This window comes from Phalacrocorax carbo, chromosome 3 (genome assembly GCF_963921805.1).
Source record: "Phalacrocorax carbo chromosome 3, bPhaCar2.1, whole genome shotgun sequence".
Taxonomy (NCBI): domain Eukaryota; kingdom Metazoa; phylum Chordata; class Aves; order Suliformes; family Phalacrocoracidae; genus Phalacrocorax; species Phalacrocorax carbo.
Genome location: NC_087515.1, coordinates 55,779,098 through 55,900,993, shown reverse-complemented (window position 1 = coordinate 55,900,993; position 121,896 = coordinate 55,779,098). Strand labels below are relative to the sequence as shown.

Genomic DNA, 121,896 nt, shown 5'->3' with positions numbered 1-121,896 from the left:
TCTCCAGCTCCCCACAGCCCTGCCTAGCCACTGCCCTGCTGAACCGGGCCCACCCATGGGGCCAGGAACATCCCCAGAAAACAGGTTTGCTCTTCATCCCCTTGGTGGCTATTATTCCAGTTACCAACGTACACTGGAGTCTTCCCTTTTGTCTCTCTTCTGCAGTAATTTACTGTTGTAACATCAGATTGAGTGACAATTTTTAAGTGAATTTACATACAGGAATGCCAGACGCTCACATAGCAAACCAAACATTGTGAATCAAAACAGCCAAAGCACCATGGCATAAGGGCCAACACTCTGAAGGCTCCCCTTGCGACTGCACACTATGATTTTTAACAACTCCACTGAACCCTCAGGGGCTTTAGCCTTCCAAAAGCACTGAAAACAGTGGAAAATCAGGCACGGACAAGTAACAAATTCATTTGTAACGACTAATACTAACAAACAGTTAAAAGGATTGCTGTAAGAAAAAAAAAAAAAAAAAGATTTTGAATGGCTTTCTACTTACAGCTATTTTAATTCCCCTGGTGTGGATCTGTGTATTTCACAAGATAAATGTTTTCATAGGTTTTATTAAAGTGATATTTGTTGTTAAAAAGTCATTGGACAAATTTTGCCTCCTTGCAGTGCTAATTGCTCAGATACCCACTCTTTAAGTCACTTGTCACATGACTTAAAGGACCTTTGCGTGTGCCTCTTTATTCTCCAGTATTTCACCTCACGGATGGTGTCAAGGTTTCCGCCATCAGCACTACTTCGGGATATCATTGCCCAGCGCGCACTCTTCCCATCTGGGGTGGGCCACAGAAGGCATCTCCTCCGCTCTGCAGCAGTTTCTAAACCTGACAGACCCTTTAAAACAACGACGCAAGCGCTGCCAGCGTGACTTTATGCCACAAGTCACTCGAGCCAACAGGCTTTTGTTAGTTCCCCCTCGAGTGCACTTTCTCCCATCACCCCTTACGCGAGCACCTGTCGTAGGGACCGGGCGGGAGCACCTCACAAACCCAGCGCGGGGGTTTAACCTACCCACTGCTCCCCAGCCTCGTTCCTCACGGGCGTAAACCCGCCCGATGCCCCCGCCCCGGCCCCGGGGGGTAGGGGGCGTGGGAGGAGGGTTTGCTTGGGGAAGGCAGACACGCAGAACCCGGCGCTCGGCCCTAGCGGTCAGGCCCCATCTCCGCACGCCGGAAGTGACGTCACATCCTCCGCCTTGACCCCCCCTTAGCCACGCCCCACTGAGGGCGAACGGCCGTTTCCCCGCCCCACTTCCCGAGGGCCACCTGTGCGTCTGCGCCGCTCATCGACCTCACGTTGCTTTTTTCCGCTGGCGTAGGGAAGGGGGCGGGGAGATGTCACCTTCTGCAGATCCCATTGGTCGCTGGCGGGCCAGGGCGGGTGCGCGCGCATCCCCGTGCCCGGTTCGCCTGTCCTCCCCCTCCGCCGCCTCCCCCCCCCCGTCCCGCCGCGGGAGGTCCTTCCGCCTTGGCCAGCGGTGGAGGGGTGCTGAGACTCCCCCCCCCAGCCCGTCCTGTCCCCGCCGCCGCTGCCACCGCGGGAGGGGCCCCCGGCGGGGAAGGTGCCGCGGCCCCGAGGGCAGGCGCAGCAGTGGCAGCAGCGTTAACCCTTCGGTAGGTTGGTAGCAGTTGGCCCTACTCCCCCCTCACCCCCGGGGGCCGGAGCGAGGGGCCGCGCCCCGGGCTCGGCAGGGCGATGGCCGGCCCGCCCGCCCTGCTTGCCCGGCCACGCACGCGGGGGGCGGCCTCGCCGCGGCCGGCTGCGGGGCGGCCATGCAGGGCTGGGCGGCCGCGGGGGGCTGCGTGCGGGTGACCCCGGGGAGCGGTCGGTTCCCCGGGCCGGCGGCTCGTTCCTCCCCTGGCCCCAGGGGCCGCCCGGTAACGGCGGAGGCTGGGGCGGCGGGAGGGCTCACCGCAGCCACCCGCGCTCCCCGGTAGCGAGGTGCGGCGGGAGGTTGGGTGCCGGTTGCTGAGGGACGCGGTCGTCCGCCGCCGGCGTCTCCCTGTCGGCTGCCGAGTAACTTCCCTCGTCAGGGACAGCGAGACCGGCCCGGCCCCGTGGGGCGGCGGGAGCGGGGGCCGGCGGCGCTCGGTGCGGCGCCGGGGCAGGGCCGAAGCGCGGCCGCAGGCGCGGGCCCCGCGGGCAGGGCCGGCAGCGGGGCCGGGCCGCCTCTCCGGGCCGCCGCAGGTGACACCTCGTGCTTCTGTTGGCAGGTCTGTTGCTTCGCGTCGTGTCAGCAGCGCCCTGTGTGTATGAGTGTTGTTTTGAAAAACTCACGTGTTTCCTTTCCTCAATTCTGTTGCGTTTGAAATGCAAACACAGCAAGATTTGTACATTCCTGAATGTTTCTTTTGACCTTCATGAAGTATAAAATTTAGGTGTGGCGTTTTTTTTTTTTTAAAGGCGCTTTTAAAATTATTCAGAACTGTAGGAATTCTATCCTGTTTCAGCACAAAGCCCTTTAACATTAGGATGTGGGACACTGGATTTAGTAGCTTAGAATATTTGCCTCTCATGTTCCTACCTTTCTTTAAAACATGTGTGTAGAAGCTGAATTGACATGGATATCTAAATATTTTCCTGTCTTTGCTGACAAAGACAGCGCTGTAATACGAGGTTGTAAATCTATTGCTGTGTTCAGGCTCTTCAAACAGTATTTTTAAAAAAGAAAAAAGGTTACTGCTTGTTTGAATATTTAAGTATGAGCATGTAGTTCTGAGTGTGTAGTTATTAGTTTCCCAGATGGGTCTAATATTCCATAATCTTCATGTGTATTGTTTAGTATGTGAACTTTATTTTCTAGTATTTCATCCACCAAATCTGTTCACTGCCCGGGTTCGGTCAAGGAGTTGTATGTGTACCTTGACTTAGCTTTGCAGTTAATCAAAATCAGTAAGATTATGCTTTTAGTTTGATGATTGTCTCACTGAAATGCACAGTAGAATAAGTAAGGGCTCCTCTGCAAGCCATTTTTATATCCAGGTCCCAGGATGCAGAGTTTCCTGGGAAAATAAATTATTCAATGCTGGTAGGAAAGTCTTTAGGGGCTTCTACGGGCAGACCTTGATAGCTTAGGCTCTAAACAATATTTTATGTAATGGCAGATTCAGACTTGCCATGTATCAATTTTGCTTAAAGTTTCATCTCCATGTAGGCTCTGAAAGGAAGGAGGAACTCTCTGTGTGTATGCTCCCCACCCCCAAATTTCCTGTACTTCCTGTGCTTTTGTTTGTGGAGTTCCATTTGCCATCTCTGCCTTTGAGCGATTCCACTGCATCTCATTTTCTATCCGTCCCACAAGATTCTGGGTAACAGCTGTGAAATGTAACCTTCTTGTTGATCTCTGTCTGTAGCTGTCTGGCAAAACACGAAGATATGGTACAAGGCAAACGCTTCATGTCCAGCCTTGCGTGATGGCACAGGGCCAGGAGAGGCTCTGTAAAACTAAGTCTCTTTTGAACACTTAGATTTCTTAGCACAAATGTCTGGGTCCAAACCCTTTGCAAGTTTAGCAGCTACTGTACAGTGACATTTCAGTGTGGGCATTTGTTTTTGTAATACTTAATTGCTGACTAATTTACTTCATCTCGCAGAGACTGAAAACTGTTGAGAAAACGGCAAAATGAGTAGTCGTCGAAAACGTGCGCCCCCATCAAAGATAGATGAGGAGAAGAAGAAAAAGCTCTGCTGGAATATGCATGAAGACCGGAGAAATGAGATGGTAATGTTAGATGATGAAATGACTAATGAGGACCATGGTCCGGGTCCAAGCACTTCTTCTGCATCCTTCATTGTTATAAATGATGATAGCACTGATGAAGATCTCATTCAAAAAGAATGCAGTGGCTCAAAATCCGTTAAGTTTTTGACAGCTAACGATGAAGACGACTCTTACTCCATTTTGACTCCTGTGTCAGTGCAGCTAAATATTATAGTATTGCCATACCGTGCAGATGGGTCCTGGAAAGCTTTGCTGGGAGAATTTGCTCTTCATCTTCCTTCAGAGCAAATTCTAACTGATGAATTCCCTGAAAGGAGCTTTAGTTTGATGAGGGGAGACTCTGATGATCAGCTGCAGGTCTGCGTTCACGAAAGAAGTGAGGAAGAGTACAGTAATGAAACAAAAGAATACCTGGGTGCTTATGAACAACGTATTTTGGTGGAACCAACTTTAGGTGGTGAAATATTGGAAGGCTTGAGATGGTTGCAAAAGAAAAAGATAATTGGACTTTATCAAAGACCTGCAGAGGCTCACGCTGTAAAGGTATGGGTTCATATATTTGTTTTGCATTTTGAAAGTTCTTTTTTGTTTGAAATATAAAAACTCTGAGCAACAAAGTCTGGCAGCTACCACATATTTTTATACATATGAAAATACATTGTTTCTACATGCTTATGTAAATGTTTTGCGTGTGTTTTTCCCCCAAAATGTTTTTTACTGTTGCACCATTAATAATGCATACTTGAAGGAGTCACAGAAGCTTTTGGTTGCAATGCACTGTATCCTCTATATGGTTATTTTAGTAGATTTATTATATCTGTCATCATCTGCTAATTTTCAAAGCACCGTTGTTGCTTTCATACTCTTCTGCTTATACTATTCTTGTTGTTCTGATAGTTTATTAGATAATTAACTGTATAACCCTTTCACAGGTTGGAATTTACCTACTGGAAGCTGGGCTAAGTAAACCAGAGTTTCTCAGTGACGGAGGCGGAAGACCCAAAAAAGCTAATCAGCTGATTCAAAAACTCATGGAAAAGTTTTATAGCTTTTTAATCCCAGGTAATGCGATTCAGTTGAAGGTTGATGAATAATTTTCATTATTAAAGTGTGTCTTTTTTTAGTAGTTTTAAATGTAAGGGAGAATAATAAGTTATTCCTGACATCTAGAGCAACTTTATTTTCAAGGTAATATTATTAGGTAATTCTCACCATATTATTATCTGACCATTAATCCTATGCTAATTAGTTTATGGTCAAATTGCAGGTGATAATATTCCTTCACTACAGATAAAGCACTGAGGCACATAGAAGTTTGAGTCCTTACCTTTTTGGGAGCAAATACAATTTTCACTGATTCATGTGGTTTGTTGGAACAGACCTACAGTCGCTTCTCTGAGTTACAAGGGGGAGCTGTTTAAATGGGCTAAGAATTAAATTTGGAAAGCTTTTGATCCTAGTTTGGTGTCTAACACAGCTGTGGCAATGGAATTTCAGTTTGGTTGATATTGTGAAGCAGTTATAATGTAAACTACTAGAAAATGCACCTTTGTGACAGTTTTAAGAATACAGCACTGCAGATTTACAAATAGGGGCCTTTGTCACAGAATCATAAAGGTTGGAAAAGACCTCTAGGATCATCAAGTCCAACTGTCAACCCAGTGCTACCACATCTCCTAAACCATACCCTGAAGTGCCACATCTACATGTCTTTTAAACACCTCCAGGGATGGCAACTCCACCACCTCTCTGGGCAGCCTGTTCCAATGCCTGACCACTCTTTTAGTAAAGAAGTTTTTCCTGATATCCAGTCTAAACCTCCCCTGGTGCAGCTTGAGGCCATTTCCTCTCATTCTATCGCTAGTGACCTGGGAGAAGAGACCAACACCCACCTCACTAGAACCTCCTTTCAGGTAGTTGTAGAGAGCCATATGGTCTCCCCTCAGCCTCCTTTTCTCCAGACTGAACAACCCCAGTTCCCACAGCTGCTCCTCATACGACTTTTCTCCAGACACTTCACCAGCTTCGTTGCCCTTCTCTGGACACACTCCAGCACTTCAATGTCCTTCTTGTACTGAGGGCCCAAAACTGAACACGGTATTTGAGGTGTGGCCTCACCAGTGCCGAGTACAGGGGCACGATCACTTCCCTACTCCTGCTGGCCACACTGTTTCTGATACAAGCCAGGACGCTGTTGGCCTTCTTGGCCACCTGGACATACTGCTGGCTCATGTTCAGCTGGCTGTCAGCCAACACCCCCAGGTCCTTTTCCACGGGGTAGCTTTGTCATTTTGAAATTGAAGATATGTTTGCCAGATTATACGCAGTGGTGATACAGTTTTTTAGGGTGATTAATGGATGCTGTATGATGTGATGGCTTAGGAAACTCTTAAAAAGCAAACAACAAAAAAAAGAAAAAACAACCTTGGTCTTGTCCTAAGTGTAGGACAAGGGTAGGGTAGGGTGGATTTAAAACATTAGTTGAAGACTGACTCTATAACAGTGTCTGTAATATAATGAGTTTCTGTGTTTTTGCAGAAGCAACAGATGCCCAGCACCCCCCCACCCCATAATTGTACTTAATTTCAAAAGGCAGAATTGTATAAAAATTTAGGCAACTTGCTAAGGAGAAGCTAAAAGGAAGAGTTAACAGGAAAAAAATCTGTACATCTGTGCTTGTTGCAAAGAACAAACATGCAACTGTCAGAAAAGTCTTGAGATATACCAAGAGAAGGGCCAGTCTAACGAAGTATGTGGGGAAGATATTGCACATAAGAAGTCATCCTTCAAAAAACTGTAGTAATCTGACTGAAGAAAATTTGTCAGTTTATGTTTAAAAGCAATTACAACAGATCCAAAAAGTCTGAAGAATAAATAGTTTTAAGATATTGAAATGAATAGTAATGTTTTTCAATGCATTAGGAGACATACATTATCATGGATGCATTAGAAGCAGAATATCTGCCAGAGAATACATACATGCCTTAGTTATCTCAAGTGTGAAAGTGCTCAAATAAAGTAATGGTATAGCAGCAAGCACAGTTTTATTCTATGCATATCTTCTCGTTGTGGAAGTGTTGGGGAAGAGATTGCTTATGGCCAAAAGAACAGTGACCTATTTTGAGCTCCAAAATAATTGTCTGCTGGCACTTGGGGCATTTGTCTTCAGTGCACTAAAGGATAGATTTTTATGGTCTACATGGTTGAGTGTAGCTTACAAGTGAAGAGACAATATTGCTTCTGAAAGGGAAGACATGCCCGTTAAAGTTACTGGAGCAAGAGTATGGACCTGAGTGATTGGGTTGTGTCATGGTTTAGCCCCAGTCAGCAGCTAAGCCCCACACAGCCGCTTGCTCACTCCCCCCACCCCAGTGGGATGGGGGAGAGAATCAGAAGGGCAAAAGCAAGAAAACTTGTGGGTTGAATAAGAACAGTTTAATAATTAAAATAAAGCAGTAATAGTAATAATAATACCAACAGTAATAGTACAATGAAAAGGGAGGCAGAAGCAAAACCGTGGGAAGGGGGAAAAAACCAGACAAGTGATGTAACTGCTCACAACCCACTGGTTGACGCCGCTGGTCCTGGAGCCACAATTGCTGCTTGCCCTGGCCAACTCCCCCCATTTAATATATTGGCCATAATGTCATATGATATGGAATATCCATTTGGCCAGTTTGGATCAGCTGTCGTGGCTGTGCCACCTCCCCTCCCGGCTTGTGCACCCGGCAGAGCATGGGAAGCTGGAAAAGTCCTTGACTAGTGTAAGCACTGCTCAGCAACAACTAAAACATCAGTGTGTTATCAACATTATTCTCATACTAAATCCAGAAGACAGCACTGTATCATCTGCAGCGAAGAAAATTAACTCTATCCCAGTTAAAACCATGACAGGTTGTTATGCCTTAACTTACCTTTTCAGAAGCCATGCAACCAGCTCAGGTTCATAAAGGAGCTGTATTTCCAACTGGTAAATCTTCTGACCATTTTTCAGCATGTACATTTTGATGTGGCATAAAATAGTAATATGGTCTTGATTCTATGCCAACAAATGCCATGTAAGTGACTAAGTAAAATAGAGGGTGTGGAGAATAGAAATAAATGGCTGTCAGTGTGTATGAAGATCACCAGTCAAGTCCTACAAAGGCATGTGCGGCTTATATATTCCTAATGCTTTGGGAAATACAGTGATTGGTGAGATTGTTTCACCAACAAACTTTAAATGTATTATTCAGCATAACTAACAGAGATGGACAACTGAAAGCTTGCAAGCAGACTAGACAATGGAGATTCAGTATAAATTCAGTATAGGTAAATACAAAGCGATGAGAAGAAAACAAATCCTTACTTCACATTGGCTCTTTGCTAATTGTTGCAACTAGGGTTGTAGTTCAGTAGGTAAGTATATAGCTCAGTAAACACATCAACTTAGTGTTCAGTGTCAGTCAAACCAAATCAAAGGTAAAGAATTTTCCTGAAAGTATTAGAGAACAAAACAGGTTAATTAAACCACTATATAAGTCTATATAAGCCCATAGTGCATATAATGCCATGTTCCTAATTCAGAAATCAAGCATGTCACAGAAATTGAAAAGGGTTGGGAGAGAGGACTTCAGGCAGTTACATACTGTGAAACCAGTTATATTTTCTAACATTTTTTAAGCACCTGCTTTTTGATGAGCATAAAATAACATAGCCTTGTTTCTATGCTGATGAATGCATTTCTATTCAGAAGCGTAAACTGATTTCCATTTCCAACAGCTTAGTTCTGTGTTTGAATTGCACCTGTTTTTAAACAGAATTAAGTAAAATTTTTGTAAAACTGCATGTAAGTATATATTTTAACACTTGCCAATATCCGTCTAAAATGAACTCCATGCAACAATGCTCCAAGATGAGGCTTCTTGTTCTCCCCACTGATGAGCAAGTTCTTGCGTTGATAGAGTTGTGCACAAGGATTTACACAAATGAGGGATATGACCACTCTGCCCCTACATTTAATTTTTATATATTTGTTTCCTCAATGTACTCATCCCCTTAAAGGCCTTCTAGATGTTTTTGAGCCTTTGCAGCAGGAATTGCAGCAGGTGTCGGCTGGACAGGGTGCTGGGCCATCTTGTCTAGACTGTGCTTTTCCTAGAAAGGTTGGACTAGATGACCCCTGAGGTCCCTTCCAACCTGGGATTCTATGAACTCCATCTTGAGTTAGGGCAAGCATAGGATAGATGCATTAATGAATCTGCAAGAGAGTGACAAAATATATAATATGCAGAAGCTTCATGAGTTTTGAATGTTAATTGTAGAGTTAACCACTTCTTTGAGACATTTGTTTACAAAGATTTCTTTTGTTTGCTTTAATAAATAGCTGGTTTTATAATAGTTTGTATCCTGTATCTGCTGTATAATATTACATGTCACTTTTTGTTTCCTCAGTGAACACACAGGCATAGATCACCTGTATATCCAGCTAGCTGCTTTCTTAATATGAAAAAACCCGTAGCCTTTATAATTAAAATAAAAAAAAAAAAAAACAAAAAAGACTAAAATGTCTGTGTTTAACTGCTGTTTGTTCAAATGTTTTGGAGTTTGTTTTCCCATAGTGTCATGGAACTATAGTATGACATACAGTAGCATGGCGATAGCATATCCATATAGCATTTTCCTTCCTTAAGAATAAATCCTTTGTACAAAGAAGAGTTTTCTGGTCTTTGTATGGTATTTTTTTAATACCAAATGTGAAGCAACAAGTTTTCCGTTAATATAGAATAAAGGGGGAAAAGATTACATTTTCATTGAGGTAGATATACAGCAACCTGGAAACTGCGCTACAGATAAAATGGAAAGGTCCTACTGCAGCTGTAATAGCAGAAGTTTAGTTCAGTCATTGAAGGAATTAAGTAGGATACTTGATTATGAAACATACAAAAGAGACTGAATTTTGACATAGTACAATATCATCTGTTTCTCAAAGGCAAAAAATACTAAGCTGAAAGCTAGGTAATTGAATAACATTTTGAAATGGTTGAAAGCATAATTCACCGTTTACCCCCCTCAGTTACTTATTAAACTTCCTTAGCATCCTTTTAAAAATCCCTGTGGTACACAGAACCATTTAATTGGAGGAGGGGGAGAGAATCATTGAGAGCGTGAACAAAACAAGAAAGGTATGGACAAACCATATCCAATTGTATGAAAGAACATTTTACTTTGAAGTACGTTGCTCCCCTGTAAAATTCTGGTTAGACTTAGTTTACCATGCTCTGAAATGTGAGATTTGAAAACTGTTGTTTTAGCAAGTGTCATTATAGATCAACTTCATTGATCAAAATTATACTCTGCAATCACTCCAATTCCTCTGTTCTTTCCATGAAGTGAGGAATGTGTGTGAGAGAGTCCCTTGGAACTGTTTCTGTAGTATATAAAGCTGCATGCTCTGCTTGGGGCTTTTCGTTTGGCTGGAACATCAATAACATGTGCACTCTGGTTGCCTTCTTTACATTACAAGTCTTTCTATGTACAGTTTTAATGAATTTATAGAAACTTAATGTCTTTCAGAATTCTCTTTTTCCTTGTGAAGCACTGGAATTGTTCCATTGACTTAAAAGGATTAGGGAGGGCACTGATGGGTGCCATATGTAGGCACATGGTTTCATGCTATTTATTTTGGAAACCATTCGTTACCTTCACCATTCATTTGAATGAAAGAAAGTTCTTGCTTTCTGTGAAAGAGAGTCCTGATAGCAGCTCCCAAACCTTATTTTAATATTAAACTCTCTGGTGTTTGTGCCGAGTACATCTCTTCTTTGTCAGGGAGAGGCATAATTATAATTTGATTTAATTGTGCCTGCTATTAGCCGTTTTGTCTTTTTACCAGAATATTGTACTTTATTGTACCTTAAGGTCACTTTGTGGTGAAAATGCTGGCCTTGACTTGCTTCTAAAATTTTTTTTTTTTTTTGAGAAAAATCTTGGAAGGTGGTTTTATCTGCAACACTAGCTAGGTTTAGTATCATTCTTTGAACTGTAGAGTTATACAGCTGTTTTATTGGTACCAGTGTTTTTAATATGAGACCTGAAACACTGTTAAATCTCGTCCTATAATTCTTTTGTTCCCTCATCTTATGTCAGTTTCCTAAAATTCTGACCCTCAAATTTTTCATGAATTTTTGTTCTTCAGTGCAGAAGTCCTGTGTACGCCCGTATATCCAAATCGTGTGAAAAATATGTAAGCACAAGGCCTTCTTTTCTAGAGGGTAGGGAATAAAGGTAGGCCTTCTGTCCTAGAGGGTACATACTTCTCTTGAGGTGGGATTTTAATTTCTAAAGCACACCTGGTCTGATTTTTTCTGATTTAAATAAATAAGGTCTGGTCACTCCATCCCTAAATTCTAAAGGAAGAGCTTTAGTTATGTATACCTCTGTGATCTCCATAGCATGATAATATTAACTTTCATGAAAGTAGTGCTCATTGTTTTCTACTGCTGAGTCAGGTGCAGTCATGACATATGTTTAAATGAGATTTTGCTTTGCTTGCTTTCATGTGTTAACTAAATATGTTGCAGCAAAATTTACTGAAATGCTGACCAAAGTTGATTGACAGTGTGTCTCTCGAATTATTTTGTGTATGCAGATGAGCTGGAGGAAGATGAGGAAGAATCTGACATGGAACTAGAGCGACAGAATATTGAAGAGCTTTATGACTTTGTAAGGCACACCCATCAGCAGGATATCCAGTTGCTGAGAGAGGGTGTGCAGCATCCTGCATTAATTCCTATTCTGAGGCCATACCAAAGTGAGGCTGTGAACTGGATGCTTCACCGAGAGAACCTTGCAAGCACTCCAAGCAGTGGCAAGTATATGGGTCTGGAAAACTTGTGTAATTTAGGAAACTGGCATTGTATTGTCAGCAGTAATGTTTTCTTGCTGTTTGATTAGAAGCTTTGTCGATTATGTCATTACTATTTTTATAAAAGCTGTTGTTTGAATAGTACACTAGATAATAAACTAAACTTTGCTGAACAGCAGTTGATGTATCTTGTTGGCCATGAAACACTGTGGAGGTAAACGTCTGCTTTTTGTCTCTAAATGTTACAATAAGGCTGAGCAATTCTAAGCAGTGTGCCATTCATAGAGAAACCTTGTAGCGGTAACATTAACTCTTTCTCTGTAGAAAATGCGCTGCACTTCTTGTGGCGGGAGGTCATCACACTGGACGGAGTAAAAATCTACTATAATCCATTTACTGGCTGGTATGTTTTTATAGTTATCTCTTTCTGAGAAGAACTCAAGGTTGAACTTTGTGAAAACCTTATTGGCAGGTTTTACCTGGAGGATATAAACTAATCCATAACTGTTGTTTTTCAGTTAGCAACTAAAGAGTTAGAACAGTGATATCTTTAATATGAAAAAAAAAAAAAAAAGGCAAACTGGAGTATATAACAAACAGGTAAATATGTGAAAGTCAATACATATTTACAGGTTTTTTTTTTGTAAGAATACATAATTCTTCAAGCTTTTTATTAATTCAATGCAAATTTGTGGTTTTAAGATTAACTTTTCTTAATTAGAGCATTGGAGGCTTCAACGCTCTGGTCTAGTGTTTTTAAAATCTAAAGGATGGAGGCAGTATAATGCTTTTTAACAATGCTGGGTATTGCATTGCTAATTCTGTTTCACTTTTCTCATTAATTTTGTTAGAATAGATCCTTCTGATCACTAGTTTGCTTTTTATATTTTCCCTATATAACTTTCAGATCTTTAACACATGTGAATATAAATATATTTCAATTTTTTGGAGACTAATGTTATGATATGCTAAGGTTAGCAAGGCAAGGCCTGTTAGGAGGGGAAAAAATCCAAAAACTTCTGGCATACATATTCACCTTCACACATTTGTACACCCAAAAAGCTTGCAAGCTTTTGTCAGTCTCAGCTTATCTAATGAAAGATATTGCCTAACCTTACAAACTTTGCCTTGCTGAAGCTATGCTGTGTGTGTCCCTGAACACATGCTTCTCTGTCACATCATTCTATAGTTACTGACTGTCGTTTGGGAATGTACTTGAATTTTAGTATTATCCGTGAATATCCGATTGCTGGACCCCAGTGGCCTGGAGGTATTTTGGCAGATGAGATGGGTCTTGGAAAAACAGTAGAAGTGTTGGCTCTTATTCTGACTCATACCCGACCAGACATTAAACAAGATGATCTGACATTACCTGAGGTAAGAAAACCAGGATAAGACTTAGTATGAAGAAATTACCTTCCGGAATTAATAGAAATGCACTTTGCTTGAGTTTATTGCTTTCTGCTTGTTAGAATTCCAGATTTAAATCTTGCTAAAGTACAGTGAAAGTTTTGCTTTGTAGGATGTGATACTTGGTGTCATAAATAGTGGAATGGTTAGCATGAGGAGCAATTGATAGTTTGCCATTGTTGAAGGGTATTAGCAGGCAACTGCGCTGTTAATAGGCTGTTGGTAGTTTACACACACTCCAGGAGTGTATAAATATGTAATTTAGTTTACTATGTTGGAAATCGTTCTCCCCTTCACTTGACTGGATTGATGAGTATGAAACGTCCATTAGACCTATGTTCTGTGCTAAAATAGGAACGATTTAAACTCATGAATAGAGATTTCTGCATCCCTTTTATTTCCTGTAATAAATGGGCTTATTTTGCAACAGTTTTCCATCTTTTCACTTTCCTCATCATGCACCCTGTGAAAAGTTAGCACATTCACTAAAAACAAAAATTCGCTCTGAAAGGAGAGAACCTATATCCTTAAGTAAACTCTTACCACTTCTGTGGGTTCCATCCTTTTGAATTCATGGCAGCTAGCTTCATTGTACATCTATTCACAGCGATCTCCTGCACGCTTGTAATTTTATCAGTTATAAAGTCCCAATTCTCAAAGGGAGAATAAGATTCTTCTTAAATGTATCAGAGGGTCAGCACTGAGGAGTGTAAAGAGGGAAGCAGTAGCACTAAAGCACCTGGACATCAACTGGCAACAATAGCTAGAGACCATAGCTTTTGGATAGCTGGAGCTATGAAACTGTTTCATGATCTGAGTAGTTAGGGCAGACATCTTAGCTAATAGTTTGGGGTCTTAATGAACAGAATTATATGACATTTCCTGTGGTTAAAAGGCACTGTTCCACTCATCCAGAAGGCCCCTTGTCATCCGTATTTTTCTTGTCTTCAAATATAAAATGTCTTTGATGTCCTCAAAAAAAAAAAAAAGTGCTTTACTCCAACAAAGACTTTCTGGATGACTCAGGGCTTGTGTAAGCCAATATCACAGTTACCCCAAGTATTTCAACTCACTGTAGAGCTCAAACAGTGTCTGGAGTTTCATTGCAGTTACTGTTTAAGAACTCTGCAAAGCAACCAATAGGACAGGGCAGAGTGAAGCATCAGTGAATACAGCTATAAAACAATTAATTGTAGAAATATCGGCACTGCATTTATTCCAGCTTTGGGATTCTTTTTTCTCTCGCAGTTCTTGTGTATACATCTCTCTGAATTAAATCACTATTCCTGAATCACTAATAACAGAGTAAATATTTTGGGGGCAATCCCTAAAAGGAGAAACTTACTTGTTACACAATTAACTAGGGCTTTTCAATCTATGTTGTTTACCGTTTTTGAGTTTCTAGCTATATGTTAAATATATATTTTCTTCCCACCAGTAGTAACCTAGATCACTTACAGCTATAGATTCCTGCAGCTTAATTCTGAAGTAGTGGAGGACCCAAGCAGCTTGCAGGGCTGCTCCTTCTGTTCTCAGTGTAGGGTGCTGAACACTGTTTGCTGAGAAACTAAACTGAATGCGGTGTCACTCTGTACACTAAAAATGAGCTAGCTGGGCAAATTAATGAAATCAGAGCACACATCTGTAGCAGCTCATGCTTATTTTCAAATGTAAGAAGATTAATGAAGTTCAGAATTGCTATGAAGAGAAATGAACTAATAACTATTTAATATTGTCTGCATTAGGGTAAGCTCGTGAACTTCTTTGTTCCACCACAACCTTTAGAAGGAATTAAAAAGAAAAAAACAAAGGAAATGGAGCTTAAATTGAAGGAAAAAATACAGTATCCCAGTAAGTATTTCTGATTACTTTTTAAAGCCATTTTTCAGGGTTTGGCATGTCTTCTGTTGGCCCCTGACTATGAGTTTAAGGCTACTCTTCACTTCCGCAGAATGAAATGATTCTTTTGCTGAGCACTGTAGGATAGCATGCTACAAACAGTGATCCACAGTTAAAAGTAAGGGTACCAGCTCAGATTGCTGTACTACAGAGCTCCATGTAACTAAAGGTCATTGTAAGAGAGTTTATGCATTTAACTGAAATATACTGTCTTTTTATAAGCTTCAGTAAGAAAAATGAGTGACTTATGTCTATTGCTATTCAATATCGTCTTAGAATCACTAAAAATTAGCGATTTGTAGGGCTACCTCAAGTAAAGCATTGTCAAAACTGCTGCCGGTCTTTGTTTTACATTTTTAGATGAACAGGGTGTTTAGAATTTCTTTGATACGCATCTTCCAAGGTAACTTTCATTTTATCTGAGCTGTAAGGTTTTTTTTTTGATTCTGCGTACAGGCTTACGAGTGATGATATTGGCAGCTGTAAAAGAAATGAATGTGAAGAAAGGAGCATCCATTATTGCAATCTTTAAGTACATCAGTGCTATATATAGGTATGACATACAGAGGAATAGACGGCTTCTCAAAAGAACTCTAGAAAAACTAATCGCAGAACAAGTAGTAGAGCAAGTCAAAGGACATGGACTGGCTGGGTCTTTTAAGCTTGGAAAGAATTACAAGGAACAGAAGAAGAGAGAAAGAACCAAAGAGCAGGTAAAACATGCTGCCGTACTTCAAAGAATGTTGCAAAGGCAGATCATATTTCTACCAATTGCATGCTACTCTTAGCTGTGTTGTCTGTGTGGACTAGTTCAGTGACACTGGCTTATTGATAAAAATGAAGAAAACTGCAGCATTTGCTTTGAAGTTCATGAACCAAGAAGCAGAAATCATAAGTAGATCGAATTTGGGGCCAAAATATTAACTACATCTGTTGTAAATCTTTTAAAATAGTGCTGCGGGGGCTGGCAGGTGCGTTGTTGTTACTGTGAAGTTGTCTTTTAAACACTGGTAAACATTAACCAAACCCTTAAACTGGAAATCAATGTGAAATCTTAGTATCTATGTCTTGATGCAATTATATGCTTGGAAAAAAAAGTTGAGGAGAAAGTCTGACATTCTTGATTAATTTTACTTTGTAGATAGCAAGGACTTCAGTAAGTGTTCAGAAGCAGCAGTTGATTGATGCTAAAACTCAAACCAAAGAATCAAGAAATAGTGATGTCACTTCTGAAAATGTCCTTAAAACCCCTTTACGGGTGGATATCGCCATGGAAGAACATGATTATTGTACAACTAGCGAAAATAACCAGAAAACTGAAGCAGATCATGAGAACTCTGTAAAAGAGGATAATGTTCAGCAGAAGGCTGTGGTCCCAAAGTCTCCTGATTTGCATGGCAGCCTCATTGCCTCCAGTGATGCGAGCAGTTGTCCTGATGTTTCTAAAACTACAGCTGATGTCCAGCAGGAAATCCCAAAGGACCAGTCTTCACATACCCAAGAACATACTGGCAGTAGCGTACAACATGCTAGTTCTGTATTTCCATTTAATACTTCTGAATATCGTTTTGAATGCATCTGTGGTGAGCTTGGATTGGCTGACTATAAAGCTCGTGTGCAGTGCCTGAAATGTTACTTATGGCAGCATGCAGAATGTGTAAACTACAAAGAGGAAAACCTGAAGATCAAGCCCTTTTACTGTCCCCATTGCCTTGTGGCAATGAAACCAGTTTCCACAGGAGCAACTCTGATAATTTCTCCGAGTTCTATTTGTCATCAGTGGGTAGATGAGATCAACAGGCATGTACGATCATCTTCTCTTCGAGTTCTGGTAAGATTATGTAGCGTCATATTCTGGAGAGTTATTTTGTGAAGACTTGGGGCTTCCTGTATCAAAGTTTAGAGCTTTCTTTGTCCTCTGTGTCGGAATTCGACATTTCTTAGTATTAGACCTACACTTTGGCATCACACAGTTCATTGGTGTGCCAGAAAGACTCTCAGCATTTAGTTCATTTTTTCCTTATTAGTTGGTAACTGGGAGATGATACAGTGGACTAGAAGTCTTCATCAAATGGCAGCAAATTTTGAACAGTTGCAACAGCAGGGGATTTCTGAGAGGGAAGGCTGTGGTTGGTTTGGGTTTGGGTTTGGTTTGGTTTTTTTTTCCCCTGAAAGATCTACCAGGGAACTTGGAAAGGCCTAACTAGGTGTTTTGGCAGTGTCACCTCACTGTACACCCCGTATTCAAGCAGCTCTCTGACAGTTACTTCTCATTTTGTTCTAGATAAAACCAAATGATTCAGTAGGTAAAGAGCATACTTCTGAATTTCTGGTTCTCAGGACAAAAGAGTTTGTGGGTCTTGGTGTTATTCTCAGTAAATACCATTACAGCCTGGGCGTTGTCTCTATAACATCTGCCATATTAGGATGTTGCTTATTTGGAGGCTATGTATTGTTCTTTTCCTTGATTTTTAATAGCTCTATCACTAAAATAAATAATTATACATATAGTAACTATGGCTATACAGGATTTTTTTCAAATATAGTTATCACAGTGTTCAAGGGTAGCCATTGTCTTTTATTACTGATGTAGTCAAGTTTTGCCCTTCATATTTTTAGTAGTCAAGAATCTTGTAATGCTAAAGTGCTTCAAGAACTGTAGATCCCTTACGTCTTGAATAAAGTAAGAGTAAGACTAGGTTGATAAAGAGAGGAAGCTTTGTATTCAGGGATATATATGATACCATCAGCAATCCTGTATAGATGCCCAATGTATAAATGAATTCTAGGCCTCCAGTAAGCCATTTGTGTGAGCAGTCTAATTAGATTTAGTGCAGTAACTAACAAATGTGTAAAACTTGCACAGTTTTTGTAGGACCCAGTCCGAGTTTTTTACCAGTTTTGATGAAAACTGTCAGAAATAGATTTACATGGTAACAGTAAAATAGCTTAAATACTGAATGTCAGTGCTTTAAGCTTTGTGACACCTTCCATTCTAAGACACTGTTTTCATTTTCATTTAACTGCCAACTGTAAGTCATCCAGACTTGCTTTCAGTGTTGCTTCAAAAGGAAAATTTGTTGGGTTTTTTTGCTATGAAGTTAATACAAAAATAGTGCAGATGTTTCAAAGAAGCAGTTTCCCATGTTAACAGGTTCCGCATGGCATGTGAAGGGTGTTTTTTGTTCTTGTAAGTGCTTAAAACCCATGGGAAATTCTAATGTTTTTATGTAATACAACAAGAAATTAAAATTTATCGGTAGGTCGTCCTTTGTGGCAGGTTGTCTTTTCCTGCTGCTGTGAAAACAACCAAAACTTGGCCAAGTTATAAACCTCCAGAAAATCTGTTCATAAATACTTGGAAGAGATCATTAGACTTTGGCAGCTATTTTTTTCTTAACAGTTGCCGCAGCGAGCATGCTCTTTTTTTTTTTTTTTCCTTTTTTCCCCTTCTTTCTCTCTATCGTTCGTGTGCATTGACGTGGTTGCACGTGTTGTCACACTGTGGGACTGAACAGAAATTTTCTGCAAGTGTTTCAGTTGACAGAAATGCTGTTGCCATATGCACAAATGTAGAGGAAGGTTATTACTGGAAGAAAAAGTACACAACAGTGAAATTAACAGTGAAATCATGTCGTGAGCATCAAGGGGGAAAGGGGAGGGAAATTAACAAAGGTTTTATAGGGTCACCTTATTTTTTGGTATTTTTAACTATTAGTTGTGTGAATTAAGAGAACATATAAAGTTTGTGACACTATGAGGGATTGAAAGATGTTGTGATTTTCTTAAATGGTAAAAGCATTTGTAGGTAGTTACAGATAAACACTAACCAAGGATGTTCGTTCTTATATAATAAATGATGACTTTGCAGCATGAGAGCTGAATAGAAAGATGCTAGTTATTTGAAGTTGACACTAGAATATAGATTCTTTGTAAAGAAGATAGGGAAATTCCTTTATCTGTCAGAAGAAAGCCTTATTTATTTGAATATTGTGATTAATACACAGATCTAGATGAGTGGTAACAAGTAGCTGATGATAAAATTCTTGAAGTAAGCAATGGATGCCTGCAATTTTGAAGTAGGCTCCTGAAGTAAATTGGGAGCAAGAGGAAAAGTTTGTATGAAAAGGAAGAAAAAGGCAATTGATATATAGCTCTGGTAATAATTGTTCTTAGTAGTTGAAAATCCTGGAGATGAGAAAACACTCCTATTCTACAAATATATTTTGATAGTGTACTGTACCACACATTATTGGAGGGTTTAACATGTTTTGGTATTTTAAGTCTATTGGGATTCATAATATGTGCTGTATTTTTTTTATATTTTTTTTTAGATATAGAATGCTACCATGGGGAAGCACACAGCAAGATATTTGGTTTAGCTTGTTAAGTTTTTTATTTAAACTGCTGTATGTTTCCAGAAGGATTATGCTTAAAATGGTGAGGGGGATAAGGCAAATACTTCTCATGTTCGAACAACTGTCAATATAAAAGGTTTATAATAATATTGTGTTCTGTGCACAGGGATTGCTTCTTACTAGGGTATTCTTTCTATCTCATGAGTCTCTGTAGAAATCCTTTTTGTAGATAAAACGTTACCCAGAGTATCGTTTCTGTTTTTTTTAAATATTTCGCTGCATAATTCTGTCTCTGCCTAATCATCCATGAAATTTTTGGGGCAATAGGAAGAAAAGTAATACATCTACAGTAAAGGAGAAAGAGGACTGGACGTGGAGCATTGACTTACATAATGTCGCTCCATACTACATTACAGAATACTTAGCCTTGCAAACAACTGTTGCACCAAATACCTGTTGTAGAAAATACTGAAGTCCTCTTTTCTTCAAAGGAGAAAAAAATGTTTTGTGAAGATATAAATAATCATACATAAAAATTTTGCATCAGTGTCTGTATTGCATTTATCATCTGTGTTACCTATATGGATTTCCCACCATGCTGCTGTATGAGTACATCTTTTATGAATGGTTTCATTTTGTATGATCAACACTGCTAAAAACATGCACGTATTAAGCTCTACTGGTATTTTAGCATTTTTGTTAAAGTTTCTCTTACCTTTGTTCTTTGCTATTGTGCTATTGGATACAAATCTATGTAGGTGTATCAAGGTGTGAAGAAGCATGGCTTTTTGCAGCCACACATGTTGGCAGAGCAGGAGGTGGTTATCACCACGTACGATGTCCTCCGCACTGAACTGAACTATGTAGATATACCCCACAGTAACAGTGAAGATGGGCGCCGTTTCAGGAACCAGAAGCGGTACATGGCCATCCCAAGCCCCTTAGTAGCAGTGGAGTGGTGGAGGATCTGCCTTGATGAAGCGCAAATGGTTGAATGCACTACTGCAAAGGTATGATATTCCTGGGCATGCATTTATTTAACTTGAAAAGGTTTTGACAAGCTTATTGTAAGTAGGACTATAGACTTCCCGCCCCTGCTCTTAACATTCAGTGTACTAAGGTAATTTGTCCTTGTAGCTTGTTCTTTAGAAGTTAATTTTCTGATGGAGATACTGTTAAATGGTTCTCCTGCTGGAATTTTGGCAGACTGTGAAGTATACCCAGCTCAAAAAAATATTTAACTTAACCTATACTGACAGTTTAAAGAACTAGGTCATCATGTTGTATATGGTGTTTGATAGTTTCAAACAAGACACTAGCCTGTTCAGTGACATGGTTCAGAGGCATAGATGTGTCCTTTGGGTCTAGGAGCTAAAATAGTCAGCAGTCTGTCTGCAAACTCTAGGGCTGCAGTCAGCAGAGGGAGATTATTTTACTTAATATTCATCTAGTCTTTTTGCCCAAGACAGGAATACAAAAGTGCTGCTTAGATAATAACTTATGGGCTTTGATTTTAACTTTAAATATTTTTTTTTTTACATACAGTTTCTTTTGCTAACTGTTTGCCTTCTGTGAACCCTTAATTACACTTGATTACTTGGAAGTGGATATGGCTTTTATCAGCTTTCAGTTACCTTCAAAAAAACTCAGTAACTTTATACGCACTTTTATCATATATCGTACCAATGCTGCTTATAGGTCTGCTAGTCTTACATACTGAAAAGATGTTCAGACTTCTTAAAAATAAGACCCATGTGTTTTCAGAGCATGTTCCACTCTGTCTTTGTTTTTCCTTTCCTGCCATTGGTTCTATCTTCTTTTGCTAGGCTGCTGAAATGGCACTCCGTTTAAGTGGAATCAATCGCTGGTGTGTCAGTGGCACTCCCGTGCAGCGAGGATTAGAAGGTGAGATTTTATATAGCAGTGTTGTCTGAGTTTTCCTTGTGCTGATAATTAGGTAGCAGTTTGAAGCAGTTAAAATGTCTGCTAGTTCTGTTCTGAATTCATTAGGTACTCTGACTTAGTAAGCCATAAACCTTAAGCATGTAATAAAGCCACCAATAAATGTATCAATATAAAAATTGCAGAGCTAAAATCTTTTTATCTCCCCAAGTTAGACGAATACTTTGGGGAGCAGAGAGGCTGTGTGTCGATCAGCTGACTCAGGTCTGTTGTTCAGTTTTCACTTAGCAGAGCGGGTAAATATTAACCCTTCTCTGTTGAGCTAAAGATAGTCTGCTCTGGTTACAGAATCCTTCTAACTGTCAAATACAGCAAGCAAAGCTGTACTTGCTTTTTTCATAGCCCTGTATGAACTACTGCATCAACTGCCATGAGCATAAATTCTAAAAATCATCCTAAAGCTTTATGAAACTGTCTTTAGTCCTTATGTAAAGACTTAATGAATTGAGATGTGTGGATTAGGGAGCTGTGTGTTAGCAGGTGTCATTTATCTTGTCTTTTTTTGTGAGTTTCTGTTTCTGTAGGCAGGCTTCAGATAGAGATAGAAAAAAAAAAGAAAGGGAACTGACTAACTTTTTTATCTCCCTGTATTCTTTGATGGATTTAGGAATATGTGGCAAACATTGAGGCAATGAATTTGAAAGTAGATAAATCTGTGTTCATCTGTGAACGACTGTTCAGATACCAAACTGTTATTAAAGTATATTAATTAATTATGGAATTGTGGATTAAATTTATAAATACACATAATAATTGTGAGAATACATAGTTAATAAACACTATAGAAGGAAGTGATTGATTTGACTGGCATGATTAACTTGTTCAAGTCATTATGTGTGATGATGGTGTTAATCTAATACATATCTGAAATGTCCATCATGCACGTTGGCCAGGCGCTCAGGCTATACTGAGGGAGCCCCCATCACAAAGGGGATTAAAACTGCTGACTAATTTGAATCTGTGCTGCCGCTGCTGTAATAAAGTGGGATAAGACCTCTGGGTAAACAGTTGCTTCCTGCACAGAAATGATTACCAGGACTTTTCTTCCCCTGGTCTGTGATATATTTGGTGAATGTCTTATCGGCTCTCAGTGGAATACCAAAATTATCATAAAGCTAACAGAATAAAGAATGTAGCCGCCAGATCTTTAAGAACTATCTATAAGATACCATCATATATTTTTATTTCTGCATTGTCCACATGCAGCCTTTAAACCTGTGCTTCTGTGTTTTTCCAGTAAGATTTAGATACAAGCTTAAAGTCAGTGTGTCCTTAAATTTCATCCCCAAAATGATGAGTTTCTGAACGGGCAGAATTAGCAAGCTGTATTCTCTCAATTAGTAAGAAAACAGTAAACGTGTGTTTTGTTAATTTCTTATGCTTTAGTAGGAAAGTGGGTGTCTTCTGAATTGCAGCCCCTTTTAGGATGGTGCGCAACAAGACAGTTGGTGCACAGCAGGCTGTGAAATAATGATACTGAGCAATACTCTTAGAAAAACCTGGCAAACCCAGTTAACCATATGCAATCATGTAATTTCTGCCTCTCACCTCTGCTCTGAATAGGTTTAGAGTCATCGCTCAGTTCTGCTAAACTTGAAATTAGGCAAGTGTCTCAGAAATAGTTGTGTTCCATCAAGTTCTATGAAAATTGACAGCTAGCTAAAGGAGAGAACTCCTGCCTTCCCCCAGCCAGTCCCCTGCCTCAAATTAGCTATTTTGGTGAGGGAATGACTGGAAAAGAAGTTGAAAAGATAACAGCCAGAATACAGTTGCTTTATGCCTGGTAACCTTTGTATGAAAGTTAGGGGGTTTTTTGAGGCATATTGTGAAGTGTTAAAACACAAACATTTTACTAAAACACTTTCTTTTCTTGGCAGATCTGTATGGATTAGTCCTTTTTCTTGGAGTTGATCCTTACTGGGTCAAACATTGGTGGGACCAACTTTTATATCGACCTTATTGTAGGAAAAATCCCCGGCCTCTCTACAGTCTAATTGCCAAGATAATGTGGAGATCAGCAAAGAAGGATGTGATTGACCAAGTAAATAAGAGTTTTGGGTTTTAAAATTCCTGAACAACATTTATCAGTAGCTTTATTTGCAGATTACTTGTTTTCTTGTTTAATTGCAGATTCAAATCCCACCTCAGACAGAGAATGTACACTGGCTTCACTTTTCTCCTGTGGAGAGACACTTCTATCATCGCCAACATGAGGTGTGCTGCCAGGATGCATTGGCAAAACTCAGGAAGATTTCAGACTGGACTCTTAAGCTTAGTAGCCTAGATAGAAGGACTGTGACTTCTATTCTGTACCCTTTGCTGCGGCTGAGGCAGGCCTGCTGTCATCCACAAGCTGTTCGGGGAGAGTTCTTGCCATTACAGAAAAGGTGAATTTCTGTCACTGCTTAAATGGCTTGCTTTATCCAAAGCAAAACCCTGGTTGTCCGTAACAGGGCAAGATCTTGCACAGTTCTCAAACAAGCGCAATTTTAAGCTTTAGTTAAATGTGCAACTATGGCACACTAAGCTATCTGCCCTCTGAAGTTGAATAGGATGCAGTGGGGTAGTTAGTGTAATTCTTGTGTTAAATAACATAGTACCGAGAGGCAGCTGTTTGTGCAGTAACATTTTAACCTTATGATGCTGATGGATCTAGGGCGTTGCAGGTGGCAGATTGAGTGTGAAGCCAAACAGATTCTTTTTCAGTTTTAAATAAGTCCAGTGATTTTCTTTGTTACAAAAGTTGTGTTCATAAATGAGAGTAATGAACAAAATTAATGAACAGAATTGAATAATTCTTTAGTTCACAGAAAACGTGAATGTGAGGTTGCAGAATTTGTAAATGTAAATCCAAACTTGAAAGCTGTTCAAATGCTTTTTTCTTTTTTTGCCTTTTTTTTTTTTTTAATGCTTTCAAGATCATCTTCCTCATAAGTGCCATGCAAATACCAGTTTGGTCTCAGCCTTTATTAGACCAAAAGCATGTTGTAGCACTCTTTGTGAAATGTAGCTGCTATATTTTCAGTCAGTTAGAGGGAGGTTGTGAAATAACAGTGTGTTTACATTCCGGACTCTCAGAGCACTGTCTATGTTGTTTCTTTTTTAAGCTACAGGTGCAGAAGAACTTAAAACTTTTAACACTACCAACGTTATTTCTGCTGCTTCCTGCTCTGGTTCATCCATTCAGTGCCTAAGCAGCTGTAACTGACTTTGCAGCGACTTCAGCAGGGACCAGTAGTAGGCACTGTGCTGTAGCACTCCTGTCTAAGAGTCTGCTAGTGTGGAGGCAATGACTCAAACATGGGAGAAATCAATATTCCCACCAGCTCATACAAGAATATTTGCATTAAAATGAGCCAGTGGATTACAAATTAAATGTGTAAACTGAGCTGAGTATACTGGGGACAGCTTAGTACTATGTTGGTTTTGGTGAAATTCTTGAGGAGTGACAGCTGCATAGTAACTGGTGGAAAAACTAGCAATGAATATTACATCTTTCTTAAAATCACATGTACAAAGAAAAGTTGTTTCCCAGCACTATTTAAATATCTTTTTTTTTTTTTTTTTGTGAACCAAGCTTGAATGCAGCAGTGAACATTCCCAGAACAGAGAAAAGTTTTGGTTCCTGGCTTTGGTTATATGTATGAGAATAATGGAGAAATTCAGGGCTAGGAAATTTGATGAAGAAGAGAAATTTACTGAAACAAGAAAGTTGATGCTGGAGCATACAGATAAGAGAAACTGGCCAGAAACAAGAAAGCTGAGTTTGGAGCATATTCTATGCTAGTTGACCTTTTTTTCCCACTTGTGTAGTGAAGACAGTAAATGAGAACATCAATTCAGCAAAAATATAGTCCTCAAAAGGGAGTTTTCTGGGCTTTCCTAGTTACACTGAGTAAAAAACCCTTATTTTTGTCTTAATTGGTGGTCAGGCTGTATACATGAAAATGCATACTTTATATGTACATCCTTTTGATTTTATAGTTTTTCTTGAAACTGCTGATGGGTTTGAAAATGAAAGGTAAGTAGAAGTATCAGAGTGTGGGCAGCAGGTGCAATGTGTATTTGCCAATACCTCTGCATAATTCAACCAATTATAAATAGTGATTATATAGATTTAAAGCCTGCTCTGGTGTAACACTAGTGTAAACTCCAGGAACAGTTTCTGTAAATGGAACAGTGTTGCAAGGAGGGTAAAATAAAGGCCTAGTCAAGGATACCCCTCCAGCATACCTTGGGCCTAGACTGCACAGGAGTTATGCCACCTCTTACTCTGCTCCACAGTGCTAAGGACCAAATAGTAAATGCTTCTCCTGAAGGTGAATGAGACTTAGGAGCAGAGTTTCAGGGCGGGGAGTAGTGTCTTGTCTCACAGCAGCAATTGGTCATAGAAGCAGCCTCAGGTCAGCTGTTGTTACAGTTTACTCTCCCATCTCTTCGCATCAGGCTTCTTCCTGCCTGGATTCTTTGTCCCTTGGCCTTACTCCAAGCTATCCTTCATGCTTCTTTCTTTCTTCTTTCTCCTCTCTGTTCTTGGTTCTCTCTCCTACCTCTCCATTTCCTGTATTTTTGTATTAAGCTAATTATCTTCTGACTAAATTCCTCAAAAATTACAAATACTACAAACAAATGTAGAAAGAGAAGTTTAAAATGATCATTGCTAGTCTCCACTATTCTCACTCCACACATTTTCCCCTTTACCTTGACACCTCATCTGTTTTGCATGTTTAGATTAGTAGCAGAGGAGAAAAATGTAGTGTCTCATAGCTGTTTTCGTTTGAACAGCTTCTAGCAAAATGAGCTCTATTTTTGTATGTTTCCAGTTCACCACTGTAACAGAAGCAGCAAAATATTTTGCCCTGTGAAGGATTATTTTACCTAGTTCTAATTTCCCTCTTGTTTCTTATTTCTTTCTATGTTTAGGAGATGTCAACCTACTTTATGATAGGTTTCTTCCAGCTCTAGCTGGAAGAAAAGCTGAAAACTAGGTTTTTTTTAATAAGTAAATAAATCTCAAATAAGTGTTTGCACAGTATGTTGGATGCATGTAACAATCTTCCATTCTGCACAGCACGACAGTTTTACTTCTCTAGTGTTGTGGTTTTGTGTCAAATTTGAGCCATTTGATCTCCATTTCAGCACCATGACTATGGAGGAACTGCTAACATCTCTGCAGAAGAAATGTCGAACAGAGTGTGAGGAAGCTCACCGACAGTTGGTGTGTGCTCTTAATGGCTTAGCTGGTATCCATATCATTAAAGGTAAGACTGGATGGCTGTAGTATATTATTTACACCTTCTGGTAGGCTGATTATGGTTTAGATGATACCATGTTAAAACAGGGTCTTTTTTTGAATTCACGGGAAAAAGCCATAGTGAAATCCTGGGAAACCAGAGAGGTTTGTAACACTGTTTTTAAAAAAAAACAACATTCATTCTGGATGAGGGAGGAAAGAATAGGTGTGGTTTAATGCATCTTTGGGAAGTCTTAGAGTATTTATGGCTTTTTTGTTTTATATTCTTTCTCGATTCTACCATATATATGTACTGGGAGGATAAAAGAAGTCAGACTTGTGTAATTGTACTTAATCTCCTTTTGTTTTATCAGTACCGCTTTCTGAGCTTCCTTTGTGCCCCCTGCTGTGCAACTGCTGTGCTGACTGTATTCTGTTTGCTGCTGCCTGCTATACAGCTCTATCAATGTAGATTTTGTCTGAATTAGGAGGGAAAAAAGCTTTGAATGGGAAACAAAAATAATTATATTAATCTGGAATGTCCCACTACACAAAATAATAATAAATTAAAATAACTTAGTCATGAATGTGAACGAAATGCCTCTTTGCCAAGTAGCAAGTCTAAAGTTGACAAGTTGCTTGTATTTTTCCAGCTCATGTTAAAGTCTTCCTTCAAGGAGAAAAACAAGCAAACTGCCTGTTCTGTTACTTGCCTTACAGAAAGGCTATATTCAGACTCTCTGGTCTGTAGGTAGTAGATTTGAAATAGTTTGTTATGATTGTAGGATGGATATCAATTTTTTCAGGTAGAATTAAGTGCTTAAAAAGATTCCTGTACATATTAAATACTTCAGCAGCAGAAATTAAGTTTTGCCCTTTTTGAAAAGCAGATTGATGAAAATTGCGTCTGGTGAGAAACAAAAGCAGGACTGCAGAAGAGTTCTTGTCTATAACTATTTTTTTCTCCCAGCATTACTGTTACACTCAGTCTTCTTTATCAGCAAGGAGGAAGCACACCTTCTATATAAGTAAAGCCACGTATTTATTGCTAGTATAATTGAAATCTTATAAGTCTAATTGTTATTAGTCCAGATCTAATTGTTACAGGTGAAAAAACAATAATAATCACACTTGATTGTTTCTACTGCTTGTCCTGTTCTATGCTCACCTCTCTACTGCCCTTCCGGGTCCTGAGGTCAATAGTTTCATACTGGTGGTGGCACTGCTATGGCTAGTTGTCACCATCTGGAGTTCTTTGTCAGGAGGAATAAGAAGTTTGAGTTGATGGTTTCTTCTTTCTCACTCAAGGATCCAATTAGGGTCATTTTTATGTTTGCTAGCACACTTTTACACCTTCCTCTTCATTGGTCTGCAGCTCCATGTTAACACCAAATTTAGTGTACGTGATGCCTTTTATGAATGTTACATGCTATTTCTTTGTTCTCTTTACCCCTAAAACCAGTTTTGTCCAGCTCTAGGTCTGCATTTCTTTGACTGTGGGTGAGTTTTTTATAGCCACAGCTTCCTTATTCACCGCCAAGCCTGTGCACCATCTGTTAGCATCCCATGGCTGTATTCCTCTATACTGCATCCTGTATCTTTATTTTTCAAGGCCTCTGCTATTGTTACTAGGCCTGTATTTCTCTACACTACATCATTGTGTTATGTTAGTTGTAAATATCTCATTCTACATAGAATAACTGCTTGTTACTGCTATCTATGTAAGGCTGTGATTGTACCACACAAACACAAAAAAAATTAGCTATAGATGCTTAGTGAATTAGAATGATTGCTGTCACAACTAACCCACGTAAAAGGTGCAGGCAGGTCAAGAAAAATTCAAAGGAGGCCTGACAAGCCTCAACCTTGAGGCCTCGCAAATTCAGTACATAGCTTTTGGCCTGTTACTAGTAATGGCAATAGTATATTGTAGAACTACACCCTTACAACTGGCAACTGTTTCAATGTGAGAAGCAACAAATCTTGTTGAAATAGGGTTGTTACACTTCCAGATATGTAGGAAGATGATTTTTGTTTTACTCTGTTATGTCTATACATTTTATGTCCCTGTACTTCTCCAAGGTTTAAGTGTCTTCTAAGACTATTACTGGCTAAGTGAATTTCTGTAAGTTGAGAGAAGAAAATAAAATTTTATTTTTTTCTGCTTTTCCATATGCAAGTTCAATTTTATATTTCTTTCTTTAATTCATATAATCTGTTTTCTGAGAAGTAATTGTGATGTTAGCAGCTTACATCAGCAGTTACGCTCCCTGCATGTACCTAATCATTTCTGAAGTATGACACTACTTCCATTGTTTTCACTGGAAGATTGAATAACATATTTGCAGTGCGAATTTAGTAATGCATCGCTGCAGTGAGTTGTAGATGATGGTGTTTTTTAGTGCAACATGTGAGATTTTTTTGATTTATGCAACTGTGAATACATATTTTAAGATCAAGAAGTCTACAGATCTTGCAGTCACAGAAGATATTTAATCTGGAAACCACTTTAGTCTTTGTAAAACATCATTCTCTCCTTTACCAGGTTGGGGGGATTTTTTGGGGGGTGGTGAATGGATAGGGAAGATTTGCTTGAAGACAAGCAGATATTATACAGCCTCTCTGAAAACGGCTTAGTGTGTGTGACGGGCCAGTCATGGCTGTTTGTATATTTAAAAACCAACACAATATGTGTATGTTTTCATTACTCTCTTTTAATTTAGGAGAATATGCATTGGCTGCAGAGCTGTACAGAGAAGTGTTACGATCATCTGAAGAGCACAAAGAAAAGCTCAAAACAGATTCCTTGCAAGTGAGTGAGCATTCAAATGTAAAGAGACGTAGTTAAGAACTGGAATACTTTAGATTTAATTTAACAGGTCAGTCTTTTCTTCCTCCCAGTGGTGTGCTGAATTACTCTTCCAGCCTGCTGTCATTATCACAATCTTTAGATAGGAATCTGTCCAGTGACCTCCACATTTCCTTTTTTTTAAAAAGCTACTGTATTTCTAAAATCTTTTCCTTGTGAGTCTTCATGATATCCCAGAAGCAGTGTATGATCTCCACCTGCTGTTCCACAATAAACTTAATGCACTGAATTCCTTGTGTATGTGACTGACTGCTCACATTAATGGTACTATATTACATCCTGTGAATACAGGGTGCTGGGTTTGCATTGAGAATCATAACAACATGCCAAATGATTGAGAATAATGGAGTTGTTGCCCTGCAGAAGGTGTTCTCTGAAAGGGCATCAAAACATGAAAAAGAATCAAAGTTAATTTTCTCTTCAGGAAATATATTAATGCATTTTGAATACTATACTAAAATATTAATATATTTTCCTGATTAAAAAAGCAACAGTTCTGTAATATCTTTATATTTCTTCAAGAAATACCAGTTCTAAATCAACCAAAGTTCTCTTAAGCTTAACAAGATATTTAAAATGTTAATGACGCGTAAATAAGAAGTGATCAGTTGTCTTTATTTACTTTGCTTGCTTCACTAAATAAGTTATTCTTTGATTATCTTGCATGTGGTCATCTGATGGCTCTGTTGCGCTTCTTTGATTCTTCCTTCTCCTTTGTGACTTCTCAGAGACATTTTTTCACTTAGCATAGCTGTATCAGCATAAACTTGTTAAGCTACTCATAACAAGATTGCTAATTAAGGTGTTCTACTAGATTATGCAATCCAATAAAGCTTTTTCTTTTCCTTAAAAGGTACGCTGGCTAATATTGCCTTTGTGTAATAAAACTTAGCTTCTCTTGAGTACTTCCCAATTGTGCAAGCTTAGCTCTTTAAGATATCAGCAAACCACTGCTGGCTAGTGCTCTTCAGTGGCTGAGATAGTAATAGGGCAAAGGTGAAGTAGGTCCAGGAGGTAAGAAGGGCAGAAGTTCATGATAGTGAAAGTTTATTAATATGAATTTATGGGAGATATACAGGCAGCATAATGTTAGGGGTCTAGTATGGGACACAGAGGGTGAACCTAGTGAAGAGGAATAGAGTTGACTTATAGTAACAATCAAGTTTATTTTCCCTAAACATAAAGAAAAAGATTATGTTCTATTCAGTCATCTTTATTTCCAAAAAGTGAAAAATATGAAAAAATTATTGAAGCTTCTGGGAGCTGTTTTCTTCCTTATGCTTCGTTTCACTTTAGATAGGCTAAGTGAACGGTCTCCTTATATGCTGAAAGTTACTTTAAAAATAATGTGCTATGACATAAATAACTTGTTTTCCATGATAGTCAAGTGTTGTTTTAATTAGGAGGGTAAGTATGGGACAGAATCTGATGACTTGGTATCAGACTTTCCTGCTGATGTGCTTTTGAGGTGTTGAAGAGGTTTAATGTTTCATTTCTTACCTCAGTAAAATGAGGAAAAGAATATTTATTTTCTAAGATGCTTCCAGATTAAAAGAGAAAAAAAATAGAATTAATTTTAAATCAATACTAATTTATTTCTGTAAGCTTTCATTGCTGGTTAAGTTTTTCCTGTCACAGATGTTGCAATGTATTTTTACATGATTGCTGTTGATTTTTTGTGTATTTAGAGACTTCATTCTACACACAATTTGATGGAATTGTTGGCAAAGCACCCTGGAATTCCCCCAACTTTGCGTGATAGCCGACTTGCAGAAGAGGTGAATGTTGTTTGTTTTTATAGAAACACATTCTGAAGAGCACCTTTGTATTTTTTAAAAATCCTTCAGTATTTTCTCTAACTAAAGAAATATCATTAAATAGCTTTAAAGTTAACTATGTACATTTCCCTTCAGGTTAGTAAAATCAAGGGTTGTTTAGCATGTGAGATGAGAGCAGAAACGTCCAGTAAAATGCTGCTGTTCTGAATGCTTGGTCATCTCTGTTATGTTGTGAGTGTGCTTTATGGAAGTTTTAATAAATTCTATCTCTCAAATATGACTTCTCCACCCCCACAATGTTCTTGTGGAAATAACTTACATAGATGTTACTGGTAAAGAATGCACCATCTTGAATCCTTTTGAGTTCTTTATTTCCTCACATTTTCTTTAGCTGTACTCATTTTAACTGCAGATAGTCAGAATCTTCTCTATGTGGAGTTTATTTTTCTTGCATAGGTGCCTTCCATTCCAAAATGCTTCCCCATCTCCTAGTCAATATAAGCTACTACTGTCTAATGCATCTTTTCAACCTTGCCTTGAAGCTGTTTTTCTACCTCTCTTTTTGGTTCTGTGTACACTACTGATAATATCTTTTTTGGAACCTTCTTGAGAAGGTTTCCGATTTGCGGTGTTCTTCGTAGAAGAATTTATTGCCAAACCATAGTTTGCCAGTGGTGTCTGTCCAGGCTATCCCTGTGTTACTTATTGTACTCACATGCCCTACAGCAACTGGTTCATCCCTGTCACTCTTGTACTGCCTAAACATCTATAAAGGTTGACCATCTTTGGCCAAATAAGCAGGCCACTGCATGTTACTTCCTGTGTGCATAAGCCTGTTTATATCCATAATCTTAAACGGGGAAATATCTGGTAAGACAGCTGGGATCACTGTTCCCTACTGGTTACCTGTAGTGGACATATGGACCAGATCTGCAAAAGAATATTGTTATTGTGGCATCATTTGGGTTGGAACGGGCCTCTCCCTCAGAGCAGGGTCAACGCTGATTTCTGATCAGGTAGCTCAGGGCTTTATCCCATTGGGCCGTTAAATCCTCCAAGGAAAGAGATTTCACATCTTATCTCAGCAACCTGTTCCAATACTTCATAATCCTCACGGGAGGGCGGAGGGACAAATCACGTAGAACCTCCCGTTCCAAGTTATAGCCGTTGTCCCTTGTTCACTTGCCATGTACTTTAGTGATGTGCCCAGCTCCCTCTTCCTGGTGACTTTCTCCTGGCTGCTGGAAGGCTATTTTGAACCGTCTAAGCCTTTCTTCTCCAAGCTGGACAAGCAGAGTTCTTTCAGCCTCTCCAGTTATATGGTGGTATTCAGTATCTATCTTATTTTGTGGGCATCTTGTGAGATTATTTTAATGCAAATTCTGTGCATAGGTATAATTTTTTTCTGTTTTAATGAGACTTGCTCTCTTAAATATTTAAAGAATTTTTTACCAGGCTTTATAGAAATATTGCCCATTTTTATTGACCTGTAACTCTAGCAGTTTTTTTATATCACCTTCTCCTGACATTATTATAAAGAGGAGGATAGGAAAATTTGTATTTTGCTTAAAATGTGAAGCAGAGATTTGTTTTTCATAGCTATCGTTTGCCAGTAGCTCATCCAAATACCTGAGAGTCCTGTCTACTTATGGTAAACTGAGCTCCATCTGCAACAATAATATAATTATCTGATAGTAGCAAACCAAAAGAAGAAATACTTTTATTGAAAAGTTACATCTGATGCAACTAAAATTAATGAAATTTAAACCTTTCTTGTTATTTTATGGGTACGTTTTATAAGTAAGTAAGTTAAATTATCCTGTTCTCAGATTGTTCTAGGATCTTTTTATTGTTTACTTATTCAACACAATGTATTTTAATGTACAGAGAAGTAAGAATTTTGAGTTATATTGCAGTTGCCTTTTTTTTTTTTAATTTGTAATGCAGTGTATTCCTATTGTGTTGTATGGGGTTATCCAAAAGCAAAATTGCATAGTTAGCATGTTTGTTTTAGTTTGTCTTCTCAAATGTTTTTTTGACTTACTAATAAATGGTAGATTCTAGAGAAAAAACTTAATGCTAAATATTGCTTATGAATTAAATTGGATAGCATGTAGGTAGCTAACCATTTTAAAACACTACGGTACTGGGGAGTTTTTGCATTTTCATGTATTCCTCATAAATATGAATTGTGCGTAACTTAAGCTCTCATTTTCATACAGGCAGAACAACTTCGACAGCATTATATGAGTAAATCCAATGCAGAAGTTGCAGAAGCCCATCAGGCCTTACAGCCAGTTCTTCAGACCATTCGGGAGCTCCAGAGAAAGGCAGGTACCTCTTACATACTTTGTCTCTGAATTTTGAGATATCTTTTTTTTAATATTTTATTCATGTGTTTATTCAGAACTCCAGCTGTTTATTACCTCTAATGTTTCTTTGAAGGTCTGTTTGGAATGGGACTTTGGCAGCATGTATGCACACGCACACATAGCCCCAAAACATATCCCGTGTTCCTTGCATAAAGAGCCACACAGATGACTAAAACAAGAAGTACATGGTGGGATGATTCCAGTAAACTTCAACACCATGCTTGATTTTTATATTGACTGTGTTTCACTTGTAATTTAGGTAATTAAGTTATAGGTCTTGGCTTTGAAACATTTCTGTGGTGTATCAGATGGTATTTCAGTTACTTCAAAAGGAGCTGTTCTCTGACATGCATTTGGCCATTGTGCTTAAGGCTTCATTGTGCTCAGTCAATATGACAATTCAGGTTTCATGGGAAGGTGCAAGCCCTTAATGAACTGATGAACATCTGAGCTGAAATACTGCTTGTCACTTGCATAAAAGTGAAGACATAATAAAGAAATGGGGCAAATGGCACGAGGAAGTAAACCTCTGCATCTTCTTTCACTGTGTAAAAGGTCACTTCAGTGTTGCTCTTCCTTAATTTCACAGAGATCTTCCATTCTCTGATTAAATGATCCTTTCATCTTTTTTTGAGAGAGAGAGAGAGAAACTTTGATTTTACAGTATCTCTATGTGGCTGTTCTGTGTAGATGGCCTCGGTGAATCTAACTGTACTGAAGCAAGGTGTGGAAGTAAATGAGAATGTAGAAAATTTCTTAATCATGTATTCACTTAAACAGGAAAGAGAATATTTTTAAACATACTCTCATCTTCCACTTCCCATGGAATTTACCAGTCTGTGTTTGAGTATGGCCTAGAGAGCAGTATAAGACTCTGCTGCAGTGAATAAATTGTTTGCTGAAAGTTCATGCGTAAGTCTGTTCTTTTGCATGCAGATACATTCAGGTTCTCCTTGGTGGTTGGATGTCATCCAGACAGCAATACAGTATGCCATCGATGAGGAGCTTGTTCAACGTGTGCGAAACGAAATAACCAGCAACTACAAACAGCAGATTAATAAACTCTCCATGGCAGAGAAGTAAGAGAATAGCTAAAATAGGCTAATGAGTTCAGTTAAGTCTGCTCAAGTCCTCTCATCAGTTTGTGCTAACAGTTGCAATTAAATAGCAGGCATTTTTGCATCAGAGCATCTGGGCAGCAATTAAGTTTCAAAAACAGTCCCCCAAAAAGTGTAACTAGATAGAAGACTTAGAAGGAAAAGCAGGAGGATTACCATTTTCTCCTAGACAAGCGTTCTTTTAAATGTTCCTTTGTGTTTTCTACTGTGGTTTTACAGTCTTCTGCACTCACGCAACTGCTGAGCAAGAAAGATTCAGAATTCATTGCATTAAAATTGAGTAAACTCCAAAGGAAACTGACTTGCTTAAATGGAGAGTAGACAGACAATATCAGAAATTCCTTGAGTAACAGCATAAATAGCATCACTGCTTTTCTGAGCAAAGAATTTTGGTTTGGTTTCATGTTAGAGAAAACAGTACCACTGTTATTGTGTGCAATTGCAGAATAATGGATTGGAAGGGACACCTGGAGGTCTCCTAGACTAACCCCCAGTTTATAGATCCAGGCCCATGCTCAGAGATCCAGCCCAATCAGGTTACACAGGGAGTTACTGAGTTTAGGGTATCTCCAAGGAGGGAGATTTCATACCCTCTATGTGAAGCCTGTTCCAGTACTTGACCTGCTTGGTGGAGGAAAAAAAAAAAAAAAGAATTAAAAATGCTTCTATCTAGTTATATCTAGTTAATATTTCCTGTGTTGCATCCTGTGTCCGTTGCCTCTTGTTCTTTCACTGTGCACCTTTGAGAAAAGTTTGGCTCAGTCTTCACTGTACCTTCCAGTTAGATAGATCTAGAAAGCAATAAGGTCTCCCCTGAGCAATCGTATTTTAAGGCCTAGATTTTAAACCCAGATTCTCTTGTAAGTTCTGTGCTCCAGCTCTGTAAGTTCATCACAGAAAAGGGAGACATCGGAAGGAGAGTGCTCTCATAGTTTAACTTCAGGCAGTTTTCTCAGATAGATGTATATTTTTTTATGTATATAAAAGCTTATATAAAAATAGAAGTATATAAATATCTAATGTGTATATAAAATGTGTAAGTTTGTATAAATTTAAATACTTGAAATATGCACAGATTTTAATTAAATATTTAAAGACATATCCTCCACTATGACTACTCTGTTATCATGATCCCAGAAGGTGACAGTTCCTTGCCCTTGCTGGAATTAAGCACATCTTTTACTTTTTAGTACTTAATATAATTCTACTGAGCAATCTAAATAAAGATACAAAACTCTATCTCTTCTTTCTTCAAAACTCAAAATTATGCTGAGAAGGAAGAAAGAATTTTTTTCTCTTCAAAATGGATATTGGGACCACCCAGCTGGAAGGTAGCTTTGCAGAAAAGGACTTTGAGGTGAGGTGGACTCCAAGTTGACCATGAGCCAGCAATGTGCCCTTGTTTGTAGCAAAGGTGGCTAATGGTATCCTGGAATGCATTATACAAAGTGTTACCAGCAGGCTGAGGGAGGGGATCATTTATGTGTACTCAGTGCCGGTGAGGTCATCCCTGGAGCACTCTGTCCAGTTCTGGGCTTTCCAGTACAACAGAGAGATGGGCATACTGGAGAGAGTCCAACGAAGGGCCAAGAAAGCGATGAAAGGACTGGAGCATCTCCCAATTAAAAAGAGGTTGAGAGAGCTAGGACTGCTTTGGGGGGATCTTCTCAGTGTATATAAAAATCTAAAGAGAGGCTGCAAAAGAGATGGACCCAGGCTCTTCTCAGCATTGCCCAGTGACAGGGCCAGAGGCAGTGGGCACAAACTGAAACACAGGAAGTTCTCTCTGAACATCAGGAAATGCTTTTTTACTGTGAGCATGACAGGTTGCCCAAAGAGGTTGTGGAGTCTCCATCATTGGAGATACTCAAAAGACATCAGGGCATGGGTAACCAGCTGCAGATGACCCTGCCTGAGCAGAGGGGTTGGACAAGACAACCTCCAGAGGTCCCTCCCAACCTCAACTGGTTTGTGAGTCTGCGATATCAATGTTTCATCGTTAAGTGTTACTTGAGAATGATGGCATCTCATTCTGTACAGAATAAATTTGAGGGAAAGGATTGTTTGCATGTTCACATTGATCTCAAATGCCTATCCATCTATCTATATGCTTGCCTGTGTCATACTGGAAAAAAAAATATATTTCTTTCTCACTTGAAATTAACTATTCAGGAATTATCTTCTTAAATTGTTGCTGCTTATAGGTTGTATGACTTTGGACAAGCTATCTGCAACTCAACTGTTTATTTCATAAAATAAGGATAAAAATTAGAAGGAAGTAAGTTTATTTTAGCATATGGAATAAAAAATTAAACAGTGTCATATGGAGTATTACTGGTCAGTGGTGAAAGCAACAAGTGCTTATCCCTAGTTGAGTATAAGAGATGGTTAATCCAGGGTACAGTATGGGAGACTTTCATAAACCTGCAATATATGGCAACAGATAGTATTAACAACGGACTTGTGATTGCAATTTACATGTTTTCTCAGACTGCCTGGTTAGAAAAACTTGTCTATTTGAATTTAAAAATGCATATTGTTGTTTACCAGGCATCATCTCAGGATACAATGGAATGATTTCTAACAGTTAGCATTGCATGTAGTAGTAATACAAATTAATAACAAAATAAGCATTTGCATATGATATTAACTTCCTATGTTGTCCTATACTGCTATTTAGCTATTTCTCTTCTACTTCAAAATACTGAATTAAGTTTGGATTTGGCGCCTCGGTGTGCAATTATTTCCCTGTTTCTTTAAATCAGATTCCGTGACTGCAGAGGCCTTCAATACCTGCTCACAACCCAGCTGGAGGAAGTGAAGAAGTTCCAGAAGATAGTAAGAGAAGCAGTGAAAAACTTAGAAGGCCCTCCCTCTAAGCAGGTTATTGAGGCTGCCACTATCTGCCATTTGCGACCTGTTAGACTTCCACTTAACAAGTATGTCTTGAAACTAGAAAGTATACTTTAGAGGTGTATTATTAAATTTTCCTTCATTTGAAATAAGAAGAGATTAAAGTGTTTATTCTGTACTCAGGGTTTATATGCACACAGTTACCACAGATTCATGTGTTAGAATTAAGGCCTTACTTTGGTTTTATTCTTAAAACCTTTTCCTGTCAGTTATTATGTTGAGTATACATAAGACTTAAATTGTTCTAAGGACTTTGTGTAGTTTTATATGTTGGAATAGGGAATTACAGGAGTTACTTTGGTTTCTGATGGAATTCTCAGTGCTTCTGTTTTCTATCTTCTGTATTGCAGCTGTGTCTTTTGTAAGGCTGATGAGTTGTTCACAGAATACGAGTCGAAGCTCTTTTCTCATACGTAAGTTCATAGCTTTATAAACTTCTCACTATATAAAAAAGTGAAAGTTGGATTGTTTTATATTTTCTACTTTTAGGTTGCTGAAACAACTTCATGAACAAATTACAGCAACTTCTTGCTAGTCCCTTGATAGCAATTTTATTAGTCATGTTTAATTCTCTATGTAAATTTCATTTGAAAAAGTTGTGTACAAGGAACGAATACATGCCACTTTTTCTCAAGCCACTATAATATGACCATACATTTGAAGTGAAGTGTTGGAGTATTCAGAAAGTGTGTGTATAAATACAAGTATGCTAATTAAATGCATACTCCTGTTTGTGCAAATATTTATTTGCAGTCCAGTTGCAAATGGTATACAGTACACGTTCACAGATATTTTTTTTAAAATTTCTGTGTAATTCATAAGGTAGCAAAATTTGACTAAAGCCACAATGAGAGAGGAGATTTCAGACATGAATGTGGCTGTGAGCTGAAAGAAAGGTTGCACCAGCATGTGCTGTGAGAGAAATATGCGTAGTGGACAGTACTGAGAGGCAAAGATTACAGCCCTCTGCATGCTTTCTCTTTGACTTTTATCTTTCATATCCCTCACAACATAAAAATTGGATTCAAAAATCTTGAGAAAACATTTTGAAAAATCTTTACCAGTGGGAGCTCTGTTGCTGGAATCATTAGGCAATGTTAGCTGTTTCTGAATTAGCGCTGTCCAGGATGGAACTGGGAGGCTGTAGTGTTCTTAAATAGTGTAATACATGGCAAATTTTGCCTCAGAGTTTAACTGCAACTCTTGCTGGTTTAAGAAGTCAGAATTGCAAATTTTTTAAATGAATGTGACATTAGTCATCAGTAGCTACTGAAAGATAATAAAGATGCCTAAGCCTTTATAAAAGCCATTGATGATTTTGAGCTGACAAAATAGCATGTACAGTGATTTCATTGCTGGTACTGAGGTCACTTTGTTCAAAGCAAGCTTTTAGGATATCAAGTAATGAAATAGCTGTTTATATTTGTCTGGTTTGCTTTCTCCTTTAATCAAATATCAGAAGGCTAAAATATATGGTGAATAAGTAGAAATGGATGTGGAAGCACAAAGTCAGTGATAAGTATCATGTTGGGTTTGTTTTTAAGTGTTAAAGGCCAAATGGCAATATTTGAGGAGATGATAGAAGATGAAGAAGGGCTTGTTGATGACCGTTTGCCCACCACAAGTAGAGGACTGTGGGCGACCAGTGAAACTGAACGTGCCTTGAAAGCTATTCTCTCCTTTGCCAAAGCTCACCGAATGGATCTTAAGCTCACCGAAGAAGGCAGCGTATTTCTGGAACTCTTTGAAGCATGGAAAAAGGAATATAAGGTACAGTAAACAAGACTGTAAAACAGTTATGTAGTCCATTTAATGTAATATAAACAAATTTAAGCTGAATATGAACAAATCTAAGTTGTATTCCTGAAATTAGGGTTAGCCTACACAAAACTTTTTCACAATACTTCTTACAGGATTTGATTTAAAATGGTTTATATATGATTTAAAAGTTCGTAAAAGCTATACTGGCTACTAAGCAAATTAGTAAGCAATTTAATTGTATCTATAAAGACAGTAGAGAGATTTAACTAAACAGATGAACTTACTTAATTGCATCAGAACGTAGCAGGACTCAGCAAATTAAACATTGGTCCATTCTGTAATTCATTTTACCCTCAGTCTTTAGCTAGCTGCAGATGTCCTTTCACTATTGCTTTATTTCCTGGATCTTGTTTACCACACAGTGTAACCTGAACTAATTAGTCTCCTGTTGTTTGGGTCAGAGAGAACTACAGGAGTATACTATGGCTTTCTTCCTGCATCCTTGTGTGTCTGTGTTTCCTTGCAGTGAATACATGAATGATGGAGAAGAGGGAAGAGATGTTGCACACAAGCTTGTAAGACAAGCTGTCTTACAGCTTAGGTGTAATCAAAAGTGTTTTCTCTTGAATGCTTCCCCTCATTTTTAACTAACACAGACTTCAGCTTCAGTAGAACACATTTGGTACACTAGTGTCAGGCTTATTGACTCTTTCATATGCTTTTTTTTTTGTTCTCTGACATGAGAAGACATTCCTGTTCCTTGAAAGGTTTTCACCCCTGTGACCCTCCTGTGATTCACTGTCTCCCATAGCATCCTTACAGGCAAGCTAAGGAAGTGTGGGTTGGATGAGTGGACAGTGAGGTGGACAGAGAACTGGCTCAACAACAGAGCTCAGAGGGTCATGATCAATGGCGCAGAGTCTGGATGGAGGCCTGTCACTAGTGGTGTTCCCCAGGGGTCTGTGCTGGGTCCAGTCCTGTTTAATACATTCATCAGTGACCTGGATGATGGGATAGAGTGTAACCTCAGCAAGTTTGCTGATGATACCAAGCTGGGAGGAGTGGCTGATACACCAGGAGGCTGTGCTGCCATCCAGTGAGACCTTCACAGGCTGGAGGGCTGGGCCGAGGGGAACCTCATGAAATGCAACAAGAGCAAGTGCAAGGTCCTGCACCTGGGGAGGAACAACCCCATGCACCAGTACAGGTTGGGGGCTGACCTACTGGAAAGCAGCTCTGTTGAGAAGGACCCGGGAGTGCTGGTGGGCAGCAAGTTGACCATGAGCCAGCACTGTGCCCTTGTGGCCAAGAAGGCCAACAATATCCTGGGGTGCATGAAAAGGAGTGTGGCCAGCAGATCAAGAGAGGTTATCCTCCCCCTAGTGAGACCACATTTGGAGTACTGTGCCCAGTTTTGGTCCCCCCAGTTTAAGAAGGATGTGGAACTGCTCGAGCAAGTCCAGCAGAGAGCTACCAGGATGATCAGGGGACTGGAGCATCTCCCATATGAGGAAAGGCTGAGAGACCTGGGTTTGTTCAGCATGGAGAAGGGAAGACTATGGGGGAATTTCATCAATACTTATAAATATCTAGAGGGTGGCTGTCAGTATGATGGGACTAGGCTCTTTTCAGCAGTGCCCAATGACAGGACAAGGCCAATGGGCACAAGCTGGAACACGGGAAGTTCCACCTCAATATGAGAAAAAACGTCTTTCCTGTGAGGGTGCCAGAGCAGCGGCACAGGCTGCCCAGGGAGGCTGTGGAGTCTCCTTCCCTGGAGACATTCAAAACCCGCCTGGACACGTTCCTGTGCCCCCTGCTCTGGGTGTGCCTGCTCAAGCAGGGCGTTTGGACAAGATGATCTCAGAGTCCCTCCCAGCCCCTACTGTTCTGTGATACTGTGATCTTTCTCCCAGGCTTTCTGTTTCATGATTCTAGGAAACTGTCACTTAACTTGCTTCTTCCTAGGAGGTTTTGAAACAGTAAAGATACTTCTTGCAGAAGTATGCTGTCCAAGAATTTAAATATTTGTTATTAGCTTTAGTCCACAGAAGAGAAGATACTCTAGAGAGTGATTTACGTTATGTATGTTAGATTAATTAATGGAATTCAGGCTGTCTTTGTTTTTCTGCAAACTTGGTTGCTTACTGATCACCTACTTTTTTCAAATTGGTGGCACTATTTAGGAGTGAGACTTAATCTGGAGCTGCCTTAAAATAAAATATTAGGTTACAGTGTAACATAGTGCAAAACCTTTTTAAACAAAATGACTTCTCAATCAGCGTTTATGTATCTGACAGTTAAAGTTATTAAACACCTAATAAAGTTGTGCTGCTCTCACAAATTCAGGTCACTTGCATATGGTACCAAAATGATGACTGGAGAATAACGATCCTATAGCTGTTCTCATCCTTCATTATTTTATGCCCTCAGCTTGTAGCGGTTCACAAAAGGAGGAGGACATAAATGCCAATTTCCAAGTCATTGCTATGTGTTGGGGATTTTCTGCAGCAAGAAGGGAACACAGTCTCATTATGTCCTTTTACTTTAGGAAACAAAAGGTGGGACTAATATGCCAATGAAAATTAAAATAGTGCCGTTACGATTTCATCTGTCATGACCTGGAAATACTGATTCAATTGTCCATACTACTATAATCAACATTGAGCTACAGGGTTGATAATCTGTAAAATAGCCCTTAAATCTAAAACAAGCTTGCTCTTTTTTAAGAACAAGTAATTTTAGCTTTGTTTCCCCCTGATCTATTTTAGTTTCCTTAGTTTTGGTGGAGTAAGCTCCTTTCAGTCCTTACCCTGTATGCCAGATTTAATACAGAATAATTTTATGTTTGTAATGAGGCATAGCTGAAAACAAGTCTTTCTTGAGCTAAAAGAAAAGCCCCAAACAACCATCACACCCTCCAGCAAATGACTGTTTAGAAATATCTTTACAACTGAAAAATCAGAAATCAACAAATAGTAATTTTTGGCATTTGAAAAAGGCCTTAGAATTTCAGTAAGATCACTGAAGATTTTTTAATAAAATACATAAATCTTGGAAAGATTGGAAAGCTTGGGAAGAAGCATTTTACAGTAATATCAGTAGTTCAAAAATGTCAGTTTATATATATAGTATATTTCCAGTTGTAGCCATTTCTTTTGTAGAAAGCCAGAATTTACTTTTTCTTGGGAGAACTGAATCTATCATCTTCACCTTGTGCTCATCTATGCTTTTATCAAGACCACTCAAACATTTCTTTAAAACATACTTCATCTTTAAGAAGCAGTCTTAGTACTTTTTGAAATTGCTTAATCATTTTCCTTATTTTATTCAGCATTTGCCTAGTCTTGCAAGGCATGCAAGGCATTTTGTTTCTGAACTTTTAGTTGCAGTAGTTATGGTAATAGTAATAGTTGTAGAAGAAATGAGAGCGAGCTCTTCATAGTTGTTCATAAAGAGAGGCTGGAAGAGAAAGCAGGCAAGATGATCTCTATACTGTTTGTTTTCCTTTGTAATTTGTTGTTGTGGTGGTTCAATTACTGTAAAGAAATATTATCCCTTACTCCAAAAAGATTTTCACATTATCCATTGAACAGCAGAGTCATGTAAAGGGAACCCAACTCAGTTCTGCTGCTAATTTGTTTAGGCTTTTCTTACAGTTACTTCATGAATATTGGATGGTACTGAGAGATCATGTGTCTGCTATTGATGAACTGGCAATGGCTACAGAACGGCTAAGAGTGCGTCATCCTGATGAGCCAAAACCAAATCCCCCAGTTCTCCACATCATAGAACCGCATGAGGTAAAGTACTTGGCAGGAAAGAAGTAGTTTTTTTCTGAAAGAACCTACCTCCTACAAAAAGAAAACCTGTATTTAGATCTATGTATAAGGTCTATTATATGCCTGTCTTTCCATTTCATAATGCATTGGTGGAGTAAAGAGTTCCTATCCATTGCTACATTCAGTATATGGGCCTTTTTGAGCTTGTAACTCTTATTTTGATACATTTTAGTTAGCCTTCTGACTGTAAGAGCGGAGTGTTTCCAGAAGACTGCTGTTCTTCCAACAGCACGTGAATGGCTCTGGGACCTTTCTCTACAATTGCCCAGTTTTCCAGGCTGGTGGAAAATTAAGTTGACCTGATTTCTCACCCATATTGCTACTTTCCACAAGGACCTAAAAAAAAAAAAGCAGTGAAAACCTAAAAGACAAATCTTTTTTCAGTATCTTGGAATTTCTGAACCACGTCTGAGAGACTTTCTGTTTGTGAAAATGCTGGGTTGATTTAACCTTTTTTTTTTTTGCCTTTTTTCAGTGAGATTCAGTGTTAGATAAAAGTGCTTCTTTTCTTTCTGAAGGGAAATAGATATTTCATCTGTGTATTAAAGCAATTTTTAAAATGGAGCACTTTGCTTAACAAGTGTTTAACAAAGTAAGATTTATGTATGTATTTGCAATGATAAAAGACACACCCATTACTTTGGTCTTCATCTTTTGGGTGCTTGCCTCTCTTCTGCAGTATTAATAACTGCACCACTACCAACTGCAGTTAATATAAAGAGGAGCCAGCTTCATGTTTCTGTCTTTGTATAGGTTAAATGAAAAGTGAAAGCTTCTAAGAAGTATGAAGTAATTGTTTCTTACACATTGTTTTTGGAACCAGTGGTAGAGTCTAGGATCTATTTGGCTCTAAGAAGATACATGATAAATTGAATTAAATTTGAAAAAAACTTTTTAAAAATTAAGTTTCTTTTAAATTGGTTTTGTCTCTGGAAAGAACCAATAATGCAAATAAAATAAAGAGCAAATTTGTATGCCTCCTGGGTCTCAGCCCATTCACAGTACGGTGTTCATACTGGGTACAGGAAAGGAATAGATAATCGATTTTGCTTGGGGAGAACCGCACCTTAAATTTACAGAATGATCTGATCTTTTATCTCTCCCTGGTAAATTATTCAGTTGCAATTTGCAAAAAAAAGAATTTAAGTCATATTGTGAAACTTAACTTATTTTTTCATTTTTTTTAATATCTGTTTAATACTGTTTCCATAGGTAGAGCAAAATCGAGTGAAACTTTTGAATGACAAGGCAGTTGCCAAATCACAACTTCAAAAGAAACTGGGACAACTTCTGTACCTCACTAATCTGGAGAAAGTAAGGTTCACAGTTCCTTGGTCTTTACCAAAGTGATGTAATCTATTTACCTAGTAGAAGAAACCTACCATTATTTTTATTTAAAACTTAAATTTTAAAGAAAAAGCATTTTCTGTAAAGATTGATTACATGTTGGAATATAGCGTGTTGTTCTTTGTTACTGCATAGTCATGAAGTTATTACATTATATCTTTTGGCTATTTGCTTAGTTACGATGAACTAGTTATAGATAGATATAAAACAACAAACTAGTTTTAGATAGTTAAAACTTTCATTCAAACTAACTGGGCCATGTTTAGTAGAAGTATTGTAAAATTATGTACCTCTCCACATACCCTTGCTATTTTACTAAGCACTTACCTTCCTAAACAGAAAGACAAGCAGGTCTGTGGGTTAAGTAAGTGTTAAAAACAAAACCAAAAAAACCCCAAACCCCACGTATGTTACATTATTATAGTCGTAGTGTTCAAGGAAGTACAATTATGCTTAAGTAAGAATAGTTAAGCATGATTACATGTATTTAAGTCTTTTTACAACAATGTAAAGCTGACAGAAAATATGAGGAGTTTCTTGTTTGAAGTTTGTATTTTACTAGGATTTTTCAAAGCTGTAGTAGAGATGCAGATGCTGTCTGAAGGACTGCAGTATGAACAGTGCTCCTTTTACTTATCATAAATTTTTATTTTAATTCCTCAAGCTCATGAATTCCTTATCAGGAATGATGTCTTTTAACTTGCTCACACACTTTTTTAAGGACTTCATTATTAATTCTTTCTAGAAGCTTGTTTTAAACATAGAATAACTTTTTATTTGTTGGAACACAAAGTTCTGGGTTTTTTTCCTATTTTACAGTCTCAGGATAAAACTACTGGGGGAGTTAACCCAGAACCATGTCCAATCTGTGCACGTCAACTAGGAAAACAGGTAAGATATTTAGTTAGCAGGTTTTGATTTTTAGAACATCTTTACCTAGATCTGAGTCAGTTGTGTGTCAAATTTTCAACATCTGATTTTAAATGAACGTTGTATTGAAACAGGAAATAAACCCTTTCCTGTGGAGTGCCAGCCGGTCTCTCCCCTGAAATAACATCTTGCTCAGTCGCAAGCCCCTCTACTGGCTTTAGCTGTTGACATCAATGCTTAAGTGTTTTGACAGAAGTGTTCCAAAAATATGTGTTGCTGATTGTTTTATAACTCTGAAGTTTTGCTTTCGTACTTTTGTCAGAAGAATTTCTTTGCCATTTATAAGCTAATAATATGAAGAAATAGATAAGCTTCTGTAGTATACTATTGCATTTTACTGTAACTGCTCTTATTGATAGTATTTTTTTTCTTCTAGACTTCAAAGAAATGGGTTTTAGCTACTTAAACAGTAGTAAAAAACGATAGAATAAAGACTGGCAAGCGGGATTTCTTTTCCCACCACTTACCTCCTGAACTGCAGGAGTTGAAATTTAAGTGAGGTTTAATCAAACCTGATCTATATAGTAAAGTACAAAGCCATAGTTTATACTTTACTTACCATGGATTAGATAAAATCCTGAAAGGACTCTGGTACAGTCAAACTAAATCAGCTCTTTTTTTAGCATACCTGTTTGAAGGTATGTTAACTTCTGTTAGCTTTATAGATGTGTCTAAGTGTGAACCACTGTCCTGCCACATTTCCAAAATCCCCTCTGTGCTTTTCTTCCCAGGGTGAAACAGGTTTTTACAGAGGACAGTTGCTTGCCCTGTTAACTGCCATTATGCTTCATCTCTGAGCTGGAGGAGCTCACTGAAAGGAAAAACAATCTTTTCTTTAACTTTGTCTCAGACTGCCACTTGAAATGATAGTAGCCCTATGTTGCAAGGACATTCTAAAACGCTTTGGATCCTGTTTCTGCATGATTCAAAGAACCTTACAAAGCCTAAAAGATATTTCACTTGATAATCAGTTGTTTAGTCAATTCCCTCTGCTACTTGGACTCATGAAAACTGTTGGGGTTTTTTTTCCCTCTTAGAATGGCGTATAGAACAGAATACTACAGAGTAATACCCTATTTCTAGGTGCAGAAACATTGGTTTACAAATCACTTCTCTGATAAGGAAGGTCACGGCTGACAAGTAGATGTTCTAGGCCCTCAAAAGAAGGACAGCTTCTGCAGTTCAGTCTTCTGTTTCTAATGCATTCTGTCAAAAAAATATTAAGCCTCTCTGTTCAAAATCTTCTTTCTTCTTAAATCCAAAAATGTTGTCTGGGACTTAACTATATGTAAAAATTAAAGCACTTGCTTTTGGACTTTATTAAAAAAGGCTTATCTAAGTATGAATGTAAGATAAAGACTTTTACAGAATACAATACAAACATTTGTGTAATTTCAAAAAAACAGTTGTAAATACTTAATCTGTGTACTTAACCTATGCATTAAGAATCATAATTCATAGAAATGAAAGAGTAATATCTTTCTTCAAGTTTAAAATTGGTAAACTGCAGAAAATGAACAAAAAATGCAAAGAATTTCTGTGGATCATGAATCTTCCTGTGCTGGAAAACTTTGAAATCCAGGCTTTTTGGCAGCTCGAGTGCTAAAAACTCTAAAATTCTTCAATTCTAATCTGATGAGTTTCATGAAAATAATGTAATGTTTCTATGAAAATGTAATTTCTCGTTTATTAGTACACTGGTTTTCTTCTGCAGTGATCTGAAACTGATACTGTGTTGCGATTCTTTTTTTGTTTTGGTTTGGTTTTATTCTTTGCATAGTGGGCAGTCCTGACGTGTGGACATTGTTTTTGTAATGAGTGTGTAGCAATCATCATAGAACAGTACAGCGTTGGCACCCGCCGGAGCTCAATTAAATGTGCCATTTGCAGGCAGACAACATCTCATAAAGAAATATCGTATGTCTTCACTGCAGAAACTGCAAATCAGGAGGATGATATTCCTGTAAAGGTACGTTGTTTATATGAGCTTTGTGGCCCAAACTTTCAGCAGTGCATATTTTGTTTGAAAAATCAGAAGGAAAACTTCAGAAAAACTATTACTGCTTCTTGCCTATCTGCTGCTTAAACTTGTTGGTATTTTGATTAAAGCCTCACTGACTGGGTGTATATACACCTACTGAAAAGATGACTGTTGAATAAAGCGTGAGTTTTGGTCTTAAAACTGCTCCCTACCTAGGCAACCTCTTCCTCAAGGCTTTCCACTGACAGTGTACGATGTTGAAGGCTGGTAGCTGTATTTTCCACTGTGACTTTCTGTGTTTATTCCTTTTAGCCTGGCTTTCTAAGGAGACAGTCTTTTCATTGCACTATCTTAGACTTCTCCCTTAATTTAGCCACCCATTAGATAATTTCAAACAACTTGACAGAGAGTCTGAGTTTCAAAGGTAATTAATTTTCTACAGGTCTTATTAAAATGGCCATCCACATAAAGGATGTCTCCTACTCAGCAAAATACTGTGGCTTGACTTTCCCTTTACTGCAAAATATACCTTAAAGTTCAAGGCTGTGGGGAAACTTCATTTGTAACTTGTGTGCCTTCCTAATGACAAAAAGTTAATGAACCTCTAGACACCAATGTGTAGGAAATCAGTTCTGATTGCACTGTTTTATCTACTTTTCTTGGTAACAGAGGGTTTTCATTGGGTTGTAGGCAGGGGTGGAGAAAGAGGCAGCATCTCCATGAGTCTTCAGCAATACCGACACATATGTAGTGAACAGATACATTTTTGCTTCGCACAAATCTGTTATAGAATAGTGTTAAACCAAAAACCTGTGGTTATTGCAGTTGTGGAAAAAAATAATTATTCTGGCCTAAAATGAAAAGGTAAGAGACTAATATTGGTAATATTCTGATTTAGATGATACTGCTATCTTTAATTAAGATATTATTGTAATACAGCTGGACATACCAATCATAGCTTTAATCTCGTTAGTCTAGTTAAAAGTAATAACATGTGCTGACAAATGTGCTGACAAAAAGTTCCATAGTATCTGTGCAAGTCTCCTTGAACCTTGCAGGTATACTAGGGTTGCTGGCCTGTACTGAAGTCAGTGCTACCATGTTCGCACTAGTTATGTCAGCCTCCCTGGACAACTGGAATTCCATTTTATGAGTAGATGCTTCCTAACTCAAATTATTAGATTTGAAGTAGTTGACACCATGTGACACCAGGGGGAGTAAATAGGCTATATTTTTGAAGTGCTACTTATTAGGGCCTCATTTCCTAAGTCCTTTTTAACAGATTATTTCCTCAGGATTTAGAGATATCACGCTGTTTCTAACAAGAAAATTTCAATTACGTTTCATAAATCATGTTAAAAAATAAAATAAAATTAATAACTAAATTTCATAAGTAGACACAGAAGGAACGGGTCATCTACTGTCCTGTGTAAAGGGGCTGTAGTGTTTTCTTGAAGTATTTCTGCATCAAAAAAATTCAGGCAAAGCAGAAATACAAGTTCTATGTGAATTCACATGTCTTCTTGGGCAAAGTCGATTCTTATTTCACAAAAAATTTACAATTTGTACTGTAGCATGTACTAACAAAACAAGCAGCGTTGTTAAAAATAAAAATTTGTACCTATTATTCCTTTAGAATCATAGAATCATAAAGGTTGGAAAAGACTTCTAGGATCATCAAGTCCAACCATTTACGCAACACTACCTTGCTTCCTAAACCATGCCCTGAAGTGCCACATCTATACGTCTTTTAAATACCTCCAGGGATGGCGACTCCATCCCTGGGGTTAACTGTTAAGGACAGTTAACAAAGGATAACTAATTTACTATGGTTTCTATAGAATACTGAGGTTAAGATCAATATCTTGCCGTATATATATGAAAATTGTGTGATTTTTTTCAGTGTTTATATTTTATTCTGAACTTTCTCAGTCCCTCTGGTCCCTTTCTGTATTCAGTACCCCTCTCTTCCCCCCCACCCCCTTCCTTCTTGCTCTTTATTGTACCAGCACTAATAATTTTAAGTTAATGACTTAGATGCAAAAGGACTACTGTAAATGGGAGGATTTTACACTGTGAGATATTACTGGCATCCCTGCATGTTTTGGTTCTGTGAAAGCTTCCAGTGTCTGGTCACTATTACAGTGGATATTGCTGGCCTGTCATCAGAGACAGAAATTGTTTGTTAGAGGGTAGTTTTGATTCTAATGTGTGCTGTTCCATAGTTAATTAGAACGAGCTAATCTGTTTATGAATACTTATCTGGATATTCAGCAAAATGACAACTCAATGTGTAAGGGTAATGAGTGGGGTAACACTTTTTTTAAGGCAGGCTGAAAACCTATCTGTTTCATCAATCCATATATACTGAGAACAAAATTGAAAATTTTTGTGTGCTGTGAACCAAAGCTCTAGCCAATTGTTAGTGCAATGACAAGTCTAATATAGTTTGTCTAATACATAATGTAAGCAGAGGGATGGAGAACTTTGCACACTTAGTTATCTTGTTTAAAAAATAGAGCAAAAAGACCGTAACCACTTTGATCATTGTACTGTTTTTTCTTTGCCATAGTTCCTCTGACTGATCTTTTACAAAGTGATGTTTGTAACACCCAGGTCACAGGAATTCTGAAGGGTGGAAAGATCAACAATGGCTAAGCTACTGTCTCTTATAGCAGGGAAAAATAAGACTTATGGTAATGTCCAAAAAAAGTCTCTGAGGAAAAGACAGAGCAGATTAGCCGGAATTGTTGTCATTGAAACACAGATGAATGGTGTCAGAAAAGCACATAAATGACCCTGGAATGTATAGGAAATTCCAGAAGTTAGTCTCAGATCTTCTAACAGAAGTTAGTTACGATTGGCAGGCAGCTGCCGTATGGCTGCACATATGTCATTCCTTCTTGCAGATCAGAACAGCTACAATAAGCATTTTTAATTGTCTATCTAACTTTTGGAAACAGTGTTAATATCTACCAGGTGTAACAGACATGCCATGAGAAAAGCTATTTTACTTCTATGTCTGTGACACAGAGTTGGAATTACTACGTAAGACCCTGGGAAATAAAGTGGTATTGCTTATTGCAGCCTTTGGTAAAACAGTGCAGAAAGTCTTTTACATGTATTTCTGGAGCATTTATTTAGCTGCCTAACATATGAATGATCAAGCAGCCCAGCAGTGGTTCCCAACTTGTGCTTAGACTGCTGACATCCTTCCCTGCCACTTCTGCAAGCAGCATAACTTCAGTAAATTTGATCTGTCATTGTAGCAGGCCAGCATAGTTAATTCAATGTTCAGAGGACAGGTGCAGACAGAAATAAAACAATATTTGTCCAGCTGAATTTAGTGCAGCTTGAAATGACTACGCATGTAAGAACTAGTAAGGAATTAAATAGGGGCTTCTTAAAAAAATATCTTAGGTAAAATTGTTGTTATACAAAATGCATACTGAAGGAAATAGGAGGAGATACCAAAGGACTGTTTCTTAGAATCCTCTTCCTGATGTAAGGGGAAAGGGAGGAGTACAGAAACCAAAGTGGACAAGAAGTAGAATGTGGCATTGGATTCATTAAGTACTGAAATACTTCTGAATGCAGAATATGAAGATATTTTCATTGCAGTGCGCAATCCTACAAGAATTAATTTAATTATATTTACCAATTTCTTACTATTTTAAAACAAGCTTCATAGTACTGAGCATAAGTTTGGTGTTGCCAGAGTGAGAAACAAAAGCAACACAAATAGCATGCAGGTAGATTTTTCATTGCCAGTTTTCAAGAGGTGTGAAGAGAGGGAAATTTAAGTGTGCATTTGGAAGGTTCTTTAAAGATTGTGCCACTAAGTTAAACCTCAGTAGGCCTAACTGGCATGTTTGGTGCAACTGCACTATCCAACGGGCTATCCATTCTGCCTCACGCAGAACTAGACAGGTGCATCTGTGTGGCACTTTGTCCTTCCATGTACCGCACCTGCTATAGTACACTGCTGATCCTATGGCAGTGCATTATAAGGCGGATATAAAAGCAGTTCAGTGCTACTTAACCTGCCCTTCCTCCAGGTTGCTGATTTTTAAATTTCTGTAAAGATATGTAAGAGTTGTAAAATAACATTATTTAATAAAGTAATGAATGTGGAAGGACTTGTTTAATATCCTACTTTACTAATGCTGTTCTTTGACTTTTCAAAGGGAAGTCACTCCACCAAAGTGGAAGCTGTGGTCCGAACACTGAAGAGAATTCAATTTAAAGATCCAGGCGCTAAATCCTTAGTTTTCTCAACGGTATTAATCACCATTTTCTGTCATGTCTTTTTGTGTGTGTGTGTGTTTAAAGTGGTCACAATATTTTCAGGAGTTAGTTTAGCTACCAAAATGTTGAGTCATTCTGTACAGCCACTTGATTGTTTTGAGAATTTGTAGGGCAGTTCACGCAACTGGGACATGAACAATGATTGTAGTCAACAGATGTAAAAGCTTGTCTCTTTAAAGGGCAAACACTTAGATTTATACGGGAGCATTAGAAATTCTAGATATTTTTAAATGTAATGTCCAGATATTTTTGATGAATTGTAAAACTGGTTTTGTGATGGCTACCAATTTCTTTTATTGAAGCTGATCTTTTTAATTACATTTCTTATTTAGTTTTATGAAAGATTCAGTTCCTGGCACACGAATATTTTTCTTTTTTTTTCCTTTTTTTTCTTTTTTTAACTTGCAAATGCAAGTATTTTGAAAGACCTTTTTATCTACTTTTTCTTAGGCAAGTTAATTAGTATATTTTAGTTGTCATTGCTGTTTGTAATGTTAAGTTGCTTTTATTGTGTTGTTTGGTTTTGGTTTTTTTTACAGTGGCAAGATGTGTTGGACATAATTTCAAAAGCTTTGTATGACAACAACATGATTTTTTCTCAGATCAATGGAATTAACAAATTTCAGGTATGTAATGGATATTTTTCTTAAAATGATTTTCAGTGGGGAAAATTACAGCTCACAGAAGTTAATTTGATCCTTTTACTTCATTGCTTTGTTTGAGAAAATGTAAGAGCAGCAAATTTGCTTGGCAGAAGCTTTGATCTCTAACTCATGAATTCTAAAAATCATAATCACAAAAAGCCACAATTCAAAGCCTTTGGCGATAAATAGTACATTCACTTTTGAGAAGGAAGGGTTGGCATGGATGTTAAAGATGAGGCACTGGTCAAAGTTGCAAGAAGTTCTTGTTTTCCTGATACCTGTCAAGTGTCTGTTCTGGGATGACAGGTCGTGGATCAGTCAGGCTGCAAGACTGTCGCTTTGGAGGCTGTAGTAGCTGCTGGAATTTCTTGAAAATACAGGGATGTCCCCCACATTCTTTATTGAGAAGCTTTTGATGTTTGCCTTTTAGGAAAATCTCTCTGCATTTAAATACGATCCAAACATCAATATTTTGCTGCTGCCTCTTCACACTGGTTCCAATGGACTAAACATCATTGAAGCAACACATGTTCTGCTTGTGGAACCCATTCTGAATCCTGCGCATGAGCTACAGGCTATTGGCAGAGTACATCGTATTGGCCAAACAAAGTAAGAGTTAAAATTACATTGAGTGGTTTAGATATGGTCCAGAATAAAACTGCATACTGTAATCAGAATAAATCTAGTTCACTGAACTTCTTAATTTTGGAGATGAGGGTATTCATACAAATCCTATTTTTGAAGATGATTGTAAAAGGGACAGAAAGATTAAAATTAGAAAAAAATTGCTGAAAATACATGATGTATGTTTTAGGGAGTTCTTCTGTGCTACAGGGGTAAGATGCAGAAGCAAATTGCATTTAGGCATTTAGGAAGAGTGTAGGCTTTTGAGTCCAAAATTCTGAAAAACCTCATTCAGCTGCTGCCCTATTTCATGTGTGCTGCAGATGCCGTAGTTTTTAACTTTGAAGTTCTACTTGTAAGCATGTCCAGAAACGTCTTAGTTTTGCATGTCTGAGCAACTCACCATTTATGTCATATGTGGCTATGTTCAAGCATGGCCCTTCCTAGTTTCCTGTAGAGGCTCCTTCTAGCTGGTCATTCCCAGCTCTGCATTAGGAGCTGCGTAAGGTTTGGGATTTTTTGGGGGGGGAAGTTGGGGGGGGGTGGTGTGTGTGATTGGGGGTTTTGTGTGTGTGTTTGGGGTTTTGTGTGTGTTTGGGGTTTTTTTTGTGTTTTGTTTGTTTGTTTTCAAAAAGGAAGTTATAGCACACACTTTTTAGAACTGATTAGAAAAACTAATCACAGTTCTGCCCTCACCCCCAACAAGATTTTTTCTGAAGATGTTAATGTCTTTGCATATCTTTTGTTTGTTTCAGTGTTGTAGATTTTAAAAGGCTGGTAATGAACACTTAACAAAGGCTTTGGAAAGTTTGTCCTGAACAGATAAGATGTATATGTTTTTCCTTAGGTTTCATGTCTCTTGAAAAAATAATAAAAAACCTTGTGCATGAAGAAGAAAATAGCTGGAATCAATTCTGGAATAATAATATTCTAGAATAAGAGTGGGGTTTATGTTCTGGCAATGGAGGCAAAGTGAGAGGGCGTGAATGAGCATGTATGTGAAAGAATGTTTATGAACAGGTGGATATTTGGGTGTGTTGGTAAAGATTTTGAATTAACCGTGAGGGCATAGGAAAGATTGATTGCAACAGCCTGCATTATAATTTTACATGATGCTGGCACAAAAGGTCTGGCAAAAACCTTGCAATAAAACCAGCAAGAATGTGTGCTGTACTACTTAAGAATAAGACTTCAGCAAGGCTTATTTGAAAGAGGGCTGTGTTCAAGTGCAGTGAGCATAAGGGAATACTCTGTTTACTTTCATTGGTGCGACTATTACCAGTTCAGTTGTTCGTATTTACTTCTCTTTTTTTGGGTAGACCTTCGCCTATGAATCACAAAGTATTCCCCCAGCATTCCTCTGTATAGTGTTACTTGCCAAAGTTTCAACTTCAGATCTGAAAACAAACCATCCAAGCACTTTCAAGGATTCGTATCTTGAAAAGTGCTTATACTGGGGAGCCTGGAGCTCTCATTTTGTTTTATGTTTATTGACATTTTGGTTTTAATGTTTTACTGGTGTTTACAGTTTCATGTTTACTGACTACAGTTACTGCCTTCTAACAAAAATTTATAGTATGTTGCCATCTTCAAGAACAATGTTGTTAAAACTCTGGGAATGAGCTTTAATTATCCATCACACTGAGCTCTGTTTCTTGGACTGACTTGTGACGATGCAGTATAAACACTGTATGTAACCAGCGGGCCAAAGTCATTTATTTAAATGACAGGCTGGGCTCTTGAGGACTGTTCGTTTATAGTAGGGACACAGAAAGCAGAACTTTGCCCAGCATCTGCTTTAGGATTTTAGTTAATACAGCTTATATTCATTTAGTGTGTGATCTGGCCAAAAGGAATTGTGTGCTCTGGGAGGCACTAAGCATCCTTAAATGTCAGCGGAAGTTGTTAATCACCTTGTAAGATTTCTTTCTGAAAATACAGAGGTGTTTTTTCAGCACTCATAATAATTAGTAGGTCTTGAACTTTGACAGTAACAGCATAACTTCTGCTCACTTCTGGTCTTGTTTTCTTCTTTTAAACACATTCAGATCTACCATTGTTCATAGGTTCCTGATAAAAGCAACAATAGAAGAGAGAATGCAGACTATGCTGAAAACTGTAGATAGAAGGTAGGTGTTGAATATTTTTAAAACATCATTATTGCACTGAAAATGAAAAGGTGGACTCAACCATACTTCTGTTGCAACTAGGTATGCATATTTTACATACAAACTTCAACTGTTCTCCTTCAAATTGTTTTGATTGATAAAAAAGTTCTAACACTTGAAAAATTGATCTTTTAACCTGGTTCCAGTAACTTGAAGCCTAAGGTATTTTAATTCTTTGGAGAATATTTTGGTTACATTTTGCATATTTTGATTCATAAAAGCCCAATTAATTAATAAACTATGATTTATCTTTTCCGTTTATCTATTTCCATTAGTGTAAAAGCATTGCAATTAATAAAGTAAATATAAAGCCTGACACTGGAGCAACAGCATCTGTTGTAAAGACATGAATTCTTTCTTGCATTGTTTTTAAATTCTACAAACCTAGTCTGTCAGTTCTGTGTCTCACAGGTTGGTTTTGCAGTCAGTGCAAGAGTTGTGCAGATGCTAGCTCATAAGTCAGTCTGGTGTGCAGACACAGAAAGCAGTTTTCATTGTGTTTATCTTTTCAAAATCTATAAGGAATGACGGACTGCGAATGGAACAAAAGTGGTACTTACATTCTTCATGCATAAAGTATGGGAGGTTTGTACCTCTTTAACTATATTGCATAGACTTAACAAATCTAGGAGGAGGTCTTAGTTTAAGAAGATTAGTTATTTTTCCAGTTTCCTGTCTGTTACAAATTATGAGACTAAAAATTTACATGCATATCTTTGGCTGTAGTTATGAAAGATTTCACCTTTAGCTTTGAAAGAATGATTTAGTCAGTTTCCAGATCTGTAAAGTAGCACTACTTTTGCGTATAAAATTCAGATAAATATGCAGTGGTTGAATGATCCAATGAAGGCTAATGTTTTGAAAGTAATATCAAACCTTATGCTTGGAAGCTGAAGCCAATCCCTTAGATGTAAAAGATGGCAAAGCAGATTATCCCATGTTCTGCTGCCTCTGCGGTGTTTGGTGTTGATCACCAAAGAGAGGTTTTCCTGCTGAGCTTCAAAGCTGAACAGTTACTGGCCTCTGAACCATGCGGTCTTTCTTCAGCTTGTTACTTGATTGCTTCTCTGATGTCTGCATGCAATTTTTTCCCACAGCCACACAAGCTCTTCCATGAAACAGTCAGAAGCCTCAGTTCTGACAGTGGCAGATTTGGCTGACCTTTTTACAGAGGAAACTGAAGAACTTGAGTAAAAACATTGGTTTGGCCTAATGAAATCAGAAAGTACCTGACCTAATAAGCACCGGTATATAATCCACTTGATCTGTCATTCCTGTAAACATCATCTAACATTTGTCTGTAACAGAGCTAGTGGAAATCGAAAAGTCTTAATTGTTACTGTTTTATTCTGTGGTGAAGTTCTTAGCAGCACTCACTTGTGATAGCACTGGAGAAAATTTGCACTTTGCACATTATACAAAAACATGGATTTTATTCCCAAAGAGCATTTGAGCTGGATGCTAAAACGGAGATCTTGGACCCTTGGTTGAGAGGATTTTTACCATCAGGTTTGATTGGCTAGTAGCTCAGTCTGAGAGCAAAATTGTGTGGGTGGTTGGGTGGGAGAGGGAAGTAGGAAAACTCAAATCTAATTTTTTTTACTGTACAAAGAATTGTTAGGAAGAATTACTGTAAATTAATGTTCTTCTAGAAAGGGCTTGTTAGCATTTAATGCAGAGTTATTGAGCGTCTTATTGGTAACACTTTAAATGACTAAACTTTACTAATAATTTGGATATTTGTATTAGGCTTTTAAATATTCATAAAGACTTGTGACAGTTATTTCATTGTTAATGCTTACTTCAAAATGATGATAATTAAATTATGCTTTTTGTATGTGTGTTGGTCTGGTAATCAGTTAAATACTCAAACTTGCTGTACATGTTTTAGCTTATTTTTGAAGCCGTGACTAATTTAGTGCTTTGTTTAAAAAAAAAAAAAGTAATGCATTTGATACAGAATTTTTTTAAAAATCAATTGGTTAAGCTGCTGATCACTTTATAGTCATTTGGTGCTTGTGTACATTTTCTCACCCTGATTTTTTTGTCTAGTTCTCCCCCTTAAAGATGCAGCAATCTAAATATTCAAAATAGATGAGATTAAGTTAGGCAGTCTAATTATTAGGTACCTAGACTAAGTTAGAGAATCAGTGGAAAGAGATGAACTCTTGTGAAACTTCATCCTTAGATATGCAAGATCACTCTACCCCATCTCTATTGACAGTAGCGAGTTTAGAAAGCAAATCTAGGCTAACTTTTAGACTGCTGAAAGTAGGCAAGGTAAATGTTAAGCCTTTTGGCATAGGTTATGGATACACTTTTGCTTAACACCATTTCTGTACATGTTACAGAAGCAAGCTCAGTTATGCAGTTGGTGTTAGACACAATTTTGTGTTTAGAGACTGGGCAAATGTATATGCATAAGGAACAGGCTACTTCCCTCAAACTAAAATATTTACTATTTCAGTAGACAGTGGGTTTTGTGTATCTTAACAATCTTACTTGAGGTTGAAATTAAAATGAGTCCTTTAAGAAATATCATCTTAGAATTTTTCCTCTAATAATATCTGCTATATAGATTTGCCATAGAGTTATTGAGCTTCTTGAGATCTGTTTTCAGTCATGCTAGATTTGAGTTGCACCATTTAGGTATTAAGCCCATCCGCATGGCAGACAAGTTTTCCACTGCTGGCAAGAAATGCGAATAGAATTTACATGAATAATATTGTATCAAGAAGTGGGGTTTTGGCATTTATAGTTCATTGTCCTTCTGGACCAATTAGATACTTTGTTCTAACAACTGTTTGAGTAAATTTACAGCCACTATATCTTTATTTCCCATATTTGTAATGCGTATTAGTCTTATTTATACATTTTTGTTTTGGAGATTACTGATTTTTTGTGGATTACAGTTTGCAGCAAGGGAAATAGAATGGATAGTAGACTTTTTTCCTAAATGAGGTTGATCAAACAGTTTCTACAGAGACTGTGACATCTCCATCCTTGAATGTATTGGGAACTCAAATGACCCCAAGCAACCTGATCCAGCTTCAAAGTTGGCCCTACTATGAGTGGTGTGTTGGACCAGATGACCTCCATGGATCCCTTCCAGCCTAAATTATTCTACAGTGTACTGGAGGATCATGCTGTACAGACACGCCAGGAACTCTGAGGGCAGCAACATTCCAGTTTCCTCATCGTTCTCAGAGAATTTTAATATTGTACAACGTGATGTGACTGAACAAGGAGCTGCTGTTCCCTCTGATAAATGATATATCTATGTTAAAAACTGTGGAAGCACACAGTGTTTACATTCATAGCTCCCATTTTAAATAACTAGATGTGGGAATAATAGTTGTCAGTGAATGTGAAGACAGAGAAGCAAACTGAAAAATATCTGCTATGAGAGGTTTCCCAAGCTCTGCAAGTCTTTGGCTTATTTATATAAAGATGGTGGTTTCATTGTTTATTTACAAAATTGTGGCTTTTGGATTCCTAACCAAAAGCATAGCTTCTCATCAAGCAGCGCTTCAGTCTTTAGTCCTGTTTCTTTTTTTTTTTTCTTTTATGCTCACATAACAGCCTGGAATGCCAGAGATCTGGTTCTAGGCACTCTCCCAACTGCCCTGGAGTGCCAGGACCTAGATCTCTGGTGTTATAATGTTAAAATATGTACAATAGTTGTGTTAAAGCACCTTTTGAAAATGGAAGGTGGAAGCACTGGAGTATTTAGCCTGTGTCAGTAGTAAAATGGATTGTTCAAATTTCAGAGACTAAATTTAAGGAATTATTTTGAAAAGAAACCAAACTGTAATTTACCACTTTTTACCATTCTTTGCAACATTCAGTTTCTTTGACAAAGGTTTTCTTTCAGATGGCTTAAGACACCTCATGAGGTGAACTCTTTCCCCCTTTTCTCTTCTCTGTTTTCCTCCTTTTTCTGCTAAGGGTGCAGCTTGTATGTCTGCAGTGCTTTTCTCTTATCAGAGCACAGTAAGCCTATTTTCACAGTGCTGCCATGATTTCACTCTCTATCAGGAGAACACTGTCTTGAACAACAGGATCTTAACTGAGAGCAAACTTTGCCCTATCGTAATAGTTCCAGTGTACTCATAGAAATGGCATTTTCCACAGAAGACACAAATCTATAAATACTGACTGCAGTGTTTACATAATATTTGTGTGGACATACCCACAGTCATGTACCAGACTCTCATGTGTTCCCCTGCTAAGACATGCAAATGTGACCTGAGCTGACCATATTGTTTACCCAGTGAAATCAGTCCCTTTAAAAATGAGGCTGCAGCTGATTCCAAAGAACTCAGTGCTGACCTTTCATCTCTTTCAGTTCCATGACAAATAATGTTGGGAGTTTTTTGACTCTAGTTGGTGAGGATTTCAGGACAGGTTTTTCTCCCTGTATATAAAACTTCAGTGCCTTGTAGAACAGAGTTGTTGTCTTATTTAGGTATCTGTAAAAGCTTGATGCAAATAGTATCAACTTCCTTGAACCACACAATATGATAGTGTTGGAAACAAAGGAGTGGATTCCCTTATGGTGTTAAATTGAGCTCCATGAATTTCACTGTGGACCTTTAAACAAGGTTGTAAGTTAAGGCTCTCTTTGGTCTCTAAATCTAATGCCAGGAAGAGAGTTTTAATTTTAACCTGTTAGGTAACTTTTTAGCAAACTAATTAGAGTCCGAGATACACTATAGTTTTTACACAGGTCAGATAATACAAAAGAATATGTACCTCAGTCTTCTCATGCATATTAAAGTTGCATATTTAGGAATGGGCATAAGAGCTGATGACGCTTTTTGTGAGGTAGGTCTTCCAAAACCACTTTTCTGCCAATATCTGTAGATGTGTTCAAGTTGTCTGCCAGCAGAGTGCCCTCTAGTTCAGAAGTAACTGCTTCAATACAAATGTGAGTGGGATCCTGCAGAAGAAAAAATGCGTAGTTGTTTCTGGTTAAAACCATAATTAGACATACTTCTCCTGTAAGATTCTGTCTAGATCAGTGGCTGAGGACCAGTTAACAACTCTCTACCACTGTCTTTTCTGACACAAACAGTGCTGGCCTCTTTGCATCCCTTTTTGCAATCCTTATGACTACATTATATTTTCCAGGACTCCCAGAATTATTTGTTTAATTAGCATCTGTTCTTCAGTTGAATTGGAGGGGAAAAAGTCTGTATTGATCAATCTTGCATTGACCAATGTAACAAAAATTAACCCTGAAATTTATTGCACCTTCGAGGTAAGGAATTAGGTGAATTTCTAAAGGAAGATCTGGGATTTTTTTCTAGCTATAAGTGGGGCCTATTTCCAAAGCTTAATATAAAGACTTACTGCTTAAAATCTGTATGATAAGCTTTTTTATAGAATGAAAGGCTAGTTGCAAAGCCGCTGTGCCTATGCTTTTCTTCCTTTCTTGGTTGCCTGAAACAAGCAAGCCCTTCACAAGATTATGTACTATAAATGTAGGTTAAATGAATTTCATAGAGGAGAAAAAAGGAAGTCCAAGATATCCTTGACTCTCTGTCTGTCTGTCTCCCTTCCTCTGTGTCTGTCATCGCATCCCACCTACCCACTCCCAGCTTGCTCAGTTTGTTACAAAGAATGTTTGTGTTTGGCCAGTGGAAGTAGAGTGAAGGGTCATAATCCATAAAATGGCTACAGTAAAATTAGTTTTATTGTGTCAGAGGAAAAGTGTCGGGGGTAAAGGGAATTTTAGCTTGGTATAAATTTCTCTTTTTTGTGCCTGTAATGTCTTAATTTACCCCTGTTCTTCACCACTGTAGAAGCAGATGTTGAAATTCAGTCTGTTAACTTCTATATTTCTGGTTTTGTATTGTACAGCTGACGTATAAAAAGACCTGGTAATCTAATTCCTGATCAATCAGTGAGGCTTACAAGTTTTTAGTTGTAAAGGCTATAGGTTTTGGATTCATAAAGTGTGCCTGAACCACTGCCGCAAGTCCCAGTGCATCCGCTGCCTTGTCTTTTCTTCTTTAATTTTGGAGGAAACTATTGAATCACTGTAGTACTAAATTCAAGTCCCAAGTAGTCATTCTACATATTCTACAGTCCTACACCATGTAAAGAGGACAGTGAGTTGAACTTGTAGCTTTCAAATGTAGTTAAGGAATTAAGTCATCTGGGCGGGGGAGGTAAATGACATAGGGTTCCTAAATACTGGAATAATTCTACTTAGAAAATTGGGATGAGATGTCTATAAACCTCTGGCTCAGTTTCCTTCTATGTACAAGATGTCAGCCTTCCAGGGCTTAAATTCCAAGTCCCTTTGTTTTGTGTATTTATAGATTTCACACAGGCAAATGCCCAGCCCCATTCATTCAGCTGGACACATACCAATTTTTTTCAGTTTAGGAACAGATGTCATTATTTCCATGATGTAGGACCTCTTGGCTTGATAGCAACCCTCACATCAGGTAGAAACAACCTTTCCAAATTCTACCAAGTGTAAGGTCTGACTGCTTACAGGGTGACTCAAAATAAAAGTTAGTGTAGGCTAGATAGCATAGGCCTAGATAGTTGTGGGGTTTTTATGCCACTTTTCCTCCTATTTTATGGGGGCTACTGAGCTAGCAGGATTCACGAGATGTTGCCATGAATTGTGCCCTCTTTGTGCTAACAGGTTGTTACCATTTGTCAGACAACTTTTGTTGATGAATCTAGGCTTTCTCTTGGCTGTGTCATTTGGCTAAGGAAGAAAATCCAGACTGCCTTTCTTGTTACCTTGATGGAGTTTTGTCCTGTCACTCTTGGAGTCACCTGAGATGGAGGACCATGAGTGTAGGAACAGTGACTTTCTGTTTGTGGATGCTGAAATTGTCAGGGACCAGCTGTATCAGCTGAATGCACACAAGTCCATGGGGCCTGATGGGACTAATCCCAGAGTACAGAAGGAGCAAGCGGATGTTATGGCAGGACCCCTCTCGATTATCTACCAAAGGTCTTTGGAGCCTGGGGAGGCCTGCTGGCTGGAAGCTGGCCAGTGTCATTCCAATCTACAAGAAGGGTGTGAGGGAAGACCCAGGGAACTACAGACCTGTTAGTCTAACCTGTTAGTCTAATGTTTCCTGGAAACATTATGGAGAAGATTATACCAGCTACTGTTGAAAGGCATTTCCAGAATAATGCAGTCATCAGGCAGAGTCAACATGGGTTCACGAAGGGAAAGTCCTTTTTAACTAATTTGATATCCTTCTATGATTAGGTCACCCATTTAGTAGATGAAGGGAAGGCAGCGCATGTAGTTTTTCTGAATTTTAGTAAGACTTTTGATACTGTCCCTCACAGCATCCTTCTGGACAAGTTGTCCAACTGAGAAATGTGCAGGTTCATGGCGCAGTGGGTGAAGAACTGGCTGAAGGGCAGAGCTCAAAGGGTTGTAGTGAATGGGGCTGCACCTGGCTGGCGACTGGTCACCAGCGGTGTTCTTCAGGACTCAATTCTATGGCCAGTTCTGTTCAATATATTTGGATCTGGATGCAGGAGTTGAACGTACCATTAGCAAGTTTGCTGATGATACCAAACTGGGAGGTGATCTTGACTTTTGAGGGGCAAGAGGTCTTGCAGAGGGATCTAGATAGATTGGAGCATTGGGCAATAATTAATGGGATGAAATTTAACAAGTCCAAATGCCGATTCTGCACCTAGGACAGAGTAACGCAGGGCACAAGTATAAATTGGGAGGGGAGTGGCTGGGGAGCAGCCCTGCAGAAAGGGATCTGGGGATGGGCTCAGTATGAGTCAGCCGTGTGCCCTGGCAGCCAAGAGGGCAAACCTCATCCTGGGATGTGTCAAACACAGCATAGCCAGCTGGTCAAGAGAGGTGATTACACACTGTATTCAGTGCTGTTGCGGCCTTACCTTGAGTACTCGGTACAGTTCTGGGCCACACAATTTAAGAAGGATGTGAAGGTCCTTGAATGTGTCCAGAGGAGGGCAACAAGGCTGGTGAAGGGGCTGGAAGGAATGTCCTATGAGGAGTGGCTAAGGACTTTGGGTTTGTCTGGTTTGGAGAAAAGGAGGCTGAGGGGGGACCTCATGGCTCTGTACAGCTTCCTGAGGAGGGGACGTGGAGAGGGAGGTGCTGATCTCTTCTCCCTGGTATCCAGCGATAGGACACGTGGGAATGGTTCAAAGCTGTGCCAGGGGAGGTTTAGACGGGATGTTAGGAAGCATTTCTTTACTGAGACAGTGGTCAAACGCTAGAACAGGCTTCCTAGAGAGGTGGTCGATGCCCCAAGCCTGTCAGTGCTTAAGAGGCATTTGGACAATGCCCTTAATACCATGCTTTAACTTTTGGTCATCCCTGAATTAGTCAGGCAGTTGGACTAGATGATCATTTTAAGTCCCTTCCAACTGAAAATATTCTGTTCTATAAGAGAGTGGCACTTAAAATGTAAAGGTGCATTCAACCATTTTTAGTGGCTTGTTCTGCACTAACAGAGCATATATATATATTCATATACATATTCAGCATGTCGTCTTGGACAACCAAATAATAACTATTAAAATTGTATATTGATATAGGGCCACTGCTCCACTAGGTGCTTCATATGCATTTATAAAATATCAGCTTTGGGGTACATGGATAAGCTAGGGAATACATTTTATAGAGAACAGGGAAAGCCATTGTATTTGACATATTTCTTTCTCATTCTCCAACTGTCAAATTTTTTGTTTTCCTTCTTCCCCACATGCAGTTGACTTGGTTTGTATTCTGCACAGTAGACTTTAAAGCAGCAGTAGAACAAACGGTGAGGAAATAGGGGGCACATTTGACTAAAGTGATGAGCACTGACTTTGACATCACCAAATTGGAGGATTACTTAAGCAATGTGAAAGTCAACCTAAGTCTTTGGGGGGACATTATTTTTGTGTAATTTCCAATGTTACTGTATTGGGCTGTGGAACAATAATTCCTGGGAATGCCTCTTCTATTGCCCCTTTTCCCATCCGCAGGCCCTGGGTTGTGAAACTTGGTTGCAAAAAGTTTCTGATCTGTTTTTTAACATAAAGGACTGCTCACAAAATTATAAATAATTATACTAATTCTTTCTTCTCCCATTTAAATTAATGCACATTTATATACTAAGAATGTATTCAGCAACTGCAAGCAGTGGACTTGGTTTCCATTCCAGCTTCTCCCAGCGTACTGGAAAGTAAACCAAAGTAGTACAGGTGTAAAGCTAACAGCTCCTCCCTGCAACATTTTCTTTGATATGGGGCACTTTTAAAATATACATGCTTTTTTTTTTTTTTTTTTTTTATTCTGCAGCAAATATACCTAAATGGGACATAAGATCTTCCATAGCGTACTACCATTCTCTTAAATGCATGCCACATGCCACCTTCATAATGCTGCCTTCAAATACCAGAGAGATCGTCCTGTTTGTCTGGCCCGTACAGGAAGGGGACCAGCAGCAAGGAAAGGACATACTTGTGTTTTTTCTCTTGTAGTTTTCTACAAAGTCTTCAGAAAGCAATGTGGGACTTTGTGGAAATGTTATACTATGCTAACTGCTGCCACCATTGATAGGTCTGGAAACCAGATCTGATGAAAAGACCTTCTATGGTACAGCTCCTCTTACAAAGGTAGAAATCTCAGGGCATTTCACCACCAGCCAGAAAACGGATGGAAGGAGTATCTCCAAGTCCTGGTGATCCACTCATACCTGCTGCTGCTGTTGCATGTGCTGTAGTGGAGCCAGAACCTACACTGGGTAGAACTGGAGAGGATGGGGAGGAGGTTGGGGAAGAATTTGAGGAATTAGTGTAAAACCTTCCTCTGAGTGCCCTTCTGCTGATTTTCCTGTGGGAGGACTGAGTCACTGCTAAAAGCAATGAATAAACAAAGGGTGAAAGACTCTCAGCGTAACCTATTCACTGGAGCATTATGTGCTTTGCAACACATTGTCTTCTGGTTTACTTGCTGCTTCTGTGCTGATTTCTTTAACTTCAGCAGATGATGCTGACATGGGAGAGAGTGAAGAAAATACCGTCAGTGATTATTGAAAAAGGGTATTTCCATGGAGCACCTGTAGCAACCCAGGAACCCTGTCAGCCAGGTTCTTAACATATGCTGGTGTAATTGTCAGCTTTAAAACTTAATCTTAAACCCAAATCCATCATAGCTATGTAATAAGAGAAGGCAGTTCTTCCTTGGTGTCATACTGATGTACAGTGGGACGTAGAATAATTTTAGATAGTACCAAAATAAAATTTCTTTCATAACCTCTGAATTAGTTTTCTACTATAACTTTGTTGCTTACAAAAAGATAGCTAGAGCCTTTGTAATTTTTTAAATCTAAATAGATACAAATCTTAAAATAAAATGGACAGTTGCCTTAGTGTCAGCTGTGCCAGTTCCTCATTTAATCATGTTATTATTTTGTTACTATAATAATGTTAAATTTAAAAATTATTTGCAAATTAATCCTGAAATAGGTCTTTGAATTACATTTAAATTTGTAATTTTTTTCAAATATCGTTTTAGTAATCACTTTATTGTAAAGTCTATAGATTACCCCCTTTTTGAATAGAAAATGTTTTCTTTTCTATAGATACATATTAATAAATACTTTGTCAGATATTTGCAAGCAATTTGATGTCCTATAACTTAATTATAGATTTCAGTGTGGAAACAGAGAATAGTCAAATTTTTCTAGTAATAGAATAGTGAAGCTAATTCGCTTTTGCAGTGGCAAGTTAATGACTTTTTAGAAAGCAAACCATGGGAGAGAAAAGAGCAGTTTCCAATCATGTTCCAAAACTGAAATTCCTAGATGATAAACCAAGAAAAGAGTATTTTGATTACCTGATCTGTTTCTTTGCATTATATATAGATGTTGTAATTTCAATGAAATAATTTATGTAGAAAGTAGCAAAACTATATTTTTATTTGAAAATTACCGGGTAAATGTACAACTTAACGTTCCCTTGGTCTCTGAGTAACTTAACGTTCCCACCAACAGCCTTTTTTTCGCATTCACAGTTTGCTGTCAGAATTACGTCATACTGTCTCTTAAGGTTTGCAGCTATTTCAAAGTCTTTGTGAACACAAATTTTTGTCTTATGTTATCCTGCTTCTGAAATAATACTCATTGTTGTAATAGGCATTAAATATCCTTCCTGTCTTTCTGGTTTGTGGAATAATAGCTGGTGCCTCTCCTGAGAGACAGTGCTTAATAAGTCATGTTCCTAATTGTTTTTGTCGGTATGTCACTGAATTGTCTGACAGATGTTAATAGTATCAATTAATAGGAATGCTCTGCATGTGTAAATAATTGTTATTTAAAGCTACAATTACAGTATGTGTAGAAGCCTAGGGGTCCATAATTATTCTTTTCAATGTGGTTGGTTGAATCCAGCTCCAAAACTGCCGCCTCTGGAAACAGCCAGCACTTCCCTACAGCACTTCTTCACTGCAGTCTCCTGCTCCATAGAGACTGGGCCTGTGACACCTCCTCAGTAGAGTCATCTGTCGTGTCAGTTGTATCACATTTTCCTTCCTAGAACTGTAAATCAGTCCTGGTCAATCCCGATACACAAAGAATTATTTTTAATACTGTAGTGTAATAGGCGTCCTCTTTGGCCCGCTGCTGCATTGCAGTTCATGTGTTACTGTTTCTAATTCCTTGGAACATTTTCAAAAACGAATTAAAAAAAAATTTTGTTCAGTTAGTTATACCTAGACAGAACCTAAAGAATGAAGAAAAGAGCTGATCCATTTCAAAAAAACCCCAACTTTATGACAATATGAAAATAAGGTATCTTAACTTAGTATTAAGTCAGCACTCCAGCAGGTCCTTATATTCCTAGGCACTGTACAAATGCTTGGGATATAATCCAAATCCTGAATCCAAAATGGGAGATTTTCTACCCAGTTAAATGCTCTGTGGTTAAGCAGGGAGAGATAACCTGGGACCAAAACGCACAGAAGCTGGAAAGGACATGAGGGTGGTGAAGGGACTTGCCCGAAGCCAGATGCTGGCAGAGAGGAGACGGGAGCCGCGGCATCCCACCGGGGAAACCGTGCACGCCCACCCGAGCCCGCAGGCAGCCAGCACCGGCGTGCTTGTGATTGGAAGCCTGTATCGCACAGAGTTGTTGGAACGGTAAGTGTTGGAGCCATTCAGCACAAGCTGTTGCGCACGGTGCCCGCTGGCACACAACGGGATCCTGTTCCTGCTGTTAGTGTCGTATTGTACATTGATGCATCTCCACAAAGGCTCTTGTGACTTGCTGGGTTGTTCCTTGCAACACTCCCCGTTCCCAAGTGTCGTGCGCAGGCAGAGCAAGAATGTCTTCCATGTGCCCCACACCTCAGCTGACAGCTTTCAACAGTCGTCCTGCACTGAGTAGCCAGTCAGTCTTCCTTGAGCGGTGCCAGTTCTAGCAATAATGTGGAAGAAAGGGTGTCCTTGGAAAAAACACCACACCTATTAACAGACCAGAGTATTTTATGACCTGATATATGAAATATTTATGCTGTAAATAGGCAGGAGATTAAGTTTTTTATATCACCGATCAAAAATGCTGCACACATTGATCAAGGTTTTTACAGATCTGTTATACTCTGGCATAAACAAATAACACAGTGTTAAGTACATTAGAGGAAGGCACCAAGGCTCTTTGGGGTCCAGTTATTAAAAGATGATCTCTCAGAAAGTCCATAGTGGGGGTCTCATTGAATCAAAAGGAAAACAGCTGGTGTGAGTGACACACAGCCTTTAAATAAGATGCGTTATGACACTATCTTATGACATCACCTGTCCCAGCACTTGTGCTAAGGAAGTGAGGGTGGGGGGTTGGAGGTGGGGGAGGGGGAGTTATTGTCTTCTACCTTGCTGGAGAGAAATCTCTTTAAATACTGTAATATAATGTATGTAGTGAGAAATGAAAGGTAGGATTTCAATGGAATTGCCCTGAAAACATCTATTTCATATTGCCGTTTCGCTGCAAAGGAGTCGGAGAACCCCTCTGGCTTTGGGAGCCTTGCTGGCCAGGCTTCAGGCAGGTGCGGATGTGTTACTGGTAAGCGTATGGCTGAAGGCTGAGAAGGAACCTGGGCAGCGGATCCCTCCTGGCTGCTTGTGCAAGGGATGTTCCCTGTGCCCATTCCACAGCCCACTGCAGGGAGCCCCTGGCTTGAGAAAACATGGGTGCATGCTGGTGGTGACTGGGAGCTGTAATCCTCATCCAGGCAGGCAGAGAACGGTTGTGTGTCAAGTAGAACTCCAGTAAGGCAGGTGGGAGTGCAGGGGTAATGCTCTGGGGGGGCAACTTTTTCCTCCTAACACACACAAAAAAATAGAAATTACTGCTACATCTAGTTTCCCTTTGCTAAGCTATCCATGGTATCGTGAATAAGGAAGATGGCGTGTTAATAGAACAAAAGTTGTTAGGTGTTCGTATGGCGAGGGAGAAGGGAAAAACTGGACTTGTGACAGAGCTAAAAGCTAAACAGAAGTCACAGCTGGAGGGAAAGGTCAAAAGCTAAGGTGTGCCGCTGGCCGTGTCCAACAAGATGCTTAAACAAGTTGGTTCCTTTGGGTAAGTTTCAGTATCTGGGGACATGTTTTGCTGTCAGTCAGTACACTGTAAATCTGGAGCTTTATGGAGTTTTCCTGTGTTCCTGCCAGTGCAACTGAGAGTAAACTTTGGCTCTGGTTACATCCATCTAGAGCAAGCTGCAGCCTGCCTTATCCACAGAAGAATTCCTGTTGGCTTCATAAAGTTTTGCATGAGTTGGGACATCTGGATGTGGTACAGTAATACTTAACATTGGGGTGTTGCTGTAAACACTAGGATGTTTACAGAAATGAGAGACGAATCAGACCCCTGCTAACTATTTCACAGGAGCATAGGGTTTCTTCCAAGAAAAATATCTGAGCACTCTAGGGTTGCATCTGCTCCCAGTATTCTGTTCTGCAGGAAAACCTACATTCAGGAAGATTAAAATTAGCTTCCCTGGATTCCTGTATGAAACTGTCAGCTTGAGAATCTCCTCTGTCTCACAATTGCTAATTGCACTAATTCCCTTAAGTGTCAGTGAAACGGCAATGGGCACTGAGCAGCTGTCTCCCATCCCTTGGGAGTTCCGGCCTCAGTCTACCCCAAGCCAGGGCACGCATCATTCAATAATTAACTGCTCAGCCTCTGTTCCAAGTGAACAGTAAGTGAGTAAGTATCTCACAGTAAGTGAGCTACTATGAAAATTGAGGATGAAGATGATGAATACTGAGAAAGGGAGAGCTCTGTTTTAGATACCCTTCCCTTGTACCCAAGTCTAATTTTTTGGAGACTTTGAGTTAGACACACTGTAGGGTTGCATTTCTGTTCCTCAGTTAGACCCCTTCTTAAATACAAATTGTCCATTCAAAGCAGAAACTCATTTAGCCTATTTTTCTACCTCCTGCAGCTCACGATCCACTCCAGAATGTAAATTTAAGACGAATAGCCACCGTGACAATTTGGAAGACAATTAGTACATAAAAGCCTTCATGAGCTGCTTCGGTTACAGTAAGAACTGGTCATAAACCGGCAGGAACTTTCCGTCTACAATGTGGTAAAAGCGTTTGCAGCTCTCTGTGCCAGAGGTTAGCTGGCAGCAAGAGGGAATTAACTGGCTGCAGCTTACGTGCATTGGTCAAGTTGATGCTAAGCTGGTGACTCAGTGGTAAACAGAGAGCTGGGGCTCTCCCTGTGCAAACACAAGAAATAATCTTCCCTTCATTTTGCAAAATACCAGAGGTTTTATAAACAACTGCAAAGGCCATATACAAAACACAAGGTTTTCCTCACCCTGGCTGGTATAATTGAAACGCTCCCTGACATGACTGCTTCCTTGGGATCTTGGCACCAGCCGTGAGCCTGGGATGTTGCTGGAGCTCTGTCCCTCGTTTACCAGAGGGAGAAGGACTGTAGTACTTGCTAAAGCTGAAAAGCAACTCTACCAGCATGGTTTCACTTGATCAGGAACCAAGCCCCAGCAGATGAGTCACATTCAAGTAAAAATCTGCTGGGGCTGGAGATCATCTCTTCCACATCACCCACTGGATCTGCCATAAGAGCAATGTGAAGGTGACTATCATCTCTCTATTACTAATGCAATGTCCTGTATTTCCTTGTTACTTTCCCTAGAGACTTCATATATACACTAAAGGAGAGGAAAGACACAGCAGGACCTTCCTCTATCAGATCATTTTTCAGCTTGGGGGCTGCTCTTCCCTCATTGCCAATAGGAGGAGAGTACTCCAGTCTTCTCTGAAACATCTGTATGTCACTGCTCCAGTGCTTCAGGAGGTGTTTTTCAGATCAGGCACACTGGTACTCGGCTGTGAGCTGCCTTACTGCCAATTCACCTGTGGAACGGGGTGAGCTGTGCATGGGAAGAGAGTATTCCAGGGCCATAGCATACTGATGTGGAGTGGTGCTGAGCCATCATTTGGTGTCAGAGTAGACACCTTCCAGAGCCTTCTGGTTCCAGGGGCCTTACTGGGCAATTAATTTAAATTGTTGTCTCATACTGAGGGGTAGGAATGTCTCTTCAGTACCGCAGTCTGTGCTAAACGTTGCACTCTTCCCTACCCCAGCCAAAGCTGTAAGGGCTTACAAGCTCTCTGGGTCTCTTGGTATTTGTGCATGTACTTAAGTCAGACTTTACACTGAAAATGGCTGTGTAAACTGCTGCATGCTACCTTCAGCACCAGGAGTGATATTACAAGCAAAAACCTGAAAAACGAGCTACGCTTTCCCTAACATGAACTCCACATTAGGATTTGTTCCTTACACCATTTGCTAAGACCTAAGCAGAAGGGTCCTGCATCTGACAGGGAAAAACAAAGATGTTCCTTTCCATTCCTGTCTCCTCTCTGGAGACACTGTGTGCCTGTGCCAGGCACAGATGTGAGGGAAGAGGTGCTCCAACTCTTGCACACAAGAAATAAATATTCTGCATCTCCACAAGCCAATTTCCAGTCCCCCAGAATCTGTATTTATCAATGCTAATGAAACTGAAAATAAACACCTTGGGTTACATTTAACAGATTTTTTTTTTTTTTCGTTATCCTTTAACCATTTCTGAGGTTGCTGCACTTGTTCCCTCATGTGGATTCCAGTGCCACGTGACAGCAGAACCATTCCTTGCTCGGCTCCTGTTCTCAACCTTAACTGTGCTGTGGTTCTGAGGCCCCTTGGTAAACTCGAAGAAAGGAACCTGTGACATTACTGATACTGAAGCATAGAGTAGGCTTGGGTTCTTGCTTAGTCTTCACTGACACTGCTCTTTTTCTCAAGCAGGGATTGGCACCGGAGAGGTTTGCATTGCTACTATTTAATATCGTTTATTACGGAACTTGCTGGTGTGTGGCTGGGTAAGGAAAAAGAAGACATCAGGCCCTAAAAGTTGCTTAAATTATTTCTCAAAGTTTTTCAAGCTTGGACTGTATTTCACAACTTAGAAATTGGCCTATGTTAAAGAAAAAAAAGATAAAGTAAGAGAATTGTTTTAATGATGGAAGTCATTTGCTATGATGCATAAAAGGTTTATAGTATCTCTATTGCTATCAGTGGAAAAGGTGCATTAGTATCCTTGAATGGCAAGGACTGCCAAGAGGTTAGCAAAACAGACCCAAGGAAGCATCCCTATTGCTGACTGTTTTCCTTGAGGGGTGCATGTTACACCAGCACTGAGGGCCAGGCACACACAGATTCGAAATGCCTTTTACCTATGCAGAACGATACAGAGCGCTTCAGGAAAGGCCACGCTTTCAAGAGACTGATCAAAATGTGATCCAAAGAGAACTACTTTTTTCCTAAAACCTCTATAGGAGCTGGACTTTTACTATGCTGTATACAGCACCAAACATAAATAGGGCCTTATAAGATGTAACCAGTAAGCTGAGAACAGAGTTGTTACTCCCCTCCTGTTGCTAGAGCTGACCTAGGATTTCTAGGCAAAATATGTTTTACATACAGTATATAGTTTCTGTAAAAGTTTTTTTGAGTCATTCTTCCTTTGAGAGTGCTAGTCTAAATGCCTCGTGTATCCCACAGGCCAAGTTCTTTACTTCATGGTGCACCACGAGATCTATGGGAAAGCTGCAGTGAGTGGCAGGAGGTATGTCACAGGGAAGAAAACACAGCCTACAGAATAGAGTGGAAGCATGATGGGTCTGAGGGAAAATGTTCCTGAGGCACTCTGGCCACTTACTCGAGCACTATTCTATGCCAAACTGACTTGAAATAAAACATTTTCATTCTTAAACATATTTTATTATTTTTGAATCATAATTTTCAGAAACCTGCCATTTTATAGAGAAGTTACTATTTCCTATTCAGGATGAAAATAAAAATCAAAGTATTAGGAAATTATGAAAAATGAACATTCTGACATTTTTTACCTTAGCTGTACTTACTTCATTGCACTTTTTGTAACTCAGCCTCAGAATAGTTGTATTTCCACATAATTTTCAATCCAGCAGTCTTCTGTTGATCTTAAGGTAGAAGGGTTTTTGTTAAATCTGAATTAATATTTAATAAGATGAAGAATAAAAGCAAATTAGGCTACATAAATTCCATGGTTAATCTTAATGTTTATACAGAAATCAATGAAACCCTTCTGTGTACCAAGGACCTGAGAGAGATGGAAATTCCAAGTACTTTTTTTCTGAAAAAGAATCCTCCAATTCTAGTAAATACTTGCCCACATTAAACAAATAGGGTGTTCTTATGCCTCCCGCTGTGGGTTTTTTCCTGTAATCAGTATCTTTTCATTTGATCTCAGTGAAAATTACATATTCCTGTAGTCAGGCTCACTGTAATAATGTAAAACCTCCTGAATTTTGACAGACAGATAATGCTCAGCTATGGATGTTGCTGAAATCATGGGGGAGCTGCCCCCGCGGTACAGTGGGCTCTCTAGAATTTGATCTGAATTCAGATGTCTCACCAGGTGTCAGAAGAAAGAGCAGAAATTATAAACCATTTTCTTTTTAATTCTTTCTAACTTTTTCCCCCTTCCAGTAGTAAAGAAAATGAAAATTGGTGGTGGTAGCGCAGAGACAACTCCAGGCTAGCAACGTGGTAAAAGACCAGAACATGTTAGAACAAAAAGGATAAAACAGCACCCAACCCCTCACTTTCCTAGTTCGGCTGCAAACCTCTTCAGCTTAATGTTGCCTGGTCTTCCCAAGGACTTCACGTGACACAATGAGACCTGCTTCTCATCCGGCATAAATGAGCAGAGGCCCAGAGAAGTCAGCTGAGGAAGGTCTTCCCCAATGGCTCTTTCCAGAATCGATGATGAGGGGTTATTCCTGTCTTTCAGTCATCAGTTCCTGAAGAACTGAGGAGGAACCAGCAGGCCTTTTTCACTGTCCCCTCCAGCAGTAGCTGGGAATCCTACCACATTCACTGTGAATTTTGATGGCTAGCGTGTTAAACAAGTCACAAGTCTTCAAACACAGGAGAGCTTGCGAAGAAGCCTTAGTGCTATTCTAGTTCTGTTACTATTTGCAATTCCTGCACTTGAATACTTCACATCTTTTTTCTCTTACTTTCACATGAACAGACAGACTCTTTACATGCTGTATCACAAGTGATACAAAACTACATATAAGATTTGGTTTGTCATGTGTAAATCCTTTTTTTGTCATATCTACTTTAATTTTTCAGTAAGAGCCAAATGAAAATGCAAAGGTGGGCAAAAGACTTGTATTTTCCTGCTTGACTATGTATTTTGCTGAGTTGTGAGAGACTTGCATTCCTGTTTGTTGACTGCCTACAGTCAACAGCATCCAGTGACTTACATTTCAGGATTCAAAAAGATATAATGTGGAAAAGAACAGCAATATGGTAAAATCTGATTGTTCTTTGCGTGTATTTTGCTCTAGCTGGCTAATAAACACCTACCTGGTGTTCACTGTCTCTACATGGTGTTTACTATCATGCTTTGACCTCTTACCTAGTGCTGGGAAATTTATTATTCTCTCAGCCCATTAACCAAACATAGTTGAAAAATGAAATTTTGTGTGGCAGATGCTATACACAGCTTTAGGTTTGCAACACGCTTCAGTCAAACCAGGAAAGCAGAACTATGAAAATACTGAAATACTTTGATTTGACATCTTAAGGACTTGTTTCATGTTGGAAAAGTAAAAAAATTATTCCAATGCCTTCAGAAAGAAATATGTTAGTTGGCTGTAAAAATCACATTTCTCATTTTACAATTAACCTAAGGTGAAAAGAGAACATTTGAATTGATTCAAAATGTTCTTGTGTGTTGGTTTGTTTGTTTTATCAGAGATAAAAATCCATTTCATTTCTATCCAAATAATTTTTTTTGGGGGGTTGTTTTCTTTCTTAAGTTTGGCAATTGATTCCAAAAAGTCTTTATTTGTCCAAACACGCTGACATTTAAGTTATCAGAAATGTCATCTGTTATGCAAGATGACTGTGCTTTGCAGCATAAATCAAACAGTAAAAGAGGAGCAAGGTATATACTGGACCCCCCTAAATCAAGCTCAGAGGATTATTTTATGGCTGCCTTCCAGCTCAGATGATCCAGGCAGATGATTAGACATGAGAGATTCGTCCCTCACAATTCAACAGCAAAACTCTGCAAGAGAAAGTCTCACTGCTGCTGCCTGCATTCCTGCAGAGCTGTGTACAGAGCCTAAATGGGTACTCTACTCAGCTACAAAAGAAATTCTGGGTAAATGGGTATATAAATCTCCTGCTACTTAACATTCTCCATCAGTGCAGCTCCTAGCCATCAACTCTGCACACTGTGATCTGCAAGCCAGAGTTCTCTACGCCGAGGTTGAGAGTTTGATTCTAAAAAAAGACCAAAGCCCCCATTTCAAGACTTTGGACCTGCGTTCTTTCTGCTGTAGTGCATAGCTAAAATTAATAGCTCATTTTATTCTTTAAAATTAATAGTTCATTTTATTCTTTAGAAATGAAATGCTCTGTTTCAGAGCCTGGAATATGTGTTTATAAGCTAATGACAATCTAGCCATAAAATGAGCTGATGCTAAAAATGATCATTTAATTCCAGATCTCTGACTTACACCTGAATGACCCCGAGTGCCATGGTACTGAGAAAGGAAATGTTTACACGTTCAGCATTAAAACCAGTTTGACAGACTGAGGAAGTAGAGTGGTAGTATGCGCAAAGGCCTGCCGTTGGAAAGGAACCTCTTTTTTCCTAAATGCCATGTTTCTTTCTTCTGGTGCTGCAGCTGGGGTGGCTTAAACGACACACGTGTTTGATGATGAAGCACATGGTTCTGTATTTTCTGTCCTTTACTGCTGCTGCTGCTCTGTACTAGTTCCTTATTATTCGCTTGAACTTTCATAAGCACTGCTGATGCTTCCAGAAAATTTTATGACAATGAAGAGTTTGCTTAAACTTAATGTCCCCTTTGGATAATTAATATCATTAGTAAAATATGAGAAGCATTAGGCAATGAAAGCAAGTATGCCTATTCTGCAAAACTGTAAATTTTCTTTAAAAGACTGACAGACACTAATCAAAAAGCTGATGTTGCTCAAACTCCATGGGAATAGATCTTTGTATAGACAAGAACAAAAACTTGTTATACGTGCAGTTTCAGAATACACATTAAAGAAAGGATCTCACAGCTATAAAAAGGCCACATTCAGAAGAATTACCATAGGTGTGACTTAAGAATCCAACAAGGCACACTCACATTCCTTGGATTAATAGCCGTAATTATAATTTGCAATGTGAATTAATTAAATATGCAAAAAATCAGGATAAACAGAAGTGTGTGCTGGGAAAAAGAAGAGAAAAACACTTTCCCAGAAGCCAGAGCATTCTGCATGTGGAAGGAAGGGGCACTTGAGACTGCCTGAGCTTTAGGTTTTAAACACCTATCACCAAAAAGGAGATGTGTACTTTTGGCTCCACTACCCTACGCAGTGTGGGTTTAATCATGTCTGGCACCAACTGTTAGTTTGAAATTACTTTAATGAATGTTCATTTTCTCCTCTTAAGCTGCTCTGCTTTGAGTGCTAACAAAGCCTGGCTCCTTACAGATTTGCATGTCACCTCCTGCCTCCACTCCACTGCCACAGCACCAGCCTCTGTCAATTCCTTCACCACAAAGTTCTGTTTCCTTTCAGGTCCTCTGCAGCCTCTATCTTCTGCCAAGTGTCTGGAGAATCTGCCCCAGAACCCCTGGACTAGAAAGGACCCTGGAGACCATCTGGTCCCAGCTTCTGTTGAAAGCTGGTGCTTATCCAAGGCCTCGTCAGACCAAGCCTGAAGTGTCCCCTCCTCTAGGCTCTTGGTTTTAATGGAGCTGTGTGGTGCACAATGATATAAATGTTTCCATTATGAAGGTTTGTACAAATAGCAACTGCTGACAAGTCTTTTTGTCTGCTAGTATTTCTTTATTAACTTTCAGACTTCTGGTGATGCTCATGGTGCACATCTATTGCCACATATTGCAGGTATATTTGGCGGCTCAAGGCTTAGATGTGTGTGCTCTTTGCTGGGTAAAAAGCTGGCTGGAGGGCTGAGCCCAGAGAGTTTTGGTGAATGGAGCTAAATCCAGTCAGGGACCGGTCACAAGCCGTATTCCCCAGGGCTCAGTGTTGGGGCCAGTCTTGTTTAGTATCTTTACCAATGATCTGAATGAAAGGACTGAGCATGCCCTCAGTAAGTTTGCGGATGACACCAAATTGGGCAGCAGTGTTGATCTGCTCGAGGGTAGGAAGGCTCTGCAGAAGGATCTGGACAGGCTGGATCGACGGGCCAAGGTCAACTGTATGAGGTTTAACAAGGCCAAGTGCCAGGTCCTGCAACCCCACACAACGCTACAAGCTTGGGGAAGAGTGGCTGGAGAGCTGCCTGGCAGAAAAGGACCTGGGGGTGTTGGTCGACAGCCAGCTGAACATGAGCCAGCAGTGTGCCCAGGTGGCCAAGAAGGCCAACAGCATCCTGGCTTGTATCAGAAACAGTGTGGCCAGCAGGAGCAGGGGGGTGATCGTGCCCCTGTACTCGGCACTGGTGAGGCCACACCTCGAATACTGTGTTCAATTTTGGGCCTCTCAGTACAAAAAGGACATCGAGGTGCTGGAGTGTGTCTTGCCATATGAGGATAGGCTGAAAGAACTGGGTTTGTTCAGCCTTGAGAAAAGGAGGCTCAGAGAGGATCTCATCACTGTGTACCAGTACTTAAGGGGTAGTTACAAAGAAGATGGAGACTCCCTTTTTGCACGGAGTCACATGGAGAGGACAAGGGGGAATGGACACAAATTGCTCTTGGGGAGATTCCGATTGGACACCAGAGGGAAATTTTTCACAGTGAGGACAGTCACCCATTGGAATAATCTCCCCAGGGAAGTGGTTGACTCAGCCACGTTGGACACCTTCAAGAGTCGGCTGGACAGGGTGCTGGCCATCTTGTCTAGGCTGTGCTCTTCCTAGAAAGGTTGGACTAGATGATCCCTGAGGTCCCTTCCAACCTGTGATTCTGTGTGTCCAGAGAAGGGCAATGAAGCTGGTGAAGGGTCTAGAGAGCAAGTCATATGAGGAGCAGCTGAAGTAGCTGGGGTTGTTTAACCTGGAGAAAAGGAGGCTGAGGGGAGACCATATGGCTCTCTACAACTACCTGAAAGGAGGTTCTAGTGAGGTGGGTGTTGGTCTCTTCTCCCAGGTCACTAGCGATAGGACAAGAGGAAATGGCCTCAAGTTGCATCAGGGGAGGTTTAGGTTGGATATTAGGAAAAATGTCTTTACTGAGAGAGTGGTCAGGCATTGGAACAGGCTGCCCAGAGAGGTGGTGGAGTCACCATCCCTGGAGGTGTTCAAATAATGTGTAGACGTGGCACTTCGGGGCATGGTTTAGGAGACGTGGTAGTGTTGGGTTGATGGTTGGACTTGACAATCCTAGAGGTCTTTTCCAACCTTAATGATTCTATGATTCTATGATTCATATTGACTTCACAAACACAATACAGAGTAACTTCTCCAATATAGTTGCAGGAACCTTTATCAATGTTATGTTTGCTTGCCAGTACCCTATTCATTACATGGTAAAACAGCCTGAGTGGAGACGAAGATTGGTGTTGATATCAGGTAATTTTTTTTCCCCTCCTAACTGGAGCTAATAATGTTCTGCTTAAAGACCTGTGAAGAGAAGCACCAAAATTAAGCCTAGGTATGTCCCTTGCCTGAAGAGTGCCTTTTCTCATGACCCCTGTAATAAAGAACAAGGCTAGCAAAGTTTGCTTTGGTCTGCTTAAAACTCTAAGATGTCATGATCAATTTACAAACGTATGATGACAGTAGCATCTGAGCTTCTGTTGTGGCCTCTCCCCAGGCCACACAGCCCTACAAATTTTCAGTACATTTACTGGGATCCTGTAGATCAAAGTCTTGCAGTCAGAAAGCTCTTGAGCTAATGCCTTAGTTTGCTGCAGGGATTGTGACAAACACCTACAAGCAGCTGGTCAGACACATCCACCCAGGGAAGGACAAGCCCTACAGCCAGAAGTCTCTCTCACATCTCAGCATGGTTTCTGAGGCCCACTGCTGGGCACAGACCCTAGTTGGCCTGGGTTAGGCATTTCAGCCATGAACACTGACTCAAAAGACTCACAGGACCAGCCACTTCTCCTTTTCATGGCAATCTTGTGCCTTGTGGTTTTGAGTGGGGAATTTCTGGGTCACGCGCTGGAAAAATGGCCACTGAATGTGCACAAAGCTGCTGTACCGCCCATGCACAACGTGTCAGGGGCACGCGGCTGTGCCAGACCTACCCTACCTGCAATGTTGAGAGGGTGTGCGCTTGCATGGACCAAGGGCTTTGGAAGCATGGAACCCAATCACCTTACTCTGCCTGCACAGAGCAGCTACGCAGGGACAGCAGGGTACACTGGCTGTACCCGTCTTTGGATCTGACAATGTGGGCAGGTCTGGGCCAGCTCCCGTATTTCTGTGAAAAGTTCAATGTAGTCTTTTACACCACAGATCCTGATTCAGCAACGCACTGAACTCATGCTGCACTTAATGTGCATGTGTCCTAGTGACTTGAGTAGGATTTGAGGTTTGATTCCTGGCTTTGATGAACTGGGCTCTGGAGCAAACTCACTTTCATGTGTCATCTGGCAAACAATGGCATCAGAAGCACGGTGTGTCTGGCACTGAAAAAATGCTGGTTCATGTGATTTTAAAAGCAATAATTTTATTTCTTAAAAGAATAGGCTCTTCAAAGACATGAAAAAGAAATGAAGAATTAAAATTTAAAGCACCCAAATATGGATAGCTGTAAGGTACGCAAGGAGTGATTTTTCAGTTCAGACACGCTTCTTATCTGTTCATGGACTGTCTCTAACTATGTGATTGATCTGAATTGTTCACAGAACAGTTACACTGAATACAGAAGATGGGAATTTCTCTGTCTCAATACTACTATACAAAGAACTTAAGTTTGAGGATGTATGGACAATTATACCCTTTTTTAACTCTTGAGGACAATATTTGTGTTAAAATCAATTGGGTATGTTACATGATTAATTCTTTTTTCAGATACTTCCGAGGTGAGGGCTGGAAGATAGGCACCAATGCCAAACAGATATCACCACCACTGGGCTTCACAATGAGCATAAGAGAGCTCTCACCAACATTTACTCTCCATGATATTTGAAAAGTCATGGCAGTCAGGCGAAGTCCCTGGGGACTGGAAGAAGGGAAACATTGTGCCCATCTTTAAAAAGGGTAGAAAGGAGGACCTGGGGAACTACAGACTAGTCAGCCTTACCTCTGTGCTGGGGAAGATCATGGAACAGGTCCTCCTAGAAGCTATGCTAAGGCACATGGAGGACAGGGAGGTAATTTGAGGCAGCCAGCATGGCTTCACCAAGGGCAAGTCCTGCCTGACCAACCTGATGGCCTTCTATGATGGAGTGACTACATCAGTGGGCAAGGGAAGAGCTATGGATGTCATCTATCTGGACTTCTGTAAGGCAATTGACACGGTCCCCCACATCATCCTCTCTAAACCGGAGAGATATGGATTTGATGGGTGCACTGCTCGGTGGATAAGGAACTGTCTGGATGGTTGCATCCAGAGGGTAGTGGTCAATGGCTCGATGTCCAGAAAGAGACCAGTGACAAGTGGTGCCCCTCAGGGGTCTGTACTGGGACCAGTACTGTTTAATATCTTTATCAATGACATAGTGGGATTGAATGCACCCTCAGCAAGTTTGCAGATGACACCAAGCTGAGTGGTGCAGTGGACATGCCAGAAGGATGGGATGTCATCCAAAGAGACCTAGACAAGCTGGAGAGATGGGCCTGTGAGAACCTCAAGAGGTTCAACAAGGCCAAGCGCAAGGTCCTGCATCTGGGTAAGGGCAATCCCCAGTACCAGTACAGGCTGGGGGATGAAGGGCTTGAAAGCAGCCCTGTGGAGAAGGACTTGGGGGTACTGGTGGATGAAAAGCTGGACACGAGCCAATGATGTACGCTTGCAGCCCAGAAGGCCAACTGTATCCTGGGCTGCATCAAAAGAAGCATGGCCAGCAGGTCAAGGGAGGTGACTCTGCCCCTCTACTCAGCTCTGATGAGACCCCACCTGGAGTGCTGCGTCCTGCTCTGGAGGCCTCAACACAGAAGGTCATGGAACTTTTGGAGTGGGTGCAGAGGACACGAGAATGATCCGAGAGCTGGAGCACCTCTCCTATGAGGACACGCTGAGAGAGTTGGAGTTGTTCAGCCTGCAGAAGAGAAGGCTGTGGGGAGACCTTATTGCGGCCTTCCAGTACTTGAAGGGGCACTATAGGAAAGATGGGGGCAATCTCTTTACCAAGGCCTGTTGTGACAGGACAAGGGGGAATGGTTTTAAACTAAAGGAGGGTAGATTTAGACTGGATATAAGGAAAAAAAATTTTATGATGAGCGTGGTGAAACACTGGAACAGGTTACCCAGAGAGGTGGTAGATGCCCCATCCCTGGAAACATTCAAGGTCAGGTTGGGTGGGGCTCTAAGCAACCTGATCTAGATGAAGATGTCCCTGCTCAAGCAGGAGGGTTGGACTAGATGACCAATAAGTGTCCCTTCCAACCCAAACCATTCTATGATTCTATGATAAGTCAGCATCAACATTTCATTAAGGGAAGATAATGAAATGATGTAACAAAGGAATAATTTCAGTTGTTAGGCACAGTATTTTTTGACAGAAAAATTCTCTTTTAGAGGGAATTAAAGAAAAAACTTTGGAAGGACAATGGCAACCATGTTTCCTGGGAGGCCAGAGTGCCGAGACAGGAATGAGAACACAGAGGAGATTATGACAGACACAGGTCTACCACGGGGTCCTGTGCTCTTTCTGTTCCAGTGATGACCACCACTGCGACTACCCCGAGCTGTCAGCTCCTGGTCCTTCTCTTGACTCCTCTTCATGTTTCCCTATCCATACATCTCTCTGGTTCCCACATTTTTATCTTTTAATAGGAAAGATCCATTACTAAGTTAGATCATGCTTTAGATCAGCATAACAAGTGATGGAGTGTTGTGGCTTCCACCAGATGTGGACCCCCTCACTTTCCTAGCCTGATTGACCATATCCCTCCATGGGTAGGTCAGTGGAAAGCATCCTTTGTTGTGTCGCCATAATGAGGGAGGTAGTCAGATGAAGATCGAGGTGGACAGTAAACTACTCTCAAAAGAAATACATTTGAGAGGTATTACACATAAAGGATACCACCAGAGGTGTTGTATCCTTGCCTAGATGGTAAATAATGCTTGGCTTTCTGGAAAGGGAGGGGATCACAGAGAATGGGAGGCCTGAGAAATAGAAAAGCCTCATCTGACAAACCTGCCATGCCTGACCAATGGGAGCAGGCATCCTTGCTGCAATGAGCCAGTGGAGTCAGGCCAAACGGCATCTTCACCACTTTGGTGGCCCATCCCCCTCCTGGGCTGTCTTTTCTCTTGTTTCTGGAGCTCTCTGTCTGGCTCCCTGGGGCAAAGCTCCTGCCACTCGCTGCATAAGAGGTCGTTTGCTGAGTGAGGGACGTTCCCGCACAGACCTCAGTTTTGCTCTCCTGTGCCCATACCTGGTACTTTCTCACTGTGTATTTTCTGTGGCCCACTCATCTACCCTCCCTGGACACGCGCTGCCAATGTTGCCCCCGCACTCCCACTGCTTCTCTGTCCCCAGCAGCCTGTTTCCAGCCACAGCCCCTGACACATCCAACTTTCAAAGGCTGATCCACTTCAGTGGTTTCTTATTCTCAAAGTGAGATGAAGCTATTGGGGAAAAAAAATCTGGTTTAAATTAAAATATTTTAGTTAACTTCAGGTTATTAAACCATTTTTAACTTTCAGTAAAATTTAGATTTCTGAAAAAAGTATTATTTTAAATGTGAAAGTTGGCATTTTTCATTTTAAAACTGTTGGAAAGAAACTTCAAAACTAGTTGCTAAAATGAAATTAGTTAGGTTTGGCCTCTCTCCAAACTGAATTTGAAAGGAATTTATTATAAAGAACTGTCATATTTCAAAATATATCAACTCAAAATTGACTTTTAGAAAAAAGTAATGGAAAGAATTATTGCTTTCATATAATTCAGTGTGCTTCACTTTGACTTAATAGATTATGAATAAAGTTGAAACTATTCCAAACAAAGGTCCTTAATTTATTAGGCTAAATACTTTTAAAAGAGCTGTTTGACACTTTCAAATAATATTTTCTTGAGTTCTTACTTCACGGGAGACTTTGAAAATTTAACTTTTCCTTTCAATTCATGACAAAACAAAAGGTTAAACTAGAAATTTTCCACAGAGGAGAAATCCTATATATTGACCAACTCTATTACAAGATCATTAGCTGAACTATATGTACAGTCTGATCATGCAGCCACACATATTTTCATATTACTGTAAGTTCTTATCTAATTTTATTCCAAAATTTAAGAATGCATTAAAATAGTCGCTAGCTAATGCAGGTAGGAAAGAAAACTTTAAGCATGTTAAGCAAAGGTAGATTTGCACTGTGATAGCTCTGTAAACCTGCACAAAACACATACTTCTGCAAGGAGCCTGTAGTTCATCCCTATGAATTAGTAAAATGAAGATTGATAATAATTTAAATATATTACCTTTTCATGGATGCTAATTTGAGCAGAAACGCCAGGCTAATGTGTTTATCTGCCGGTAATGAACGGAATGACAAGCGAGGATGAGCAATAGCTGCTGCTGCAGACTGCGGGGATGAGGACATGGGCTGCCATCTGAAAAACTATCAGCTGCTCTTGACCTAGGTTACAATATTGCTGAATTGCTATCTCCCAGCTGCTCATCACATCCTCCTCTCCAAATCCTCATCTCTGCCGGTCTACCAGCTCATCTGAGAGCTCTGGATTACACAGGGAAACAAGTATTTCACACAGCAGCAGGTCTTAATTTTGAACACTGGACCACTGTGCAGAAGAGGCTACAGACTGATGAGCCAGACGGGCAAGACCGCAGAGGCTGTTCCCCACAACAGATTTCTTGAAAACGTATGCCCTTTCCCTTAGGGCCTGCAACAGGATGCATGCAGTCCTTTGTGTAACATGTTAGTGAGAGCACTCAAATAGTGTCTGGCTTCATTCCAGAAAGTACTTGCATTCCAGTAATTTTAGGGTGGCCTGTCTTGCAATTTTATTGTTATATCTTTCAACACAATGATCATCACATCTTTCACTTTGAGGGACAATTTAAATTTTACAGTGTGCAGGAAAGCTATAATGTGTACAGACTCTAAAAGAAAAAAGCCAAGAAGAGAAATCGAACATTTCAGCTAGTGAAAAACTTGTTCTTTGAGGCAAATTTACTTAGAATAGACAGAATCGCTCTTCCCTGCCCCTCTCCAAATATACTGCCTGTTTCCATAAAAATGCTAAACGTGAAACCTCAAATGCAAACCATTTTGATTCAAGATGACACCACGTCCCCTGCAGTTACAGTCTGCTTACTTTGTGATGCAACTCTCCTCTACAGATGAGATTTTCTAGCTAAGCTGTATTTTTCCGGAATATGGAAGGTATCATGAAATCTGCAATGTGGCCAGAGAATGCAGAATATAGGGTATTGGATCTATGCCTCCCATTAAGAAGCAGTATTCTCAGTATTCCCCCTTCTAATAGTATGCCAAATAACAAAATGTAAAAATTACTTTGCCAGTATTTTCCGTTAAATAATTATTTTATTTTGTGACCATCAATTTGCCCCAACAATAAAAACAAACAAACAAACCTTTTCCTTGCTACTGAGAGCTTATGGGTTCTTCTCTGAAATACAATAAATGTATGCAATGATGTCAAACATGCCTTAACAAGTCACACACACACAAAGACTGATTGCAACTGAAATGAACTCAGCGTTTCACTTGAACGCTTTTTAAACATGCATTAAAACATTTCTGAAGCGTTTGTTCACTCCTAGCATTAAATCACATCAGTGTCAGCAGTGCAGCCTCAGGAATGACATCAGAGAGGCGACCCGCTCCAGCCCCTGCTGCTGCCCCCTCAGCCACCCAGCCCCGCAGCGAGGGCCGGGTGCCTGGGAGGGATCTCTCAGCACGGGGCAAACAACAGGCATGTGAAGGGGAGGCAAGAAGTGTTGTTAATAACACAGCTGAGACAAGTTCATTGTATGATATCCAATGGCCAACACTGCTAGAAGGATGCTGTGCCACAGAGGCACACCGCCCACCCCCCCCCATCTTTTATCCAGCTACCTCCAATCTCAAAGCCTGACACCCCACAACTTAATTTACCTTAGTCTGTCCTTTTCACACACAGGCACTAAAGCCTGATTCCTTTTAGATGCTCCATCTAAAAGGTCTGACTTCCAAAGGTACATCTGCCTTCACCTGAGGCCTGAGCTGGTATACATTTAGATGCCTCCCTATTCTTAAAACAAGATTTTGTGACCCTGCCTCAGGAATTCTTTGCTTTTGTTTTTTTCATCTTATTCTAATGCTCACAGGAGCAACTGCACACAAAAGAACAAGTTAAATGTTTTTCCTTGCAGTCCTTTGCTTTTTCTATCCTCTGGCAAGTCTGGAAGAACTAAAAATATTTTTAAAAAGGATGTGAAAATTGAAAATTATTATTTTTAAATGAAGTGGAAATTGGCACTCTTTACAATGAAATGGTGTTACTATGTTTTTCTAAATAGCCTTCTGAAAAAGAAAGCACTTTATTATTATAATGTAGCAAACTCTCAGTCACATTTGCTTTTCTAAATTTGAGTTTGATTCCTTAGGTTCTAATTTTGATTATTTGTGGGATGCACAAATCTCAAGTCTAGCCACTGGATCCTGCTCTTTAAATCTCTCAATATGATACAATCAGTTCCACAGAGTAAAAGATTTATGACCTCTGGATCAAACTGCATCATACCTTTTATTTTATATAGTTGCCCCCAAGTTGCCAAGGATGAAACCCTGTCCATTTATATATATACACACACCCCCCTTTATCGTATATATAATACACATATTTTGTATATTATATGTGTATATATGTATATATCGTATATATACATATGTAATATATATATATCAACATACATTGATGAAGGGAGAAGGAGCAGAAGTAATGTTTAGGATCCAGATGTCCAGATTTGTTGCTGTCTCTTACAATTACATTTTCCTTAACTGCAAAGTTCAGATTTGTCAGGATACTGCAGCTGTTTGCAAGCCCATAAGTTTTCTCTGTGTGAGTGTGTGATATGAGGGTAAAGATGAAGTTATCTTACTGCTGGGGCAACCTAAAAAGTTCAGAGCAGGTTCCTTACATGGGAGCTTCTGAATCCCAACTGCTATCATTTAGCTGGTGCATAGCCCCAAGCAGAGCGTTCAACCACGGGGCTTTAGCATCCCCATTTTCAAGAATAATAATTCTTAGTGCAAGCCTGAGCAGTGACTCAGCAGAAATGAAACCCAGGCACAATCAACAAATGAAATCCAGGCACAATTTTAGCCTTACGTTTACAGCTAGATAGCAAACTATTTAACCATGATTAAAGAGGCAAAAGTCCCATCAAAATCAATTTGTGCTTTGCCTACATTATTTGGAACGACACTTTATATTATTTTCAGAGCAGCCTGCCCAGTGTTGTACATAGAAAAAGAAAGATCTGTACTGCTGCTAGTTTACAGCTTAAATTACACACTTGTAGTCCCAAAGGAAAACAAACAACAAGGAATTTGTCTGTCTCTGATCAGACAATGCAATGTGGTACCAGAAAGCATGCTATATCACTTGTTCCTAGAGGAGTTATAACTAGGTGACATTTACAAGCATTCAGCTAATGAATTATGGGCTCTTGAAATAGAAGAGGAATTTTCTAATGGGAGCACTATAATATTCCATCCAGAAAAACAGATTATTTTATCCTGTGGAATCCTATAGCATTATGATAATAACATGAAGATGTATTATTCAAAGACCAGAGGGGAAATATTTTGCAGATCAGAAGAGAAAATATTATATCACATTCTTAGTGCTTATGAGTTACTATGACAGAAAATATAGTATCTAATTGATAGGTTTCAGGTGGTAGAGGTTTAGAGATTAATGGCAGCTGCTTCAGGACAACAAGGTTTTATGAACCAGTTTGTTTCTTTAAAGATATATCTGAAATGCCACCATGCTGACATTAAACAAGGGAAGAAATCAAAGCAGAAGGCAGCATGACATTTTGGAAAAGGACTCAAAACCAGATGTAGGTCTGAAAGTCACAAGACTGCAAATGCACCCAACAAGCAAAATCTGACAAAAACAATACTAGGGTTTGCTTCTGGTTCCAGATAGGAATGTTATTTATTGTTTCAGACCTTGTTATGTGTGTTGTCCACACAACAGCATGGACTTCCTTTAAAAAGACAAAACCCAAAACCTTGAGCAGCATGTGATCCTGTAAAATCACTGCTTAGCTTGTCTTGTGATTCGAAACCTTGGCAATCCAATGTCATCAGATTAATAAAATACTTTTGAAGGGCATAAATAAGTCACGTCCCATTGCACCTGATTTATTTTATTTTCCTAACAGGACCTAACCTAGCTGGGGAACCTAGTGCTGGGGAAAAGAAGGAGATTATGGCATCAGAAGGAGCAGGGCATACTCCGTACTGACCATTGCTAATGCAAGAAACAAAGACACCTCAGAATATATCTGCAGAGTTAGTCATAACTCATAAATCATCATAGGGGGTTATCTAGTAGTGGCTGCCTTAAAGGGACTTGAATCTCCATTTGTGTGTATTAGTATAAATGATAGCTGTGTTGCATTTACTCACCTACATGCATAAAACTGATAGGGGAGGGTAAGAAAGCCTTAAAAATGCATGACCAGCCTTAGATCTTCAAAATATGCAACCTAATAACATCAGCATCCCTTCACTGTAGTTGACTCAAATTTTCTCTTTGTGGAGTAAGGTAAATTTTTGCCATGCAGATTTTTTAGGTTTTGGAACAAAGTGATATTGAGTTCTTAGTCTAACATATGGCCAGAGGCCTTCCTCAGTCTTACCCAGTTGTTAGCACTTAAAGGTCCAGAAACTTGATTCGGTCCCCTGCTTCCAGGCAAGAAATTGTCCTGCCGTAAGAAAATCTTATGGCTACAGATGACGTTTGCTTATTGACTCCTTCTGCAGACCTCTTTCTTTGGTATTGCACAATATCTTTAACCGGGACACACCCAAACCTCCAGCACATGTGTTTGTGAAGGAGAAGAGATAGCTACAGCCCTAGTAACTTCCCTGCACAGCTGTGACTGGAGGGAATTATGGGCTGAAAGCCCAATCAGTGAAGCAAGGTTTTATTTTCGTCCCTGCAGCTGACCTGGATGTTCAGTTCTGGATATGTTGCAAGGGTATGAAAGGGGTAGAATTTCTGAATCCTGATCTGTTTCATTATGGATGGTGAAAGTTCTTCCTTAATCCTCAATCTTGTTTTTGAAATTCACTCTTTTTGGAGATCTGGACCAGGACAATGCCATGCGTATCAAGATCCTGCCCCAGATGACTGAGCACTTTGGGAATTCCCTTCCCCATTCCAACCAAGATGCTGGGAGATTCACAAGCATTGCTCAGTGGAGTTCCCCAGCATCATTCGCAAGAACTTGATCGCTATATATAGGGCTTGGAGAGAGGGAAGGCTTTGTCCTTGGAAAAAGGGAGTGTGCAGGATGCCAGATTTGACCTGTAATTGCAGGCAGAAGCATTTAATACAAAGGAGTGGCCTACCTTCTCTTTGCAGAGAGTCTTGGTTGAATCAGCCTGCTTGGAAAGAAAGAAAGGAAACAGGGAAATTACTATAAAAGGCCAATTTTACAAATAGGTTAAAGATACACTGTTACTGTACATCATTTTGCCCATATACTACTAAATCTCAGCATTCATCGTAATATCGCTTTCCTGGTTATACCCTCTTCATACTGGAATTGTTCTCTTCAGGATCACATGGACAGCCCTGTGCCTTTCACTGCCATGACAAAACTGCCTCTGATTTATCTGCTTATGGTACATCTGCCAGTTTTGTCATGAAGGGCCAATGGTGTACCAACCATTCTTTGAGACAGCCACAGTAATTGTCCTTGCATCTTCCAGTCACCAAAACTTAATCCTTAACTGAGAATTTCCAGTGTATGTGCAAAGTTGCACCGTATGAGAGAGTAAGCTCTGACAAGAAAAGAATTATATTTCTATGTAATATATAGAAATTCCATATAATTCTATACAATATAGAAATATATAAGGATATTATATATGAATATATATTATATATAACATGGACAGAAATCTAAGCCTAAATAAGCAATTATGGACATTTCCTCTTGCCATATCTGCAAATCCTAGGGACCAAGAAACCGAAATCTTTCAATCTCACAAAGTAAATGGGTATGTTTCAAGCCTGAGCTCAATTCCTAAGCTATCTTCTAGTACGTCTTTTTATCATCCTAGTGTTTCATACTCTAATATGTACAAGTAACATTTCCCATTTCAGATGTGACCAGCATTGCTGGTAATACCTCTGAAGCATACGGACAGTTGGGAGGAGTCAATAAAATCTCCGTGGTGTAAGGCTGGAACATCCAAGTTTAAACCCCATTAACTTGCTTCCATTGATCTTGTTGCTGAGTGTATTCCTTGTATGACTAAAAGCATATGTGATTAGGAATTAATTCTCAGACAAACTGCTAGCACCTCTCTGTGAATTATACTCTTGCAAAAAAACCCCAAACTTTTTGCAAAAACTACATTGATTTGCAGTGGTAGAAGATGGTATAGCTATACCTGTGCAAGCTGCCCCAGGCTTACAGCTCCGGGTCTTTGTCTGCAGGTTCAGGCCACTGTTGACCTCAAATGACTTTGAACAAGCCTGTCTACAAAAGAAGTTAGTGTTCCACTACAAGTCCTCTGAGTAGCAGATACTCCTGCTTTGGCTGCAGGACAAGCTGTGTCTTGTGCCTCTGGAGAACATGATGTGTTGGTTTGTATATATAGCTGTCAGAGCCCTCTCTTAAAGAAGAGGGCTCCTATGCAGGGCCTCACCGAGGTGGTACGCTGTACCTTCCTCTACTTGGTGAGCTTTTGTTTCTAAACAAGCAGTTTTGGGCATGAATTACCTGACTTTTTTTTTTTTTACAGAAGCATATACAGACCTGGCAATTTGCAATTTCTTTTATCAGAATTGTACTAACTATGACAGAATGACTAGAAATAAAAGAGACTTGACCTCACTCCCCACTCACATGGTCTCTTATGGTCCCATTATAGGAAAGCTAACAGACAACAGGAAAGCAAGTCCAAGTGATTCATAAAGTGGTTCATTTGAAACAAAAAAGTTTTACATAGCCTGGTGCAGATCATCAGTATGTTCTTAAAGTAAAATATGTGACACTGTTTTGAAGTTGGTTTCTTATCACTGTTTGAGGAGATTAAAACTGAAATCTACTGTAATCCAAAACACTGAAATGTACGTACGCACGCATGTCATGAAGGGGCTTGATCCCCCTGCCAGTTGTATGTGCACAACCCAACCAGATGTTCCTGTATGACTAATAAACACAGTGCTTCCCGATCAGTCCTAATGACTGGGAGCTACCATGCCTTCCTGTCAGCAAGCTGTGATAAAACTAAAACCAGAAGTTTCGAGGCACATATAGTTGATAGTTTACTAATTGCATTCCAGTTAGTCCCAACTGCTCCTTCTCCCCTGTCACGGTGCTGCGAAAGCCAGAAATAAGCTGAGGGGTTGCACAGCAGGCAGTACTGTGTGTAAGATATTTCGACCCTTGCCTCCCCTTGCAGCCCTCCATGGCACTCCCAAGTTCAATCACCTGATGCTGTTCTATCACTTGACCTTCAGCTCCTTCCCCCGCTCAGATAAAATACTGAAGTGGCATTTATCACACTACCAATTCAGTTTCTCAAGGAAAAAATGGAAAGAAATGAAAAGCACCAGTGGCCAACTGAATCTGGCTAAGTCTTTTGAATCGATCACCTGAGCCAAAGCTAGCTAACATTTTACTTTAAAAATACAATAGCTCTGAAACAGAATCTTTATTTCTAAAACAAATTATGTATCTTGGAATCACTGGAATCAGAAAGGTCACACAGCATAGCAAGGCTGTCTAGTAAGAATATCCCCAAACATATGGAATAAATAAAAATACAAACACATGAATTTGCTGAAGTGTAACTCTGCAAGGAACTTGTTAGTGCCAAAGAGAATGAAATCCAGTACAGGTGTTATATCATTGTTATTTTTATTTGTTAAATGTGGAACTCCATCTCCACTGAAAACCAGTTTTGTGCTATTAAGCCCAGGAAGAGCGCTGCAGCTTCAAAGCCAAACTTGCCTTGAGCTCCAGGAGGTCTCCCTGACACTGCCATGTAAAACTTGGCCATCCACACAGCTCCTTGCAAACGTGGAGTTGGAGGGCCCAGCTCTTCCCTCTCTCCACTACTCCAAATCAGAGACAGCTCCATCAGGTTCCCTATGATGCTGCTGCTATAAATCTTAGGCAACCTAAGGAAGAATTTAGCCCTAAGTGCTGCCTAGCCTGGCTGCTGCTGCCATAATGGAAGACGCAACACCACATGGTGGAGAGTCTTCCCTTCAGGTGATTCATCTTCTCAGCTGGATCACAGAGGATGAAGCCTCTGTGAAACCACAGGAGAGACCCACGGGGCTGAAAACAGCCTCCTCCCCGCAAAGGCAACCCTTGAGTTGAAGAGGCAGTATCGCTTCCCAGACAGTCATATCCTGCATGTGGTTATGGCGCAAGAGCATTCTGCGTATCTTTTATTTAGAAGACCACCACCATCTCTTGCTTAGCTCCTTTAACAATCCCACTCTATTTGTCCTGCCTGAATGACAACTGGGAAGCAAAAGCGAGGCATGAAGGGAATGTGGTAAGTCACAAAGAAATAATTTTTGCACCAATTCACACTCTGCCCTACATTATTAACTCCTTCCTCAGAGCTTCAGGTGCAGTACTCCTTCTCCAAGTTAAATAAACTGGCACACATTGTTTCTGTACTGTCATTTTGCTTCAGAAATATTCTTTTATAAATACTTTTAAATTGGGGAAACCTGATCTGCACTAAGATAATTTACTATCAGTTAGATCTCATTGGAAAAGGCCCCTCTGTAAGCAAGCACTGCCTATTATTTTCTCTCCAAATAAAACCACACTTCTGCCAGTTGAAAGCTTCCTCCCCGGGGGAATGCTGATGGCAGTTTTAATCATAACTGGAATCTTTGGAGAACTTTTATTTCAACTAAGAAGTAAAAACCCTTCTACGCCAGCACAGCTAACTACTACATATTTTCACGACTCGGAAATAGCCTCATGATCTGCAGATTTCTCTGTAACTTCTTATGGTCTTTGGTCTAAATTATCACAAGAGATCAGAGGGTGCCACCTCTAATTAACCATTAAATTTATGGTTTTTATTTTGAGATAGTTGAAGATGTCAGAGAACTAATGTTTCAATATTTTGTTTGCTTTCAGACCAGTGTAATTTACTAAGAATAGCTGAAATATAAACTGTGTAATTTATTAGAGGTATATCCTGGTGTGGGTTTTTTACCTATGAAAAAAGTACTCCAAACATAACCATCATCTGACAGTTTTCACTTACAGAAAAAGGGCATTTTTGTGTGAAGTCAATGCTGAAGGGCTGCTGAAGTCCTGGGACAGTGATTCAAACCTTTAACGGGATTATGTTTCAGATATAATAACGACATATTGAAGTATTCACTAGTACATCCACTCATGAGACTTATAGACAAGTTTCCAAGCAATAGCACATTATTTTTGTCCACTCAGAGAGTGCACAGATCCTTTCCATCTTGCTGCTTCATAGCTCTATAACCAACCAAGGGAGTCCAATTTGGCAGGATTAAAACTTTATTGCCTTGAGGGTGTTTATATCCCAGTACCTGGGTCAGAGCATCAAGAATTCCCACAAAACGTTCAAAGCCACAACAGCTTTCATGGCTGTAGCTAGGTAGGTGGGCAACCATGCTGACATTGAGACATCTGACCTGACGTTAGGGTAGATTTTCCTACCAAAAAACCCCCTTCTCACATTAAAGATGGAATATGACAAAACACCACCAAACCCCAAAATGAGCTCCTCTAGTGGCTTCTTTTATAATCCACGTCCCAGATCAAATATTACTACTATGGAAAAGCTTGACAAAAGAGGGTCTGATTACTATGCTGCTTCGAGTCTCTAGGCTATTTACAGGCTTTACTAATCAGAGAAGAGGTACCTTATTACACAGGAGAGGCTTTGCTTGGGAAGGTATAAAAATAAAGGCATTGCAGTATGTACCAGATCTCTTGATGGGCCTAGGTTGGAAACACAAACCCAGGAGGTGCAAAAAACTTCTTTTGAGGTCTCTGTTGTTTGGAAGCATCCTGCTCTCAAAGCTGTGCAGTGCAAACTGCATATGTGGCTTTGTGGGCACATCCCAGCTATTTATTTTTACACACTGCTAAATACGAACACTCACGCATTAGTAAATCTACTTGCAAGTGCATTTCAGAAGCATTTGTAATTTTTTCCCCCTCTATATCTTCACAAATACCTGTCAGGGAAAAACAACTGTGACCATTAGAATTTGAAACTAGGAAGTGCTTAAATAATTCACGTTTATTAGAAAGCAACAGCAAACAAGTCACACCTTCTACAACCTTAGGAACAAATGTATTTTATCTCACATAGAGTTACCGGCTTACAGGAGATTGTCTGCACACCTCAGCAACTGCCTTGGCATTTATTTGATGCAGGCTTTACTTCAGGCGCAGGGAAAGACCCGAGTTATACTGCCTCAAGAATCAATTTATGCTTCACTCTTCCGCTGACTTGAGTAACAGTGTCATGTACAGAACAATACTGGACCAGACACGGATACTCATTTTCCATTTATGAGTAACCAGAATGAAGTTCCATTCATTTTGGATTTAACCCAATAGAAAATAGTCTCTCCAGCTGTTCACCCACCGCATCCTCAAAGACCTTTTGGCTTGTAGGTCAGTGGTAATAAGTCAAATTTTATGATTACAACTTGCCTGATTACCTTAAATAGCAGTTCATGAGAACGACGATGATTGTCAGGTGGGGTAGAAGGGGACAGCTCTGGGGCTGTAGCAAGTATATGCACTAAAGCATTAGAGAAGCAGCAGAGTCTTCCCTGAATGACCAGAGGAGTCTCAGTTGAGGCAAGTCCAAGCCACAGAAATTAATTCTGTTCACTCAACAGAAGCAATTAAAATAAAAAGCCCTGCTTCTGTCACAGAAGCCCAGTCCCAGCACACAGTCAGAGACAAAAGCCCTGCAACACCCTGTGTAATTAATACCTTTGCAGCAGGTTGATCTCAGTCAGCCACCAAGTATGCTCTACTGTCGTGAGAATAAGCAGCACAGCAAACTTCACCTGTCCACAGAAGACATTTCCAGTAAGAGGCAGCTGCAAAGACCAATGACTGTCTACACAAATTCTGCCCAGCAATTTGTATAATTGCCTGCTGAGCAGGTGAAATGATTTTGCGTGGCTTCTGTGAGTCATGGAGCCCATCCCTACCATATTTTGGAGCTCACTTGGCTACATGATTATGTCCTGATCCTATAATCAAACCTATGAAGGAAAAAAAGGGCCTGTCCTCAGGATCAAGGGAGATCAAGGCTGGGGTTAAGGGTGGGGCCAAACTGAGAGTGCTTATTATAGGAAGAGCTGGCAATGATGCCTTGTATTAAGGTCATCTTATGTTTTGTCATACACACCTAACACAAAAATGATGGCTTATATCTTTCACGTTCTCTTAGTTTTAGAGTAAAAAATGGTAAAAATCTTCTAAGATGCTAAGTGTCCAAACTTGCAACAGTGACATCTGTTACTTACTCCCCAGCAAACCTGGGCTAAGTGTTAAGAGATCTAGAGAATCTATTTGGCTTGCTCTTAAACATCTACAGCCTCTCTCAAACAGAAATCTACACACATGGGAGGGAAGTAAGGTCTTTGGAAACTGGGTGCAGACAAACAAGGTTTTCAACTGGTAGTTTAAAGAAAGAATACTATTTCTTGTGAATTAACAAACTAATCTTCCCACGCTCTATCTTCTGTAGCCACAAAATACATTTACATTAGTACGCTCCCTCTGAAAAAGGGGTATGGTATAAACAAAACTGCTGTTCTTTCAGGAGCACAAGACACACTGTATCTCCGCAAGATGTGACATCCTGACAGCCCTAACACACTAACCCCTACCTAGCTACAATCCCCTCAACAGCTGGCTTCCGTGCTCTGTAAGAGCAGAACCTGCAAAGCCAAGCTCAACACCCTGCGCCTCTGCTAACAAGTTCACACTTCTGGGAAAAAAAACCCAACGCGTTTTGCTCAGCGCTGTAGCAGCCTGCAGGGTGCCCGCACGCCGGGCGCGCACCAAGGCAGGCGTAAGGCAGGCGCTGCCAGCAACGCCACGAGGCGCATTTCGAAACGGCCGGCAGATGCTTTGCTGAGGTGTTGGCCGTAGCAAGGCCGAGTGCCACCAGCACCCTCGGCGAGCTGGAGGCGTTGCTCGGCCACCCCTCGCCGCAGCGGCCCACGCGGGCCCAGGGAAGCGTCACGGACGGCGCCCCCGCGGCCGGGTGGGCCCCAGGATCCCCCGAGGGCAGCCAGCCCTCCCTCCCTCCCTCGCCCCGCGGGCCGGGCCGGGCCGGGCCGGGCAGCAGCCCCTCTCACCCCCGCCACCAACAGTCCTGCCTGACAGCTGCCACACCACCCACAGCAACACTCCCCCGCGGGCCTCGCCCACGGCCGCCACCGCGCATGCGACAACTCCCCTCGGGAAGCAGAGGCCAGCACGCCACATCCGGGCATTCCGCCCCTGCCTCGTGACCCCGCCCCTCCCACCGGGGTGGACGCGCAGTTGTCAGGGGAGGCGGGCCGTGTCGTGCCGGCGCCGTGCGCACTCCCAGCCCGTTGCCCCGCCCCACCGCGCGCGCACTCTCTTGCCCCAGGGCGCGCCGCTGTTGGGGGCGCGGCCGGCAGCGGTGCCGCGCGGGAGCCCGGCGGGCGGTGAGGCGAGGCGAGGCCGGGCCGGGAGAGGTGAAGCGAGCGCCGCGGCGGCGAGAGCCCGGTGGGAGAAAAGGGTGAGGTGCAGCGCCCGCGTCCCTTCCTGCCTGCCGAGCGACGGGAACGGGTGAGCCGCAGCTGTCCGCGGCCGGTGGGGCCAGCGGAGCCGAGCCGGGGCCTCCGTTCCTGGCCGGCGGCGGCTGCCTGGCAGCCGGGTGGTAAACAAATGGCGGCCTGGCGGGGGCGAGCGCCCGGGGTGGCGGCGGGGCGGGGGCGGCCGGGGTCCGGCGGCGGCTCCTCGCTGTCCCTGACAGGTCCCGGTGGGGCGGCGGGGCCAGGGGGGTGCGGGCCGGTTGGTGTGCGTGCTTCTTCCGTGTTCCCTCCCCCCCGCTCGCCCCGGCCCCCGCAGCGCCCGAGCGCCCAGCGCGTGTCGGTGCGGTGGTAACGTGCCGTGTCGGGTGGCCGCCGCCGCCCCGCCCCCCCGCGCCTGGCCCCTCGGCGGGCCCGCAGCCGCCGGCCGCGGGCGGTGGTGGCGGCGGCGGCGGCGGAGGAGCGAGCGCTGCCGCCGCCGCTTCCTCTTACCCCGCCGCGCCGCCAGCGCTGTCCGGTGTGTCGCGACAGCACGTGGGAAAGGGCAGGGCCAGGGTCCGCCTGGTGCTGTCGAGACCGCAGGCGGAGGGTCTCTTTTCTGCATGGAAGGGGAGAGGAAGAGCGCAAATAATCCAGAGGTAGTAGTGCTGAAATCCGCCCCCGACCCCCCGTGTTCTTGTGTGTTGAGCAGCTGTGCTCAGGTCGTGTAAAGGTGGTGTTTTGTCTCTTCTCTGAATTTCCTTTTTGATGGCTATTATTGACGTGCCTTGGAACCTTTTTTTTTTTTTTTTCTTTTTCCTCCTTGATGAAGCTAGAGAAGGTTGCGTAGCTGTACTCCTGTAACCCCACAGGTTGGCAATCGGAAGCGCACAGGGAGATGACAGCAGCTTGTTGAACGGCAAGCATGTTGAAACAGTCGTGTGGCCTCACTTCCAAAAGTTCTAGCGCCGCTGTTGTTTGCAGCAGGTCTTCAGAATTCTCCAGGGAAAAAAACCCGTGGGCTGGAGAGATGGCTTTCTTTTGTTCTGTAAAGTTATATTCGGATTTGGCTGAGAAGCTTTTCATAATCCCTGTTTCCCTTTTGCTGATTATGTCGTTAATATGCCAAAGTACGTGTGTGTTAGCATACTAAACCACAAATGCCCTGTGCTGCTGTGGCAACAGCATCATCTTGCTCGTGCTAGCACTTTAGGCAAGAGATCTCCCTCTGCTTTCTCTAGAATCAGTGTGTAGCACTTGATGCTCGAGTCCTTTCCGTGGACAGCTGCTGCCTTTTGCTGCGTCTTAATGTCACGCGCCTTAATTTGTGCCATTATCTGGAGGGTTAAGGTTCATGCATCCATGCTGATGAGGATGTGAGTTATACTTATCTATGATCTTCCCCTCTCTACCCCTCTCCCAAATGTACAAAAATATTATTAAAAGAAATTTGGTAATCAAGTTAAATACCTGGAAGACTGAAAATTACATTGGCAACTTCAATTCATCTTCCCTTCTCTATGCATGTAAATATCTCTGCATAATTTCTCCATAGTGGTCAGGTTTCATCCAGAGAAGAAATAGATTTAAAGGGTGAATTGGGGTTGTATTGCAAGCTGAGACCTTTTGTGGGGTGTCTGTCTCATTCTTTTCCAAAGTTAGAAGGTGTTAGAGAACAGGAGAACATCCAGCAGGATGGGCAAAGAATGAAAAAGCAGTGGAAAAGCTTGCTATGGAAAAGCAGTGTTTTTACTTTGCTTCTTGAATGTTCGTTCTTTCGTGCTAAATTCTTCTTTTACTCAGTTAACTTCTCAAATTTGGATTAAATTTCCCTTGCCTCCTATTTTGATGTTAGAAGTCTAATGGGCAAAGTGAGTGCTGAGTTTAACTAGCAGTATCTGGTTAGAAACTTTCTGGCTGAGATTTTGGTGTGTTTTTGGACAACCAATTTTTTGACCTGTCCCCTAAAGAGTGTCTTGTAGTGCCTTTGTGAAGAAGCATATGTGAACAGCGTATGGCTGTTGGTATTCAAGTGAGCTCGTGTAGCTGCTGTGGATTTCAGCTTGGCAACAAACCTATGCTTTGCATTTGCTCCAACTGAACTGAAAATAACAAATAAAATTTCCTTCATATTGATAGACCTATTTCTTTGGTGAGCTCTGTCTCAAATGAGGCAAATGCTGTTCGCCTCTGGCAGTGAGATCCAGTGGTATAGGGGTGGAAGCAGGGAATCATTTATCTGGTGATCATTGTACTGGTGACAGCTGTGTTTCACTTTCTTTCTCTGCACAGTAAGAATAAAGATAACTCAAATATTTGTTGGTGAGATGGTTAGACTGTATGAGGAGTAAGTATTCGTGAACAAACCACAAATAAACTAGTTAAGTTATTAGGTGAGGGTTACAGAGAAATCTTATGTAAGCTGTCTTAAGTGTTGGGGCACTACCTAGTCTCAATGTTGAATGAAGGAAAAAGACTGAAAAGATCTTGTAATATAAACTGATCTGAAACAGGCCAAGAGAGTTAAAGTTGCAGGGGAGCTCTAGATTCTGACTTGCTTTGCAGGCTACTGTTTTTAATAGTTCTTGAGGTGGCACTTGGTGTCTTGTCTTAATCTTATTGTAATCTGTCAATGCTACTTGAATCTAAAATACCCTGCAAACCCTTACAGTCTGTAGAGCATCTAATTGAGGAGACTGTGCTGTTGTTTACCAAATGCCAAAAGGTGATCTAAGCTTTTAATGTGAAATCATGATGAAAATCTTATAGGTTTAAACTTATGAGAACGAGAGGCGTGGTGAGGTAAAATTCTAATTGGCGTAGTTACAGCTTTTAATGTAAAACTTCAGGTAGTGGTTCAGGTTGATGGTTGTGTAGTGATACCTGGTTCAGACTGGGTTACACAGGTGCCGTAAGGTGCGTGGTGCTTAGTTTGTGTAAGTTTAAGCTTTGTATTTATTTGTCTATTTAGAAGCATCTTTAGTAGAAACTAGTTTTCTAAAAGTAGTTTTCTAAAAGTCCTATGGGGCAGAGTAATTTGTTGGAGTGACAGATTCATTGCAAATAGGAGTGTGTGTTATTGACACAGCTGTAATGCTCTTTGAAAACCTTGTTTTAGCTGAGTCACTATTGTCATCGGCTATGGAATGTGTTTGGATGGGAATGTTCAGCTGGAGTCTTTGAGGAAAAAGTAATACCACCAAACCCGTAGACATTTGGAAAAGGCAGTCTAAATGATATTAGAGATCAGAAATTGATGACTCATTATGCGTCCTAAAACCCTGCACAAAAGTGTAGTGCAGACCTTTGTGTTTTCCAGTTCTTCATTCAAGTTAAAAACTTATTGAAAGAGCTGGTATACCATGCTCATTATGAGATATATTCCCAGCTTCCTGTCATCAACTATTTGAGATAGGTGAGTTTTTATTCAGAAAATAGGATTTTTTTAAAACTGGATTTTTTTTTTCTATTTCCAATGGCTTTAAAACCAAGCAGCTTGGAAGGGGGAAAAGCCTAACAGGTGCTGCAAAAAAGGTCTTTTGTTTGATAAGAAAGTGAAATACCTGAAACTAGAATAGGTTAAAGTTATAATACTGTTTCTGTTCTTGTTCTCCTATTCTTGTTCTACTTTTAATTTTTCATAGTTTTTGAGGAAAAGCTTCATCTTTTCTACTTTAGTATTACCTCATGCAGTGGGGGCAGGGGGTGTCAATTAATTAATTTTTTTTTTGTCCTATATACTTTTGCTGTACAGTGGTCAGGCCACCTTCTACTAACAAGGGTGTATTTTTAATAGAAAAAATAATCTTGTATGTCCAGAGTACATAACATCTGCATTTCAGTCTGGGATTTTGGAGAGTAGTTGTGTTCACATTCCATTTAATTTAAAGCTGTTTTCTTATTTTGCTATGGGAACTAGTAAAACTTGTGTAGTAAGACCTGAAACAGAATATTAAAAAGATTTTTGGCCTGACCTCTGTAAATATACAGAGGTCAGGAATTCTGTGGCAACAAGTATGAATTAAAATATTATGTAAGAAGAAAGATTTATTTTTGGCTTCTTTTGGGTGGCTAAAACTACTGACTGTAGTACTGAATGCATTATTTTTTCCCAGTCGTTCTGTTTCTGATTTCTGAGAAATGGCTTGCTTTCTTTTTTATTAAGGACTTGTGAGACGATAACTGGGGGTAAGGATATCATTGTTCCTTTGTGTAGATCACCTCAGTTAAGTTTTAGTGATAACTTATGGGTATGAACACATGAAAGAAGCAGCCTGTTATAGTAAAGAGCTTTTCAATATCAAGCAACTGCTTAATAAGTTCTCATGTCTGAAGACTGAAGCTGGACAAATTTTAACTAGACGAAAATGCAATTTGTAAAAGAATCAAACTTTATTCATTTTTTTTTTTAGTTCTCCAGCTGTTGCAATCTTGAATTCAAGTTGATTTTTGCTTAAGTGGTTCCTGCTGGGTCAAACCAAAGAATTAAGTGAAGTAGGTCAGAATAATAACTTTTAGTAATCTCTCCTAACCTTAAATGTAAATAGGTAACCACCTAGTGTGACTAACAGCTAACAATAAGCTAAAATGACAGAACTTAGGTTGTGCTTGCAAAGTCAGTTAAAAATTTCTTTTTCCATAAAACCTGCAAAATATTTCAACATTTGTAGCTCCAGATAGTGTAAGCACATGACCTTTTCAAGTATTGTACATATGGAAAGCAAGCTGTACACCTGAAATGAAACCTTACTTCTGATCTAATTTCTTGCAGAGTCTGCAGCAATCGAGGAGTTGCACTGAGTTCCAGGTCAGAAGTTCTTTACACATGAAATCTACTGGCTTTCTAGCTGATTCTGCCGTGTCACTGTCTCAACAGGTAGAGTGCTTTTGTGCCTGAGCGATGCAGCAAGCGTCCCTGTTCCTGGTGTGGTTGTCCTGTGTCAGTGTGTGGCCAAAGGCACATGGAGGCCTTTGGGTTTCATCTTGGTGGGGGAATGTGTCAAGGTGGCAAGAATGCATGGCAGATCTGTCACAAAAGTACTCTAAGGAAAAGCCTACTAGTTTTGGTTTTGATTTTTAACACTCAGAGTTTAACAGTGATAGAAAAAAGCATTCTATCATTCCATTGGACCTTCTATTCTAAAATGGAACAGACAGAAACATTGGGTCCAATGCAGTCAAAGCAGTGTTTTGCTTTGGGTCGTTTTCCCCTTGAATTCTACTTTTTTTTTTTTTTTTTGTCTGCAATGATTTGGGAGGAAATCTCTCCGTGATTTCTCTGAATGGGAGGTAGATGGTTTGCCACTAAGGAGAAAGGAACTCTTAAGGTGATACTCAAAAGAATGCAAAATACAGGTCAGCTCCTGTAATAGGATGTTTGGGGCAAGAGTAAAGCTTTTCTTTATAAGGCTGACATGAAAAAGTTTCTTTGCCTTATAATTGTAATACTATTTTTGCTGTAATTAGAAGTTCCTTTTTGTTTTGGTCTGGTTTGGTTTTGAGGTAGATGGATAACTTTAATTTACGCATCAAAAAGCAGTCAGTCCATACTCCTTCGATGCTAGATCATTGATAAAACTAGAATCTTTCCAGAAGTACATATTCCCCTGAGGTTTTTTTTCTTGCAATAAGAAGCCGTGTTTTGAGCTTGACCTTTTTCTGCCTCTTTTGTATAATACATATAAATTGCTGTGGACTGTGATGATACTGGTAGAATTAGCATAGTACTTGTATAGTAGTTTGGGCTTTAGTAATTGAAGTTCCTTCATGAGAAGTGTTCAGCGGTTAACAAAAAAATAATGTAGACTCATTCTAGTGTGTCCGATATTTACAGTCACTACCAGGCAGGGAAGATGCTCTTTTCTTTGTTGTGGATGAATTTATGTTTGAGAATGCAGTGGAAACTTGCCTATCCAAATGTTTTTAATATAGTTTTAACTTCTCTGATCTGCGTAGTTGTAACAGAAGCCAGGGTTGTCCTAACGAGCTCAGGGGTGAGGGGCGGTAGTTTGTATCCCATAAGGTTGAGATTTTAAGTGTGGCATCTGAAAGGATTCTACTTCCTAAAAGGGTGTCTGATGTAAACTAGTTGGAAGAAATAGAAGGCTTCATAAAGTTCTTGACAGGAATGTCCCTTTGAAATCAGAAAAATTGTATAAAAAGAACAATTGCCTAATATATAATATATTAAAATATGATCACATGTACTACTCTGTTACCTGTTCAACTGAAGTGCATACTTCTAAATTTGTCACTACTTAGTCATGTTATTTCATGTTAATAACTAGCAGTTTGTTATGTTGTTTGTTGTTCTTTTGAATGTACCATTTTAAAGAGTAGTTGGAAGTTAGTGTAGCATTAGATTAACTTTGCTGTGTGTCCCTGTTTCCTGCTTTCCCAATGCTATGGAGAGACATTTAAGCAGGGTTTGAGGTATCCAGCTCCCTAATAAGACGACTGTGGCTGCACTGGCTTTGGAGAAGCCTCAGTATGGGGCTGTTTAACCTTAGACTTCGTGGAGCCTTGAGGAGTAGAGTTAGAGCTGCCTTTTGTTGCTCACCTCAAGCAGGGCTGGCAACTAGTGGTGGCATTTGCCATTCTCCAGTTGAAATGTTGTCAAAGGCATCTTGCTGAACCTCCAGCTCATATTTTTCATGATTCACTCAAAAACTGTTAAATGGAAGCAGGCCTCAAACCAACCAGCCCGAATACTACCACCCTCAGACCCCAAAAGGGGGCATAACATGCATGATGTGGAAGTGTAATGAGGCCAGCTACTGTAGTAATAGACTGAGGTGTTGGTTTTTAGATACAAAAATTGTTATACTTTTTGTGCAGGATAGAGATAACAAGACAAGAATAGCTTACCTTCTAGAAGACTGCAAAGCTTGTTTGAAGCATTTGGTGGTTAAACCTGTGAGGCAAGGTCCATGATAGTTATTCTCCTGTGCATGGTACGATATAGAAAAATGAAATAGCTTGTTCAATAATTATCTATACTACTGCCAAGTCTATTTTGGCAGAAATTGGCGCTTTTTTTTTCCTTTTGATATAATACTGCCCTCTACCTCTTGACCCATTTTTCCTTAATGTTTTTTTATAACCACCCATCATTTAAATCTCTCTCTCACTTGACCATTTCCTCTCTGAAAGTTTCTGCATCTTACCAGACTTGAGTCACTCTTTTAGCCAGAGACCTGGGTAAGAGCTGGAAGATTCAGAAATACATCACACTTCTACAATCTCAAAAACAAAAGGGAATTTTTTTAGAATGGTTTGCATATATTTGGCTGCATGTGGGTAGATCTGAATGCTCCTGGGAGTTTAAACCTGTAGTACTGCTTGTGTCTCTCTATCCTTCTACTTCCTTGAACCAGTAATTTAAGAATCTGTTGGCCTGTTTAGTTGAATTTGATAGAGGGAAGAGTCCAAAGATAGTTGAGACTTATAGGTTTGGTGGCTAAAAGGTAGCCGAGTAATGGAGGGTTATAATAGCAGTAATAGTTGCTGTTCTTTCTGGTCTTCTTGGCACCAAAGAAGTCATGTAGGTGACAGTAAGTATGCAGACTTTGGCTTTGATAATACTAAGTACAGCTCCTTTTACTTTGTGGTGTAGAAGAAAGTGAGAGCTCTCGCAGCTGAACTATCGTGCGGTGACTGTTTCAAACCCTTATTATAATATTTTAATGTTTGTGTTACAACAGCAACTGAAAATCATGTTGCTGTAGCAGCTGGAATTTTAATCCTTTTAATTATGATAGATTTTCAAAGCATGTTCTGGCTGATTTAGTCAGCTGACTGTAGAGTGTGTACAATAACATCAAGTGATTGCACAAATTCTGAGAGCAGTGATCACCTCACTGGAACAGGATATATTTTTAGGTTTCTCTGCTAGTAACAGTCAAGTGTGTGTACTTAAGCATCTCATATGAACTGAAGCTAGTTGCTGACACTACCCTGTCAGAAAAGGACAGCTGCTCGTTCTTGCTATAGTCATTGATCTGACACTGTCTTCTCACCAAATTGTGGCAAAGAACATAATGGGGTATAAACACTGTAAATATTATTGGTACATGTTTTAATGACAGGTATTTTTCTTCAGGTCAGCGAGGACCCTCTTTGCTAGCCCTTTCAGTTTGCTCTATCAGAGTAACTGAAAGCACTTTATTACCTCTAGCAAGAATTTTCTTTAACTCCCCTTCACCCAGGAGGTTTTTTCCTTTATAAGGTAATGTTTAGGAAGAGTTCTCAGTGTAGTAATGGTGATACATTGGTTCTGGTTCTTCAAAGGAAAATGGTTCGTATGTGGATGCTCTTAATCAATGAATCAAAGACGTACTAAGTTCTGTGGGTCACAAGGTTACCTTACAAAATGGAGTGAGTCCTGATCATTTGTTGAGTGATGAACGTGCTAATTCTTGAGGTCTTATACATTATTTCACCAGTTTATCAAATATTTCACCAGGGTCATTTGGCTTTTTGCCTTTGGACTTTGCAATTTGATAACTGAAATCTATGAAAAGTCTCAACTAGTTTAAGCAGTCCAGGAGCTCACAACTGTCCAAAACCGTTGTTGAGTTTGAAGCCCAAGTAGTAGAATTAAAAATGCAGAAAAAGGACATTTAATATATTTAAAAGGACTTTGTAGTAAGCTATAAGAAAATGTGACATTCTGACTAAATTGTCCTGCACCAGGTGCTGTGAAGTTAAGGCTTGTAAGCAGGACACAGAATTTTAGTGCACGTCCTGCTGATGGTCTGCTGATGTCCAAAGAGATTTTAAATTATATATTTAGTTAAGGATCTAAAGTATTTAAATTTTAAGAGAAACGGCAACTAATATCAAACTTTTTATGACCAATAAAATTCTAATTTACAGAAACTGAGAGAATAGGTTACTTCAGATATTTAACTGATCACATGCATAACTGCTTCTTTATAAAAACAATTGCAAGCATCTGTTATAGAACTATATATTACTATATAATACTATGTATTTAGTTATATAGAACTAAATTAGCATCTACCTATTGGCAAAACATGGTATTTTAGTGTCTGCTCTGCTTTCATATACTGTCTGTTAGTGATGTTTGATGTTTTCACCAGGTTTTGTCTCCTTCTTACACACTTCAAAATTTCATTTGCTTGTATGAAATTATTAAGTTTTGATTTATATTAGCTTATGTGTGAAGGGAGTCCAGGAGCCTGAGAAAAGCCAGTATCATGATGCAACTCAGGTTTCACAGGCTGACTTGTAAAGACCAAGATAGCATGTTAGGGAGGAGGATGTTTTACTGTCCTAATAGAATGTTCTTCTTTGTAAACTCACATAGGCTATTTAAAGATAGTATTTAATAGTGGTTGACTAATTTAGGGTACGTCCACACAAATGGTGCAGGCAAACATGAGCTCAGTTTGACGGTGTTCTGGGCTGCCTGCACACAGGCCAGCTCTGGCCTAGAAGCACTAGAACAGTGCTAGCATGGCAGCGTGTGCTAGCTGACACACCTGCCCTCTGCTCTGGAACTGCTTTGCTTCTGGCCATCTTCAAGTGAGCAGGGTGCATAGCTTTTTGGAATGTAGGTAAACAATATAGACTTTTTTTAAAAACATAATTGTGGGTAACTGTTTAAATTAAGCCTTACTGCTACCGGACTACTTGTTTTATGGGAGCAGGACTGTGTTTAGATATATGAAGCAAGGACTGGACTCTATGAGGACTCTTGCATTATAAACTAGCAATTGTCTTTTTTCTTTTAGGGCTGTTTCTGTTTTGTGTTAAGCACTTTAAAATGCACACATAACCTGGGAACTTCCTTTTGATCTCTGCTCACCTGTTGACCTGAGGAAAACTAGAGTTTGGTTTCAGTATTGATTCAAAACTCTGAAATTTTCTTTGGTCTAGCAACAGGTAGGCTGTTGTATTTGGCAAGAATTACATAGAGAGGGCTTTGCTGGAAGAACTAAAAATATCTCAGAGAAGTCAAATGATTTTCTCTCTTTCATTCTTTACTGAACATGTTTCAGCTCTTTGCAGTAGATGCTATCTGACTTAATATACAAGTTGAAAGCAGGTTGTGTGCCAGAAAGGTTTGCTAAGCTGTTTAGTGAGTCAGTCAGTCACTGAGTTCAGTGACGGATGCACTTGACAATTTATTTGAAACTTACTTGTTACTCAGTATAAATACTAAGGTATGGTGGGGAAAACTCAGCTGTGTTTTGCCTGCTAAGTGTAGCGCATATGCTTCTTTGTTAGAAGTGCTCAGCAGAGTGGGTGGCTAAAATATTTGAGTTATCCAAATTACGACGGGTGGGGGGGATGAGAACTGATTGCTACTTAAAGTTGGCATGAATTTCAAAGCGTTTAGAAGAATACAAGTGAGTGAAGTGTCACACAGATTTCTATTTAAATGCTTTAAATAATTTAAAGTGGAATTTCTAAAGGCTGTTTTGTTTCCTCTTACTTTCAGTTTGAACAAAAGGAATAATACTAATCAGTTTTATTTTTACAGTTTAGAGTATTTTTAATGTAAAAGGTTTTAATGCATTAAAACTGAAGTGTTTAGTCTGAAGACAATGCATGAGAGCACTTGTTAGCTAGTAGAATAAAATAAGACACCATTTCTACTTAACCTCAAATTCTGTAAGCATTTTTCAAGAAAATTGCTGGAGGGTAGGGAGTGAGGAAAAGATAGAACTGAACAATCTGTTTTTGACACAATATTTTGAGATTTGGCTCTGTGAAAGTCATTCTCTGATATCTCTGAACTGTAATCCCTAGTATCACTTCTGAGAGGGAGTTTGTAGGAGCTTAGGGGACAGCTTCGTCCCTTGTGTGGGCCTGCACTCCAGCTAGTGAGCAGTTCCAGAGTGTCTCAAAGTATGGTACAAAGACGCAAAGTATACTCTCTTTTCCCCCCCCCCCCCTTTTTCTCCCTTCTTTTTTTTTTACTCCCTACCACAACAGAGAATTGAATTTTTTGTGTCGGTTTGTTATAATAGATTATGCAATGAATTTTATTTGGATTTTTTTTTCTGTTTGATCTTGTTATATAAAGTTGTTGTTACCCTTACACTTGGAACTGCTGGTACTGTGATCATGATGGCCAGATAGGACCATGTTGGGTAGTAAAGTTTTATGCAGAAGTACTTATTTAATGTGTAGTATAATTGCTACCCTTATGCAACAACTACTATAAAAATAAGGGAGGAGCTATAGGCTATAGATAAAGAAAAAAAGAAGGATGAAGAGTTGTTGTAAAGGACTGCTGTCTGTCAGAAGTATGGAGGGGACTAGAATGGGACATGACAGGGGATTGAGGTACATGCTGAGGGCTGCAAGTTGCCCTAAACAGAACTGCATGAAGAGGGTGTCAGAAGCCTAGGTGGTAGCAAGCAGCCCAGGGAATAGCTTGCCCCCATTTAATTTAGAGAACTGGAGATGAGGCTGAATCTGGATCCCTTTATTTTATCTCCCTACTCCGTAGAGTTGTGTGATTTATGATTTTAGGTAGTAGGTCATAGTCAAGGATCGTGCTTCGTCTTTCATTTGAATCATCTATTTGCCGTGGGCAGGGAAAAATTGCTATTCCAGAGGGAAAGATTATACAACATTTTTACCAAAGTTGCATATATTATACCTGGTGAACAGATGCATAGACTATGTCTTGAACTCTGATACCAATGTTCATCTTTAATTTTCAGGTGAACTTTTAAACATAGTTTCTTTGAGGTAAAATGTCACATACAGGTTCTCTTAAAATGGCTACTGATCAGTTCACGTGGTGTTAACGTGTCTCTCTGTACACACAGAGGATGTAAAACTGCAGATAACAGTAAATATTAACAACATTGAGTTAATATTCTATGCTTTTGTCTTCTTTCTCTTCACTCAGAACTGGATTTACAGTCATGGAGGAGCACCAACAACATTTACACTGTGTGAACTGTGTCAGCCGTCGTTGTATGACCAGACCAGAGCCTGGCATTTCCTGTGATTTGATTGGCTGCCCATTGGTTTGTGGAGCAGTTTTTCATTCGTGTAAAGCTGAGGAACATCGCATGTTATGTCCACTTGAAAGAGTGCCTTGTTTGAATAGTGGCTTTGGATGTCCCTTCATAGTAGCCCGAAATAAAATTGCTGATCATCTAGAAGTTTGTCCTGCAAGTGTGGTATGTTGTACCATGGAGTGGAACAGATGGCCGGTCAGTTATGCAGACCGAAAATCTTATGAAAATCTGAGTAAAGATGTTGATGAAGTGGAACAGCTAGATATGGCTTTAGCCCTTCAAGATCAGCGCATGTTACTAGAATCACTTAAAGTAGCAACTATGATGTCAAAAGCAGGTGATCAAATACCAGAATCCAGAGAACAAACCTCTTTCAAATCAAGTGCCCCAGATACAGCGCATTCAAATGGTTTGATGCCTGTAGATGAAGAGTCCTATGGTGCACTCTATCAAGCTACTGTAGAAACAACAAGGAGTTTAGCTGCTGCTCTGGATATCCTGAACACTGCTACCAGGGACATCAACATGTTAAGTTCAAGGCTCTGCATTTCACCACATGAAATGAAAGAAGATACTGAGATTGAAGAACAAGCTTCTAATGGCACTGTTCAGGATAAAAAGTCTGACCATGAATATCCAGATGAAGATAACATAGGAGCAGCTGGGGGAATTAACTTTCATAGCCTGAGTCAAAATTCACAAATGGAGCAAAATGGTTCTAGTGATATTTGTTACACTGTAGCACAAAAGCATGACTTAAATCTAAACCTCGGTAACTCCTCACTTTTGTGTAATGGCTTTCATGTAGAAAGTGAATGTTCAAAGGTGTTGGACCAGAATGAAGATCTTAGTGATTCTAATTCAAAACCATCCAGTGTAGCAAACGGTGAATGTACTGCATCTCATGATGATGAAGCATCACAGTCTTGCAGCTCCTTCCCTGTAACATCACAACTTAAAGAAGTAATATCAGCTGATCACTTAGGTAATGGCAATGTTAATCATGTACTACTTCCCCATAATGCTAACGAAGAAGAAATGTTACAGAGACAAGTGGAGCAAGAAAGACTGAGAAACGTAGATCCGTTTTCACTTTTACGGCATCGATCATACAAATTCCTTGTTAACCACTATTGGTCTACACCAAAAGAAGACAAAGCTGTTGATACATCAGATTTGGAGATAACAGAGGATCCTATGGGTCTTCAGGGCATTGATCTAATCACTGCAGCTCTGTTGTTTTGCCTAGGAGACTCTCCTGGAGGTAGGGGAATATCAGAAAGTCGCACTGTTGATGTGTATCACGTTGACTTTGGGACCCAAACATTTTCTCTCCCATCTGCTATATTGGCCACAAATACAATGGTGGGAGAAATAGCCTCAGCTTCTGCATGTGATCATGCCAACCCACAGCTCTCAAATCCAAGTCCATTCCAGACCCTTGGACTGGATTTGGTATTGGAATATGTGGCTAGATACCAAACAAAACAGCGTTCAATGTTTACATTTGTTTGTGGACAGTTGTTTAGAAGGAATGAATTTTCATCACATTTTAAGAATGTGCATGGTGACATTCATGCTGGCCTTAATGGCTGGATGGAGCAGAGGTGTCCTTTGGCGTACTATGGGTGTACATATTCTCAACGAAGGTTTTGTCCTTCAACGCAAGGGGCAAAAATCATTCATGACCGCCACTTACGGTCATTTGGAGTTCAGCCTTGTATATCCACAGTATTAGTAGAACCAGCAAAAAGCTGCTTAATTGGAATACACAATGACCATCTGAGTAGTCTGCCTTTTGAGGTTCTGCAGCACATTGCTAGTTTTCTAGATGGCTTTAGTTTATGTCAGCTTTCAAGAGTGTCACGTTTAATGAGAGATGTGTGTGGAAGCTTGCTTCAAGCACGTGGAATGGTGATTCTGCTTTGGGAGAAGAGAAAGTACCCAGATGGCAGTTCTTCTTGGCAGATAAAAGAAAAGGTAAGTTATTTTTTATTTTGACAGTGAAAGGGAAAGTATTAAATTGGTCATGTTTCTGCTTTTTCCCCCAATGCTTTCCTTGATCGCTATTATTACTGTTTTTTAATATAATATCCCTTCAATAAACAGATTGTCATATAGAACAGCAGTTAGTGAAAATTTCTAGCAGGTTGGTTCAGTCTTCTCCACATTTGAAGAAGCAGAAGTTAAGGTAGCATCTGTCTAGCTTTTGCTTGATGTAAATAGATTAACCTCTGATTTTCCCAAGAGTTTAAAATATTAAATGATTACTTCATGATTTTCTTTCACATCAGTATTCCATGAAAGCGGGAAAGTTGCTGACAGAGTTTGCTTTCTTGCCATTATACTGTTTACAGCAGTTTTAATTTTTGCTCATCTGTTGAAATCCTGTCCATTGCCATGATACTGAGCGCCTTAAGTATGTAAATGATTCTTAAAACCTTTGGGTGACCTTTGTATAGTACAGTTTTCACCATTTCCCCCACCCATGCCCTACTTCCCTCAGAACTGCAGAGTATCTGCAGCAACCATTTGGAATTGCAGAAGTTGATAATTTCCAAAACGGATCATTGTGACTGGTCATGCAGTACTTAGCCATTTAACTGCTGATGCATCTACTTTGTGGATGCAAAACGTGTTGCCTGCCTTTCTTCCCAGTGTTCAGAGTTGACTTGGAATCTGAATCAGCCTGGGACTGGCTATACAAAATTTAGCATTGTATGTTTTTATCATGTTGCTTTTTAGTATGATTTATTGTAGCCACAAAACATTGCCTGAAAGTATTGTAGCACAAATACTTAATTTCCTGCTCTGAGTTCAGGTACGTTAAAACATTTTGGGCCTAAATGCAACTTATTTTCTAGGTTTGGCGCTTCAGTACAGCCTTCTGTACTGTGAACGAGTGGAAGTTTGCTGACATCGTAAGCATGGCTGACCACTTGAAGAAATGTAGCTATAATGCTGTAGAGAGAAGAGAGGAGGCTGTTCCGCTGCCATGTATGTGTGTAACACGAGAACTCACTAAAGAAGGACGTTCACTGCGCTCGGTTTTGAAACCAGTACTTTAAATATTGCAACCACTCCAATTGCACATACACTCAAGCACCTGATAAACCTCGGTAATATTACATGACACTTTATTAATGTACTAAAGATACTTTCTAGCTAAATCTACTCTGTCACTGTGTATATAAGGTTTGAAGTGACATTTATTTTTTATAATACCGTTTAGCTGGAAAGCAATGAAAGTTGCCTTAATGTCTGAAAAATTCGGAACTTGCTGGACAGGGTAGTTTTATCTAACTTATATAATTTAAGAACAAAATCCTAAGGTGTGTTTTCTGATTCACTGGTGCCCATGTTGCTGTTGCCGGATAACATTTCAAAAATGGCTTCTAAATGGTATGCACATTTAGATAGGAAACACTGAATTGTAGTGAGACAAAATCCTGACCAAATAGACTTTCTGTATTTGGTCTATTTTTTTTAACAAATTAAAATCCAAATATTTGAAAGATAAGGAAGAATTCAAAACTTTATAGTAGATGTCTCAAACACAGCTTTTAAGCGCCTCTGTTCTCATTAAATCAGTGTTCTAGTGCTCTTCCTATTTAACAGGTGATCTAGGATCAGCTTTTTTTTATTTTTTTTTTTTTTTAGGAATGATCAAAGTGGACTCAGATTTACAGCAGCTTCATTTTTAGTACAACTTTCTTTTGACATGTCATTTTTCTTCTGAAGTGTTAACAGTTATTTCACTTTTGGGAGCAAAACTTTTAGAGCTAAAAACATGGAATACTAGTTTTCACTCTCGCACCTACAAATGACATCAATATAAAATGTTTAAAATGTTTTGCCTTGTCCTGCAGTTGGCTGAGGGTTAAATTGCTTGAGCAGTCAGAAATTCAAAGTATGTGATGAACAGTTATGAATTTATAATGCAGCTAATGAAAGGGCTTTACTTGTTTTACGGTATTGTGAGATGTATTGTCTCCTGTTAATTTGTCTATAAAAATGCTGCTTTTCTGAGGAGCATTTTAAATTACTGGTATGTATAGCAAATGCATCATCTTCATAAGATGAGACATGATTTGTTAATTGCATAAGGCATATCAGAAATGTATGTTCAGCTACATCTAAATTAACAACTCCGATTTGCTTCCAGTCTTCCATAATGAAAGCTCCTACAAAGCATTTGTGAATAGAGAATACGTGCTATGAAAAATGGCCTGGTGTATAGCAAAACTGTAATAACTTGAACTGACTTTCCAACTTGTTTGTATTACTGCTGGTGTCCCTAGCTTGTTGCACTTAGCAACTGTGCCACAAAGCTAAAACAGAAACAGACCAGAGCTTGGAACATAGAAATACAGTACGTATTTCCATTATAGGAAAAAATAAGAGATTAGTAAGGAGGAGATGTTTACAAAAATGGCGAAATTTATTACTTGTAATTTCTGTACTGGACATTTATTTATGGCTAGTCTGGCTGCAGTTCACAACTTTGGTATCTGTGCATTTCCCATTCTGGGTCCAGTCCAGCTGAACATTCACTGCCTTTTTCTATCCAGTGTGCTACAGGTGCCCAGAAAAAAAAAAAAAAAAATCTAGTTCTTCAGTGCCATGAGCTGAAATTACAAGAGCTCAAACAGAAGTTCTGCCTTCAAACCACATGGTCTCTTTCCACGCTTTCTCTTTTTTTCTTTTTTTGTTTGAAGAGAAGAAAATAGTAAACCCTTTACGGAAGTTAGCAGTAATTCTTAGCTGTTACCACAGTTGTGTGGAAAGGAGAATCTAGATTCATGTACAAGTCTGACTATACCAGCTGGGTTTTAGGTAGGGATTTTAACACCACCCCCCACCCGCCCCTGTTCTCCGAGTGCATTGAAATGCTCATTACCCACACAGTACAAGGCAGGAGACAGACTTCAATCAGTTCTTGTCTTTTAGCTCTAATGGCTCCTTGCTCCTGCTTTCCAGTGTTTAAAAGTACTTGTGTGACTGGAAGGATCTCAAATGTTGAGGAGTTTGTGGTTGTGTTTATGGCTAAATCTACTTTCAAACACCTGTCTTGGGTTACTGGTATTTTTTTAGTCAGCAATGTGGTGGGTTTGGTACTCCACATTTTTTGTAACTACCCAGAACCCTGACAAGTACAGTAGGCAGGCATGTGTCTTGGTCACTTTGGGAAAGAGGGTATTCAGTTAGAGGAGCAGGCGTTGGTAGAGTCTCGCTTGTAGCACAGTGCAGATCTATATCTAAAGTATCATCAGTTGTTGATCTATTAAAATGAACTTTTAAAGTACTCGGTGTTCTTAAGGAATAACACTATTTCTCAATACATGCACTTTTGTTTTCAAATGTAGATACAGGCTTTTTTGTTAAATTAGTTTATTTTTTATGAGAATCCAGAGCTATTAAAGTATCAATGTTGTAAACAAAATCTCTGCCTTGTAAACTGCTCCAAATGCAGGAATACAATATAGTTAGAACAAAAATTTTTTCTTCTTCACTGCCATGCAGTTTGTAAAACATCTATGGTCTATAGTCAGTCTATCAAAATGTGGCTTGTTCACATTTGCCCTTGAACTTTAAAAATGTTGTATCCCTTTCCTGGTACATCTTCCTTACAGCATATATAGACAGCTGTTCCAGTCTTTCTTTTACTTGATACCACATTGCTACGTTGTTTAAAATATTATGTTTTCAATCATTATGCAATATTTTTTTTGCAATGTCTGTTGAAATCCCAATAAAACTTTTGGAGTTTCTCTTTTAGTATGATTGTACTTTTTTACAAAACTTATCACCAGCCTTCCAGTGTTCAAACATGGTGCTCAATGTCTGCCTATAGGATTCCAGTAAGTACTCAAAAAATCAACTTACATAAAGGAATCTATTTACAAACTTTTAAACATCACATAATTTGGAAGTGATTAATATGTATTCATGTTCACCTCATTATGAAGATCAGTCATTCCTTTTTAGACTAGACACCCATTTCTATTGCTTTGGTCTATTATGCAGCATAGAATTCCTTCCACAATTAAAGTTTTAACTACATAACATTGAAGGCTCATACTATACCTTGTAGATTTGTTTTATTTGTTTTTTCTGAATAACAAAATGAAAAGATTATCTGATCAACATGATACAAGCTTACGCTACCAGTTTACAAAGAACATTTTCAGTGTATTGTCTCATGAGTAAAGTTTTCTGTAGAAAGTTGTTGCCTAAAATGGTACAGAAGCGAAAATTTAGGCTGGTGTTTAGATTATAGTTGTAGTTCAGACTATTTGTGCAATAGCAAGGTATAAACCAAAACCTCATTAAAATAGAAGACTCTGACCAGAAGTTGACCCTTTCCCCTGCCATTTGCTAATATGAACATGCTAATAGTCTTTACAAATAAAAATGTACTTATACTACATAAATCTGATAATAAATTAACCTAAACTGTCGATTAACATGGTGTGACTCATGGTTTAATTTCAGCCATCACAATCTTGTGGCTACTTCACTTTTTAGACAGGCCACATTAGCCTTTTGGTTTTTTTCTCTCCATAAGTGGATTAGATATTCTGATGTGTAAGGAGATATTTTTTGTCTCACTTTAACTTTCTTGATTGAAGTATTCTAGAGGATTTGGCTGTTTTAGCTTGTTTTTCCAAGAATACTACTGGTAAAACTATCTTCGTGGACTCTTACCTGCTGAATGTACTTTCCTAAAATGAGTTTTAAGTTCAGTGGAGAATTTGATGCTTGCTGTGATATCAGAAAGCTGATCTGAATTCTTTCAGTCAGAATGGCTGTTCAGGCATCTTTGATCAACTTCAGATGAGCAAAATCTTGTGGTTGTTTACAGCACTGAGGAAAAAATAGCTTTCAGATAGTGTTTATAGAAGGTTACGGCATGTAAAGCAGACACAGTTTGAAGAATGGGGTTCTCATAGTGTGACTGTTCGGCATGTGGTGAATATTGTAGCAGTAATCCAAACTGGAGAGGAAAGCTGAATGGAGAAGTAGGCTTAAAATAAGAAAGGCACCCAGTCCCAGCATAGAGACTCATCTGAGGGGCAGTGTGTGTGAGATTGCTGGGAATTTGACTTGCGTGTGCCACAACTGTGGTTTACTGATGATTTATCAGTCTTCCCATGATAGCAGGACTTAACCTGCTGCTATTTGAGCTCTATAATGTGCTTTAGTTGTAAACTGTTTCCAAGTGCTGCCTGTATTCCTAAGTCAAGTGTTAGTTAAGTTGGATGCAGTCCTCTCTGCTGAATGCAAGGTTTGTATTCGGTGTAGGTTCTACATGCTGGTGGTGGCAGAGTCAGTATTTGGTAAGAATAATAGGAAAATAAGGTCCTTCAGGTATGGAGAATTCATCTGCGTGGTTTCCACCAGTATTTGCCAGAATAAAGGAACAAAAATGTGTCAGGGAATGCAAGGAGCAAAGTAAGAAGACTGATAGCATGCACTGTAACTTGCTAATGGCCTGGTAGTTGAGAAAACATCAATAGTCATCATTAGATGCACTATGAAATGTGACAGTGAAAGTCCACACCTCTGCCATTTGACAAACCAAATTCTGCAACAGGTGCAGTAGTGGGTACGCAGATTGGTTGTAGCCTCAGGAAGCAGAAACGTGTACAAAATAAGCGTGTATGATTTTAAGAGCAAAATACAGGAAAAAGGCTAGAATTCCCTGAGGTATGAGTTCACATGAGGCTAGGTTTGTAGAATCAATCAGAAAAATGTGATTTCTTCCCTGAGGATATTTCAGTGTTCTGGTGCTTACTTTCATCTTAAACTGTGCTGACGTTTGTTTATTTACTTTAAATCATAAAATGAATGAAGTGCAGAAAAATAGCAGGAAAAGTTGCAATGACCTTACAAAATTACTTCAGTTTGACAGTGTCATAATGTAGTATCAAACTGAGAATTTTACAATAACAAAAAATGGAACACAAAAAATAGATTGTAATATATGCTTTTCATTTAAGGTTTGATCCACACCCCCAGGTATGTTTTCAAGTGTGTAACAAAAGAGATATCTTCAAATTTATTTTGATTTAAATGGAGAGAATTCTGTGAGCAAGATGAAAGCTGGGTTGAATTAGTATATTCATGTGAACATCCCAGCAAAGTGGCAGGCTGCAGAACAGAAGTAATCTGATTATGTGACTGGTTAGCAAATGAACATCAAAGACATGGCATGAATGTATGTTGGACTTTGTTCGGAAGTGTTACCGTTTTATTGTTACATGTAGTATAATCTCCTGAATATTGTTTGCTCGTTAGTACTGTAATTATACAGTTGTGTTCCACATGTAATCCTGGAGGCCTTTGTAGCAAACAGGAAATAATGTGCTGCTTAATGAGATTTGAACCTTGGTTAAGGTAAAATATGATTGCGATGAACTGTGGCAGCTGCTTATGAGCATCAGCTGTCTGGAGTTTCATGTCATTGTATGTTTAAAGATTAAGGGATGAGCAGATGCCTTGTCACCAAAGCAAGGTCACTTTACTTCTCAGCAAGAAGAGTTTTATGTGGTATCTCACTGTGCATGTGGTTTTTGAGATGCAGATGAGTAGGATGTTCTTGATTTAACGATGCAATAAGACTAACTTCTCAGCAGATGGAATTGCACACAACACAAAATTGCTTCCACATTTTGTGATAAAACAGGTTCAGTCTGAGTGATCTGTGCGTGACTTGGACTTCGGTTAACTGGAGTTGCAACTTGTAATCATGTTTTTCAGCTGATGCCATTTTGGATAAACACAGAAGCATTTATGTTAAAGGTTAAAAAACAAAACAAACCAACCAGAAAAAAAAAAACAAACAAGAAAACCCAGCCCAACAACTAGAAAAATTCTCAGTGATGGATTTCTGTGCTGTTTCTATATATAAACAGGTTCATTAATGTTTGTTAGGAGAGCCTGGCAAGTAAATAGAAAATTCAGTTTCTGTATTTTGTTCAAATGAAATCTACTGCATATAGATAAAGTGTATCACTTTAATTAAAAACCAAACCAAAACACATTTACAAATGCTGTGTGATTGGCAGCGTCACCTTTTTACTGTCCTTTTGATCTTCAGTGATACCAGATTTGCTAATCTTATGATCCAGATATTTTTTCTTATTCTGTTTGACTAGTTCAAATATGTAAATAGCTGAAAAAAATCTCAGGGCTTTTATAGGAGTTTAATGGACTGAGACAGTTTCAGGTACAAGGTTCTACTCTTGATCTTTGTCATGATTGTAGGGGGTCTTTGAGATTCTGGTGGTTATTTTGTACCTCAGATGCAATGAGGTGATCTTTTCAACCCTGTATTGAAGATTAGGGAGAAGGGCGATTCTCATAGATAGCTATCCATGATCCTCTATACCATCTTGAAACGCTTCAGTTTTCTAGGAGTCACATTGAACCTACAAGATTCTCACATCATGTCGGTGCTTATCTATTTAATGTTTTGCCCTTCATGTCTTTTTTAAGTACTGTCTAGGTTTTGTAAGAAAAACTACTTTTCTACTTAACAGGAAAGTTGACAGAAAAAACAGCCCAGAACACTTAATTGTCTCTATGCTTGAATGTTCACATTTTAAGTAATGTGAAACATGTGCCAGATGGGTATCACAAACTAATGTTAACCACCATCAAAATCATTATCTTTTCCATGCATGGTGGGCAAATCTCTAGATCATTAAATTTGTTTTTGATCATCTGATGATACCTGAAGAAAGTCTGTTGTGTGGTTTTTTTGTTTTGTTTTGGTTTTTTTTACAGTGGTAGAGGGAAGAGGCAGATTGAGAACCGCTTTTTGGTTACATTCTGGCTAAGGCAGCAAAACCCTGCCTTACTTTTAGAACTTTCTAGAGTCCTGCTCCTTGATTTAATCTATGAGAAGTTCTGCGGGTACTCCTCTTTCAACTCATCTGCCTTGGAAAGTGAGTCATGACAGGTGACCTCGTGTTCGAAGAGTTAAGCACGCCTGCTCTCCTCCCAAATAATGAAATGGAGGCAATGGGCTAGCAACTTGGTCTATTTTGAAAAGTTTCTCTTCAATGCTTAGGTATGACACAGTCCCTATGATTCTTATATTGATTGTGGTCTGAGAATGGGAAGCTCTCCAAAGCTCAAAGCAAAGCAAGCACCACTCAAAAGATTTTGTTTCTTAATAACCAACTTTTCTTGTTCCTCTTACTCAAGTGGTTGAACAGTTTTGATTCAGGGTTTTGATCCAGAGTAGGTGTTGAAGACTTAATTAGATTTGTCATCAGGGTTGCAGTGTTAATGATGGAGTGAAGTGGATTGTGTGGTTTAATGTCACTCAGCAGTATCATTCAGTTGGAAAGCTGTAATTCTGCTTTACAGAAAAAATTAGGGGTTTATCTATATTTTCCTTCTGCTTTGGAATGAAACAAACTTTTTTGGTATGGTTTATGGAAGGAAACAAGCAAGATACAGATGTTCAGTGTAACAGCTGAATGGTTAAGGCATTTCATATGTGGCAGATCCAGTTTGCCCTGTCTCCAAGCAGAGATGGATCATTTAATAATAAGGCACTGCTTCTCACATCATAATCACTGCGAGAGCTGCTTCTGAGTTCTTTCTTGCTTTTACCTTTCTCTCCTCATAGAATGAATGATGTTAAATTCTTCCACTGTAGGAAGCAATTACCGGGTATATAGGTGTGTTAAAAAAGATTGGACAGAACGCCCATAGGTAAAGTAAAATGTCAGTACGAAATCTTCAAAATAAGTGGAGAATACAGGATAATTTATGCTTTGACAAGTAGTCAAATTGTAACTGGTCTCTAATTTTTCTCTGACCACAAGTATGATCTCAGCAAAAGTGGGTTTGAGAAGTACTATAGAAAGAGTTCGGGCACAGCGTGCCTTTGGAATAGTCTGTCTGAACTTTAAGATGCTGAATTGCAGAAGTTGGATGAACAGCTTCGTGTTAATTATGCTAGGTAATGAGAGCAACACACAGAGTGGCTGAGTATTCCCTGTCAGTTGTGGTGACTTAACAATGCTCAGGAAAAAGTTAACAAATGGCCAACTGAAGTGTGCTATGCTACTTTGGATCTTGAGCAAGTACCCGATGGTTACGTGAAGATCATACAAGACTGGTTTTCTTCCAAGTTTGATGCAGCACATCAGGTTAGAGTGACCGCTTGCATCCATGGAGGTAAAATTTTAGAGTTGTGCTGAAGCTGAAACTAACCGGAGGGGAGACTGAAGAGTACAGAGAACACCAGCTGCACATGATCATCGGGGGACTCACCCATGATAAAGGAGCTACCTGCTCCCAAACACGTGGCCACATAGTAGCTTGCAATTATGAACTGGAGTACGAGTTGCCTGTTTATCAGCTGAGACATCATGGTAGTGTTAGCAGAAGTATGTGTTACATTTTACAGCTGGAGCAGACTGAGAGTTTATTTGGTCATTCACCACAACTCAGCTAACGACACATTACACCACAAATAATTTGGTTGAGGAATTGCCACGGGATATGCTAGGAGCCAAAATCTAGCTTGTGTCTCAGTGATCTCATCATTGCCAAATGCGCTCTCCCAGCAGATTTACTGTCACTTCTGTTTCCCTCTGTGGCATTAAATGCTAGTCTATTGTTTTTCACACCAGTGTAAGAAGGATTAACAATAGGAATAATGGTTGTTTTTTTTTTTTAAACTGTTTGACGCTGATATTAGAGACCTTTAAAGTTGCTGTTGGCCTCAAGAGGATGCTCTGACAAACTAATCCATAATGCAACTTGGGTGAGGAAAAAAAATAAATCACTTTTTGTTTATTGCTCCCTATGGATCATATAGAAGTAATCACATTGAAATGAAGTGAGATGCTAAAGCTATGAATACAGTAATTCTGTGAAATTCATGCAGAGTTCATTTTATGCTTAGCTGGATCAATACATCAAACACGTTGGTTCTATTTCCTTGAATTTATGCAGGCAGTAATGTTTGAACAAGGATGTGCTACTGCAAAAGAAGTATTAATAAATACAGAATAATAAATGTAATACAAACCCACTCATTCCCTAGTGGTATGGACAGAAACCTTAACAGAACTTGTTTACTTAGGAAAGACTGCCAGCAACTTGTTTGTCTGACTTCAAAGCACTCCAGTGAAAATTGATGCCTGCTGGATTTGTTATGTAAATACAACTTTTAACAGATTTTGAATTATTTTTGGTCTCAGTAGAACAGTCTTAAGTGTGTTAGCTACAGGCACATACGTGTCGTACATATTCATGTTCTGGCATATGGTAGCAGTGTTACTAAATTTGCAGAAAAGAGGTGTTTGTGGCGAAATGAGTGTATTCGGTTGACTTCCGTGCAGTTTTCAGACCGTTCTAATCCAGGTCATATTGGTTGCTGCTTAAAATATGTCTCAATTCTAGAACGAAGTACTAGTTCTCCAAGTCTGAAACAAGCTTTCTAGGTGATAATGTGCAATTCATCTATCAGCCTAGTCAGCTGCCAAGTAACAGTTCTGTAGCTTTCCCTTTTATAGTTCTCTGGTTGACGATATGTCCCTAAAGAAAAAGTTGGTATATTTGCAAGCATTTCCGAAAGGCGGAGGAGAATTGCAATGTTAAAAAAAATTGTGTCCAAATCAGTAGCTGAAGTTTAATTAGCCCCTTTAAAGTTTGAGCTGATCGTGTGTGAACTTTAATGAAATCCATAGAGCTTTGCAAAAAGCATGGCTGAGAGCAGCAGCAGCAGAATGATTAGCCTCTCTTGAAGCTTATGTAGCCCAGACAGCGATCAGTTTCTTTGCACTATTCCCTTTTTTCTTAATTTCTGTTGTTTTCTTTGGACTGTTCTAAAAATAATATCCCACTGGCTGTTGCCAGTGAGACTCCTAGTTTGCAGTCATGCTAGCTTAAATTACATACGTGAAAGAATAGTATTTAATAGCTTTATAAACAGCAATTAGTTTTATTTCATAAAGTCTTAAGCTGAAACTTGTACCAATGTTAAATAAGCAAATGTATGGCTTAAAAGCATACCAAATGAAAGCTATATTTACAGAGGAACTTAATCCTTTATGTGCTGATAAAATCAATAGAAGGCACTGGTTTATCTGTTACCTCTAATAATTGAAGTCTTAGCTTTAGGCTTCCAAATGAGAATGCTTTTGCTAGCGTCACTTTGAATCTTTCTACTGGTAAGTGAAGGCACTGACAGTCGGTGTTTTTTACTTTATGCTTTTTTAATAGAAAAACACCTACCTTCTAAGGTTTAGTGTTTAAAAATGTCAGAGACCTCATTTGGTAAGACAGATTGGTTCAACTTTTCCAACAAAGACATGGAGACCAGCTCTGCAGAGGGACCTGGACAGGGTGGATCAATGGGCCGAGGCCAACTGCATGAGGTTTAACAAGGCCAAGTGCCGGGTCCTGCACTTGGGTCACAACAACCCCATGCAACGCTACAGGCTTGGGGAAGAGTGGCTGGAGAGCTGCCTGGCAGAAAAGGACCTAGGGGTGTTGGTCGACAGCTGGCTGAACGTGAGCCAGCAGTGTGCCCAGGTGGCCAAGAAGGCCAACAGCATCCTGGCTTGTATCAGAAACAGTGTGGCCAGCAGGAGCAGGGGGGTGATCATGCCCCTGTACTCGGCACTGGTGAGGCCACACGTCAAGTACTGTGTTCAGTTTTGGGCCCCTCAGTACAAGAAGGACATTGAGGTGCTGGAGCGTGTCCAGAGAAGGGCAACAAAGCTGGTGAAGGGTCTGGAGAAAAGTCATATGAGGAGCAGCTGAGGGAACTGGGGTTCAGTCTGGAGAAAAGGAGGCTGAGGGGAAACCTTATCGCTTCTCTACAACTACCTGAAAGGAGGTCGTAGTAAGATGGGTGTTGTTTTCTTCTCCCAGGTCACTAGTGATAGAACAAGAGGAAACAGCTTCAGGCTGCATCAGGGGAGGTTTAGACTGGATGTTAAGAATTTCTTACTGAGAGGGTGGTCAGGCATTGGAACAGGCTGCCCGGGGAGGTCGTAGAGTCGCCGTCCCTAG

At 39.8% G+C, this 121,896-nt stretch overlaps 2 protein-coding genes across 12 annotated transcripts; both read left to right on the top strand.

Moving 5' to 3' along the window:
• The first annotated feature begins 1,407 nt into the window (after nucleotides 1–1,407).
• SHPRH (SNF2 histone linker PHD RING helicase) lies at nucleotides 1,408–66,465 on the top strand. Of its 5 annotated transcripts, none has more exons than XM_064446988.1 (30): nucleotides 1,411–1,634; nucleotides 3,615–4,285; nucleotides 4,675–4,804; nucleotides 11,373–11,591; nucleotides 11,913–11,991; nucleotides 12,815–12,965; nucleotides 14,744–14,849; nucleotides 15,354–15,610; nucleotides 16,039–16,728; nucleotides 20,014–20,265; nucleotides 21,082–21,160; nucleotides 23,095–23,258; nucleotides 23,348–23,604; nucleotides 26,357–26,478; nucleotides 29,174–29,262; nucleotides 31,008–31,097; nucleotides 33,320–33,427; nucleotides 34,406–34,548; nucleotides 37,353–37,526; nucleotides 37,851–37,913; nucleotides 39,045–39,270; nucleotides 42,921–43,064; nucleotides 44,316–44,417; nucleotides 45,270–45,341; nucleotides 47,161–47,349; nucleotides 51,549–51,641; nucleotides 52,209–52,295; nucleotides 52,744–52,922; nucleotides 54,986–55,066; nucleotides 64,422–66,465. In XM_064446988.1, exons 2-30 carry the CDS (start codon nucleotides 3,644–3,646, stop codon nucleotides 64,432–64,434), a joined length of 5,001 nt encoding a protein of 1,666 aa, XP_064303058.1. In that variant the 5' UTR covers nucleotides 1,411–1,634; nucleotides 3,615–3,643; the 3' UTR covers nucleotides 64,435–66,465. The 5 variants fall into 5 exon arrangements, 4 of the variants coding, with proteins under 4 accessions (XP_064303059.1, XP_064303058.1, XP_064303055.1 ...); XM_064446985.1 differs by lacking the exon at nucleotides 64,422–66,465 and adding an exon at nucleotides 56,203–56,942 and having other exon boundaries at nucleotides 1,412–1,634; XM_064446986.1 differs by lacking the exons at nucleotides 1,411–1,634; nucleotides 64,422–66,465 and adding exons at nucleotides 2,084–2,234; nucleotides 56,203–56,942.
• A 29,163-nt stretch (nucleotides 66,466–95,628) lies between these two features.
• On the top strand, nucleotides 95,629–113,623 carry FBXO30 (F-box protein 30). 7 transcript variants are annotated; one of them, XM_064446983.1, is made up of 5 exons: nucleotides 95,629–95,847; nucleotides 100,611–100,715; nucleotides 105,598–105,748; nucleotides 107,733–109,827; nucleotides 110,712–113,623. In XM_064446983.1, the coding sequence occupies exons 4-5, from the start codon at nucleotides 107,749–107,751 to the stop codon at nucleotides 110,913–110,915; spliced, it is 2,283 nt and encodes a 760-aa protein (XP_064303053.1). In that variant the 5' UTR covers nucleotides 95,629–95,847; nucleotides 100,611–100,715; nucleotides 105,598–105,748; nucleotides 107,733–107,748; the 3' UTR covers nucleotides 110,916–113,623. The 7 variants fall into 7 exon arrangements, with proteins under 7 accessions (XP_064303053.1, XP_064303048.1, XP_064303049.1 ...); XM_064446978.1 differs by lacking the exon at nucleotides 105,598–105,748; XM_064446979.1 differs by lacking the exon at nucleotides 105,598–105,748 and having other exon boundaries at nucleotides 95,629–95,897.
• Nucleotides 113,624–121,896: the final 8,273 nt, after the last annotated feature.

What these genes read in the sequence shown, in the direction of transcription:
- SHPRH (XM_064446985.1), top strand. Translation starts at nt 3,644, where the DNA reads ATGAGTAGTCGTCGAAAACGTGCGCCCCCATCAAAGATAGATGAGGAG. An exon ending in GAGAAAGAACCAAAGAGCAG is followed by an intron (nt 15,611 to 16,038) that starts GTAAAACATGCT and finishes TTTACTTTGTAG; the next exon opens with ATAGCAAGGACTTCAGTAAG. An exon ending in ATGGAATTAACAAATTTCAG is followed by an intron (nt 52,296 to 52,743) that starts GTATGTAATGGA and finishes TTTGCCTTTTAG; the next exon opens with GAAAATCTCTCTGCATTTAA.
- FBXO30 (XM_064446978.1), top strand. Translation starts at nt 107,749, where the DNA reads ATGGAGGAGCACCAACAACATTTACACTGTGTGAACTGTGTCAGCCGT. An exon ending in CTTGGCAGATAAAAGAAAAG is followed by an intron (nt 109,828 to 110,711) that starts GTAAGTTATTTT and finishes CTTATTTTCTAG; the next exon opens with GTTTGGCGCTTCAGTACAGC.